At 49.1% G+C, this 141,838-nt stretch overlaps 2 protein-coding genes across 6 annotated transcripts; one reads left to right on the top strand and one right to left on the bottom strand.

Annotated features, from left to right (window-relative positions):
• Positions 1 to 43,942: 43,942 nt before the first annotated feature.
• On the bottom strand, positions 43,943 to 98,484 carry BLK (BLK proto-oncogene, Src family tyrosine kinase). Of its 5 annotated transcripts, none has more exons than XM_050314771.1 (15): positions 98,111 to 98,484; positions 94,421 to 94,521; positions 89,907 to 91,966; positions 71,535 to 71,637; positions 69,099 to 69,147; positions 62,218 to 62,311; positions 61,177 to 61,275; positions 60,216 to 60,319; positions 53,253 to 53,405; positions 52,669 to 52,821; positions 51,621 to 51,800; positions 51,018 to 51,094; positions 47,233 to 47,383; positions 45,509 to 45,640; positions 43,943 to 44,692 (listed from the first exon to the last, which is right to left on the bottom strand). In XM_050314771.1, exons 4-15 carry the CDS (start codon positions 71,634 to 71,636, stop codon positions 44,484 to 44,486), a joined length of 1,503 nt encoding a protein of 500 aa, XP_050170728.1. In that variant the 5' UTR covers position 71,637; positions 89,907 to 91,966; positions 94,421 to 94,521; positions 98,111 to 98,484; the 3' UTR covers positions 43,943 to 44,483. The 5 variants fall into 5 exon arrangements, with proteins under 5 accessions (XP_050170728.1, XP_050170730.1, XP_050170729.1 ...); XM_050314773.1 differs by lacking the exon at positions 98,111 to 98,484 and adding an exon at positions 96,591 to 96,625; XM_050314772.1 differs by lacking the exon at positions 98,111 to 98,484 and having other exon boundaries at positions 94,421 to 94,856.
• FAM167A (family with sequence similarity 167 member A) lies at positions 96,604 to 118,644 on the top strand. The gene is made up of 3 exons (XM_050314811.1): positions 96,604 to 97,252; positions 105,546 to 106,069; positions 115,832 to 118,644. Exons 2-3 carry the CDS (start codon positions 105,692 to 105,694, stop codon positions 116,093 to 116,095), a joined length of 642 nt encoding a protein of 213 aa, XP_050170768.1. The 5' UTR covers positions 96,604 to 97,252; positions 105,546 to 105,691; the 3' UTR covers positions 116,096 to 118,644.
• Positions 118,645 to 141,838: the final 23,194 nt, after the last annotated feature.

Raw genomic sequence — 141,838 nt, forward strand, 5'->3', positions numbered from 1 at the left:
AGTTCCAAGCTCAGTCTGATGGCCACGGATAATCAGAGCCTCTTATCACATTTACTGGGAGATGGGTGATGCCAATAAAACCAAGTCAGGCTGAGTGCACTTAGTGGAGCCAAAAAGCTGGTTGTTGATAGATGCCTATGGCTCATGGCTCAGGAAAACCAGCTGGTCCCTCTCTCTCTCCTGAGGTGCTGGTGGGACCTCAGCTCTGGGTTATTCAAGGATTTCCTTTGGGGCACTGGAGATCCTGAGCTGTGCCAGGAACGGTGGGCACGATACAGATGGTTTTATTGGTTATTTAGTCATATTATGGAGTGTACAGGTGCTCTGTTTGAGATCAAGACCTTACTCACGTGACATCTGGAAGCCCCAAGGGTGACAGTAAAATCAAGCTGGTGCTTTGCACTATGGGTATGCTGAGCCCTGACTTTGGCAAACGTGGAAAACTGAAATCCCCAACTTGTGACAGGGATGGACTGTGTTCATACCTCCTTCCTCCAAACTGAAAGCAGTGGCAATTAGGAGATACCAGTGGAAAAAGCTGAGACCAAAGTGAGCTTGCAGTGAGCTTTACACTCCCCCTGTCCCTAGAAAATTGAAAGTGATGGATATCCTGAACCAGATTTGATATAAACGTGTTTAAATCCTTATCTTCCATTTTTTTTTTTTTCCCTTTAGAAACACCTGTGTATCTAAAACCTTGTCTGCTTCTTCTGTATCCAAGTAGTTTAACAGGGATTTGACACCTCCCTACAACATTCACCTTCTGTAGGACACAGAATATGCTGAGTTGTAAATGACTCACAAGGATCATCGAGTCCAACCCTTAGGCCTGCACAGGACCCATCCCCAAGAGTCACATCCTGTGCCTGAGAATATCACCTGAATGCTCCCTGAGCTCTGGCAGCCTTGGGTCCGTGACCACTGCCCTGGGGAGCCTGTTCAGTGCCCAACCACCCTCTGGGGGAAGAACCTGTTTCTAATATCTAAACCTAAACCTCCCCTGACACAGCTTCAGGGATCCTACAGCTTAAATAAATTTATGTCTTTCTATAACCTAATGATTTAAGCAGGTTAGTTGATTGATCGATACGTAATTTAATAGTACCTTAAGGTCCAGTATCAAAAAGACAGGACCCAGATGTGAATGGCAGGCAGTTTTCCAGCTGCTTGCTCTCCCTGCAGACTCCCAGACTCCAGTGAATGCCTCCCACATCTCCACAGCAATCACTTCCCCCGCCTGCTCTGGAGGGAGCCTCGGACACTGGGTCCTTGATCCAGGAATGCTGAAGGTCCTTCCTTGTGCCTGTGTTGAGTCTGAGCATGTAAAACTCCTCAGGGCCAGGCTGCATCCCTCCATGATCCATATCCAGCTCTGGTCCATATCCCTCTTTCCCAGGTAGACTTAAGTGCCTGACATGGATACTGATCATAGAATCATTGTTTAGGTTGGAGGGAACTTTAAACTCACCTGGTTCCAATCCCCTGCCATGGGCAGGGACACCTCCCACTATCCCAGGTAGCTCCAAGCCCCATCCAACCTGGCCTTGGACACTTCCAGGGATGGGGCAGCCACAGCTTCTCTGGGCAATCTGTGCCAGGGCCTCACCACCCTCACAGGGGAGAATTTCTTCCTAAGGGCTGGGATTTTGAGAGGAAATCAGTTTGCACTTTCACCAGCTGCCTTCTCCTCTCCTTGCTGATGCCCCCCAAGGCCACCATCACTTCTGAACCCCTAAACTCTGGCGAATACCCTTTATTACAGGGTGCACCACAAAGTGGTGGAGACTTTAAAGTGGTTTTGGAGAAAAACAGCAGGACTGTCCTTCAGGTATATCCCAGAAGGAGGCCAGGTGCAGAGGTAATTCTGCAGAGGCTTTGCAGAATAATTTCCCATCTCTGAGGCCCTCATTTGTGGGAGCACATGCCACCATTTGAACCTCCTTTCCATTTCACTCCAGTGCTAGACCTGAAATCCTGTACCCAGGCGCAGGGACCTGGCGAACACACGACATCAATCTGCAGAAAGGGAACCAGGAAAGCAGCTGGTGGAGAAGGGAAGTGGGTTGTGAATGTGTGACCATCAGGATGGGAGGGAGCTCGGCTGCAGGTGTGCAAATACAACTCATCTCTGGAAGCTGGGAACACAGGGGTCGCTGCCTTTACCTCTTGACCTCTTGCTCCCTGCCTTGAGCATCCAAATGCTCTGAGTTCAAGCACATCCCAGCTAGCCTGGATGGGTCCCACACCATAGGGAATGAGGCTTCTACTTGGGAGCCCTGTGGTGGTTCACTGCTTCCCCCTAAACCCCATTTCCACCCGTCCCCACAGAAGTGCAGTCACCTGGATCCATCTGCACCCACCACAGGGTCTTGTGCCAGCACATCTCCATCATCTGGGCAGCTTGTGAAGCTACTGCTCACAGAGGGCCAGGTCAGAACCTCTCTCAAACAGAAGATTTAGATGCCGTAGAACCTGTGGTCTAACACATCTTGTGAGTCTCCCATCACCTCCTATGTGTTGCAGAGACATCCTTCATCGTGCTGGTCGAGGTAGTTTTCCTCAGCGTCCTCTGCCAGCGGTGCTCCATGTGTCAGTCAGCAGCCAAAAAACTCACAGGAGCTCATGGCCCATCTCACTCCCTCTCTGCCTTTCACACATGTAGCTTCTGTGGCCTCCTTTGCTTTATTTCTCTGGCAAGGGAGGTAAAAATAGCTCATGCGAAAATTATTTATTTTGTATTAATAGCTCGGAGTCAAAGCCTCAGCAGACACTTGGGATAAACAGGATCACTCAAAATACAGTTGTTTGAAATCAGAGCTTTGCTCTGACCCTGGGGTTTCTAACCAAAGCCAGAAAATCTGTATATATAGAACCCCTTATTATTTTCCTCCTGTTAATCCACAGTGCAACAAGCCTTGCTTGTAGCCAAAGGACTTTGACCAGGATGATTAAGGCAACATTTCATTTAGGCAGTTGCACATTTGGTTGTATAGGTGGTCGAGATGTAAAATAATCCCCCCTATCTGACTAATAACCCCCTTTGCACTTCCAGTGCAATTTGTATCCAAGCACATCCCACTTCTCCTCAGCCATTCCTCTCCTTTCATTCCCCTGCTCAAAAAATACATCTTTAAGTGCAGGCAGCTGTTGAGCGAAAAGCTGTGTTTTGGAATAAGCTTTTTGGGTTTGTTTTCTTGAGAAAGAAAGAAAACTAGCACTTTTGGTTTGTTTTTTTTTTTTGGTTTTCCTTCCTCTTTGTTTTCTTTTACTCCCTGTGCTGCACACTCAGTTTCCAGATAAAAGGAAGAAAAAGGGGAAATAAAACAATGAGTGAGTTTATATTTTGCTCTGTCTTCAGCGTAGTTTTCCTCTCTTCCCTTTTTCCCCCCCCCAAATAACAGAAATATTCCCAGCTGAGTATTATCATTTAAATTACTGAGAACATTAATGAATCCAGCTCCAACTTGCTACTGATGGAATAAATAAAGGCGAGGAATAGTCGATGCAGGGGTTAATACAGACCATGAGAAACCCGGGTTACTGACTCTGGATCATCGTGTGGCTACTTTTTGTCGTGTTTCTTTGTGAAATGGGGGTTTCAGCTCACACCCCAATAGCATCACAAGGGATCCCTTGCAGGGTCTTGCACTCTGACAGTGCAGGTAAAGCAGAGACATCCAGGCAGGGTTGCTCTGATAAAGAAACCCCAAAATTTCCCCCCTTTGCAAAACTTCGTTGTTCCATCTTTGGGCCGCAATTTAAAAGGCTTTCAAGGGGGTGACTTTGCCCGACACCCCCTCCACCCTGCAGCATCCCCGAGGAAATCAGATCCAGGCTGCTGAGCCTTCACACTTGCTACAAGCCCTTGGAAAGCCGCAGCTTGAGGCTTTCCCTGCCCCAGCCCTGTTGTTATAATCACACATTGTTCCCGGTCGCTGCCTCGTCGTGTAACAGCACTTGGAAAATGTCAAATGTGGGAGTCCGGCAGCCTTAGGTTGGAGCAAAAAAACTCCCAAACATATTTGGAGGGCTGCCAGCACTTTGCAAACCCTCTGCAAACTCAGATAAGGGGCGACCTTGCAGCCTTGCAGGGTAGGCCAGGAGTTTATAAACCTTCCATTTGCTTGGGTTGAGCTTTCTCAATATTGTGATCACCCCGTCCCTTCCCAGCATCTCCCGGTGCCGAGGGGTGGGAAGGCAACACGTGAAAGCAGGGGCTGCTGGTGATGGTGATGGAGACATCAGTGTCCAAGCCGTAAGAACCCTCTGGAGATGTGACCTCCTGAGCTGGTGGGGGCAGAATCCCCCCCCAGCCCGTGCACAGAGAGGCAGAGGCCGCCTGGGGCTGGATCTGCCACGTCCAAGTGAGCAAACCCAGTGACCAGAGCTGGAGGTTGCAGACGTTGTCCCCCTCAAAAAAAAAACCCTCTTTCTGGATTTGCAGCAAAAGACGTTCCTAAAAACGTGGCTGGGGAAGGGTGGCAAGGAGGAGGGGGAGGTAGGGTCGAGTTTGGGGCTTCATTTTGAACCATAACGAAATCTAAACATTTTGAAATTCTTCCCCAAATGACAAATAATGTCAAATAGTGAGATAGCACCGGGCTGGATTTGAGCCGCGAGGCACCTTCTTATAGTCCTGACTTCTGATAAAAAGGATGGAACAGAGTCAGGAAAACTTTCCTCTCCTTCCCCTCATTATTTTTCTTTTTTTTTTTTTCCCCCGACCTCAGAGAAATCAGCAACGTCTCCTGAAATGTTCCAGTTTGGATGGGAGAGCCTTTCCCAGCAGGAAATGTTTCCCTCTGGGTTTTCCTGGCCAGCTCTGGCTGACTGCACGTTCCCAACCCACTGCAGTCGGGCTGAAGGTGCAGCCTGGGCACGGCAGCTCAGCTCAGGGTGGGCAAAGATCCTCTATCCCCACAAAAATCAGGTCTCAGGGGGTTGATAACTGAATCCCCATTAATTAACAGGGTTAATTAGCTGCACAGTAGCTGTGTAAGTGAAGGATGTGTGTCCTTAAGACAGAGGTATTAATATTTTTCCCTCCTCTTTTCTCATTTGCTTTAAACTCGACACTTTCTGGAAAAAAATTCGTGGGTCAGTTAATCAATATTTATACATTTTTGGTCCATGAATAATTCACAAATCCTATCCCTACTGCATAGCTGTTTGTGGCTGAATTATTTCCCACCCATCCATACATCACCTAGTGAATTCAGGCTCTTTTGGGGACTGTTTGCAGTTTGTTTCTTACCTGCAAACATATTTGTTTGGTCAACTCCAGGTCAAATAAGTCACATGAAAATGTCAGTGCATGAATTACCTGTGAACTATTTACCCTCTGCTTCCCACCTGGGAGCCCCTGAGCTTCCCAATGCACCTGAAACACCACAAAAGTGTTGGGGTAAAGCAGGATAAATGGCCAGAAAAGCATCCAGGTGGATTTTGCTTTCACCTTTTATATAGTATCAAGAGCTGTTTTCCTGGGTGAATTCTCAGCTCCCAAACCTAAGGAAGCTCGATGCTTTTATGGGAAAAAAATACTCTCAGCTCTCTTTTGGCAAGCTGGACTTTTCCTAGTTGTCCTTAGGCTGTCTCAGTGGATGAGTTTGTTGTTTGGTCCCTGAATTTGAAGGAAAATCCTGCTATTATTATGGTATTTATCTTCCTGTTCCTTTTTCCACTGTGCCCTGTGGATGGCTCGGTGTCTCAGCCCTCTCTGGGCAAAGTGCACATAGGGATAATAAAGCCCAGCCTATCGGGACATGGGAACAACTCCTTCCTTACTTTCCTTTCAGGAGAGGTGTAGAAAAGACCTATATCCTCCAATTCTAGATCCCCATGTGCTGCCATCCTGAGGGGGGGAGATGGTGCAGATTAAGGACACAAATACCCCAAGCTGTGGTTTTTAATTTCCCTGAGGATGGCCGAGTCCATCCTGACTCAAGGCAAAGCAGGCATGGTCTGCAAAGGGAAGGCACCATCTCTAGCCAAACACCTGCTTCTCCCTTTGCCCAAATCATCCTGTCTTGGCCCTCTTTTTTATTTTCTTCTTTCTCCCCCCTTTTTTTCTTGTCTGCCCTCTCTGGAGCATTCAGCAGTTAATATCCTTCTGTCTCCAATTGTGCTTGGAGAGGTGTAACGTTTGATAAGCCCCATTTAACTTGGCTGTACTACATTGTTTAAATAATTCAAATACAGATTGGCCCTTTAGAAGGATTTCTGCTCTATTGACCCTGCTGGTCATGAGTTACCAGGAAGTCAGGGAGGGGCTTCTAGAGCTGAAAGCCTGGAAAAAAAAAAAAAAATCAATTCCAACTCTTTAGTGCCCCAATCACACCCCATTATTCCCGGGTAATTGCAGACCTGCTTTGCTGTTAACTCTTTGGGAACAATACAGCCTTTGATGGGAAGAGGGGAAGCAAGAAGGGTTTTCTTCTCCAACAGGGTCCTAATCTGCATGGACAGTGTCATGTCCTTATCACCAGGCTCTGGATGAATAATTATTCACAGGTAGAAGTGTCAAATTGCTTGGAGGGTTGTTTATTTCCCCCTACCCCTTCCTTCTTAATACCTGGTTTGCTGGAGGTTGTTTGAACTGCAGAATTCATAACTTTTTTTTTTTTTTTTCCTGCTTATATCTCTCTTTCTCTGTGCATTGAGTCATCAGGAGTAAGGAATGGGATCCTGAAGTATGGTTAGTCCTTATTAGTGTTTGCCTTTCATGCAGGGACGCCACCAGGTCCCTTTGCTGCACAGACACGTGGCAAATCCTACTCAAGAAGTTGTGGAAGAGTAAGAAAAGAAGTGGCCAGGTAGGAGCAGGACAGTGCAGCCAAATGGTTGGACCTGAGCACGTGATGTCCTCACTGCACCTGGTTCAGAAGGGGTTTACTCTGGTCCCACAGAAAACACACCCATGAGCATCTGTACTGCATCTTTTGGATTGGTTTCATTCAAAAAGGAATCCAGGTTTTTAGGCACAGGTGGCTTTGAGGGGTGAAATCCTGAAGGCTCAAGACGGGGACTGGAATGTGGTGGTGCTTCAGAAATGAACTGATTCATTCCCAAAAAGGTGTTCCTGGTTCTTTGACAGTTAAAGGAACACAGAATTTTGCTCACCTATAAATGCCAGCTGATAACAACGTCCTTTGTTTTCTTGCCTGTCCTTAGCAGTTTAAACCTGCTCTGACAAGAACAGGGTTGTGATCCTGGTGCCTTTGGCTTGTGACACCCATGGGGTCAAACCTGGGAGATTTCATTAATTAGGTTAGGAACCCAAATGCAGGTATAAATAATACCCCAAATCCCACCTCTGGGGTAGTACCTTCTGTTTTCATTCAAACTCCTTCAGCTCATGCTCCTCCTCCTTGACACGAGGTCAACAGGACAGGACCCAGGGCTAAAGACTTCTCAGGACATGATGCATGAAAAATCCATCCTTCCTTCCTGGTGCAGGAAGGCTAAAAGCCATCCACCCTGTCATCCAGCCCAATCTGGCCTGGGGCAAAAGCCACAGCCTCACCCTGTCACCCAATGTGGCTGCTGGGGTGGCACTAGGGGAGGAGATGCCAACCTGGGTGGAAAATATCATGGAACTGACCACACTGCTGAGGCAGCTCAGTCTCCACCCCTTTTACAAATGGGCACCTTATCACTGGGCACTGCTTTTCCAGAAACAGGGGACAGAGGACAGGGAGGAGCAGCATCATCCTCCACCTCAGGTCACCACACCAGAAGCTGCTCAGAGTTTATTCATAGCATGGGTGGGATTCTTGTCAAATCTGCTCCTCCTGGGAGGCCATTCTAGAGCCTCAATCCTCTGTAGGAACCATCTTCTAATGCCCAGCTGGCATTTCCAAGGCTCACATGTGTCTTACAGCACTGGAGCATCACTGGTACCTTCCTGAAGGTTTTTTGTTGTTGTCTGTCCATGTTTGATTGACTTGTTGATCCAGGCTGTGGATTTCAGGGTGTAGGCAAGGATGAAGTGACATCTCAGGGTAAGGAATGAAGCCATGTCCACCCTGGCCAGCTTAATTAACAACACTTAATGCAGCAGGGGATGTTTTCCTGGGGTCTCTGTCATCAGTGTCTTCCCGGGGATGTTACAGAGAATGAGCCTAAATTTGGTGCGCTAAGTTGTCCTTGGGAAATGTCACTGTCTCTTCCCTGGAGTAAGGAGAGGAATGAAAAGAGAGGCTCATGGAGGCCCTACAGACACTCTCTGGTTAATTTAACTGGTTAAACTAACAAGTCAAGAGCCTGAAAATCTTCCTCAGGCTCATGTCTCAAAGCAGGAACACACTGCTCTGCCCAGTGCAGAGACTGAAACACCCAACAACAAGGGAGGAGGGACATGACCCTTGGGGACATGGTTTAGTGGTGGACCTGGCAGTGCTGGGTTAATGGTTGGACTCACAGACTCACAGAATATGCTGAGTTGGAAGGGATGCATAAGGATCACCGAGTCCAACTCTTAGCCCTGCACAGGACTATCCCCATGTGCCTGAGAGTATCATCCACGATCTTAGAGGGCTTTTCCAACCTTAACAATTCCATGATTCTGTAATTCTATGACTGTTGATCTTGCCATGGAGACACAAAGTTCCAGCTCAGGATATTCTGTGATTCTGTGAAGTTAGGGTAAATCCCACCTGCTGTGAGCAGCAGCACAGACACTTGCCTGTGATGTTTTGTGTCCCCAGGGTGTGTCTGATTAGCTCTGTGCTGTTCAGAGCACACACCATCCCATTACAGATGTGTACAGAAGCAGAGGAACCCCAGCCATGGGCAGCTCAGGGAAGCTGTGGAACAACCACCAAACAGCACCTGAAGTGTGAAGCAGAGTGAAGAGGAAGCAAAGTCTGTGATAATATTTCAGGGCCAATGATTTAGACTTTTAAGGTGTTTTAATGAGATTAGATGCTTGGCTCCCACTGCAAAGGGATGTCTTCAGATGCAGGTACCAAAACAAATTCCCTAAGCATTTTGGAAAACCCTGGATGCTGAGTAAGGGGATGGTATCTTAAGTGGAGTTCACAGGAGCCTTACCTGTAACTCTGGTTCCCCTCCTCCCCCCTCCCTGACCTGCAAAGGGTTAAAGGGTGGGGGAGCCGTTTGATTAATAGATGTCGTGTGAACATGCACATTTGCCCGTGACTGCATTCCTGGGGCTTTGGGCCCGGTGATAAGCTGGGACCAAAGTCCTCTGGCTCTGGGCAAGGAGAGCAAACAGGGCCCCAATGGAGCAGTTATTAATTCCAGCCTTGCATCTCCCAGGGCTGTCTCTCAGCAACGGGGCTCCCGGGAAGCCTTTCACACACCAATCGATAAAAGTTGCCTCTCCCCTTGCCCTCTCCATCCTCATCCCCCTCCTCCTGTGTGCTCACCCTGATCTCCTTCTGTGCCAGGACCTCCAGCTCTGGGACTCTTTCCCATCAGTGATATTCCCATTGGGGTGATGGAAACCACCCCCAGCACCCAAACTGCTGTTGTAGTTGTCCCATCCTGTGTCCCCCACGGGTCTTGCTGTGGTGGGGAAGGAATTAGTTGAACTAAAAAAGGGTAATTCACCGGTAATACACCCATAAACACTCTTCTGCACCCATGGAAGAATATGCTCTGAGAGCCATTGCTTTCCTTCAAAACACATTTATAAAATGAACACTCCTGGTTTAGAATTTCTTTGGGTTCAAACTGTCTTTTTCCCTCAGGGCAGCTTCGAATTGATCCACACCACAAGTTGTCTTTTCGACTCCAAGCTTTGACACAGAGATACTGACTGAGAATGAAACTCCTTTCCCTCCCTGAAAAGCAAAACAAACCAAAATAGCCTGGACTTTTCAACTTGCTTGTGTTCAGATAGGATGTGGTCAGACTTTCCAACAGGCCTCCATGAGGGGGTATTTTTAGTGGCAGTGCATGGGGGATTTCTCCTTGCCCCAGCTGGGGGGCAAAGAAGTAGATTTCTGGTTGCTGATGTCTCTCCCAACCCCACAGCTGCTCTCAGGGGGCTCAGAGTGGGAAGTGTCTCCTCCAGCAAAATCAATTTCTTGAGATAGGCCAAGACATTCAATGATGGCTTTGGGAAGATTGGACTCCAGTCACGTCACAGATTCATCTCAGGGCAGGAGATAGGACAAGGGGTGATGGTTTCAAGCTAAAGGAAGGTTGATTTAGGTTAGATACAAGGCAGAAATTTTTTATGATGAGAGTGGTGAGGCCCTGGCACAGGTTGCCCAGAGAAGCTGTGGCTGTCCCATCCCTGGAAGTGTCCAAGGCCAGGTTGGACAGGGCTTGGAGCAACCTGGGATAGTGGAAGGTTCTCTGCTCATGGCAGGGGGTTTGGAATTGGATGACTTTTAATTTCCTTTCCAACCCAAACCTTTCCATGATTCTATGAAAGTCACTAAATAGAGAGAAGCTCTGGCCCAATCCCAATCCCAATTCTCAGTTTGCTCTTGTATGAAAACTAGATATTTTTAAGGCATGCCAAGCCCATCACTTCCAAAATGAAATCAGTCAGCTTTTTAAGCCAGACTGTTTTCCACAAAGAATTCAATTCCTGATTTTGTAATAAATAATATGGAAACCTTCTACCATGACAGAGCATCGTGATGGATCTGTATTCACACCTGTGCAGGCAGAGACCATGGAAAGAGATGACCTGCCAGTGACAACACTTTTAGTCTGTAGAAGCCTGATTCACATCTGAATCATTTTTAATCCCTGAGGAGAGAAACTGGGATCACACCACAGCTTGCTCCAAGCCACAGCTGTCCTCCCTTTCCATATTTCCTCAGAGGACGTGGTGTTCCAGGGGATGCCAGGACCACCAAGCTGAGAGTGGAAAGGAGCTTTGAGGAAAGGAGACAAGATGCTTCAACATTTGATTACGAACAATGAGCCGCAACCCTTGTGGATTGTAAGGGAGAAACATTAAAATGAGATGTCCAAAGAGTAAAAGTTGATCCCTGTACTGAGAAACCAAGAGTTAAATGCCTGATTTGGACTCTAAATGCCTTCAAAGTATAGGGTGAGAAATGGGATAAGTTTGGTAAGTTTGAACAGAAATTCAATCCAACACTGAAAATTTTTACAGGATTCACTGAAACAAGTACATTTCCATATAAAAGTGTAATAACAACAACAGCAACAACAACAACAACAAAAACAACAATAATAATAATAGCTAAACAAGCTGGCTTTCTATATTAAAAAAAAATAGATTAAAGAACAGTTTTGTCCAAAAATTCCCAGCAGACTCAACTCAGGCTTCTATCTGTGGTGGGGTCAGGATCCCATAAGAGTGAGTTCCTTGCTCCATAAGGATCAGTTCCATAAGGGTGGGATCTAAGCCATCTGCAACATGCCATCTGCACTCTCCAGGGTTTACCCTCATAGCTCCTTTCCCAACACGTGTGATGTAAATAGTTTTGTATCTGGCTTCAAAATGAAATCCATGGTTTTTTTCTTTTCCATGTAAACAGATCTACAGGGTGTGTAGGTGACCAGTCACCTGCTGTAGGTGATGGTCTGAGGTCTTTTGTGGGCCACAAACCTCGTGTTGATGTGGAGGGAACACACAAGTACATCTGGTGGAAAAAAAAAATGGGAAAGGGAAAACCAAAGTCTACTTTGAAAGAAGGTCCATGGTAACAACTCAGTGTTTAAAATGGACAGGAGCAACTGTCTTCTCAGTTTTTTTACACTATGCATTTCTCTGCAGGGAAAGAAGATTTCACCATGGGTTTTGTACTGTGGAAGGCAAAGGGTGTTTAATGAAGACCCCAGTACCCCCACAGTCATATCAATAAGGAAATCCCATTGGTTTCAGAAGGTCTTTGAAGATCTGAGCTGGAGACTTGTGTTTTGTAACTATTCCTACCAAAGCACTTCCAAAATGGATGGTTGGGCTTGATGATCTTTGAGGTCTTTTCCAACCCTAATGATTCTCTGATTCTCTGAAAAAAACAGCACTGGACATCTGCAAGAAGCTGGGACCAGCCCAAGGCTGTCCTGCTTCCTGAAATCCAGGATTCACCTCACATCCCTCTCCCTGGGTCTCTGAAACCTCTTCCCCAGTCCCCAACTATGTCTCCAGATAACACAACACAGCTTCCACCTTTCAAAGCCAGATCTAGGAAGTGATGAGGTCAGGGAAGGGGAACAGCACAGCACTGGGGTTGTATTAACTGTAGTTTGAGCTCTTGGGCACCTTTGATCGCTTCAACAAAGAAACACCTTCCTCTTGTGGGCTGCAGTTCATCCCTGCAGAGCCCCCCTTCTTCAAGTAGTCTTGGCTCAAAGGTGTCACGGATTCTCCTGGAAGACAGTGGCTGTTTCAGGAATTCTTGCTTTCCTGAAAGGGGTGTTGGTTTTCATTGTCTGGAATAGTTCTTTCTTCATGGGAAATTTCATGAAAAATCTGTTGTCATTAAAGATTTCCCCATGGGAATGGAGGTGTTAGCCCATTGGTAATGAATTTCTCCTGTGAACATCTCCTTGGAGTTTCCACACAAAGCCAGACCTCTTCTCTTGCTCTGTCCTGGAGGTGATCAGGGCTGGCAGACTGCAGGCCCTAATCCAGAACAGTGCATGCAGACTGTGACTCATGTTTTGCCTCAGGCAATGCTAGACAAGAGGCAGGAACCTCCAGGGGACGAGAATTTCCAGGAGGTTATTGAGTTTTGAGGGAAAATAGGTCAGCCTCTGAAATCTTCATCTTGTTTCACTCAAAGCCAGGTTGGACTGGGCTTGGAGCAACCTGGTTTAGTGGGAGGTGTCCCTGCCCGTGGCAGGGGATTGGAATGAGATGATCTTTCAGGTTCTTTCCAACCCAACCCATTCCATGCTTCTATGACTCAGAAGAAGCCTTTAGAACTTTGGGAGCTCTTTCTGGAAAACCACTGGTCCTTCACAAGGACAGCTCTACAAAGCAGTGTAACCCAGGGCACAGACTGTACCCCTGATAAGCAAGGGCAGCTTGAACCTTTATCCCTGTCTTTTTCCAAATGGAGAGGACCTTCTCTGCTTCCTCATACACCCAAGAACTAAAGCCAGGCACAATGAAAAGAAAGTACCCTCCAACCATCTACTGGTATCAGAAACCAGGTTCAGGCTGGGTCCTTCCACACTCACAAGAGTTTCCAGTGCTGCTGATGTGGGAGGCTGTTGGTCACCACCAGTTTATTAAGACAAAGAGAGTATAGGAAGGATGGAGATGCAAGAGTCAGAGCTCCTTGCGTGACAGGGTCTCCTCCACAATCTTCCACCTTCAGCAGCTTTCCCTGGACATCTTCACAATTCATGCAGATGATAGGTCTCCAACCTAATTTTTTTTTTGCAGTCTTCAATGTTTTGAGTTGTGCTTCTACATTTAAATAATGAAGAAATGGTCACCAAATGTCTAGAGGGGTAAGAAAGTCCACTAGTTTGGGAAAAAGAGCAAGATTTTAATTAGAAGATTTTCAGAAGAAAAATGTGTAAGAAAGCTTTGATGAAAACAAATTTTTTGTTCCTTTGTTTGAAAGCTTTTACTTCTGATGGAACAGAAAGACAACCTGTGAAGCTTCTCAGTCAGATCTGATTGTCCATCACTGGAGTTTCATGTTTTCTTCCCCTGTAAATGTTCAATGTCCTCATAGCTCTGCTCCACCTCTGAGGACTTGGGGAAAAGCAGCACCAATTCTCCAGCATAAAACTCATAAACTCTGCTTTTACACTGGGGCTGATCTTGCACCAGCTGCCTCGTGGCAGCTCTGAACTCCTCGTATTCCCACAGAGAGAAAGGCCACAGCTGGTTCCTGAGCCTGTCCTGGGTCCCATCTGGCCGTCCCAGATTTTCTCTGCGACACAAGGTCTTTGGAGGGGTTGCAGGGTTTCTCTAGGACCTGTCTGCCCAATGGGTGCAGTGTCTGCACTAAAAAAAGCCCTCCCAGCCCAGAGCCAGGCCAGCACGTCCGCTGGAAAAATGACATAACCCCGTCACGTAATCTGGAGTTCCTCCTCTGGGGCAACCGTGTGAGAGGAGATCAAAGGGCAGCACAGGAAAACGAGAGCAGAGCCCACAGAGAGAAAAACACCCTCACCAGCCAGCCAGGGGAATAATCACAGCCTTCAGTGGGATTTGGGAGTTCCCACTCACAGGAGGGATGGAGACAGACATCCTCCTCTGGCTCCGGGCACACGGCTGGGTGTGGGCATGGAATCCTTCCCCATGCCTCTCCCACTTTATCTTTCGGTGTGGGACAGCAGATTGAGACAAGACTCAGCCCCTCTTGTGCCTGTTCAAGTCCCATGGAAGGGATGTTCTTGACCCATAAGAACTTGAGAGACTGTGGTTACCCACAGCGGTGCCATCAGCATCCCCTCCCCTGCCTTCTCCAGCTAACTGTCTTAAGCTGTGACAGGGGAGGTTTAGGTTTAGGTTGGACATTAGGAAGAGGTTCTTTACAGAGGGAGTGATTGGGCATTGGAGTGGGTTGCCCAGGAAGGTGGTGGGTTCACCATCCCTGGAGGTATCCAAGAAGAGACTGGATGTGGCATTTAGTGCCTTGATCTAGTACACAAGGTGGTGTTAGGTCAAAGGCTGGACTCGATGAGCTCAGAGGTCTTTTCCAACCTAGTTGATTCTGTGATTCTGTGACTTCCCACCCTCCCTGACTTCAGAGCACCTGGGGGAAATACAGATGGATGAGGGAGTGGGAGGGAGGTGAAACAGCAAGGAAAAGCCATGAAAATCAATGGGTCCCATGTCAGGAGTGGTGGTGCTGAGGGATCTGTGCTTGCACACACAGCCTGATGCAGTCTTGCAGGCTGGATCCTTTCCATCCTTCATCCTTGCTCCCCATCCCTACAGCCATGGGGGATTTGCCACCACCTGCACCCCCCAGGCATGTCCTCCCACTCCAGCTCCATCTGCCCACTGGTGCCCACACTGAGGGATCTGTGTTGCCCAGGGTTTGTGGTTTCTGACCCCTGACTTGCCCGTTGCCACTGGAATTCCCTATCACTCCAGTGACTCAGCTGACAGAAAGGGAGACAATGGCATTTTACATCAGCCCAGGCTATCAGGAGCCTGCCTTATCTGAGCTGTGTTTTTCTATTAGTCTAACACTCCATTGTGCATCCCTTTATCAGCTGCAATGTTGATGTAATGCTGGCTTGGAAGTGGTTTCTGCATCCTAGCACTGAGACAGCTCACTTTTATTTCGGGGGGGAAGGGGAGGGTGCGAGAGGAGGGTTTATCAGGATTCTCAGGAGATAGGAGCCCTTCTCCTGCACGGAGCAGGGAGGGAGGGCTGGCTGGGTGGTGGTGCTGGGGCTACCAGCCCAAATTGAGCAGGCTGTTTTCAACCAGTAATTTAGTGAACACAATTTCTGCTCCTCCCCTCCAGACAGTATTTTTAATCAAAGTGTTCGCTTGTCAGGATAAATGTCCTCTCTGGTTCCTTCTGTAAGTCCCAGAAGGTGCAGACCCGGCTTTCTGCAGCAGGACTGGTCCAGCTGGTGGTGGCAGAGTGAGCCCTAACTTGTCCCCCCCACAGTGAGTTTCATCCCTAATAGCACTTTCCTGGGCAGATTTTCACTGGCTGATACACAAGTTGAGCTCAGAGGATCTTTTCTCCCCTGTTTTTGGTGGTAGGTCAGGTTTTTGTTTGTTTGTTTGTTTGTTTGTTTTTTGTTTGTTTTTGTTTGGGTTTATTGTTTGTTTGTCTTTTTGTCTTTTCTGGGGGTAAGGAAGTGGGTGTTGGTTTGGGTTTTTCCACATCTCTAGATGCCTATTCTCAAAAAACCCCAACCAGCAACTTGGCATTCCTAAGTAGTCAATGGCTTAAAATAATTCTGGGATTGGATAGGGAGGAAAAGTGGAGCTACCTACATGAAGCAACACTAGGATGTGGCCTCACAGGCTTTGCTTCTTAAGGTTTAAACCCTCAGGACCCACCTCCATGACAGCAATGGGGACAGAGTCACTTCAGCTGCTACACAGGAAGAGAGAAGCACATTGAATTTATGTCCATGCAGCACCATGAGGAACATGGCCAGGTAGGACTAAGTGTGTTGGATTTAGTCTGTTCAGCTGTAGCAAGAGCAACAGTGAGGTTGTCAACCCAGGGTACAAAACACCTGGAGCCCCACCTGAGCATCATCCTTGAGTACTCGTGGCCTGGTTTCAGTCGGCTACCCCAGCCCACAAGACAACCCTCCTTTGGCCAAAGTCAGCAGCACCAGCATTTTCAAGTCCCCTGTAACACCCTCATGGAGCAGTCTCTGGTGTGAGGGGGTTGGACTCCACCAGGTGCTCTCTGCACCTTCTGTGATGGGATTTCGTGCTTTTCCTTTCCGACTTAATGCACAGAAGTAGGATCAGAAGAAGTTTGCAGGCACATGTACCAGCTTGGGTTTCCACTGCTTATAATCATAGAAACATTGAATGGTTTGGGTCAGAAGGGACCTTAAAGATCACCCAGTTCCACCCCCTGCAAAGGCCAGAACCCTTCCATTATCCCAAGTTGCTCCAAGCCCCATCCAACCTGGCCTTGGACACTTCCAGGGATGGGGCAGCCAGAGCTTCTCTGGGCAACCTGTGCCAGGGCCTCACCAGCCCACAGGGAAGAATTTTTTTCCTAAAATCAAATCTAAACCTACTTTCTTTCAGTGTGAAGCAATTCCCCCTTGTCCTGTCACTCCAGGCCCTTGTAAATAGTCTCTCTCCATCTTCCTTGTAGGCTCCCTTCAGATAGCAGAGAGCCCAACTAGGTCATCCCAAAGCTTTCTCTTTTCAAGGCTGAACAAACTCAATTTTCTCAGCCTTTCCTCATAGCAGAGGTGCTTCATCCCTCTAATCAGCTCGGTGAACCTCCTCTGTGCTCATGATGAACTTACTAATTTCCTATTTTCTTCATGTCAAACCCAAAAGCCTCTTTTTCTGGAGTCCATGGAGCTCCAGGAAGCTACTGAGGGCCCATTTGCATCCCTTCAAAGGGATCCTTGAGACAAGGGGAGCTTAGAGTGAACTGCAAATACCAACCCCAGGCACCCTCTGTGCACACATGTGAGCATCATCCTCTGGGCCATCATCTAGGGTGTGATGGACCAGGTTCTCCAGCTGCAGGAGCTCTCACACACAGCAGAGGAGAAGGTGAGTGGGACATATACATGCTGCCCAGGGCAGTGGTGGAGTCACCATTACTGGAGGGATTTAAAAGCCATCTAGATGTGGCACCTGGGGACAGGGGTTAGTGGTGGCCTTGGCAGCGCTGGGGGAACAATTGGCTTCAGCCTGGAGCTTTGGCATTTGCCTACCAGTACTTTTGCATCTGTGTTTGCATACCCAGGTGACTATGTTTGCATGTTGACCCCTGGAGGTGTGTGAAGACCACAGCTTGTTCTACTTGCAGCGGAGAAACCAAAACAGATCTTTCTGAGAAGACCTTCAGAGCCAGTTTCATTCATTCCTCTTTCATTTGTGGCTCCTTCTCCTCTGTACAGGACGACATCCCTCAGATGAGTGGAAATCCCACGTGATGGGGACTCAACAGACCTGGATTCAAATGGAGTGCTGAGGTGGCAGTCCTGAAGTGCTGATGAAGGGAAAGCAAGGCTAGAAACACGAAACACAGTGGGCAGAAAGAGTCATGGGAGATGGTTACTGCTCATCCCCAGCCACATCTGTGGTTCAAACTTGCTGCTGTGTCCTCAGACCCCAGACAAAAATTGGAAGGGCTCATGCAATGGGATGCAGAATTCCTGGAGGCTCTTGGCTCTTGGAGGTCCTACCTGGACATCTCATGCCCTGAATTTTTTTGTGCTCTCACCTCTTCCTCCTCAGCCTCCCCTGCCCGAGGTGGGCCGGCTGCTGTCCCTGCGCTGCGAGTGGCTGTGATTTCGTCTCAGTCATCATTTCTATTGTTATCTGCCCATTATCTGATCCTCTCCCAGGCCTGGCCAGGAAACATCCTTCTGTCTCCGTCTTCGACGGCGCTCCATCCTCTTCCTCCTTGGAGAAGACAAAAGCCAAACAAGCGCATAATGAATCAGACGTTTCCCTTCCCACTTTGCCCCTTATTTCCCCCTCTCATTTTTCACACGGGCCGATTTCTGCCTTTTCCCTCCTGTTTGTTCGGGATGTGGCCCGTGCTCAGCATCCCGGGGAGTCTGGCCGGCTCCTCTCGGTGTCAGCGGGAGTTCAGGGGTGGGTGAGGCTGATAGGGCTCCTCTGGCCCCCTCTGCATCCTCAGACCTAACGCCTGCAAGATGCTTGGCCTCCTGACACCGGGGCACGGGATCAACTCCAGGCCAGGCTGGAGGTTCACGTGGGTTCAGAAAAGCAACTGGACGGTTGGGTGGAGGAAAAATATTCTATCAAGGGCGATTAAATTTGAGATCAGCCTATCCAGCTCAGGATGTCACGTGGTGGTAGCTTGCTGGAGGCTGGAAGAGAGTGTTGGGGAAACATTGCCTCTGTCCATGCCCTGGTTTTGTGTTCCTTCTTCGTAGCATTCCTGGAGGAGAGGTGGGACACTCACCTCTATGCACACCACAGGTTTTGGGTTGGCAGTAGAATGAGATGGGGCAAAGCTCTTCCCATGAAACCCAGCACTCCTTGGCCTCTGGCGAGCTGTTCTATTTTCTGTGTCCCCAGACAACACTGAGTCCCATTTCCAATATTCTCTGGGATGTGCATTGCTTCTAAGCCAGGTGGTCCTGGTCTTCCCTGGACCTGATCAGGGTGGCTTTGTTGGGGGTCTGAAAAGAAAGGTGAGGTGTTATGGCTCACCTGACACACCCACAGCAGTCCCCATCTGAGCAAGATCTCCCTCTTACTCACCTCTCCCGACTATCCAACAACACTGCACTTTGGCTCTTGTGTTAATTATCCAGCTTTTCTTGGGAGCCAGAGGCCAGGGAAAGGCTGGAGATCCCTGCAGTCCAGGGTCAGTGATGCTGTGGGCTTGGTCATGTGTTCCAGGTAAGACTTAGGTCTTGGGAAGCTCAACTGCTTGTTGAGAAGCTCAAGGGCAAAGGCCATGGCAAAAACTTCACTAAAAAAAATGTGGCTGACTCTGGGTCAGTGCCAAAGGGTGTTCCTGGCACTGTTTCCTTGATTGGAATAGATTGGTGAAAAGGCAAGAATCTGCAGGGAATGTCCCCATTTCTGAAACTTTCCTTCTCTTTTCAGAAAACGAAGGTGAAAACTAAGACACACACACACACAGAGACACACAGGGACGAGTTTCCCCAACTATAGATTCCATAGTGATTTTTTTGTTATGGGTTTTCACCGTAAACAGAAAGGAACAAACCACAGAATCAGTAAGGTTGGAAAAGACCTCCAAGATCAAGTCCAACCTCTGCCACCTCACCAGCATGCCCACTAACCCATATCATGAAGTGCCACATCTGCTCATTTTTTGAACACTTTTAGGGACAGTGAATCCACCACTTCCCCGGGCAGCCTCTTCCAATGCTTAACTCCTTCAGTGAAGAAATTCCATCCTGAACCTCTCCTGGTTCAACTTGAGGCCATTTCCCCTTGTCCTATCACTTGTTGCCTGGGAGAAGAGGCCAAATCCCAGAAAACAAAAGATGAAAACATCTTCATTTCTTCACCTTTATAAAACGTCCTGACTCTTTTCCTGTCATTTCTAACCAGGCCACACAACTTAAACCGGAGAGGTCTTCTCTCTGTGGATGCAGATATAGTTTGTTACCAGACATTGGGAAAGCTACATTGCTGCTTTAAAGAAGATCCTGAAAAAAATCAGAAAGAGCATGGAAAAAAAAAGGGCTACAGAGATTATCTGAAGAGTGAAGAGGAAGCTTTGGCATGGAAGGCTCGGAAAGCTTGATCTGATTGTTTTATCAGACAAGGAGATGGAGAAGTGACTGGAGAAGAATTGCCTGGGGAGAAAAATGCCTGATGAGAACAATCTCCTTAATCTAGAAAAAAATGGCTCTCCCACAGCTGAAAAGCAGAGCCAAACCACCCAAGCTCATGGTTATTGCTGAGGGTCATTAGTCACTAGTCTATCCAGGTTCTTCATCCCTGAATACCTTTAAACTAGGAGCAGATGCTCTTCTGGAAGCAATGGTTTAGCCAAGTGCAAGCTGTTGAGTTACAGGCAGGAGCTACATCCGAATATCAGACTTACAGTGCTGAAATGTCAGGAGTTGAGCTTTGTTGGATGGAGATTTCAGTTGGATTTGCTCTGGCAAATCCAGTTTCTGAGGGCTGCTGTGAGGTTTGTTCCCAAGTTGAGGGCACAGCCCTTACTTGTGGTCACAGAGCTTCTGCTCGAGGTAAAGTAATGGCTCAGCAAATCAAGGTGTTGGAGAAACCACAGTGAGAATCCAGAATGACAAAACCATCAGGGTTGGAAGAGACCTTCAAGATCACCCACTCCAACCAGAATTTTCACCAGGAAATCTTGGACTAATTCACAAAATGTTTCTGCTTATGGAGGCAGGCTGGGAGAGCTAGGGGTGTTCACCTGGAGAAGAGAAGGCTCCATGGAGACCTGAGTGCTCCCTTCCAGAGCCTAAAGGAGCTCCAGGAGAGCTGGAGAGGGACTTTGGACAAGAGGTCTGGAGGGACAGGACAGGGGGAATGGCTTTCCACTGACAGAGGGAAGGGTTGGATGGGATACTGTAATGAAATTCTTGGCTGTGAGGGTGGTGAGATCCTGGCACAGGTTGCCCAGAGAAGCTGTGGCTGCCCCATCCCTGGAAGTGTCCAAGGCCAGGCTGGATGGAGCTTGGAGCAACCTGAGATAGTGGAAGGTGTCCCTGCCCATGGCAGGGGGAATTGAAACTAGATGGCCTTTAAGGTCTCTTCCAACTCAAACAATTCTACTACCCTGTGTTTTCTTGTGCTTCTATACTGTCTCTGCTGGGTTTGCAGGTCATAAGCAAACAGGGACATTGTGCAATTTAGTGCTTCACCTCTTCAAAATGGACTTGTCCTTTCTTAAATGTTATTTTTATTTTTTTCCTTTTTTTCTTTTTTTTAAATTTTTTTCTCTTTGAGGTCACATTTTACCCTCAACTGCTTCATTATCAATGTTCAGTTTTCTCACTGGGCAATTTACAGAACAGATTTTCACCAAATGTGCTGCTTGGAAAATGCCTTTCCTGAGCTCTGCCTGCCATTCCGAGCAAAGCTCAGATCAGCAGATCTTTCCTGGGGAGAGCTGCCAGCAGCTAAATAGGGTCTAAAAACTCCACTTAGACTATGGGCTGCAAGGTGTGAGCATCAGGAGGGCAACCTGATTGAATCTTGAGCAAGTCTTCAGCAAGAGGGGAATAAAAAGTGAACAGGATTGAAGGATATTCTAACAGGTAGGGGCCCTTGAAGAACTCAGACCAAACACTGGATTAGACCTGGATAACCTTTCCTGCTTGTGCAGCCTGTTCCTGTAAACCACTGGTGAAGGAGACACTGTTCTTCCTCTCTACTCTCTCCCCAGACAGGGAAATGAGGTACATATCACATTTACCCTGTGTCTTATCTTGGAACTGAACACTCCATGTCCTTCAACTGCTCCTCGTCGTCTGTGTTTTCCACTCTCCTCCTCATCCTGGTTGCTGTTTTCTGCATTCCCCCCTCTTACTCCTGCAGCCCTGTGTGATGCCCAAGCCAGACCTTGTGCTGGACCTCCTGTATCCCAGGCTTATACATCTCAGTGTGGAATAAACCTCCTTTGCACCATCTGATTCATGCTCAGCTTCTGATCCTCAGTGCAGATCCTCTTCTGCTCCTGACCTGCTGCCTTGTGGTTGGTCCCCATCAATCCTACCTTGCTGCTTCCAGGGTTCCTTTACTAAACCCTCCTTTTCCCCACAACTCTTTGATCCGTGGAGATTACCCTTCATTCTCACAAATACTCAGCTTCCAGTTTATATACCAAGGTGTAAATACTGTTGTCTCACCTTGCCAGGTTTCTCTGACACCCACAGAACTGGGGGTGATCCAGACCATTTGGAAGTCAGACTGGTCATGTCCTAATGAGATGGAGCTGGGCTCCCAACCCTGGGGGACATCAAGGATTTCATGCCCTGTGTACACCGTGCTCAGCATGGCAGGGAGGGGCTGCAGGCTCTTGCATATAGAGAGGCCCTGAAGCCTTTCATGAGGTGGCAGAAGTAAAAAAAAGCCTTTCCATTCATTCTGAGCAGGTTTTCCAGCCCCTCCCGTCTTGACCCTGATTGCTTATCAGCTGGGATATGTTTATCCTAAATCTTTCTTTTCTCCTTTTCGTGTCTCCCCCTCCACCTCTCCCTTTCCTGCTTTTTCTCCCACTGCTTCTCTCTCCCAGCATCCCACGTGCACACCCCCTTCCCAAGGCCAGCTCTGAGCTTGCAGAGGAGTGAAGCTTCAGACTAAACTTTAATTTTCACGCTCCCTGTTTCAAGGGCACCAGGCGGGCTTTTTTTTCCGGCTGTTGCTCTCCACCGCAGAACTGGAAGGTTCTGGTTTGTGCCACTGTCGATTGAGACAGCACCGGTGTAATTACAGCATGTTCCCTCCCTGTGGAATTCAGAAGAGACCAGCTCCTTTTATAGCCTGGCCAGAGCCCCTCTGGGGGACTGCTCCTGTGCCTCTTTTACACTCCCTGTCCCCGGGACTGACGTGCAAGTGCTGCAGCGTTGACCTCGAGCCCCGCAGGTCCTTTGAGTAGTTCCTAGAAAACCCTCCTGGCACTTTGCCCACGGGGTATAGTCACAGCTCTGCCCTGGGAAGGCCGTGCCTGGTGTTGGCCGTGTGTGTCTGCAAAGTCCCTGCTGCTGCAGACACTGTGCAGAGACCAGGTCCTTAAAAAACTCATATTGTGGCTTAGGGACATGGGCCATAATGTCCCTAAGTGATGGGCTTGGCAGTGCTGGGTTAGTGGTTGGACTTGATGACCTTCGAGGGCTTTTCCAACCTTAATGCTTCTGTGTTTCTGTATAACATGACTCCCTCTCCAGCTCCTCATGTCTCCCATCTCCAGGAGCTCTACCACTTCCTAGGTAATCCGTGTGTCCTTTTCCTCAGTCTCGGTTTCACCCATCCCAGGGCACATGTAAGGATGCAGATCAGGAACTACCCTCCCTGTGATGATCTCCTACCAAAGCAGTGGTGGTGGTGGGGAAGAGGCAAGGAATGACGATGAGGTAAGAGAAGTCTTGCACCTATGTTGTCTGGGAGATGCTTTTGCTGTGGGAAATCTGGGCCTTTCTGGCATCCTCGTTGACAGCAGTGTCTGATCAGGAGGATTAAATAGGAAGAAGGGAGAATATCACCGCCCATCACTTTCCCAGCCCTCCAAACCCAACTTTCAACCCAAATCACACGGAACTAACAAAGCACAAGTGAGCATCATCTTTTCTCTGTGGATCTCTGATTTGGTTTGTTATTTCCATTCTTTTTAAGTCTCTGTGAGCCCATTCTCTTGTTGTCCCCACACCTCCTGGCCTGCTGCTGTTTCTCCACATTCCCAAATGTTGGACAGCATTAGCAGAAAGTCAAGCACATGCAACTCCTTCCCAACAGATGTTCCACAAAGGGGACTGGGACCTCCCCAGGACCTTTCTATAGAATCTTTCTTGCTTCCTTCTGTAAAGACACAACATTTCTGTGAAGGCAAACCTGGAGTGTTTCTCTCAGACTCACAAAAGCAGGATATTGCAAAACCCTTAAAGGCTCTGTGAGACTGAGACTGGATGGAAACCAAGGAGTCTTGTTCTTCAGAATTGCTTGGATATTTTGTTTTTTTTCATCCCAAGGTCCATGGAGTGGGGACAGAGTATCTTGGGGTTTTCCACAGTGTGTGTTGGGTGCTGTGCCTGTCTTCCCCAGGCAACCAGTTACCCAAGTGAGACATATTTAGTTTTCCACTGGGTAGAGTGTTAGTCTGGGAAGTGAGGTGGGATTTAAACTCTCCTCCTTGAGTGTCTCATCATGCTTCTCCCCAGCTGTGAAATAAAGGCAGTGCAAGAGTGGGATGAAGAGAGCTCAGTGCTATCATGAATAACAAGAACAAGTGGGTTTCTAAACTTGAGAATGAGACGATCTTTCCCGTCACAGGACACAGCTCCACTAATAAATAAGTGCCAAACACAGATACTGGACCTTGATTGTCTCTATCATTGACATGATGCTTGGCACAGTTTTGGCCTCAGCCAACTAGTGCCATCCTAAATCTGCACAGGACAAATCTTTGTGGTGGGAGCACAGGGACAGTTCCAGACGGAGCTCAGGAGGAACACTCACTCTTTTCGGGGTGCCCCATATGAACCCCCTCTGGGTGCAACAAGCATGTGGCCACAGCACAGCTGAGCCTGTTGATGTATCACTCCTCTTGTGCTGCTTCTTAAACCCTTTACATAAACATTTGCTAGTGGCCAGGGTTGGGAAAGAGCCGTAAGCAGATAGGGCTGTGCTCTGACTGCGTGCGGCTGCTCAGATGTTCCTGCCCTGCTTTTCATGCAGATGAGCTCAGACCGCGGCAGAGGTCAAACCAGCACGTGATATCTTTAAAAAGCCCAGAACTGAAACAGATAGCTCTTCCCAAAAGCCTTTCTTGCCAGCTTTGTCCCCCCCCCCACCACCCCTCCTGCCATACTCAGGTCGTGCCAGAGTTTCTGCTTGCAGCGCATGGAAAATGCAGCAACTGCAGGTCCAAATAATGCAGGGAATAAAGAACAGGGAAAAAAAAAGGGCAGATAACACAGGGTAGTTCTTGTTTATCTCACACTGGGGCTTGCCAGGTTGCAGAGATCCTCAAGCTGAGCTTGGATGGGGAAGAGATGTCCATTAGCTCCCTCGCCTTCATTCCCCACATAAAGCTTCCTCCCTAGTTTGCCACTCTGGTCCCCCCAGCACTGCCCCTGCCTGTCCCCCCACCATCCCATTAGGACCCAGAGGGCTGTAGGAAGCATAATGGAAGAGGGAGCTTTCATCCATCACAGACCTTGAAGAGTTCAGCGAGGCAGAGCCATCACAGAGGAGAAACATTCCTCCGCGGATCCCCTCTTGTCTCTCGGGTGGGAAGGGGGAGGAGGAGGGAGAGATAAGGCCAAACTAATTTGTCTTTTTTAATTGGTTCAGAATACTTGAACGAAAGCTGGTTTGTTATCCTTGGCTTTGCTCTGGCAGGCGTCCAGGATGTAGGGCAGAGACGGAGGCTTCTGAAGAGTTAACCTCTTCCAAATATCCTATTAGGATCCTCTCCATTGAGCGTAAGGACGCTGTAAGCAGAGTCAGAGTGGGAGGGCCTCTTCATCTTTCTTTTTTTTCCCCCTTTTTCTATTAGAAACTCAGCTTTGGAAAGGACACAGGGACACACAGAGCAGCAAAGGCCCAAGGGTGAGAGTCTTCTGGTCAAATTTTGCTGTAAACATCCAGAGCTGAGCTAATCAGCCTGAGCTCACTTTGTAGTCAGCAAAGAGAGACAGGCACTTCTAAGGCACAGTCAACTCAGATCAAGGCAGGATCTGAAAGCCGAGTGATTCATTCCTGCTTGTCTGTGATAGTCTGCAGTCACTGGAAAGGGAGAGTAGAATGATTTGGGTTGGAATCATAGAATAAAAGAGTGTTTTGGATTGGAATCATGGAGTAAAACAGTGGTTTGGGTTGGAATCACAGAATCACAGAATGGTTTGGGTTGGAAGGGACCTTAAAGATCATCTACTTCCAACTCCAAGACAATTTTCTTGGGATGTTTACATTTACCTGGTGTCACACAGGTGTGACAACAGATCAGTGAGAGGCCTATGCAGGTCTTGAAGAGCAGCTGGAGGGCATCTAAAATGTCACTTGGTCCCAATTCATGGGCAAATGAATCAATCTGATAAAGCTGCAGTAGATAACTTGGGCTGTGACTGTCTGGCCATAGCTGACCATGTTTTACAGACACAGCTGGGAGGAATCATGGAATCATAGAATGGTTTGGGTTGGAAGGAACCTTAAAGATCATCTCATTCCAACCTCTTGCCATGGGCAGGGACACCTTCCACTAGGTCAGGTTAAGGAATGGCTCCAGAGTCAAGCTTGGGCTCAGATTGACTGGCCATCCATGATTTGTGTTTCTGTGCTGCAAGTGGCTGCTGAGTGACCCATTTGTTGTAGCAGAGAGGTCACCAAACGCTTTAAAACAAACTCAAGGACATATTTACAAGATCGTTTAGGCATGAACTGCACCTTCATCAGTCTTTGTGGTCACGATGTTTGACAGACAAAGTGGTCCAACATGCTTCCTTGAAGGGTCCCAACTCTATCTTTCATGAAGACAGATGATGTGGGCCAGGCTGGATGGGGCTTGGAGCAACCTGGTCTAGTGGAAGGTGTCCCTGCCCATGGCAGGGGGTTGGAACAAGATGAGCTTTAGGTTCTCTTCCAACCCAAAGCATTCCATGATTCTGTGTTTCTGTGCCTATGAAGCTGAGCTCGGGGCTATGCTGGTGGCTCTTAGAACAAACCTGGACTCCTCACACACCCAGCTGATCTCCAGCCAAGAGGCAGTTCACAGAAAACCAGTGATGCTTGCACATTTTGGCTTCCTCCTGTGCCGGGCTGGGTGGATCCTTTGTTTGCAGATGGTTACAGTCACAGGTCAAGGCCTGTGCCCTCCACATGTCCGGGAGCATCAGATTTGCTTTGGTCTCTGACAACATTACTGCAAAGTAATTTCTCTTCTTGGGCTGTTCCACTCCAGCAGGGGAAGAGGCAAGAGCAGAGCTCAGCAGCCTGATGTCCAGTCTGCAAGGTCCAAGGGTTAATTCTCTGCTCAGTTATAAATTTCCCCTTGGAGAGCTGGCAGGCCTAATTGATTTAGGAGCCAAATTCCCATTTCTCAAAGAAGACTTATCTGGACTTGTAAAAACTGGAGCTTGCTTTCAACCCCAAAGCAGGAGAGTTAATGTCCCTTCTAGATGGTCTGACATCTTAAATCATTTTAATTAACAGGGTCATTTAATTCATAAAAATGCCTGTTTCCTTTTTTTTTTTTTTTCCCCCAGAAACCCATGTTGTGATCAAAACCCATCATGTGGTAGTTTAGTTGAACTCCTCAGTCTTATGAAACGAAAATCCAGTTTGCAGGGGGGGTTGTTTTTGTAAATAAAAGCCTACAAAGTGAGAAAAAGGAACATGCCCTGGAGAAGGGTGGCCAGGCCTCGAAATCCCTGTCCCTTGGAAGCCCCTGCCTGCTGTTTTCATTGATGAAGCCTGTTAAGAGTTCACCCGGTGTGACCCAAGAAATGCCATCAAAAACCAGTCCCAGCCCCTGGGTTTTGCTTTTCTCAGATGTTTTAATCAGCTTGTTTGACAGATGCAGGCAGATAGAGCCAGACACCGGTGTGGGTGCCTGCAGAGATGGGTCTTGTCCCCTGCTCCTCCCCAGAAGTCTCAAAATGCCTGGGGCAAGTCAGATACTGTGGCAGCTGCCACAGCCCCAGCCAACAAGGGTCAAACACTGTGGGACTGAAGAGTGTCCCTGAGGGCATCTGGCCCATCCTCCTGCCCCAAGGCAGAGCCAGTATCTACCTTCTTACCCTTGTCAGGGCTGTTCTGAGTTTCCCAACCAGTCTCTCCTTCCTAGACTTCCCTGTCCTTGTCATTAGGAGTCCCTTCCCTCCCTTCTTTCACCTTTCATGAAGGAATGTCACTCCTCAAGCATCTCTGCAGGCCGACCAATTTCACTGCTCCCTCCTTAATCTGTCTTTTCTACTCCTTTAGTCATTCTCTTTGCATTTTTTTGGGGCTGTCCCCAGTCTGACCCCTTTTTCCCTTGAAGCCCAGGGCCCAGGAGGGGGCCCAGGGCTCCAGCTGAGACCTTCCCAGCACCAAGGAGATAACTCCATAGCTGACTTCAAAGATAATGTCATAACTCCACAGAGCTTCCCAACGGCTCAAACACTTCCCAGCCTCCCAGGGATTGGAAAGAGTGGTTCCCATCATGAAAGTAGATGGGGGAAGGTAGATATAAACCCCCACCATGACTTTATGTGTCCACAGGTCAGTCATCCAGCTGGCCAAGCCCAAGGCTCAGCTGCAGAGTGGAGCTCCAGTCAGTACCGAGGTGGGATTTGGTTGCCACATGGGTGTCTAAGGCAATTTTAGCCAAAGATCCTGCTGTCATTTGGTCTTCTGTTGATATTTCACGTGCTTTCAGACTTTCCCAGTGCCTCTGTTTGGTCAACTGAATTGTGTCTCAGGGTATAAACTGAATAGAGGGAATATAAAGGGAATATAAAGGGCACTTAGATATGCACATTACAGGAAGGCACTGGTCTGGAGAAATTTATTAGCCTTAATCCACAACTGTCATGCCAAGTCTTACAGCCTCCACAGCTCTGTTTTCACATCTACCTGCTCCATTTCCATCACTTTTCCCCATGCAGAGATTCCCGTTTCCCTGCTCGGTGGAGGTACTGCAGGACCACTTCCCCCTTATCCCTGAACATCCCCTGGGAGCAGGGCACTGAAACACCTGAGAGGGACCCCAGCATTTGGGATTTGAGTCTTGTGCAGATGAAAAGGACGGTAAAACAGCTTCCCTCAACTCTGCCAGCACCGTCGAGCCTCGCGCGGAGAGGAGCTGCCTCGTCCTCCACAGGGATGTGCTGGAGGCCGAGCAGATCCCATTGCTGCCTGGAAACCCCCCTCCCTTTCCCAGAGCTGGGCACCCCCATCCCTCTGAGGGCTCTGACAGTAACCATGCCACGGGGGGCTGTCAGTCACCGCGACGTTGGGCAGTGTCAGCCACAGTTCGCCGTAATCTCCCGGGGTTGGGGGGGGAGAGCGGTGCCAGAAGTGACAGCTACCTTTATCCACATCCCAGGGATATAAACAACAGTATGGAATAATGACAGGGGGAGCATAAGCATCAATATCCTTCAGCTGCTTCACCACCACCACCCTCCCTCCACCCCAGAGTATGGTCCTGAAAAAGCCTCGTTTCCCTAATACCTGGGGTTTTCTTTGCTTATTAGCCTTATCTGCCGGAGCAAAGTACCTCGGTGAAAGACGTTTTTTGGGTGACTCTTTTTTCGGAATGTTTTCGTAATCCTTGCATTTATAGGCAAAGACAAGGAGATCAAAGCCACCCAGGGTTTATAAAGCATGTCAGGCTGAAAGTTTGACATCAATTAAAGTGATATACACGTTGTCCAGATTTATGAGAAAACACCGCTTTGGCCCCATCCCCTGCCCCCCCAAATCAGTGAGACTCTTTGCAGTGACTTGCACCTCTTTTCAGGGCCTGCTGGTGAGTGACTGGGGATTTGAGAACAACGTGAAGGTGACCCAGTGCCCAGTGGTTCTTCCCAGCTGCAAGTCCTGGCCTTGCATGCACTGAGTTGGCCGGTCTCAGCTGCTTCCATTCACTCTGCCCTGTGGCACTGCAATGGAGACAGTCAGAAATTTATCACTTTGAATGTTTTTGGAAGGGAAAATGGGATACAGGACTGAGAATTTCGTTTTTCTTCTTAATGCTTTTCTGCTTAATGCTTTTCTGTGTGTGTGTGTGTCTTCTTTTGCCCTCTTTCGTGGTAGAAATTGCTTTGGTATCAGCAGAAGGAATGGCTGAAAGCTGTAAAGCCTTCATGTTTTAGCTGCTAATGGATAAATTCACTCTTGAAAAGCTTCCTTTTACTCTTTTTTTTAACTCTTACTTAGTGAGAGGACTTTGGGTCCCCATCACCACCATGTTCCCAAATACCGTCCCAGAGTGACACAGCAGGAAAGGTGCAAGGGAGGGTCCTGGCTGAGCTGCTTGGGATAAAAGAAGAGATTTTCGTTTATAGCCCCTCTCAGGCTCAGGAAATTGAGACTCAAATCATCTGATTCCCAGGAAGGAGCCATAACCTCCTCTCCAGCCTTCTTACTGAAGGTGGAAAACTCTATAGCAAGAAATAAGTGACTTGCAGACCGTGAAGGTAACGGAGGGGAGGGAAGGCTGGTGGTGTCTTTCATCTCCAGGGTGCTCCCCTGCACAGGTGGGCTCAGTTGCTCCCTCTGCATTTGCCTCAATGCAGTTGGTGGGGATGGAGGCTGAAATCTCTGATTTATGGATACAACTCCCTCTCCTGTGGTCTTCTGTGATTTGCACTTGGAGTCATGGAATAGTTTGGGTTGGAAGAGACAACTGAAGATCAGCTAGTCCTGCAATGAGCAGGGATATCTTCAACTAGGCCAGGTTGCTCCAAGCCCCATCCAACATGATCTGGAATATTTCCAGGAATGGGGCATCAACAACTTCTCTGGAAAAGCTGTGCCAGTGTTTCACCACAATCATTATAAACAGGTTTTTTTCCTTATATCTAGTCAAAATATAGCCTCTTTTAATTTAGAATCATCACCCCATGTCATAACAGGCCCTACTAAAATTTTTTTTGCTACTTTTGCAGAGTTGTAAAATACAGACTAGAGAAACCCAAACTGTGGGAACATCTTGGGAAATCATTTTTGGTGCTCAACTGTGTGTTTTGCAGCTCCCTTTCCTTTGGAAATTTGTTCCATGGGGAAGATCTGAAATGTCAGGAGAAAGTCAGCTTTCCCCCAGCTGGAGGAAGTCCCTGGATGTGGATTTGGAAGCAATGGAGCTGCTACCAGCTTTTGGAGCAAGCCAGATGTCAGGGGCTGAGGGTGAGGCTGTGCATGGATCTACTGTGCAGATTTCATTTACCTCTGGTTTCTGGCCAGGCAGTAAATCACACAGGATCATTTACCTCTGGATGGCTGGAGTAAATAGGAAAACAATCCTGAATATCTGAGAAAAGGTTCTGGATCTAAAAAATGGCCAAATCAAGGGCAAGGAGTGGGATGAGGATAATAAATGCAAATTGGATAGTTCATGCCTAAATTAGACCCCGCTTCCATGTCATTTCCCCTGCTGCCTCTCAGATATCCTCTGAGTGTTTCCTGGCAACCCCTCTGCATTTTTAGTGTCCAAATTTTCCTCCTTTACCCCGGCGTTCACTGCTCTTCCTGTGCCTCGTGACCGAGGGTTGTTGATTGCAACGAACGTTATTCCTCCAGAACAAACCAGGAGTTGATTGTCCCTTTAACCCTCCTGGAACACAAACCCACCCAAAGCAAGAAATTCTCCAAAACCACCTGTGACAACTAGAAACGGAGCTTGCTGGGTGGAGGGAACAAGAGGTGGAGATTTCAGGGATTTTCAGGGATTTTAGTCCCTGTGTCATCACAAGTCGCTCTGTGCCACAACGGTGCAATGAGCACAGCAAATTCCATCAGCCACCAGGATTTTCCACTTCCTCCAAGCAAAACCCAGTCCCACAAGGAGCCTCCAAAATCTGGAGACACAGTCCCTCCTCCTACACATTTCAACGCTTCCTCCGGATCAGACTCCAGCCTAAGGATAAAATTTAATCGTTTATTGCCTTTGCACTGGAAAATATCTCAGCAAAGCAGTTTTTCAGCTCCCCTTTGCTCACAGTGGCTGTTTAATGTGTCCTATGATGGTCACTGGAGATGTTCAGACAGCAGAGCCTGGAGGGATTCAGCTCATGCTCGAGCAGACACCTCCATCCAGCTGAGTTGTTCTCCAAGCTCCACTGACTCCACTCATTTTCAAGAGGGAATTTAACCATTAACAGCTAAAACATGAAGGCTTTAGAGCTTTCAGCCATTCCTTCTGCTGATACCAAAGCAATTTCTACCACAAAAGAGGGCAAAAGAAGACACACACACACACAATTATTAAGGAGAAAAGCATTAAGAAGAAAACCAAATGTGGAGCCTGGAGACTTACAATGAATTCAGATGCCTAAACATGGGTGTTGAGCACCCTGTGGGATATACTTTGGCTCTAATGACGAGAGAGGTGCCATTTATCTGGGAAGGGGGGAAGATGTGCAGTGATATTTGTGTGGTCCACATGTGTGGCCCAGCCTGTCTTATGACCATCCTTTGGAGGAGCACTCCAAAAATTCCTGCAGGTCCATGAGCTGGTGTGGCAGCTTTTGTGTCTCATCACCAAGAGGTGCTTGAGAATGGGCCAAAATGAACATTTATGGACCAAAGAGGGTCTCCAGTGCAGCTACTGCAGGCTGAAAATGAACGAGGAATCCTATGCTATGGGACCCCCTCCACCGCCCTTTTCCTAATCTCTGGAGCTATTTAGGACCTCAAGGTGTGCAGGTTTTCTTGAAGGGCCACCAGAAGTTTCTGCAGACACCAGTGGCTCAGCCCTTTCCACACTGAGATTTTCCAGTGGAAACTGATGTTTTATCAGTGAGCTGAGCTGAATGATCCAGTCAGCTGGATCCAGTCCAAGGGGGAAAGAAATATTAGCTCCTGCTTCCCCACAAGGCACGTTAGAAGGCTGCCTTTAGTTGTGGTGCAGCCCACATTCTTTATTTCTTATTTTGGGCCAGATCTTGCACTACTGTTCTGCACATTTCTCCCAGATTTTCAGAGACCTTCAGCATCCTCAAGCTGTGTTATTCAGTCCATGACTTCACTTTGCTCCCTGTTTACAAATCCATGATGAACAAGTGCAGTTTGGGAAAGGCATCAGAAAGAGGGGCCTGTCTTCCAAAGAGCTCCTTTACCTGCCTTCTTAAATTTAGAGCAGGAAAGAAATGGGAGGCCATGAAAACGGTTAGAGGAAAGGCTGAGAGAATTGGGATTGTTCAGTCTGCAGAAGAGAAGGCTGCAGGACACCTTCTGGCAGCCTTTTAGTACCTGAAGGGAGCCTACAAGAGAGCTGGAAAAGGACTTTGGACGAAGGTCTGGAGTGAGAGAACAAGGGGGAATGGCTTCAAACTGACAGAGGGCAGGATTAGATTAGATATTAGAGGAGATTCTTGACTGTGAGGCCCTGGCACAGCTTGCCCAGAGAAGCTGTGGCTGCCCCATCCCTGGAAGTGTTCAAAGCCAGGCTGGATGGGGCTTGGAGCAGTCTGGGATAGTGGAAGGTGTCTCTGATGGTCTTTAAGGTGCCCTCCATCCAAAACTCCCAGAGGCAGAGGGGACCTGGTATCAGAGTATGGGGAGGAGAGGAGAGGATAACAGGAACACACAAAGAAACAAGCTCTGGTGGTACAAGCTCCTTCACTTTGACACAACTGCATCTCCTGGTGGAGATTTCTCTGCTTTAAAGGTGACTGTGCCCCTTTGACATCTCCCAAAGCTGAAAGTGAAAAGCTGTGATTCCCACCTTGAGAAAACTCTGCTGGGAGGACTCCCAGACAGACTGCAATTTATACTGGCACAATTGGGCTCTCTCTCCCTCAGCCACCTTTTGTCCAGAGGTTTAATCTGTAGCTTAGCTGATATTTATTGGTTTGCAGTGCCTGTTTCCCAGTGTTGTGTCCTGGCATCCCCATCCAGGTAGTGGTGAGGAGGGAAGAGGTTTGGGGGACAAATCCCTTCCTCCTCACACAAGGAATTCAGACAATTCTTTTCAGGCAAATGAAATTACACCCAATATTTCATTTTCTCTCATTTTATTGTTTCATCTCACAAGAATTTGAATAAAGGGATCATAGCTTCATTTCAAGGCAAAACCACTGCACGAGAAAGAAAAGGCAAGAAATTCCAATTTGAAACTCAGGGCAAAATGCTTCAAAGTTTTCTCCACTTTTTGTTTGGCTGAAACAGCTTGCCAAATTTGGCCTGAACTTGCAAAGAGACTTGATCTGCCAAAACCTGCATTTTTGAGTGAATTAATGATTGTCGTGAAAAATTTCAGCCAGCTGAGACAAAACCCAGAGCTGTTTTGAAGAGATAAAGTTAAAATGGTGCAAAAGTCTCTCCAGACAAGCCTTTATGGTTAGCTCCTCAAAGGAATGCTTGTACCTACCTCCCTCTCAAATGATGGAGAGTTACTACTTAATTCTTGGATGACATTGGCCCTTCATGCTTATACGGTGACGACTGTTTTCGACAGCAGAAGGGACTGAACCAACAACCCCTGAGAGCAAAAAGCAGAGTTCACATCAGCTCCTTTCACCCCATCCAAGGATTCACACAGATTTCTTTACAGGACTCTATGAGCAATATTTGGTAGCACAGCACGGGATCTGACCCTTCTTACTAAGAGCATATTGGCAGCTTTCAAGCCCAGTTTGCTTCAGCTTTGGCTGTAAAATGCAGATTCTGCTGAAAAATGCCAGTGACTGTCTCTGCTCTTGGCCTTGTTTCGTTTTCAAATCAAAGAACAGCCTCAGCATCCTCCCTCGTCCTCCCTTTTATTTCCCTCTTGGCAAAAAGAAAACACGTATATTTTTCCTAGGCTGTTGGTATCTGTGCCCAGAACATGCCATGATATTATTTTTAACTCTGTTTGCTCTTCCTTGCTTTTCTTTATGGAAGAACCTTGGAAGCCTCTCTCTTTTTTTTTCTTTTTTTTTTTTTTTTTTCATCTGCACCCGCATCTGCTTTGCCCTTTCCTTCCCTTCCCTGCTCCTCTTGATAAAACACCCTGGTCCCATTCCAGCAAAGTGCCAAATGTGCCGTGCAGGGAGCTGGGCAGAAATACCTCTGCTGATGAAATCACCCTTTTTAAATAGCCTGAGCAGTTAATGTCAGCTCTCCCTGCCAAACAGCCTCTTGCCTACCCGTATCCGCTCATCAGAGCGGCAGCCAACCTCTCTTGCTCTTGGCATGGGCTGAGAACAGGCAGCTAAAAACCAGACAGACATGCAGACACCCCTGCAACAACAGGGGGAGGTGGGGGAGCAGAAAGAAGCATTTCTGGGCAGATTGGACATCAGATTTCACCAAAATGCTGTTGTTTCCCTGCTCACTGTGGGCTGAGCGTCGTGTTAAGAACCTTAGAGGGCCAACTGCTTAGTTGTGGTGTGTAGCTGAGTTTGGAACTTCACTGTGAGGAATGGAGAGGGCAGTGAGGTGTTTTTAGAGGCTCAGATGCGTCTTAGTGACCACCAAGGTCCTGCCTTATCTCTGAGACGTTGTGGTGCTTCCTGGTGCTTCGAGTTTTCCTCTCAAGGACGTGGGACAAAGGGACTGCCCTGCTCACTGATGGCTGGGCTGCCAGAAGCTCCAATGATTCCATCTTGCTGGGCACTCATCTTGCACCTTGCAGATGTTGCACCTCAGAGAAAATGCTGAAGGAGCAAAGGCACGAGGAGGAAGACCTGACCTCCTCTGGGCTGGCTGTGGTCAGTGGATGACCAGGGAAGGAGAGACCCTTTTCTGGCTAAGAACAGATTTCTCCTTGGCATGTAAAAGATGTTTTTTCCCCACTGTCACTACTGGTGGCCTGGCTGGACTGCAGCAAAGGCTGAGAAATTGTCCTGTCCGTGGTGTGTGCAGGTTCAAATGCACTTCTGCATCTCATCCCCAGGCATTTCAGGGCCTTGGTATTTCCTTGTCCTCCTTCAGGTCCAGGCCATTAGCACTAAAAAGTGATTGGGCTTGTGGTTTTTGGTCCTTCTCTTGGTTTGGTGTGCTTGATGCCCAAATCTCTTGAGTCTATCTACCAGAATTCCCGGGAAAATCCTTGTCTCGTGGGGTCAAAATCATGGTGGGTTTATAATCCACATAAAAAACTAGTGTGGGTGCTTGTATGGATAGGAAGAAAACCCAATTTTATACCAGCAAGAACTTAAAAAATACAGCAGGGCTTGGTAAGGGACACAAACCCTTACGTCTGAGGGGAGAAGGAAGAAGGGGTCTAAAAGAAACATCCCATGGGAACTACTTATAAATGAAACATCCCGTGGGAACGACTCAGCCTGCTGCTGGGGGTTGTCTGGCACCTTCCTTTCTCCGCCGAAGCATCACCCCGGAGCCACCAGCTGGGAGAGGGGGCCCTGGCCCAGAGCATCCCAGCATCCCCCTGTTGTTGCACCCTCGCCTGCGAGCGCAGCCCCTGCCTGTCCATCCCGTTCCCAGGCAGGAGTCAAGGTCTCCGTGGCAGGAGATCCTGACGCAGGCAGCTCTCCCCCGTGACGCTCCTGCGCCCGGGGACGGAACATTCCCGTGGGGAGGCGAGGGCTGAGCAGGGGGGGGCCGGGACACAGATGTGCGCTCCCGGTTACCTTGAGCATCGGGAGCGGCTCCAGAGCGAGCAGGGATACGCTCGGCTTGTTTTGCCGTCCCGCTTCAAGCGAGAGGTGGAGGAGGAGGAGGAGGAGGAGGGATTTCATGGGAGATTGCGTTGGAAAGAGCCGGCACAGCTGGGCTGTGCCCCGTGGCCTTCACCTCGCTGCTTTGCTGGGGGAAAAGGAGCTCTGGGCTGCAGAGCTCTTTGATTTCTCCTGCTTCATATTTTGCTTTCTTCCCAGGTGGAGGGACTCTCTGGTCCCGCAGGCAGGCAGAGCAGCATGGGCTGGATCCATTCTTTTAAGCTCTTTTCACCTTCAGAAAAATATGACCATGCTCAAAGTGTGCACTGGGAATTTGGGAGTGGTCCCTGGCTCACGATAACCCCCAAACTATGCCTGGCACTCACCTGGGTCAGTGCTGGCCAGGTCAAGCCAGACCTGCGCCAGACTAAGCAGGATGGACAGTTTGGAGATGGAACTTCAAAGAGGTTTTTCCATACAGAGAAGTGTAGTCATCCCCTGTCCCTCCATCCATCTTTTTGAGCTCCCCGTGCTTCAGAGGAGACATTAGTTGGGCATTGCCCCTGGAATGAATTATCCCAGTATCCCCCTTTGTCCAAGGGGACAAGGCTGTGAGAGACCCTCTGAGTAAAATACAGCCCATGCCCAGGGCACCTTCCTTGCTTGTGTACCAGGAACTGAAGGATGGGAAACTGGAGAGAGACTCTGGACAAGGGCATGGAGTGACAGGACAAGGGGGAATGGCTTAAAACATGGGGTAGATTAGATATTGGGAAGAAATTCTTCCCTGTGAGGGTGGTGAGGCCCTGGCACAGGTTGCCCAGAGAAGCTGTGGCTGCCCCATCCCTGGAAGTGTTCCAGGCCAGGTTGAATGAACAGTGTTTGGAGCAACCTGGGATAGTGGAAGGTGTCCCTGCCCATGGCAGGGGCATTGGAGTGAGATGATCCTGAAGCTCCTTTCCAACTCAAACTGTTCTGTGATTCTACAGAACTGGAGTCATGTTCAGTCTGGTGGGTTCTGCTTTTATCCCAGGTGACACCCTGGGGCTGGGATGTTACAGGTACATGCCAAAGGCTTCACAATCTCACACTGTCCCACTTTTCTTAGATCAAATACGTGGGACAAACCAAGGCAGTGATTCAGCAGCACCTAGAAGTGCTTCTCTAGCACCACACACACAAAGCTGTGTGGAGCACACACACACACATCAGTGCTCCCACTCCTTCAGCCTTTTCCAACTCCCCAACCCACTGCAGCCGACACTCAGCCACGAGCTGAGCCTCTCTTAGCAATTTTGGCTCTGAGCACACCTCTCCTTCACAGTCCCAAAGCTTTCACTCCCACTCTGGGAGAAGAGGGCAGGGGGATGCGGGGGAAGGGTGTAAACGGCTCACCGAGGATGCTATCGCATCAAACCCACTGTTTACAAGCTGCTGCCAGGTTATTGAAGATCAGAGAGTCTCTGGGTCTAAACACAGCTACTCCTGGAGTGCAGCGTGTCGAGGCTGCTTGATACATGTCCACCCACTGCCCTTGGGGTGACCTTTGGGACCTCGGAGTTATCAGAGGGAAGCGACCATGCGGTGGGGCTGAGGGACCACCTACGGTGCAACGTGAGCCGGGTGGGATCCTGCACAGCTCAAGGGGAGGAGATCTACAGATAGAGCCTCCCCAGGGGGCTCCTGGCCTGTATGGAACCTGCATGAGCATCTGAACACCTGGGATAAGCAATTCCCAGCCCGTAGATGGCAGAGGTGGTTTTTCCCAGTCTAACCAGTAGGGATGGTTGGCCTCCTCTGTGGTGTTGGCCTCCTCTGTGGTGTTGGCCCGTGGAGCGAGGTGGCTCTGTCCACCAGATGAAAACCAGGTGATTTCAGGCAAAATTTGGTTTGTTGGATGTATCTGCACCGGTAAATTCAACAACCTGATCATCTGCACTGCTAAACTGTTGACCTGCTCCCAGCACCAGCTCGACCCACCTCAACTATCATAGACCCAAACAATTGCTGGGCATCAGACTGAAGACAGCACGCCCTAGGGACCATCCCAAAACATGTTTTGGATCTATCCACCCTCTTCTGGAGGCTGTGAGAGTTTAATAGTGTGGATGTGGCCAGAGCAGACCAACTGGCCTAAGGATTAGGGAAAAAAAGAGTTGTTTTATTGTTTTTTTTTGTTAAGTTGTACAGTTTTAATGAGTAGGTGCAAAGTTTTAAGGTACCTGGGAGTCAACACCAGCCAGAACAGCCCTAGCAGTGTTTGTTCTGCCAAAGGAAGGCTTTCAAGGTCCTTGTTGGAAGATGGCAAAGGTGAAGTCTAGTGGAAGGTGTCCTTGTGCATGGCAGGGAGATTGGAATGAGATGATCTTTAAGGTCTCTTCCAACCCAAATAATTCTGTGATTCTGGACTTTATTGAAAGCTCGTTAGATGAAGATGGGAGAGGCAAGGTGTGATATTAATTTCTGATCTCCTGGATGGGACAGGCCAGTTGTTCTGAAGGTTTGATCTGGATTAGAAAACGGGGAAAGACTCACATTTATCTGTTCAGAGCAGCTGAACAACCCTCTGCTTGCAGGAGCACAAGCCCCATCAAGGCTTATGGCTTTGAGTTGGAGACTCTTTGTGTTTATAGAATCATTTGGGTTGGAAAAGCCCTCTGAGATCATCAAGTCCAACTGTCAACCCCGCAGTGCCAAGGCCACCACCCATGTCCCCAGCAGCCACATCCACAGAGCTTTTAAATCCCTCCAGGGATGTGGACTCCACCACTGCCCTGGGTAGCCTGTTCCTTGGGTGTCCTCATTCCCAGACACCAATATGGTGATAGCCCCCATTTCAGGTCAAGTAGGTCCACGTGAACAGCCCCACATCAACATGCTCTGAGTCTTCCTCAGACTGTGACCTTCTTTATCATATTTATTTTTTTTTAAAATCATAGAATAGTTCAGAATGGTTAGAATGGAAGGGGACCTGGAAGATCATCCAGTTCCAATTCCCCTGCCATGGGCTTTGACACCTTCAACTAGACCAGGTTGCTCAGAGCCCCATCCAACCTGGCCTTGAACACTTCCAGGGATGTGGCAGCCACATTTCCGTTTTATCCTTCAAAGACTTCACTATGAGATGGCAATTGCACCCAACTTTCCTGTTACTCCAATTGATGGAGAAGTGATGACCACTACCACGTCTAAATCCAGATGGAATAATGTTTCATGCACTCATGAAGCCAAAACAAAGGCTATTGTCAGAATGAAAGCTGCAAGAGAGGATGAGAGATTGAAATAAAACCGGTGCTCTTCAAAGCTTTGGAAGGGATTTTGTTGTCCTGACTGGTACACCAGGAAAAGAAGGATATTCTTTCTCCTTGGGGCTGAATTTTGGTGCATTTATTACAAAGGGAAAAGCTAAGTGAGTGTTACACTGGGGATGCTTTCTTGGGCCATGCACCGAGCTGGGATTGAAGCCCTGATTCCCTTCATCATCTGTGACCTTCCCTGATGGACCAGACATCACCACCCCTACCCTGAGCAACCTGAACCCAGGGCAGGGGACTGACCACAGCAGAACTCCCACCCCACTTCCACAGCTGCCTTTCTGCTGTCTCCACCCTGTGGCTTCAGCCTGCCCTGGAAAAAAAGGAAGTAAAGATAAGGAGGCCAGAAAGAAGGTTCAGGTGAGGATGAGTTAAATATAGGTTTGAAAGGCTGAGGGAAATCTCTTGCTGTCACAGAGACAGTTGTGGCCAGTAAAATGTTTGGCTGTGGTACAACGAGGGTGATATCTGGCATTCAGAGCATGGTGGTGGGAATTGGAGGCTCCAGGGAAATGCTCCTTCCTTCCTGCTTTGCTGACAGAGATCTGGAGCTCAGATGTAAGGCAGAGAGGGTGAGCTGGCTGCAAATCCTTTGCTTATGACCACGAGGAGGGCAAGCCCAGGCTCCCTCACCTCCAAGGAGAGTCAGAGCTGGATCCCCTGACACCACCTCCCAGGATTGTGAGGGCCAGAGCAATTGGTCATCCCTTCCCTCCAGTGCTGAATAAGCTGCTAATTTTAACTGGGAGTGACCTTGAACAGACTGGGGGAGGGGAAGGAAACTCTGGAGAAAGGAGGTCTGGAAACAGCCTAGGAAAGGAGAACCCATGGCAGGTCACAGCCTGTCTCCAGTGATGGGCAACCACAGATGCCAGGGGGAAGGGTGCAGCAAGAGCCCTGGGAGAGCAGAACAAGGAAATCAGGGATTTAGAGGCTTTCCAAGCCAGGGATGGTGTTGTAACACCTGACTCAAACCACTGAGGGATGGGCAATCATCCAGAAACAGCTCCTGCCCTTCTGCCTGCAGCCCAGCAGGACTGAAAGGAGTGTCTGACATGTCCCACAGACCTCTCTGGAGCAGCCACGGGCCCTGAGTGTTTAAGGAAAATGGTCCTCTTAAGCCCTGTTATCCATGGAGGGTTTTCCTGGCTGCTGGCAGAGATGGCAGATGTTGCACTGAGCAGCCAGTGGGGGTTGGAGAAGACTTTGGGCAGATTTGTTGTGGATTCTCTCTCTGCTTCCCACCAGTAACACACCTCTGCCCTCTGCCACGCACACACAGCCTGGCTGTGACACATGGCCCCAACCTCTCCTTCGGTTGGGGTGCTCAGGGATGGCCACCCACCTTTTCAGGGCTTTTCAGGCCCCACTTGGAGCTCCATCAGCCTTAGGAATGCTCTGAGCCAGGGCTCCTTGGGGAAGCAATGGAGGTGAAGTCTCCCTTGGCTGTCAGCACTGGGCTAACCAGCTGCCTGGTCACGGGGGGAGCCCTTCAGGCAAAAAGTGGGCATTGCTGCCTTTGGTGGGGCAGCTGAGAGCCCAGAGCTCAGCCTGGCAGGACAATGATGCCCTTGTTTGCTCTGCAGTATTTGCCAGGTATTTGCTCTGCTGTGTGTGGGTGGAGGGAAAACAGAGCAAGGTGAGGGCTCCTCACCACCTCCCTCCCCTGGCAGCCAGGCCTCGATTTTCAGGGGCAGCGTGGCAAGCTCCAGGCACCCTGCCCTGCACAGAAGGTGGAGACACTTGGATCCTCACTTTATCACCCTGGGAGAGGTCCTGAGCTCCTGCCACATGGCAGAGGGCATGTTGGTGAGCTGCCTCTGCTCAGTGCTGCTCTGCTCAGGACCAAACAAGAGGCCAGCATGGGTTGGCATTGAAAAAAGCCCAAATCTCAGCACATGAGGCAATGGCTTTAAGGTGAAGGGGGGTAGATTTAGATTAGATATTCAGGAAGAAATTCTTGCCTATGAAGAAATTGTGGCTGCCCCATCCCTGGAAGTGTCCAAGGCCAGGCTGGACAGGGCTTGGAGCAACCTGGGATAGTGGAAGTTGTGCCTGCCCATGGCAGGGGGTTGGAATAAGATGATGTTTAAGTTTCCTTCTAAGCCAAACCATTCCAGGAATCTCTGATTCTGTGACACAACTTTGATATATCCCTGCTTTGCTTTTGCTTTACACCAGCTGACCAAGCCCATCTCGCAGCTCCAGTAATTTGAGAGCCTGGATCACTTTTATCACATTTCTCCTGCTCTGACACTCACCTGGGAGCCTCTGGCTGGAGCTCACCCCAGGTGAAGCAGACACCTCTTAGGCTGCCAGGTTGGTATGGGGCTGAAGGGGCTCTTCCAGAGCTTTGTGGTGGCATTGGAGACATCCTGGTTCCCCAGAACTTCCAGGGCTGGAGGTCACAGAGGACAGCATCCCACTTCACACCTGTTTTTTTTACCGAAATTCCTGATTACATGTCTAGGGTGGAGGCTGGACTGCAGCTCCTTTTCTCTCCAGCTGCTCTGTCCCTGCTGTGGTGGAGCTGTGAAACCCATTTCCCAGTGGTTTTGGTGGATATCGTGTGAAACCATGGCTGCTCGTGGATCTCACCTCTCCCTCCATCCCCTGGAGAGGCTCACCCTGGTGGCACAGCCCCAGCCCACTCCTCTAAGCAAGAGTTTCCTGTGGCTTCTTCCAGGGCTTCATGGAGGAGACTATGGAGCCAGGTGAGTGTCTGCCCCAGGGAACAAGCTGAACACGTTTGTGCAGCATGAACAAAAAAGGCTGTGGTGTCTGGTGTAGAGGAAGCAGAGCCTACAGCCTCTTGTTATGTTCACCCTGGGCTTGTCACGTGCTGCCACTGGCCATAAAAATATCCATTTCCTTTCTAAATTGAGCTACAATACTTGACACTTTGGCCTTGGGTGATAATGCAATGCACAAGCGCTCGGCAGACACCCTGCAACTCTTCTTCCTGGTTTGTTCCAGCACAAATAGCCCACAGTTTTCACTTCCATAAAATATTAACAGCCAAGGAGTCAAATAACTTCCATCTGTATTTATTTTCTGCCTATCATCTCATTAACAGAAATCTGCAAGTCCTGCACAGAGTTCCTGGTAGCTGGGAAAGGCCAAGATGGAGTTCAAGACTGTGCCTTCAGGTCCAGTGAAATTATTGAATAAATGGCTTTATTTTTGTGTAAAATTTTTTTTTTATAATTACAGTACATGTAACTTGTCCCTTGGGCACCATGAAGGAACTGAACCAAACCTGATTCATCTTAAATTAGTTCTAGGTCTTACTAGCACTGTGTTCTTGGGGTGCAGGTTGTGAAGATGGAGATCTTTTACACAGTCCAGTGTTTCCCATTCAGCTCCTGTTCAGTTCTAGAGTTCATAGACCTCTATCCACCAGCCCCATGGAAAAATCCTGGACACCCCACAATCTAGGATTGCTGAGGCTGGATCATCTCACCCTTCTTCCTCAGTCTGGGAGATTTTTTTCTGTGGGTCTGCAAAGGGAGGGATAAATAGCATTTAAAGCCAGGTAAAATGCCATTCATGCCAACACAAGCACATTATCCCATGGGAATACGCTTGGGAAGAGATGTTGGCATCAGGGAGGGGGATTTTGTCTCATTACAGGTGACAGATGGGGACATTCTGGCACTGATGATCAAGGCCTTGGACTGATGTTGCTGCCCAGCTGTCCCTACAATTTGTGGAGAATTTTCCTAGTCCTTTTCCTATCCCAGGTTCTTTTGCAGCAGTGGCATGAACAGGTAATTCTGTGTCCTGTGTTGGGGATGGTCTGATATTTTTTCTGGCAGATGTGTCATAAAATCATGAAATGGTTTGGGTTAGAAGGGACCTTAAAGATCATCCAGTTCCAACCTTCCTGCCATGGACAGGGACACCTTCCACTATTCCAGATTGCTCCAAACCCCGTCCAACGTGGCCTTGGAGACTTGCAGGGATGGGGCAGCCACAGCTTCTCTGGGCAACCTGTGCCAGTGTTTTACCAGACTCATTGTAAAAAATTCCTTCCTTATAACTCTTCTGAATCAACCTCTTTTAGTTTAAAACCATCATCCCTTGTCCTATTCCACAGGCCTTGCCAAAAATTCTGTCCCCACCTTTTTTATAAGCCCCCTTTGAAGTTTATAAGGTCTCCCTGGAGATTTCTCATTTCATCTCTACTGTTTCTTTCTCGTTGCATCCCTGTCACACTGTTAAATGCACCCTCTGCAATTGGACTCAAAATCTACAAGCACCAGGAGCCTGTGCAGTGAAGGCTCAGCCAAGAAGGAGGGGGTTTTATTTCTGAGTGTTTTATTATATATATTTTTAATTCCCAGGACCCGCCCGGATTTGCTGGGAAGGAGGGACATCTTGTGGTCCCATCAAGAACGTCTCTCCTGCCTCCGGTGGGCTGCACCTCGGGAATCCCTCATTTCCCACCCCGGGTACTCATCCCGTGCTTCCCGGGAAGCCCCGCAGCCTCTCCCTTCTCCCTGGGATGGAGGTGGGCACGGGAAGCACAGGTGCTCACCCTCACCTTGATGCCCGCATAAAGAAATGGGAAACGGTGGTATCGACGTTTTTATTAATGACTTGGGACAGAGTGGGGGCATCACCTGGCGAGATTTCTCCAGGGCTCGGAATCCTGGTGTGGTCCAGGGAGGTGCAGACAGGACACGCTCCCACCCCTGCCCGTGGCACGGAGGGGGTTGTAGTATTGCCAGCAGTGGCATCAGAAGTGAGGAGGGAGATTCTGCAACCCCCCCACACCACCACCCCAGCCATGGTCCCTTCTTCCCAGGGCTGCAAGCTGCAGGGCTGAGGGGCTTTTCTGTATCCAAGTGGGCCACGAAGGAATCTGCTGTCCTTCCCGGCAGAGGAGACGTCTGCAAAGCGGGTACAGACCTCCGGGGCGGACGAGGAAGGAGCTGCGACATCTCTGGGCCGCCTCTTTAGTCCCTGTGACAACCACAAGAGCCGGCAGCATCGCGTCGCTCCTCATTCCCTGTCTCCAAGCGCATCGCGGGCGGCACACGGGAGAAAGGGAAAAGTACCACAGGGTGATGCCTTCCCTCCAGCCCTGCTGCCGGGTGCTGGTGGGCGGCGGCTTCACTGCTGAGGCTCTGGCTCGTACTGCTTCTCCGTGGCCGTGTAGAAGTCCTCGAGCACCGACTGCAGGTACTCGAAGGTCGGGCGCTCCTCGGGTTTGCTGCGCCAGCACTTCAGGATGACGCTGTAGAGCTCGCCGGGGCACAGCTCCGGGCAGGGCATGCGGTAGCCGCGCTCCAGGTTGCGGATCACCTCGGGGTTGGTCATCCCTGGAGGGAAAGACAGCCCAGCAGGAGTTATTCAGCGTCCCGCAGATGAAGGTCGGTGCTCCAAGCAGCTCCGGAGCGGCACAAGAGGCTACAGAATAATCCCTTCTCCAGGACTGTAATCCCTCCTCCGTCCCTTTGTCCCCTCCCTGACTCCCCCCTGCAAGTTTGGCTTAGCACAGGTATAACTGAGGCTTGTGGGACTCTCAGAAAAGGAAACCCAGCGTGAAGAGCTCCTCATCATAAGACATTGAGGGGCTGGAGCGTGTCCAGAGAAGGGAACAGCGCTGGGGAAGGGGCTGGAGCACCAGGTGCAGCTGAGGGAGCTGGGGAAGCTCAACCTGGAGGAAAGGAGACTCAGGAGGGACCTTCTCACTCTCTGGAACTCCCTGACAGGAGGGTGGAGACAAGTGGAGGTCAGTCTTTTCTCCCATGTAATAAGCAGCAGGACAAGACTGAAACAGTCTCAAGTTGCACCAGCTGAGGTTTAAATTGGATATTAGGAAAAATTTCTCCCCTGAAAGGGTTGTCTAGCCCAGGTACAGGCTGCCCAGGGAAGTGGCTGAATCGCCATCCCTGGAGGGATTTAAAAGATGTGAGGATGTGGCACTTGGGGACGTGGGTTAGTGTTGGGCTGGGCAGTGCTGGGTTAATGGTTGGGTCTCAGTTTTGAGTTCTTTCCCAATTTAAATGATTCTGTGATTCTAAGAGACAGTTGTGTGTGTCTGTCCACACTTCAATAAGTGCCTCCAGGCCTAAAGCATCACCAGATCCTTGGAAGTCCATGGACACTCATCCTGTATTCCCAGTGCACTGTACCTGGATAAGGGATCCTGCCATAGGTTATGATCTCTGTCAGGAGGATCCCAAAGGACCACACGTCAGATTTGATGGTGAAAACTCCGTAGTTAATGGCCTCTGGTGCCGTCCATTTGATCGGGAATTTCGCACCTGTCCGGAGGAAACGAAGGGAAACAGCAGCTGGAGTTAGAGCAGCTCCCTCATGTGCCACAGGCACAGCAATCAGTTCCAAAGAACTGATCCCTGGTTTCTGTTGGTTATGATTCTGTGGTTCTTCACAGGAGAGGGGCTCCAGCCCTTGGATCATCGGCATGGCCTCCTCTGGACCAAAATAGCTCCCATTCTGTTTTGTCCACCAGGTTCTTGTTTAGCCCACTGGGGACAGCAGTGACCATAAGATTGCTGTTTCAGTTTAGCTAAGACCAAAAAAAGACTAAAAAAAAAAAAACCAGCTCAAACCACCTTGATAAGTGGGAACTGATGGTTGTTAGACCATAGAGGAAACCACATTTTTATTTATATACATCCCTTCAGGACTGAAAATCCAACTGCAGGGTGTGAAAGAAGTGCCTTGGCTGTTGCACATCACACTCTGACTGACGTAGGCTCGGAAATGCAATCTATGAAGTGAAAATTGCTCAAAGCAGACAGAGGGGCAGCTGTTATTTCAGAGTAAAATTAGCTGGGAAAATGCTGATGGAAGCTGTTTTCCACTGGAAAAATACCTCTTTTGGTTATTAACAGAGTTATACTGATTTCATCTAAGATTCTCTTAAGGATAAAAACTGCCTCAAAAATTGCAGCAAAGTCACAGTCCCCCTTCATCACATTTTGCAAATTATACATGGGAGCTTTTACTACTCTGAAATAGTTTTGCATGTTGAAATGGGTATAATTGTTATAATTAAGTGGTTTTTGGGGACAGGAAACTGAAAGCAAAGTTTCCTATCTCACAAAAAAAACCCTCAAAAATCAATTTTCTTTCCCCAGAATGCTTTTATGGGGAATTTTCATTTCATCCCCACTCTAGAGGAGGAATCTTCCAGCAAGTCCCACTTATGCCAGACTTAATTGTTTTATTTTGATCCCTTCTGCTTCTTTCCCTGATGGTCTACAAAATCTCTTTGCAATATGAATAATTTGATCTCATATCCGACCTCAGAGCTCACTGATCTTAGAGGTCTTTTCCAACCTTAACCATTCCATAATCCTGTGTTTTCTAAGCTGTCCTTTGTTATAGAAGGGACCTGATCCAGTCTGGGCTTGCTTTGCCTGGGACACCTGGAAACTGCTGCTGGGTCCACTTTCATGGCTCCAGCTCCCCTCTGCAGGGCAATGATCAAGTTCTCCTGCTATTTCCTTCCCTGTGGGCTTGGCTCCCTGTGAGCACGTGGGCACAGCAGGTTTCATTAGCAGAGGTCATGTTTCTCCAGCAAACCGACCTGAGATTCCGCAGCCTCCTCCAAACAGTGCCAAAAGATTTCTTCCCATTTCCCTCTGCAAGCCTTGTCTGTTCTTTATTCTCCCCAACTGCTGCTGCCTCTCTGAGGGGCCAGTTTTTGACTCTTTCTCTCTCTCTGTGTCCTGCCTGGGTGCCGACAGCAGCAGCACTCTGGGCTCAGGTCTCACACCATCAGCACCCAGTGCCTGATCCCAGCCCGGGATCTTGGAATGTCTGCATGGCAAGGGGATGGGAGATAAGGGGAATGTGCCGGTGAGGCAATTCTGGGAACAACACCCACCTTCCTGTGCCAGGTATTCATTCTCAATGATCCTGGCCAGCCCAAAATCAGCGATTTTGCAGCAGAGGCTCTCCGAGACGAGGATGTTGGCGGCCCTCAGGTCGCGGTGGATGAAGTTCATGCGCTCGATGTAGGCCATCCCCTCTGCCACCTGGAGAGGAGGAAGAGTCCATCTTCATCATCACCTCCCCCGTCCCATGACTGCCTTTTGTGCTGCCCTTTCCCCACCTTTACAAAGCACGGGGCTGCTCACGTGCTTCCACGTGCATGGAGATGAATAAGAGCTCCGTGGGTGGACGGATGGGCAGGTGGATCAACAGACAGACAGAAACATTAATAAACAGATATTTCCCATGTACATGTGCTCTGTACATTCCAGCTGTACATTCCCATCTACATTCAGCTTTGCCAGCACAGACAGGGCCTGAAAGCTTTGAGCAGACGAGTCGAGCAGAACAAAAGCACCACTCTCTGTTTTGCTCAGGAGTTCCAGCTGTGAGCTGTGTCTTGTCTGCAGCAAGAGGCAGAAGGCTGAAGCAAAGCTGAAACCACATCACTGGATTCCCAGTTTCTGCCACAAGTCTCTCCTCTCTGGTGGGGATTTTAATCATAAAGACTCCAGAATCAATATGTTAATTAAGAAGAGGAAAAGGCTAATAATAGAGATTAGTTTGGCTTGGAAGGGACTTTTAAAGATCATCTACCTGCCATGGGCAGGGACACCTTCCAGTATCCCAAGTTGCTCCAAGTCCCACCCAACCTGGCCTTGAACACTTCCAGGGATGGGGCAGCCACAGCTTCCCTGGGCAACCCTTTTCAGGGCCTCACCACCCTCACATGGAAGATTTCCTTCCCAATAATCCCATCTAACTCTGCCCTCTGGCAGTGGGAAGCCATTCCCCCTTGTTCTGTCTCTCCAGGCCTCTTGTCCAAAGTCTGTGTCCAGCTCTCTTGGAGCCCCTTTAAGCACTGGAAGGGACTCTAAGATCTCTCAAGAACCTTCTCTTCTCCAGGCTGAACACCCCCAGCTCCCTACAACACAGTTTTCCCCTCTGATACCTACAGGATCAGAAGACACAGATATCCACAGAAATATGAAAAATCGTGTGCCCTGCCCTCTTCAACCATCTGCAAATTATACTTTAGGAGGTTGCTCCCAAGACCATCTTGCAATATTTATCTCCTTGGAGCAGGGAGGTCACCATGGAATCATAGAATCACAAGGTGGTTTGGATTGGAAGGGATCTTAAAGATCATCTAGTTGATGGTTGCTCCAAGCCCCATCCAACCTGGCCTTGGACATTTCCAGGGATGGGGCAGCCACAGCTCCTCTGTGCCATGGCCTGACCACCCTCACAGGGAAGAATTTCTTCCTAATATCCAATGGAGGTGCCTGGTGTGTGATGAGCCTCTATAAATGGCAGCAGCAATCTTTGATTGGTGAGTGCTGAGATCTTGAAAAGAGAGATTGATAAAAAAAGAGACTGCAGGGTTGAGTCTTGAGATTTGGGTTGGGCATTTACTGGGGAGTTGGATTCATGCAGTCCCTGCTAGCAATGGTTAGCACCAATTAGAGCTTTGATGTGCCTGTGGGTGAGGGCAGAGCAATTTTCCACTCCATTCAGATTCACATCATCATCTCAGCTTACATGTGGTTTCAAACAGGATACTCACACAAACTTTCCAATGCTGCATTTCTAACCTATGTCAACACCCCTCCAGCGTGAGTGCTGTTTGCTGCAGTGGAAAATGGAAGAATTGAGGTAATTTCCTGCCCTGATGTTAATGAGATAGTACCTGGTGATGGGCCTGCTCCAGCCCAGAGTGTTCTCAAGCATTTACCCTCGAGACTGACCACAGGATCAAGTGCCTCAGCCCAGAGATTTCTAATTTTAGCTCTGACGGATGTCACTGGATCAAATATTGCGACTGAGAGGGTCTGGTGCCTTTGGGCTGTGATGTCAGCCCAGCACCACAGATAAAACACGTTGCACAATAGCTCAGAACTCTGCCCTTTCCTCCTCCTCCTCCTGGAAGATACCCTGTGAATGTTTGAATCCATTCCCTGGGGAGGTGGTGCTGGGGTGGGAGGGCAAAGGAGGAAAGCTACCCTTCCAATTGACACCCATTCCTCAGGGGTGGGCAAAATCCTTCCTACCCCCATGCTGGGGGTGACTTCTATGGGTTATTACATCATTGGGGTGGGGGGATTTGATCTGTGTTCAGTTATCCTGGTCCTGGTGTTTGGTGCAGTTTGCCCGAGAAATGGTGGGTGTCCCATCCCTGGAAGTGTCCAAGGCAAGGTTGGACAGGGCTTGGAGCAACCTGAGACAGTGGGAGCTGTCCCTGCCCATGGCAGGGGATTGGAATGAGATCAGCTTTCAGGTCCCTTCCAACCCAAACCATTCTGTGATTCTACAACACTGCTCTGGGTCACCCCCGTGCAGACTGTTCTGGCCACTGCGCTTTCTTCTGGCATAGAAAAGCATCAAACCAACTTCTAGGGAATGCTCCCACTAATCCCAAGGGGTCTGTAATATGAATTTGGGTCATTTTCCTTATCATCAAGAACTTAAAACACACCCTCAGGCTGCAACTTTCAAGAGAGGGAATGAAAGAATGAAAAAGGGATGGAGGGAAGTGAGGAGGTAAAGAGAAAAGGAGGGGAGAAATTAAGAGAAATCAAGAAACTAATTTCTTAATTAATTTAAGGGAGGGTGTAGTTGGCCCCATAACCTCCCACAATCAACAATTATGAAGCTGAAGATATGGAAGATTTACCATTAGTGAAGAAGAAAGGAACAGAAAAATGTTCCTCTCCACCCCTTTGAATGGCGCAAAGCAAAAATGACAGAAGGTGGCACTGCTTTAAAGTATTTAAATATTTTCACCCTGGTTAAAGCAAGAAGGAAAGCCTTTTACCATCACAAAACATTTGCTCAAATATTAAGATCCTCCAGTTTTTAATTCATTAAAAAAATAACTTTGTATAATAGCTGGAACCATTGTTTCCTCAGGCTCAGTCTGACCCACAGAGTTTGAGTGATTTTATGGATAAATCCCAGTCCTTTATTCAGTTGTACTCAGACTGATGCTTCATGGTTTTTTCCCAATATTTCCTAATTAGCCTAACTTTGCTCTGGGTGAGCCAAACTCTGTCAGCATCTGGCTAGGATCAAAGTGGAGTGATTTTGCCATCCTCATCCTTCGTATGGTTTCCCTAATTTTGACCTTTTTGTGTTTAGAGTCATTTCTGGACTAAAATGTTACTGTCCAGCTGCAACTATTAAGATTTACAGCTTAGAGGGAAACAACCCTACAAAGGTAAAGGTTTGTTCTTATGAGGGACAATTTTCCCAGATTTGAGGGTCAGAACATGCTTTATGCCTCATCATCAGAAGGGAAAAACTGCTGAAAGCCAGTGTGTGTTTACATTAAAAATCTGTTTGTTGAGCTTCTTTTCCTTTTTGTTAAAAGAAAAACAAACTTGTTCCCTGCTCAGCAAAACAAAGAAAAACAGATCAAAACAAGCCCAACTCCCGTAAAACCCCCCCAAACTTCAGATCTCTAGCACTGCACAAAGCTCCCCGGGGCTGTCCCAAGGACAGCTGAGCTTTGCTGAGCCCACAGGCACATCGACACGACTGGGCTGGAGAGAAATCCTAAGAGGACACACCAGGAGGAGCTGTTTTCCTCCGTGAAATCCACACCCTGACAGACTTCAAAGAATTTCACTGAGGCCATAACAAACCCCTGAGCCCGTTTCCCAGCGGCTGCTCACTGACCTGAGCAGCGATGTCAATGAGTTTGGGGAGATTCAGCTGGCTTCCTTCTTCTGTCTTCAAGTAATCCAGCAAACACCCTGCAAAAAAGAAAGAGGAGACTCTGATGAAACTCTTCTATAAATCTAATAAATCATGAATAATAAATCTAAGTAATACATCTATATATTTGCTTTCCCTGGTGCTTCTCAGAATAGAATGTCTGCATCCTATAGAAAATCTGAGGAGCCAGAATGGGTGCCTCCTGGAGCATCTGCCCATTAGAAATGTCCCCAAACTCAGCTCAATTTCCCCTCTATTTTGCACAGACCTTTTGCAAACTGCTGGGCAATGATCACTCAAATCGTTATAGACAAAGAAGGACAGAAGAAAAGACAAATTCATCATGAGGGGAGTAAAAACCTGACACAAACTTGCAGTAGGAACAGTGGAGATGAGAACTTCAAGTGCTTTTCAAATGCGACATCACCGTTACGTGAAGTAGCTTTTTCTCATCACCCAAAAAGTCCCTTTGTGTAGTAGAAACAAACTTTTGGGTTTCTTAGTCCTTCTGCTTACAGATTTGGTACAAAACCCCCCTTCACAGCCCTCAGTGAGGATTTTTACCATTGGCCATGTACTCTGTCACGATGTAGATGGGCTGCTTGGTGACCACTGCATACAACCGGACCAGCTTGTTGTGCTGGAGCTTCTTCATCAAGTTTGCCTCTGCCAAGAAGGCATCAGGATCCATGCTGCCCTCCTTCATGGTCTTCACAGCCACCTTGATGTTGTTCTTGTAATAGCCTGCAGAGAGAGAATGATGCTTTGAGGAATTTGGGGCTCTCTGTGGGCTCTCAGGCTGGGCAATAAGAACTCAGGGATCAGGGAGCAGAAAACCACAGCAACAGCCTGGATCTCTCATAAAGAAACATGTGATGAATCCCAGTGCCAGCAGCTATGAGAGGAGAAGGGAGACACAACTGTCAATCCCTGTGACTGCATCAGGGATCATCCCTGCCTGTGGAATGAGCCCATCCTCACATGGTCCTCCCAGCCCTGCAAGACTCTTTCTGGGTGAGACCCCTGGGGCCTCCCACCAGCTGGGCTCTCACATGATCCAAAATGCCATGGAAAAAGCCAGGGCCCTGCAGTCAGGACATGAACTCAGCCTGGTCCTGTCCACAGTCTCAATTGCCAAGGCAACCAGTAACCACAGAGAGGACAGCAGAGGAAGCTGAGCTCACTCCACTTCCTCTCCCACTGATTAGCAGTAGGCAGGAGGGCATCAGGGATTAAGGTCTGGGTTAAAAAGAGGAACAGGGAAACAGAAAAAGTGGGGAAATGTCACCCAGGTACCCTGCTGTGTGTAACCTACAACCATGCCCAGGGTTCATAGGAAGAATAAGAGCATTTCTCAGGAGATGAGTATGCAGCTACTTCCACCCCATCACATGTATCCAGCCTGTGAAACCCTTGCTCAACCACTGATCTGTGCAAACACAAGTTTTCCAGTCCTTTCCAGGAATATGGCATCTCCTGCTCTGTGTGTCCCCATAAATAAGTGTTCATACTTAAGGATTCCCATTCCTGGAATAATCTTAGAGAAAGAGGGCTTTCCATCTCCTCCTCTCTTTATGCATTTCTTCCCTGGGAATGGAGAAATCATACTCACCCATCCACACTTCCCCAAACTGCCCACTGCCGAGCTTCTTCACAAGCTTCAGAGACTCCCGTGGGATCTCCCACTCGTCCTGTGCCCAGGGTCTCTGGGGAACCAGGGATATGCAGGGAGCTGTGAGGCGCTGGCACAGGCCATCCCCTCTCTCTGTATGAGGATGAAGCACAGGACAGTTCAATGGGGTGGCAGAGCTAAACTCCTCCTCCTCCTCCTCCATTTACACATGCCAGGAATAACCAGCCCATGGGAAAACCTCCACAACCACACAGGGCAGTGGTGGAGTCACCATCCCTGAGAGATTTAAGGATCTTAGAGGGTTTTTCCAACCTTAATAATTCTATCATTCCCTAAAATGTTTCAGCCACAGGGATCCAAAGGCACCCAAAACGGACCCAGTGAAAGGAAAAAGCTCAAAGGGAGCCACAGAGGAGCAAATTATCCTGCCCAGTTAGGCCAAACCCTGCTTCTCAAGCATCCCTCCTGTATGTCCCATGTCTTTCTTTATGGGAGACACTCTCCTCCCTCTACTCCCAGTTTCTTCTACGACACAAATCCATTAGGGAAGGCGAACAACTCACGGCAGTAATGCTGGATGAGCTCTGGCAGGCTGGAGAACGTCATCCTGGGGGAGATGTAATATCCCCCCCCATCATCCAAGGAGCGGATCCGGTAGTGTTTGATGGTGTCCCCCTGGGCAGAGCTGCTGTCTCTCACGGACAGGGAATAGGCACCTGGAGAATGAGCAGGAGGAATTGTGAGGACAATCAGCAGCTTCCTCAGGGAGCAGCTCCCTCCTCTTTGCTCAGCTGTAGACACCTCTCCCAGCCCTTGCTGATGCCTTGTCAGGGCTGCAAAGACTTCCCTCTCTCCAAGGCGAGTGGAGAGGATAAAGGTTCATCAGAGCTTAACTGGTTCTGGCAAGGCTTTGTTTAGTAAGACCTGCCTATGCCATGGCCAGTAACCCCATGGAAGCACTGTTGGAATCAATAACACGTCTCCAGACAGAGCAATCAGATGCTCCTTAGCTCATGATGGTCTTTCCACAGTTCTGTATCTCCCATCTGAGTTCTGTCAACCCCAGCACCTCACGGAATCACGAAATCCCAGAATGGATTGGGTTGGAAGGGACCTTAAAGACCATCTCATTTCAACCTCCCTGCCATGGGCAGGGACACCTTCCACTACTCCAGGTTGCTCCAAACTCCATCCAACCTGGCCTTAAACACTTCCAGGGATAGGAAAGCCACAGCTTCTCTGGGCAACCTGTGCCAGGGCCTCACCACCCTCACAGCCAAAAATCCTTTCCCAATATCCCACCTAACCCTGCCCTCTGGCAGTTTAAAGCTGTATAAAGCCATTTTCAGCTGGATGAAACAGGTAACTGCAATCTCACTGGCCTGTAGAAACACAGGACTGACAAGGGGCTGAACCACTCCACCAGCACAACCAGAATTTTGGTGGGAGAAATAAGTCCAAGAAATATGTGTCCCTTCTCAGCCTTATCCAAGATCCCTTTGTCCCTGTTATCCCTTATAAACCTTGTGCCAAGGGCAGTGGTTCAGCTGGGAGGTGGAGAAGGGGGGCTGAGGAGAATCATCTCGTTCAGCCAAGAACTTGGGACTGCAGCTAAACCACATCCAGAGATTCCCATCTAGAATCATGGGGTCAATCTGGAATCATGTGCCTTTTGACCCCAAGGGGGCTGCTCAACAGTCCACTCCCCCCAAACCTTTATTCTCTCCGTGATAATCTAAACCGTAGGGTTGGTTTTTAGTGCACAAAAGCATCACTAGATGTTGCTACTGAGCAGCACCTCCAGCCCGTGCCAGTGTGATTCGATACAGCCTGAGCAGCGGGTTTTTCCCTTTGTCTGGATCAGATTTCCGGGGTAAGTTGTTGAAAGTTGTTACAAGTCCAATACATCACCCTGGGTTGACAGACTGCCCGTTTTAATGTCTGCAAAGGCAGGGCTCTATATATTTAAAAGTAAGGATGTGTCATGCAGGATCCTAAGCAGAAGCAGGGCTGTCCACAGTGACTCTGAAACCCTAATCAGGCATGGGAGGGGAAAGTTTAGTGACATAAACCCCTCTCTGGCTGCTGTTTCCCCATCCCAGCATCAGCAGTTCCCTGCACTGCGCTGGGAAACCGTTTGCATTTGTGAAAAACAGCAAAAGAAAAAACCTCCTCTGTGGATATTTGCTCTGTTTCAGTGATCATAAAGCTTTACAAGCAGAGTTTGGGAGAGCCTAAAATCCTTCCAAGTGCCACAAAGCTCCGGGAAAAACCTGCTGGTTTAAATGCAGAGCAAGAGAAGCACAAATGGGAAGGTCATTCTTCCGAATGTTTTCTTGACTGTGAGGAAAAATTCAGAAGAGCAGAAGATTCTTCTTCATCAGGCAGAAGACAGACTGAGAAGTCCTTTAGGTTCTATCAGTCCTGCAGCTGAACAGCTGAGAAACAGCCCTGAAACGTCTTCAACGGGGCAATAAAACCTCAAGGGAAGGGCAAAGGAATGGCTCATTTCTGCAGGACATGTCTTAGTCACCAAACTTCACTGCACAGCTCAGGATGCTTTTCCAAGGAGTGATTTTTGGTCCCTGGTGGGTGCAGGGAGGCGTTGCTGGGATTTGTGTCTTCAGTGCACAGCAGCACAAGTCCTGCTGGAGTTTGAGACCCACTTAATTCACACTCCTTAATAACTGGCCCCAGACCTCCTTTGGCTCCTCTGTGGTATCCATGTGACCCTAAGTTCCAAAATAATAAATAATGAACATAATAGATAATAAACATTAAGGCCAAAGGTTGGACTCGATGACTTTTGAGGTCTTTCCCAACCTAAATGATTCTGTAATTCTATGAAGAATACAACCCAGACAACACCTATATACCATTACTACTACTACTACCACCACTACCACTATTATGATTATTGTAATTATTATTATTATTTCTATGACTATTATTACTATTATTAACTTTTATTCCTGCTGTTGAAGATGATGATGGTGTTTTAATTTCAAAGACATTGGAAAACTGAGCAGGCCAGGCTGCAGCCCATCAGAGCTGGGCTCATCTGGCACAAGCCCAAGAGGGTGCTTTGCATGCCTGGGACATGGCTTAGGGTTTGTGTGGGATTTTTACAGCACAAGGACTGCTCAGGGAAGGAGCCAAACATGGTGTAAGCTGCAGCTGCACTGAGGACAGACAATCCTGCAGGAGGAAGTCCAGGAATTAATGACTAACATATCTGCCAGTGGGTGCCTGGGGGCCAGGAATCAGCAGAGAAGAGGAAACCTGATCTTTTTACTACTGTGGTTGCACCCAAAATACTTCCTGTCCTGCAGGACCTCCTTTCCAGACCCCATCGACTCTTTAAACTCTCCTGCATCTTTCAAACAGTGACAGGACCAATCTCTCAGCTTCCTGCTGCCAGTGTTAATCCTTACCTTGTCATTACAGCCAATTCTGTATTTCACCCCAGGTCAGAATTTAGTTTGCTGCAGTGAGTGTGGCAGAGCTTCCCTGTCCTTCTTCATGACTGGTTATTGTTCCCTTGGGAGCTGCTGACCAAAGCAAAGCACTAAAGCTGGAAAGCTTTAATTTGCTCTTCACAGAATGGTTTGGATTGGAAGGGACCTTAAAGCTCATTATGTTCTAAGCCCTGCCATGGGCAGGGGCACCTTCCACTAGACCAGGTTGCTCAGAGCCCCATGAGCACAACTGTAGCTCATCCTGGGAAGCTCTGGTTGTCAGACCCTCCTGTTCCCAGTCTGGGATCCACAAACCATCCTGCAAGGGTGCTCAGGTCCATTTTGTTCACAGCTTTGTATGGAAAGGAGCAGCAGAAAGTGTAAAGGGCGAGTTTCAACTTCACATCACACGTGGGGCTGATTCAGTCACCCAAACACCGGTGTTTGGTACCACTTCAGATACTCTGATACGTTGAGGAAGGTGAGGCCCTGGCACAGGTTGCCCAGAGAAGCTGCAGCTGCCCCATCCCTGGAATTGTTCCAGGCCATGTTGGACAGGGCTTGGAGCAACGTGGGCTAGTGGAAGATGACCCTCCTTGCTGCACGAGGGTTGGACTAGATGACCTTTAAAGATCCCTTCCAGCCCAACCCATTGTATGATTCTGTGATTCTATGATCTGCATGGGTTCAGCAGATAAGGTGCAAAACCCTACCTCCTTTTGGAGCACCTGGAGATGGCTCTCTAAGATGCTCAGGATCTGACAGCCAAATCAAGTCCCACTGGCTACAGCGGGAGCTCAGGCTGTTATATCTGCATTTTGATGCTGCCTCAGACTGAGCCCCACAACACGTGGCATCTCCTCCTCCCGTGGCTCTCATCAGCCTCTTAACTCCTTCGCCATGGGAATCCAGGAGCTCAGCCGGATGCAGTGGCTGAGCTCGGCGAGGTCCCTCCTCCAAAGAGCACAGACACAACATTCCTGCTGGGAGCGAGGAGCTCGTGACTCGGCACAGCTGTGGGAATGTGCTCCTGCAGGCTTTGGAATGGTTATTACTTCAGGGGGACATTGGTTTATTTGCAGCAGCTTCAGCAAGGCTGGTGCTCCACCGGTGATTTCAGAATTCCCAGATGCTGGAGGTCACTTGGTGTGTTCAGCTGGAGAAGAGGAGACTGAGGGGAGACCTCACTGTGGTTGCAACTTCCTCCTGAGGGGAAGAGGAGGGGCAGGCACTGATCTCTGCTCTGTGTTGATCAAGTGACAGAACCCATGGAATGGACTGGAGTTGGGCCAGGGCAGGTTTAGGTTGGATCTCAGGAAAAGTTTCTTCCCCCAGAGGGTGGTTGGCCACTGAACAGCCTCCCCAGGTCAGTGGTCACCACATCGAGGCTGTCAGACCTCAAGAAGTATTTGGATGATACTCTTAGGCACAGGGTGTGACTTTTGGGGACAGTCCTGTGCAGGGCTAAAAGCTGGACTTGATGATCCTTGTGGGTTCCTTCCAACTCAGCATATTCTGTGATTCTGTGATGGTTGATGTTCTTCCCACACTGTCTCCATCTTCCCCTCTTCCCAGGATGCTGAATGTGCCTTTCAGGGACTCTGCAAAACGTTGACTGAAAGTGAAGCCCCCCCTGGTTTGCAGAGTTCCTGTGTCTGAAACCACAAGCAAAATGGGACTCTGCTTAGGATGGGCTGGGAGTAGGTGCTGATCCTAGGCAGGGTGCAAAATCCATCCCAGTGTGGCTGAGACAGCCCAGGATGAGACAACCACCTTCCAAATTAAGCAGCTCAACCCAGTGCGCGGTGCTGAAGGTCAGGTTTTACTGATGACGTGAAAAGTGAATGAAAATACCCGTCATGGGGAAGGAAAACAGAAGGAACATGTGAGGCTCAAAGGGCAGAGTTAATTCCATGGCATTGCTCTGGACATCTCTTGATGGGTCACAGGATATTTTACATTAGGGAACTTGGCTTCATGGCACGTTTGGAGATGCAGGGCTTTCTCTTTTCCCTTCTCTTCAGAGAGGAGGAAGATGTGGTTAGGAAGGATCAAATGGCGTCACCCTGGCCATTCAGGCAGCCTAAAGCTCAGGGTGCTCAGGCAGAAGCTGAGAGCACAGGGTGATTCACAGGATGAGGTGTTTGAAGGGATAATAGCCATCTTTTACACTAAATATCAGAAAGGGCACAGGTGAGAGTCACATTTCAGGGCAGATCTCTGAGTGTTTGGGACTAATATGGGCCTTCCATGGAGTGGAAGTCATCACATCTGCTAAAGCAGAGTATCACACATCTTCTAGACAGCAGAGACAGGGCTTTAAGGATCTGGTTATTTCTCCTTGAATCTCAGGACTCCACCCCCTCTGTCTGAGCCCTGTGTGACCCAGACCCACCAACACCCTGGAGAATTGCAAGGGACTATTCCATCCTGTGTTTGCAGCTCGTGGCAAGCAGAAATCTGGGCCAGTTGTCCTGAACAAGGGTAGGGAAAGGTCTGATCCCATCCATGTGTTGCTTCCTACCCTTCCTGGGTGAAATGCAAACTCCCCAAATACCCCAGCAAACAAAGGGAGAGTGGGAAGGGGATAAACAAGAGACCAGCATGTGGTGACTAGTCCATGCCTGAGCATTGCAAAGGCACCACAAAGGGAGCAGGGAAACCAAGATACAGCACAAAAAGTGACTTGCAAATGAAAGTCAGTTGTATGAACAATCTCTTCAATGTTTCCTGACCTGAGTCTTCTTAAAAAAGTCTGAAAGCCACAAATCCCCATGGAAAGCAGCCTTCTTGCTTGGCATCAGCTCAGCAGGGATGTGTGGAGGTGAGCCCAGGCACGGGGCAGAGGGGGACATTCCAAGTAGGATGCCACAGTGCTGATACTGCCTGATGGGTCAGGGAGACAGATACAGGAAGATGAGACTCCAGCTGTCCCATCCAGACTCTGGCACTGTTTAATTTGCTGGTAGTGATGTACCCATAGTGGAAGGAACAGATCCTGCCTTGGAGAACTCCCATGTGAATAGTGAAAAATAGAGGCAAAAGGAGGAAGGAGAAGCCACAGTGGGCAAGGACCAGTTGTAAGATGGAGGATCCTGTTTGTTCCCACTCGTAGTTTGGTCTTGTAGAAGTGTTTGGGAAGCAAGTCAAGGAAAAGAAGGACACATATTGCTTTGGATAGGTGCTCCAATGCTACTGATTGAGTCACAGTTGGACTCAATGGTCTCAGAGGTTTTTCCAACCTAAACAATTTTATTATTCTAAATAATAAGGGGAGGCACAAACCACCTTTTTCTACATGTCAAGGAAAGACTCCTGCATCCATTTCACAGCAAAGAAACCAAATCACAGCTAGACTGAAATCCTTTCCTGAACTACTGTACGGATCTGTTCAGAGCAGAACTGGGGGACCACCATGGGCATCATTTCCTCCAAGGTGTAAACACACAGCTGGCCCAGAGGAAGCAAGGAGGAAAAACAGTAGGAAAGAAACAATAAGAAATTCCCATGGGACAACCCAAACTAACTCCCAGACTCTACAGATTAACAGCACAGAATATGGAAACTGCAATTACATGATGAAGTATTATGGTTAGTGACTATATCCACTGCCTAAGAGAGGTGACCACAATGCTCTGCCCTTTCCCCCTGCTACACATTATCAGCAAAAACACGTCTTCCCTGGGAAAATGTTCCACCAAAAGACGTTTTCCAAAATTCTGCGAGTTGCTATTGCAAACAGGAGAAACTCTTCTTCAAGAGTGCACAGAAGTACCTCCTTTTTTGCCAAAGAAAGGTAACATTTCCCTGGGAAGAGAAGGAAAAGAAAACCCCTACACATGGTTTTGGAAAATCCTTCCTGCTTATTTGTGTTTCTGCCTCTCTGCCAGGAACTGCAGTGGCAAAAGCCACTCTTCCCACAGCCAAAACGACACACGTGAGTAGCATCCTGAGCAAATCTTTGCCAGATCCAAGAACCTCTGGCACAGCTGGACTTTGCAGCTCAGGTGTGGCGGGTTTTCCAAGCCCTGGCAATAGCAGGAGTTACCTTTGCTCTCTGGGTCTCACCTTGGCTGGTTTCGCTCTCTCGGACAAGGAAAGAGCCGACTTTGTTACCAGAAGACAAGAGCAGCCTTTCAGCATCTTTTCTGCTCAGAGTTCTAAAAAACCACCTGGGAGAGAGAGAAGGTAAAACCATCATTGAGAAGGAAAAGCTCAAGGGAGAAAGAAAAAAAAAGAAATAAAAAGTATTACTTCCAGTTAGTTCTTTTTAGATTTTATTTTTGGTTTGCTTTTTGGTGGGTTTTTGTTTGTATGTTTGGTTGATTTGGGGCGGGGGGTGGGGGGGAAGTGTTTGTTTGGTTTGGTTTTTTTGCCATTACATTGTGAAACTGAGGGTTATTTTTATCAGCAAATAGTTTGTTATCTGCTGGAGAGAGGCAGCAATGGACTGGTTTTGGTAGATTAACACCAGATTTTGGTCACTCTGGGCTTGTTTCACAGCCTGCCAATTCAGACAGAGCAGAAAGTAGATGGCATGTGGCATGTGCAGGATCCCCTAAGCAGGAGAAAGTGCAAGTTTGGATACAAAGAACTTTTATGTCTCAACCACATTTCTGTGTGTTGCCAAATATTTGCTGAATTCAATGATGGTTGAGTCCCTCCAAGGGGAGATTGCAGGCAGACTGATCACTTATAGCTGAATGCCATAAAAGAGGATAAGTCATGAAAGAAAAATTCTTCTGCTTCTTGTGTTATAGACATAATAAACCCTCTTGACTCAAGTCTTTCTTTCCATCTTCCTTGCAGGGAAGCTGCATCTGGGCTAATGAAACCAACAGCACCAGGCTGTGGGTCTGGGAACTGGCACCCAGTTCTCCTGGACTTTAGGGCAGCGTTGTTTGGGATGATGGAAGACCTCTTGCTGCCCAGACCAGCAATGACATCTTCCTGCCAGCAAGTAAAGCCCTTTCCATAGCTTGTGGAGAGACAGGGCACTGCAGCAGGGTTCATTAGCTTTCATACTTACTTTTCCTCTTCCAAACTGTCCACCTGTGCCACAAAGTTGCTGGGGATGTAGCCTTTCCTGCCACTGCTGAGGGACTTGGCCAGCCACCAGTCCCCATCACTGCAAAGTGAGCAGAGGAAAGAGTGTGAGTGCCTGGAGGAAGCTTAAGGACAAGGCTTGAGGCTGTGAGAACATGGATTGTAGGGTTTAGAGTACTGCAAATAGACTAGGGCTCCTTAAACCACTCTACAGATTCCCTAGGATCACCAGGAGGCTGAAGGCTGTTGGTCTCTCAAGGATTTCTAGAGGTGACAGACTCTTCCTGCAGAATGACCACAGACCCAAACCTTTGCTATGTGCCTCAAGCGAGAGGAGGGAAATCTGGGTCACTGTGGGGTTATTTTTCTTCTTGCATGGGGGCATTGAGGCCCTTTTTGCTCCTTCCTTCATCTGCCAGACACTTCACTTTGTTCTCCCATGGCTGGCTCAGCCCAAGCTGTGACCAAAGGCCATCCTCATATCATGGGCTCTCCATCTCCCTGGCCTTGGATGCCAGCCCCTGGTGTCTGGGTGAGAAATGTCACCTCCAGAGGCCACCAGGGATGGAGCAGCCCTACCAGGTCTGGGGGACCCAAGCCCTGTTATGGAGTGGGCCTCTTCTGTGTGAGTTTGAGAAGAAGTTGAAATGAAACCACACATCTCTCTGGCTCGATTCTGTCCTTTCCTCTGACTACACCCAACCCACATCCTTTGCAAAAGCACCATCAGCACAAAATATGAAACAGGACAGGATCTATTTTTTTCTGTTGTTGTTATTTATGCTGCTTCTGCAGCCCCAGCATGGAAGGTCCCAGTACCACCCACGCAGGGACATTATGCAGCCTCAGAGTATCGCTGGCCCTGGAAGTGTCACCTTGCAGAGAGACATCACCTTGCATGTTCACACTCTGGAGCTAAGATCAGCTCTGATGAGCTGCAAATTGGTGTCTGACCCCAAAGTTCCCCCTTTCCCAGCCTCACCATGCTCAATTTTGAGCTGCCTTCTGGCAGAAGGTCACTTACTTGGAGAGGACTTGCAATTTCTCCCCCTTGACCAGCTCCAGGTCACGGTCACTCGAGGCAGGAAAATCGTACAGTGCAACCACAACCAAGTTATCTGAAAGAAGGATTAACACCATTGGATCCAGCCTGTTCCCTGCTGAGAGAGGTGATACCCTGCTGGGTATATGATGGGGCATTTCACACCCCCAAACACAGGGGTCTGTCACCCCCACCGTCCCCCAAATCCAACCTTTGCACCAACCCAGCTTTCCTGCTCACCACAACCTCTGCCCAGGGATTAACACTGATCCACCAAAGAGTTCCCTGTGGATGTGTTTTTAAAGCACTCCAGACTCCCCCATTCACAAAACACAGCGTGTCAACAAGAAAAAAAGGGTTTGTGTGGAATAAGAAGGGTCATAAATAACCTGTCGGTGTTCGGCCTGAGTTTCACACGGCAGTAAATGAAAACTGCTGGAGCAACATTTCCCAGCGTGGTTCTGGAATTTGACTCAAAACAATGAGGCTTTCTTGATTGAAAAAGGTATAAAGACATTTCTTCTTCTGTCATTTGAGCCCATTTCTAGGATTTATGTCTCCCTCCAGATGCTCTGGGCTCTACCAGTATCTTGCCATCCCTCTTGCACATTGTTCCTTGCAGATCACAGAATGAATCAGAGAATCACAGACTGGTTTGGGTTGGAAGGGTCATTAAAGATCGTCTTGTTTCAATCCCCCTGCCATGGGCAGGGACACCTTCCACTTCCACTATCCCAGGTTGCTGCAAACCCCATCCAACCTGGCCTTGAACACTTCCAGGGATGGGGCAGCCACAGCTTCTCTGGGCAACCTGTGCCAGGGTCTCATCAACTTTACAGGGAATAATTTCTTCCTACTATCTAATATCTAATCCAAACATGCCTTCTTTCAGTTTAAAACTGTTGCTCCTTCTCCTGTCACATCTGCCTCTATAAAAAGTCTCTCTCCCTCCTTTTTATAAGCCCCATTTAGGCACTGAAAGGGGCTCTAAGGTCTCCCTGGAACCTACTCTTCTCCAGGATGAACCACCCACCTCTCTCAGCCTGTCTCCAGAGCAGAGGTGCTCCCAGATGAGCCACTACAGTCAGGTCACTCTGGTGCTTTCAGCCCAACACCTCTGCAGCACCTGCCTGCTCCACCCAGCTGCAAATCCCACGGGGGTGGTGGATGCTCCAGGACACCCTTCCCCTGCCTGGCCCCGGTGCACTTGAGATGCTCCAGAGCACAAAACCCGTGCTCTGTGTCCCTCATTTTGCTTAAAACCCATCAGGACTGAGGTCTAAATTTTGACACCTCGTGCGAGTGCCAGGTTGTTCTGAGCCACCCCGGGGGCAGAGCTCTGTGGGGCGGGGCTGAGGGGCTCGGGTTGCACGCCCAGGTTGTGCAACTGTTCACGTTGCTGCACTCGCAGCTGCCGAAGCAGAAACGAGCAGCTATTTTGGGGAAGAGCAAAGTTTATAAAGACGAGCAGCACACACACAGAGGAACAGAAATGTCAAACCTAAGCACCTTGGTGAGAAAGGAAGGGAAAGGAGAAGAAGAAGGAGAAAGAGAAGGGAAAGGAGAAGGAGAAGGAGGAGAAAAGAATAATGAGGAGACAAGAATAAAGAGAAGAAGGAAAAGGAGTAAGGAAGAAGAAAAAGAAGAACAAGATGGAGAAAAAGAAGAAGGAGAATGAGAAGAAGGAGAATAGGAAAAATAGAATAAAAATACAAGGGAAAAGAAAAAGATAAAAGAAGATAAAGAAAAAGAGAAGGGGAGGAGGGAGGGGAGGGAGGGGAGGGAGGGAAGGGAAGGGAAGGAAGGAAGGGAAGGGAAGGGAAGGGAAGGAAGGGAAGGGAAGGAAGGGAAGGGAAGGAAGGGAAGGAAGGGAAGGAAGGAAGGGAAGGAAGGGAAGGGAAGGGAAGGGAAGGGAAGGGAAGGGAAGGGAAGGGAAAAAAGAAAAAGAAAAAAAGGAAAAGAAAAAGAAAAAAAGGAAAAGAAAAAGAAAAAAAGGAAAAGAAAAATAAAGAAAAAATGGAGATTGTTTGCTGCAGGAAGGCTTTAGCTTGTACTCAGCCTAATTAATGCACCCAGAACCATGGCCAGCCTATTATTAGCATTTTTCAAAACAGCCTGTCAAGGCACAGTCTCTGTGTGACCTTTTCAAATAATGCCACCAGCAAGAGAGCCAGACTGGCCCTTTGTCATCACGAGATAACGTGTCTCTGGGGCAGCCTGGGGTTTGTGCCTGTGCAAGGTTGGCTGCTGCTCTGCTGGAGATTTGTTAGGGAGGAGAAAGGGTCAGCGTGGGGGGAAATGTAGCTTTGTAAACCAAAGCCCTGAACTCTTCCCTTCAGGCTTTCCAGAAGGAACTGGGAGATCCACGAGGGGGTTTCAGCAGAGCCTCACTCACTCCTAGTATGGGAAAAGGATGATCAGTCATGAGGGAGAATGCTTTGAAGTCTTAAAATAGCTCACACAGTTGGGGGCTTCCCCTTGAGGGATCTCGAATTAGCAAAGCACCCAAACTCCTGCTGCCTCCTTGAGAAAGTTGTTATCACGCAGCTTCTCTGACATGAAAGGTTTTGGGGCATGTGCCTACTGTGAGGTGTCCACAGCAGTCCTGGTGATCCACACACACCGTCCTGATCCTCTTGAAAGGAAAATAACGCAGTGGGTCACACTTGTTCTTTGAAAAATAGAAGCAAATGTGTAAATATCTTCAAGGACAGAGTGGCTGTGTGTTCCAGAAAGTGAAAATGTGGCTGTGATCTTGAAGCAACTGACATAAGTGCAAATAAATGAAATTAAAAAAATAAAAAAAAAAGAGAGAGAAAAGAGAGAGTGGGGGAAGAAAAAACCAAATACAGCAAGGACAAAAAGGTTTATTATGCTGAAAAAATACTGTAATCACCTCTTATCTCCTTCTCAAAATAGGATTTGAGAAACACTGAAAGTGAGCCAGAAGAAAAGGCCTCTCTGCCTGAGCCGGCGAGACTCGACATCTCACGATGAAAGCGACTCTTCCTGTCTCTGAGTCGTCACCCCACTGAGAAACAGGGTTGATAACACTTTCTTGGCCTATTTGATCAAGTCAGGCCCTGAGTGACTCCACGGCGGAGAAGCCGTGGGGGCTGCGAGGAGCGAGTGCTTTGCAGACAATGCTCTCAGCCCCCAGACTTTGATTGGGAGCCAAATCCATCCTGGCTCGGAGCTGCTGCCAGGAGAGTTTGATACCAGCTCAGTTTGCACAGGCTGTGGGCCAGTTTGGTGGCTTAATAGGAATAATTCAACCAATCTTCCCACTGCTGCCCTGTCACGAATGGGAGGTCTTTTGCAAGGAGCCAGGCTGAGATCCAGGGTCTCCCAGAGGACCATCCATTGGTTTAGAGTCGTTCCAGGATGCTCATGGTATAAGTGACAAGTCACAGCACATGTGTTGGCCAGCTGGCTGCACTGAGCTGTGGAGTTACTGCTGCTGAAAGTGGGTCTGGCTTTCTGCCTCATGGGGTGGTTGGAATTGTGATGCCATTAAGGTTGGAGAAGACCTCTGAGATCATCAAGTCCAACCATTCTTCCAGCACTGCCAAGCCCACCACCAAACCATGTCTCCAAGTGCCACATCTACATGGCTTTTAAATCCCCCCAGGGATGGGGACTCCAATGATTAATGACCCTTTTTTTTGTGAAGAAATGTTTCCTGATATGCAATTTAAACCTCCCCTGGTGCAACTTGAGGCCATTTCCTCTTGTCCTGTCCCTTGTTCCCTGGGAGCAGAGCCCGACCCCCACCTGGCTCCACCCTCCTGTCAGGGAGTTGTAGAGAGCAAGAAGGTCCCTCCTTATCCTCCTTTTCTCCAGGCTGAGCCCCCCAAGCTGCTCCTTATCAGACTTGTGCTCCAGACCACGGTGAAGCTGTGATAGAAAATGATGTCTTCAAAACCCACACCTGCTGCTGTCACTGAGTCAAACACCTTCAGGTCCCATCGGTGGAGATGCAGAAAACCATGGACTGGCACTGTTGCATCTCCCAAATGATCAGAAAGCCCAGGTGTGGCTGTATAGGAGGTGTTTCCTGGGATATCCAGGCCTGCATTGCCAGAGTGCTCCCTGTCAAATGCCTTCCTGCCTTGTGTTTTGTCACAGTGGATATTTCTGCAGATAATTCCTGCTTTCCTCATAAAATCATATCAGACCTTAAGTCGTGGGTTTTACTAATTAGGAAATCTGAACATTTGAGGCAATTCCCTATCATAGTCATTTCTCCTCTTGCTTATGATTGACAATGCCCATTTTTGATGAGAAGTTTTAACTTCTCATTGAAAAATCAGCAACCCCTCCTTTTCCCAGTTAAACTCAAACTCCTGGTTCTGACAACATCCCTTTCAAACTCAGAACCATATTCAAGGAACAACAGTAGAAATTACTAAGAATTTCGCTGTTAACCTTGAGATGCCTCAAAAGAACTCGAGTTCCAGAGCATGCCAAGCTCCCACCCCCTGAAAAAAACCAGTCCTGTTCATATTATGGTTTGCAAAAGGCAAGTGAAGAAGTGGAAGGAGTCGCAGTTCCTCATCAGAAGAAACGACCTCACAGAGGTCACAGGTATTTAATGCCTGAGAGCAAGCACCCAAAGTGATCAGCTCTCTCCATCAGTAGGACTTAAATCCAGCTGTGAGCAGCTGGCAGGGCAAGGGCAGGGTTATTCTACCTGTTTTCTGTGTCTTATCTATCCAAGCAGCAGCTGTAGCCATGGCACTGTGATGTTTGAGGTCCACCATGACAGGCCAGGACTTTGCTGCACTGGGGGCTTTAGAGGTGCAGAATTAAAGTTTTGACTCCATGGGGACCTAGAATCAGCCTTAAAAACATTGGGATTGCTTAGGGAACCTTGTTAAAATGAATGAGAGACTCACACGGTGGAAGAACCTCCCCAGATGAAAAGTGGATTGGTGGTGCCACACACACCACATTGAATCCAGAGTTGTGCACCCCTGGCCTGCCTTTGTGTTGCTTCCATTAGGATAAATAAAGTCAGGAAGAATTAGGCTTTTGTTAAGAATAAATAAATATGTTATCTCTGGGATGGTGGTGTGAAAGCTGGAAAGTGTGAAACAAATTCAACTCCAAGATCAGATAAAAACAAACAAACAAACAAAAAAACACCAAAAAATCCCTACCAAAAAACCACATCCCTAAACAATCAAAATGCAAGGAAAGCGGAAAAAACAAACAAACAAACAACAAAACAAAACAACAACAACAACAAAGGAAAAAAATGGGTTTGATTTTACATTTCATGCCATGCTTCCATAGTCAATAATTTTGCCTGACTGAATTTTAAGTGCTCCCACAGGATATAATTCAGCTCTTTGATTTTTTTTTTTTTTTATTTTATTTTATTATATATATGGTGTGATTGCCTGGATTTTGTGCTTTCTCTATGAATTCACTTGAATCCCTTTCTTTCAGGAGCTTATCTCTGATATCTGATATCTTGCATGGTTCCCATCAGCCCATTTTGCCCCACAAGATAGAGTCAGGTGTGGCATCATTTTGGGAAACTCAGACACCAGTAGAGAAAAATAGGAAGTTTCCCAGACTGTCAGTGTGAATATTCCCCCAGAACTGGAACTGAATCTAATGAACCAAAATATTTTTGAGAGCTGAAAATGGCTAACATGGTACTTAATCCATTTTTTTAGCATCTTTCCACTTCTGCCTTCTGGCGTGAAGCAGAAGTAAAAGCCGCCTCCCTGAAAATAACTCGTGTTGTGCTTCTGACCAGCATGAGGAGGTTGATAAAAACTGTGAAAAACTGTCAAAAGCTGCTCAGTCTGGGAGGTAGGAGACCATGGGCACTTGGAAATGTGACATGAAAATGATTTTGCAAAAGAAAGCATGGTTTTATTAACATGGTGTAGGAGCTTCACCTCCCACAACTTTTACCCCCATAACAAATGCCAAATTTGAAGATTTTGGTGTTGCAGGAGTACCTGCGTTTGGCCCATGGCAGGGACTCTCCATCATCATCCACAAGACCTAAGAAGACCCACCTCTGTCATTCCACCATCCCATTTAATCATGACCCCCCTTTTTCCTACCCTCATGCCCTGTCTCCCCTAATCCTACACTTCCATCCACGTGAAGAACTTTTAGGTGTTGCTGAAAGCTTTCTTCCAAGCTTCCTCTATTTTTTCCTCTTCTAATTATCTCTCTCTCTGTGCCCTCAATCTGCAAAACTTCCTTGACAGAAATCACACAAGCTGCTTTTGGAGGGCTGGGTAGAGGTAGAAAAGGGCTCCCTGCTGAAAGACAATAATCTCCAAACACCATCTGTGACCTGCAGGTGGATGAAGCCAAGAGACAGTCCCCGAGCAGAGGGTCTGTGTATCCTTATTTTAAACTCTTTCCTTTCTTCTCCTTCTCTTTGTAGTCTCCCTGGGCTCTCTGATGCCTGCTATTTCCTCTGGAATTTTCAGCTGGCTGGATACAGCATCCATGAGTTGTCACGCTGCAGACAGGGCAGCAGGCAGGGAAATCTCACACAGCTGAACTCTCAGATCTCCCTTTTCTCCACCAATCACAGAATCACAGAGTGGTTTGGGTTGGAAGGGGCCTTATAGGGATCATCTCGCTCCAATGAAAGATTGGTGCTTTGCCCTCTTAATATCTTTGATGAGCAGGGAAAAATTGGCAGCTGCAGGCACTCAGTGATGTAAAGTGCATTTTCTGAAACACGCTGATAAACTCCCTGCTTGGCAGAGCTGAAGATACAGAAACCACAGGCCTGTGACGTGACTGCCTGTTCTCAAGACCTGCCATTTGGGGACCACCACCTTGCGAAACCCCACGGGAAGGCAGAGAAAACAGAATCTTACCTTTTGCAGAGGCTTGGTTTAGATGAGGGGTTTTGATAAATTGTCTGCCCTTGGGTAGAAATAGAGGGGGGAAAAAAAAAATTATTTATTACTTTTTGCTGTGTTTTCAGGAAGACCTGCTCTCAGCTTCACAGACAAGTGGGAGTCAGTCAACAGCCCCTGTGTCTGGCTCTGGATGTGTCCTCATGGCTTTAGCACATTTTGCCATGATGTGTTCATGGCTGTCTTAAGAGTCAGTTTGAATAATCCTTGGCTTCCCTTTGAATTTAAGCACAAATCTGCCACCCACTCGCTTGGAGCCTGGTCTATCTAACCCTTGTTCACTGGTACCAGATTTCAGATCCGTGGGGGATGAGACGTGAATGGTCCCATTGAGAAATGGCAATTGCAATATTATTTGAAGCAGAAAACTGGAGATACTCTTTGCCATAACTGTCCCAAGGCTCGTGGGATATTCTGTGTTCAGGGGTATGTTCAAAAAGTGACTATATTAGCAAATTAATTGTAGAATCATAGAAATCATAGAAATCACAGAATATTTGATGATCCTTGTTAGTCCCTTCCAACTCAGGATATTCTATGATTCTATGATTGAATGATTTCTGAGTTGGAAAGGACTTACAAGGATCACAGAGTCCAACTCCTGGTCCTACACAGGACACCCCAACAATCCCACCCTGTCCCTGAGAGCATTGTCCAAACACTCCTTGAGCTCTGGCAGCCTTGGGGTCTTGACCACTGCCCTGGGGAGCCTGGTCAGTGCTTCCTTGAAAATCCTTTTCCCAATATCCAACCTAAACCTCCCCTGACACAGCTTCATGCCATTGCTTTGGGTCTATCACTGGTCACCACAGAGAAGAGATCAGTGCCTGCCCCTCCACTTTGCCTTGTGGGGAAGTTGCAGACTGTGCCATTAAACAGCAACAAGGTCCTGCAACTCCTCTGGGCATGCTTTCAAAATGCTGACATGGGCCCTGGTCTGGCCCAGCTACTGAAAGTGGCAAACTGGCCATAGATCATTCCAGACCAGCTGGGATGGAACCACCTTGTTTTCAGGGCTAAGAGTTTGAAATTGGCCTCCACCCAACTCCAAACACCAGTCCTGTGATCAGCCCAAGGTACTGGACCCAGTGAATGTAGTGGCTGTCCAACCACTACCAGGTATTTTTATACATGTGCAAAAGGAGTGAAATGCAGACACTGAATTAAAAACATCCAGTGTTTTCTGTCCATGCCACCCTTCGACCCATACTTAGGAGCAGTGAGGGGTGGGAGAGCTGCTCATCCACTGCCACCTCCAATTTAACTGAAAGAAAGATGGACTTCCCCTGACATTGTGAGAACTGAGTGCCTGTGGCAAAAAATAATGAGTGGCAGAAGGTGATCGATGATTCTATATTTATACTGATAGCTGCTCCTCTCCAGTGAGCTGGAGAGAAGGAAATTTAGGAAAATAGCACCTTCTTGGTCAATCTGACATCTGCTGTCATGAAATCTGGGCTGTATAACCATGGGAGGACTCAGAAATGAAGCGAAAGGAGTGAAAAACATCTCCACCTGTCATAAAACGCAACGACAGGCAATTCCTCCCCTCTCACAGGGCTCAAGACCCGAGGTGGTTTTCACAGGACAGTTGCACTGGAGTTTCTCTTGTGCTGGCTGCTGAATGCAGGGCTGACAGGGGCAAGGAAAGGGAAAACAGCCTCACACCCTCTGTACAGCACCAGACAGACAAAGCAATGGGCAAAATTCAAACGAGGAGTTTGCCATCTGAGGTCTCCTAAATCCTGAGCCAGTGCCTTGTGTCCATGCAAGCAGAGGCTGTGTGAATTCGAAGGGAGCAGCAGCTGCCCAGCATTTCTGATTCTCAGCTCACCCCAACCCACACTGGCTGTGGACCCTCCCTGGTGAACCCTCTGCCCTCAGGATGGTGAAGTTTCCACTGCGGTTTTGCAGCTCTGAATCTTTAGCCTGAATCTGACCCATCTTTGTGCCGTTTGCAAGTCAGCAACGTCAGCTTGGGTTGCAAAGGACTGATCAGGAGATATTTCAAAGTCCCCACACGCTGGATTTTAATTTTTTTTTTTCTTTTTAATATACAGAGGCCCCTCAGAACCCTTCCCATCCCTGTCCAAAAGATACAGGGATCATCTGGGAGGACCAGCTCAGAGTACTTGTATCCAGGCAATGCCAGACACAGGTTTCCCTGAGAGGCTGTGGCTGCCCCATCCCTGGAATTGTTCAAGGTCAGGTTGGATAGGGCTTGGAGAAACCTGGTCTAGTGGAAGATTTCCCTGCCCATGGCAGAGGGTTGGACTAAATGCCCTTCGAACCCAAACCCTTCTATGATTCTATGATTCCAAATGTTGCCTGCATCACTCCAGTCACTAACTGAGCTGTGGAGGAGCCCAAAAGGACACAAACCTGCAGGCTTACCTTGGGGGGGGCAGGAGGAGGTTTACTCCTGGTTTTTAGGTTGCCTCCAGGAGTGTGCTTCTCACTGGGCATCAGCTGATTTTTGCTCCCGAGCAACCCCATCCTGGAAGGAAGAGCAGAAATCCCTGTTTAATGAGACTGCTCCTGGGGAGAGGTGCAGGCACCGAGGGACAAAACAATCCTCAATAACAAGCTGGAGAAGATGAGAATGCAGGATGATGGGACAGTGGAGAGAAGAGTCTAAAACCACTCTGTCTACAGCCTCCTGCTACCTCAGACCTTGTGAACCCCATAGTTTCTCTTCCCATGTGACTCTGGTGTTTCACACTTCGCAAATGAGGCTCAGACAGACACTGTAAGTCATCAGAAAAACAAAACAAAACAAAACAAACAACAAAACAGGCTTTGGATACATCCCCTCTTCCAATGCAGAGATCCCAGCTGACAAGGTAATGGTCCTCACAAAGTGTGGGTCTCCCATAAGTCATGGATTATGTTTCCCAATACCACCTGCATATCTAAGATCTCCTGGACACCTCAAGGATCGCTAGACATAAATGAATCAAATCCTCTCCATGGATCATCCTTTGGTCCACATTAGGGTGCCAAACTTGGGCTTTGAGAGCTGTTTAACTGTGATCCTATAAATGTAATTTCAGCTCCAGTCAATAATTCAAGGATAATAGTGGGTCTGGGTAGCCAACATGGCCAAAATATGGCAAAATCAGCCTGCTCAGAGCCCTCAAAAATTAAAGGGCAGATGAAGCCAGCATTCCTGAGGTGCTGTTGCCACAAATACACAAGGTATCTACAACATCCAGTGCCAAAATCTGCCCCCAGCCTCTACTTTGAACCAAAGGCATAGGAAGGTGTGGACTAAATGCTCAAAAAAACCCTAAACCCTACGTACTCGTAGCTGAGCAAAGACATATTGAGTTCTCTTCTTGCCAAATTACCTCAGAGTCTGTCATGAGAGGATCAGGGACTGCAGGTCCAGAGACCCTTCCAAATGGCAGCCTGGCACTGTGCCATGAGAGTCAGACACCAACAGAGATGTCCAAAAAACTCCCAGCAAACCAGACTTGGAGGGAAGAAGTTCCAGCAAAGGAATTTTTTTTTCTTTTTTTCGCATCTAATATTTCAAAAACTGGGACTCTGAAATGAGACTTCTAATGGAGCCATCTCAGCATTTTAAGGTGTTATTTTTTTAAATGCCTTCTCCCTTCTGCCTCATTTTTATTGTTACTGATAAACTGAGCAAAATGGAAGGAACTGGTGGAATATTTCAGAATTGTCTAATACACATTTTTCACCCCCACATCAAAACTTTTTCAGCATCCCAACCTCCCTGAGCTTTTCTCTGACCTGAGTTTACAGATGGCCCATCCATCTGTCCCCAGGTCTCAGCACTGCTCCAGGCACTGCCAACACAGTCAGAGGGGAAGTTTCACCTACTAAATCAACCACAGCATTTCCTGCAGCAATTTCTTTTTAATTTGGCAACCTCCTTTCCAGGTTGCAACCAGGGTTTGCTTTGCTTAGAAGACCTGGTCGTCATGCAATGCAATGGCACATGATTTATTAGGTGAACTTTTCCCGCTCTTCCACTTGTAGAGGGATTTGTGACAGGATTCCTGATTCAGAATGGTGTTCTTTGCCATGAGAGTAGCTGGAATTCCATTTCTTTTATGGAGGGAACAGCCAGGTATCATTTTAAGTTAAGGCTGGATGATAGACAAGTTTTAGATATCACTTCTTACCAACCATGAAAGAGAGAAAAATCCACCTACATGTGGGACATTGATCCATACTCCTTGTTACTGGCTCAGTGGAGCATCTTGGACTTTTTGATATCTGCTCCCAAATGGGAGATACAGATGTGGCAGTCGCCGCTTTTTTCAGCAGGTTTAGGGGGTGTGAGATACAGCACAGGTCAGCAATATGCTTTGACTGCCAGCCATGCCACCAAGATGATTTTATGAGAGGATTGATGGACCGTCTGCAGGATGATGGAGGCATCTTTTGGGGTGTTTTGAGTTGCTCTCAGTGCGTGATGGCAAGGAAAGATCTTCAGGTGTGTCCTCCTCCCACACACATCCTCCCACTCCCCTTCCGCTGTCTCTGGTGGGAAATGTACTTTGTCCTCACATGAGAACACCAGTTGCTCACATAATTAATGAAATACATAATTAATAGCAATAATGAGATGTTTGCAATTGATTTTGGTGCCTGCAAAAGGAAACAAAATGCTGTTGGAGATTGGGCCAATGGAACCAACTACTCTCCCAAGGTGGGAGACAGCTTCTGGATGGATCTTCACCCTGGCAGAGAAGCCTCCAGGGTACATCCAACCTCACTTTTGGGTGGGTGAGTAAAAGCACTAAGATCCCATCAAATACAGAGCTAAAATCGTAAAGTAACTCCGTAGGTGCTCTGTAATTGTGAATTCTGCAAGGCCAAAGTCTGTAAACCTGTACATTTCTAGCTGATGGTGCATATATCATAATCCTTTAGTCACAAACTTCTGGCCACATTTAAGACTAAGTGGACCAAGCCACACTTGGACTTCTGTGAGCAGTTTAGAAAGCCAGAGGGTCTTACTGAAGCTCGTGGCTCAACAGGAGGGACCACGACCTGATGATGCTGAACCACTGTGAGAGATGATGGAGCTGTTCTTTAGATACCAAACTGCCGATATTTAGGCACTGTATTAGCAATAAATCTAATCATAATCATCCACATCATCTCTGCCTTCAGATCAGGCCAAGAATCTCCTTTCAGCTGCCTTGCTACACAGTGATGGCCCTGGTGGAGCAGAGTGGGAACATCAACCTCAGCAAGTCCCATCGTGGACTTGGGGCCATCCCAACTCCTCTGACAGGGTTTGAGAGGAGTTGGGAGCATGACCTGACCTGTGCAACTCTCCACAGTGCTCCTGTGTCCGGGAGGGACACTGCAACCCTTCCTGCACCCTGCAGAGCCTGGAAACACCTCTCTTCAGCTTTGTCCCCCCGCGCACGTGTCAAAGACACGCCGAGAGGGGAACAGCACGACCCACCTGGGGTGGGAAATGGAACCAGAAAGGCCTCGCACAAAGGTCACTCAGTCCCACCCACCCACCCACAGAAGGCGTTAGCACAGCTCTGGGTGTTCACAGCCCCCACAAAATTCACTGGTCACACTCTCCAAGTTGCCTCTGCAACCTTGGGCAGTCAACGTGACCCATCCTTCAAAATCCCAAAGCAGACCTGCAGACAAATGTTGTCGGACACAAAAAGCTGCTGGTGAGCTCACAGTCCACTGCAGCTGGGGGACTCTTCATTTTTTTAAACATTTTTTTTTCCAAAAAATAAGTGCAGCTGAATGGAAGGTAATGCAGTGTTTTTGGTTTCTGATTAATGGTTTTTAAAATTAGCTTCATTAAAAAAAAAAATGAGAAAAGTAACTGATAGTAGCTCTCCCAGCCTTTTTTAAATTCTTTTTTTCCAGGGGAAAAGAGATCTGGGGAGAAATCAGTAACTCAGAAAAGCATGAAAATTTCCTTTTGTGAATTTATAGTTTTTCACATCTAAAAATATTGGTTTATATTTAATAACAGAGAGTGGGGAAACTTGTTTCCTCAACTTTACTCAAGTTCCAAAAACTGGTTCTTTGTAAAGCAATCAGAAAACAGAGCAGAACAAAAAAGTTTTAAGGCAACATTTTTTTTCATATTTTTACATCAGGAACTTTAGTGATAGAATGAGGAATAAGGGGTTTAAACTGAAAGAGGGGAAATTTAGCTGAGATATTATGAAGAAATTCTTCTCTGTGAGGGTGGTGAGGCCCTGGCACAGGTTGCCCAGAGAAGCTGTGGCTGCCCCATCCCTGGAAGTGTCCAAGGCCAGGTTGGATGGGGCTTGGAACAACCTGGGATGGTGGAAGGTGTTCCTGCCCATGGCAGGGGGTTAGAACAGGATGATCTTTAAGATCCCTTCCATCCCAAACCATTCCATGATTCTATGATTCCATATGCATGAAAAAACTTAGCAAAAACAGTTTTAGAAAAAAAATTGTAGGATTCTTAGGGTGGTCCTGTGCAGGACCAGGAGTTGGACCAGATGATTCTTATGGCTCCCTTCCAACTCAGAACATTCTGTGGTTATATGAGTCCAGCTTAGCTGCTGACAAGTTTTGAGTAAAAATACTTGATGCAGACCTGTTCCTGGAAGAGTCAAGCTGAGGAAATCAGTGGACACGAGGCCGATGAGCTCTGTGGAGCACCCAGCTCTGGACGTGTGTGGGACAGACATGCAGGTCACAGGAACACTGGATGCTTGGGTAGGACCTCCAAAACCTGCTGTGTTTTTTTGTGTAACGTTGTGGGATTACAGAAGGTGATTTCAGTAACCTTCAGAGGGGCAGTTGAGGTGGTATTTTTGCTATAGGGAGATGGATGCAGGTACAAGTGTTCCCTCAGGAATGGACCAAGGGAGGACTTCTGAAGGTAGAACCACAGAATCAGAGAATATCCTGAGTCAGAAAAGACCCACAAGGATCATAAGTTCAGCTCCTGGCCATGCAAAGGACAAATCCAACAATCCCACCATAACCCTGAGAGTGTTATCCAATTGCTTGAGCTCTGTCAGCCTTGGGGCCGTGACCACTGCCCTGAGGAGCCTGTTCAGTGCCCAACCACCCTCTGGGGGAAGAAACTTTTCCTGAGATCCAACCTAAACCTCCCCTGATGCAACTTCAGACCACTCCCTCAGGTCCTGCCAGTGGTCCCCACAGAGAAGAGATGAGTGCCTGCACCTCCTCTTCCCTTTCCCAGGAAGTTGTAGACCCTGATGAGCTCTAAGACCACACCACAAGGCCTTGCTCCAGCAAGGCTTCCACTGGCATTTGAACCAGACCTTCCTGGTGGAGAGGACAGGATTTGTCTATACATCCTTCCACTCACCCACCTTCAAGGAGTGTTGGAGAACATTCCCTACAGGAGCAACCCATTGAGCTGAACTTGGGATTCCAGGAGGAATTTGTTGATCACAGGGTTCGGAGACCCCCACGTTTGATGTGTTTTGAGTGCCCAGGGTTGGGCTAAAACAAACAGGGCAGTGTTGAGTTGGACCTGCTGGGTGCACAGAGGGTAAGGTGGGGGTACCTGGGCTAAGCCAAGCCCTGGAAACATCCGCCCACCTCATCTTTACGGGGAGCAGCCCTGCACCATCTCTGCGGTCGGATGGTTTCCGCTACCAGGGTAAGAGAGCTCAAAAGCTCAAAAGCTTTTGCTATGAGTGCAGCACTTTCTGCCCCAGGGATGTGGATGACACCGAAAAACAGCCTTGGGATTGCATGGGCGGGTGTGGGGAAAAAAACAAGACCAAATCTGGCAGAAAAGCAGAAGTCTTGGCTCTCCATTTGCCTCAACCCCATGAAACTGCCATGGAAAAATAAGTTAAGACCTGAGCAAGGCAGCAGAGTTTCGTTGTGAAGGCAGCTCCAAAAAAATCCCCAAGCCCACTGAAATCACAAAATGAGCCCCCTTTCCATCCAGATTCTAGGGTGCCTATAGCAAACTGTTTTCATATTTCACCCAGATTATATTTTACTTAATTTTAAAACTTAAGAATGTCTTCTTTTTTTTATTAATTTTTTAATAAAGTACATTTTAAAAGGATACGGCATTAAAACTCCTAAAAAAATTACTTTGAACATGAAAATCTAGCCAATTATGAAGGGCTTAAAATGCTGAATTTCTCTTTGCAAGTCCTCCCCCATCCAGAAATAATTGCTGAAATCAACTCACTTCAGATGCAATAATTTAAGTGTTGCAGATTTGCATTTTTGCATCAGCGAGGAGTGAAAAAGTTCAGTAAAAAGAAATATTTCCTCCAGTTCTAGGCGCATCACAGATGCATAAATTCTTTAATAATTTTCCTTAATAAAATAGCTCTTCAATACATTTCCTGACCTGGCACCCTTGGATTGCTTTGCAAGACACAAAATTGGAGCATTCCTGAAGATCTTGGTGGATCAGCTGCTTAAATAAGAATGAAGATTTGCTGCTGAAGTGGTTTTTCTGCTGTGATTGTTTTCTGCTTTTGCTGGGTTTTGGTCAAGCTGCTCTCTTTTTTTGCTTTTATTTTAGAAAGATTTGCAGCTCTGTTGCTAGGAAGAGGTTTGAAGACAAGAGCAAACCAATGCACTGGGAGATGAACAGCACTGACCGTGCACAAGGTCTTGTACAGAGGCAGAAGGTGGAGGCTCTGGCCACCATCCTCTGTGGCACAGTGGCCAAAGTCTTGCTGAAAGCCTGTCCCTGCAGGGGGGAGGGCAGCAAGAGCTCCTGTGGTGACACAGTGCTGGGTGTCCAGCTGAAATCAGCAGGAATTTCATATCCAAAGGCTGCTGACCCATAGGACTCAGCTGTAAGGGACAGATTTAGTTATTAGGAAAAAATTCCTCCCTGTGGAGGTGGTGAGGCCCTGGCACAGGTTGCCCAGAGAAGCTGTGGCTGCCCCATCCCTGCAAGTGTCCAAGGCCAGGTTGGACGGGGTTTGGAGCAACCTGGGACAGTGGAAGGTGTCCCTGCCCGTGGCATGAATGAGATGGTCTTTAATGTCCCTTCCAACCCACGCATTCTGTGATTTGGTGATTTCAGCAAGGCAGAAAGTCCCTGTGAAGAGCTGGAGAGCCCAGACCAAGAAGCATCGTGGTTCTTTCTGAGAAGTGAAACAGAAGTCAAGTTTCCCTGTTGCATCCTTGCTGGGAAACTGGTAACATCCTAGTGGCAATGCTCAGATCCCCTCCAGTCCTGCTCTTTGATGGATGAACATACCAAGTTTTATTCGTGCATTGAGGACTCCCTCACACACTCTGGTCCGTGTAAAAGGTCCTGGAGGGAAAATGAAGGACAACCCCCAGGCTCTCCAGCTAATGCTGGTGAGGTGCTGATGTTGGTGCTGTTGTTTACCCCTCACACCTGAAGAACCCCAGTGTAGCAGTAGGTGCCTCCTTCTCCTGGCCACATCCTCCTCCTTCCCCATTCCACCTCCTTGTCTTGGACCCTGTCCCAGTCCCGGTCTCGAGCAGTGTGGCCAAACTGGTCTTGGAAATACCTGTTCCCTGACATCCCAGGGCAGAGGGGAGACAAATCCAAGAGCTATGTGGTCCTGTGATCCACTCCTCAGTGAGGGGGACATGCTTCAGGAATAAGATGGAAGCCCGTTTGCTTATTTTAGGATCTTTTCCTGCAATCCAAGCCAACTCTCCATTTCAATTAAAGCTTACATCTGCCCTAAATCTTCACCATTTTTCTTAGGCCATTTTCTTTGGGCAGGTGAGCCTGGTCCAAGCAAATGAGGCAAGTAGAAAATCCATCTGTTTCAGGCCTTCCTGAAAAGCTGGGATTCTCCATGGGAACAGCCTGTGTGTGAGGCTGGAGGGTGGGAACACATAGGTTTCCAGGCCCTTGAGTTTGAACAGATACAAAAAGTTTCTCTGACAGGGCAGAGGAAAAAAAAAAAAAAGGAAAAAAAAAAAGAAGATAATAAACTTCTTTCTCTCTTCAGAAGTCGAAAAGAGCTGCATGCTGCCAGAGTGGTCATTTGCTAATCAAAACATCTGTCTGGAGGAGAAATGGCTGCTTACATTGAGACTGCACCCCACTGGAACCTGGCAGATGCTCGGCTGAGCTGTCAGAGGCTGCAGGCCAGGAAGCAGAGCCAGGGATCAGGGTCTTGGAGCAGAGAAAAACAGGAGGGCAGACTGTTAATCCCACCTCCCTTCAACGTGCTACCCCCCTGAGCTCACCCCTGGCATTGCATCGGCCATGGGGATGTCTCTGCAGGGCTTGAGGGTGGTGGGATGCTCTGGAGCAGGCAAGGAGGAGGAGACAAGGTACATCTTTTGGGTACCTGCAGCTACTCTGGGGTTCATCAGGTGTGACAGGTTTTATGACAACACTGCATTGCTCCACAGCAATTCCTGCTGTGGCCAGAATTGCCACCCAAATTTCAACTCAGATTCGTCTTCTGTCGAATACAGGTGAGGGCAAGACTTGTGGATGGGCTGTGGGGGAGTTGGACACAGGAGGGAGAAATCCTGGCCTGCAGGCCCCCTATCTGGCATCCAAATCCTATGGAAGTGGGCACAGGCCATGATCTCTTGCCCAGAATCCCTGATGCTCTGTTTCCCAGCACTTGGAGGGCATACCAAGATGATCTGTAGGGATGTGAGGAGGTCCTGGCCTTCCCAGACATGGGAGCACAAGGAGATGGATGGAGCATTCCTCCACACTTCTACGTGCTGCCACCCAAATTTCTGCCCTGGAAAGGGCCCTTCCTGAAGGCCCTGCATCCCAGAAGTTTCCTAGCAAGAGGACAGCATTTTGTAGGACCTGTTAGCCATGTCCCACAAGGAGCAACGAAGCTGGTGCTCAGCAGTTCAATTCCTTGGATCATGGCTCAGAGGGAACGTTGCTCCCTCCCACCACCCTCAGATGAGGCAAAAGGCTGTAGGAAAATATGTGTGTCTCCAATTCCCCACCTGAACAGCTCCAGCTGCATTTCAGGAATAGCTATGGAATGGCAGAGCACTCTCCTATTCATTCAGCTCCGGCCAGCCTTCCCCACATATATCCTCCCTCCCCCTCCAGGTCCTGGGGGAGAGGGGGGATGGCAGTACCAGGGTGTGCCCACTTGGCACTTCTTTGTCCTCCTCTCCTTTTGCAGTAATCCAAGGGAACAGCATCCCTGCAAACCACCGCTGATGCCGGATCTGGGTGGTGCCACCATCATCTCTTTAAACCCACATATCCCAGGGAGGGGAAACAGGGCAGGGGCGGAATCACGTGAGGGAGGGATGGGAGAGAGGGTGAGGACAGAGAAAAACCTGCTGGGCTTCTCCCCACCTTCGGGGAAATGTGGATGGGGGTGGAACGTTCCCTACTTGCCTGCTTCCCACGCTGCTGCTCCTGGGGACACGATCCGAGGACGTGCGAGCCACAGGTCGGACCCATGTCAGATGCTCCATGGGGCTGAGGGCCCCGGCCAAGTTTCTCTGTTAGAGGCCTCAGGCTCCTACCACGTCCACACCATCCATGGGATCAACCCCTTGGAATGTTACACCCCCTGGATTGCAGGAGCAGCCTGGTTTTGGAAATGCTTTTAATGGGCTTTCTTTTTTTAATCAGGTCTCTGTGTCAGAACTGACTCTTTTTCTCCCCCCCTAAGGATTCCTTGCTCTATTTTGAACATAAAAATGATCATCTGGGAGGGGGGTGGGAGTTGCACTTCCCAGACAACCTGGCCAATGAAAATAGCAATGAGGAAGGCGAGAAACCCAAAGAGAATCCAGACATAAAACCCAGCAAAACCCACAGGCCATTAACAGCTGTTATTAAAAACAGCGACAACGACTGTGAATGGATTGTGCCTCCACTATGCAAACCACCAAATGTTAGGAAACAACCCGAAAAACCTGGCTTTGCAACGATATTTCCTTTCTGTGATTAAAAAAAGACCTTTTTTTCTGATAAAACACATCTTGTTCCAGAGAGCCCCAGCCCTCTATGAACCTACTCAACCATAGCAGCGCGGTCTAACGAATGGAGACCTGGCCAGGGACCTGTGGGTGACTCTGAGGAAGTGACTTTCTCATTCTGCCTCAGCATGTTCAAGAAGGAGACTGAAACCCCCTCTGTCTTGGGAGATAAATGTTATATAAGAAGCAGGATTTATTTCTACAGACTCACAAGGGTTCCCATGGGGGATTGTACAAGGAGCTGGCTTCTCTGGGGTGTTTTTTACTGTATTTTCTTAAGCTATTGCAGAGATGAGGCCCCCAAAAACCACTGTGTGAATCTCTGTGGGTAATTGCACGACGTCATTTTTGTGTTCTGTGTGGCAGCAGGAGGGAAGGGACTCTTGGTCTCGGCCAGCTCAGGGCTGGAGTGACCTCACGTAGTTTACACTTCAGCTGCCCCCACCGAGCAGGACAAACACGAGCCGACATCTGCCCAGTGTGATGCACAACCTAAAGGTCACCCACACGCTGGTGATGTTGTTTACAGGAGGAAAAGCTTCAAGGAGCAGATCTAAGCTGAGGTCATGGCAGAGGACCTTTACCAGCCATGAGACACAAGGACAAGGCGAGGCTGGCTGAGGACACGATGCTGAGTGAGATGGGAGCAGCTGCTCCAGGATGCACGTGCCTGATGCTCACATGGGATGGGAATCAGCTTTGGCTCTGGAACTCCACTCCTGATAAAGGAAGACAACCCCACGGAGGTTTGCAAGGCTGTCTGAGCCGTACAGAGAGGTCTCTGAGTCCTCAGAGGTCATACTGAGCCCCTTACCCAAAAGGGTCAGCATAGAATCACAGAATCACAGAATCACAGAATGGCTGGGGTTGTATGGGACCTCTGGAGACCATCTAGTCCATCCCACCTGCCCAGGCAGGATCACCTGGACCAGGTGGCACAGGAACCCATCCAGGTGGGTTTGGAATGTCTCCAGAGAGGGAGGCCCCACAATCTCCCTGTGCAGCCTGTCCCAGTGCTCTGCAACCTGAAAATAAACAAGTTCTTCGTCACAGTGAGGTGGAACTTCTTGTGTTTTGCTTTATGGCCGTTGCTCCTCGTCCTGCCTCTGGGGAACACTAACAAGAGTCTGGCACCATCCTCTTGGCACCTGCCAGCTCAGGGTAACTCTGAAGGCAACCAGGACAGACACCCAGCCCCTCATCCCTCAGCCAGGTGTGCCTGCTGTTTGCATTCCGAGGAGAGGTAGAAATGAGGAAGCCCTATCAGCTTTGGCAAACTTCTCCCTTGCCATCTTCCATTTTTCCTCCCCAGTTCTCCTCCAGCTAAGGGCAAAGGATGGAGATGGAGGTGGTCAAAAGGAGAGGACAGTCTCAGGTTAGATGAGCTTTAGGGGCAGGGGCTCGTCATTTGGCAGAGAGTGCTCTGAGGCACCTGACCTCTCTTTGCTACATGAGCTTCACTTCCTATCCCTATGAAAAGGGAAGTTGCTCTTTTAGAAAGCTGCTCTCATCCACCACAGAGGTGGGAAGGAGGAGCCACCACGAGGTGCAGCAAAGGCTTAGCAGTGAGCTGGTGGCTGCCAAGTCATCCTGGGAGACAGGACCATAGCGTGGCAGCTCCAGACAGAAACCTGCTTCTGATTTGAAGCACGTTCCCGATGCTGACAGAGGGGAAACCCAGCAGCTGCAGCTGCTGCAGACTCCTCCAGTGCTGGCGGTGGTTCAAGCAGCTCAAAAGCAATAAATAAAAATATAAAGGATTATGTATGGTGTGTTCTGCCTATTGCATCCCCTATCATAGCTAAGACATCCTGCACGTCACCTGGGGCACATCCCTTTATCTTTGGGCCTCCCCTGTTTCATCCAGGCTGGGCATCTCATGGCCAAAAGATGAGAGAGAGTCAAGAAACCCAGGCAATTTGCTTACTCAGCCCAGGGATGTCCTTTGAAAGCAGCTGGAAGGAGAACACTGAGAAAGCACATGAAAAAGGGCTCTAAAAGGGGAGAAAGTCTCTCGCAGCTCTCAATCACTGCAGATAGGTTCCATCTGCCCCAGCTTGCCCTGAAAGCACAGGCTGTGATCTCACCCAGCCAAGTGGGGTCTGTCTGGAGGCGGTTTCCACCCTGTTTTCGTATGTTAGTCCCCAGATGTTCTCCAGTAACTTTGTAGGCCTCTACATGAGTGTTCAATGATGGAATCAATGGTTTGGGGTGGAAGGGATATTAAAGATCATGTCACTCTAACTCCTTGCCTGGGCATGGACACCTTCCACTATCCCAGGTTGCTCCAAGCCCCATCCAGCCTGGCCGTGGACACTTCCAGGGATGGGGCAGCCACAGCTTCTCTGGGCAACCTGTGCCAGGGCCTCACCACCCTCACAGGAAGAATTTCTTTCTAATATCTAATCTAAACCTATCCTCTTTCAGTGTGAAGCCATTCCCCCTTGTCCTGTCTCTCCAGGCCCTTGCAAATAGTCTCTTTCCATCTTTCCTGAGGGTTCCTTTCAGGTACTGGAAGACTATAATTACATCACCCCTAAGCCTTCTCTTTTTCAGGCTGAAGAAATTCTCCCAGCCTGGCTCCAGAGCAGAGGGGCTCCAGTGCTCAGAGCATCTCCATGGCCTCCTCTGGACTCACTCCAGCAGCTCCACGTCCTTGTGCTGTTGTTCCCCAGGGCTGGAGGCAGCTCTGCAGGTGGGGTCTCACCTGAGGGGGCAGAGGAGAAGAATCCTCCCCTTGCCTGCTACGCACACTGTGGGATGAGCCCAGACATGGGGGGTGCCCCCCTCCAGATGACCCACAGCCCATTGGGATAAATCCATAGCCAGCCTACACCCGTGTCCCACTTGATCTGAAACACCAACAGGAATGAAGGCACCTCTCCTCCTTCAACCGGTCCCCAGAGCTGCTTCCCTGTCCTGCTGCTGTGAAAGCTGGGCAGCTCATTTCCTCTAGATATTGTTTTCGTGGTCTGGCCGTGCTTTTCTCTTCCCCTTTAGGAATGAGTGGTCTCATTTACCATCACAACCTCCTCGTTCCCTTTCCTTTAGCAGATTAAAAGCTTATTTGATGCAACGTGCTGTTGCTCCTGGAAGATGCTGATGTGCTACAGCCAACCCACAGCCTCCATTTTGAGACTCCCGAGCTCTCCGAGGACTTTCTGAACTCCAAGGAAGCATTTCAACTACTAAAATAGGCAATATTGTTCTCCCACCCTTAAAAATTTGGTTGCTCCGAACCCCTTGTAGACTCCATCCTATAGGAGCTGTGCCAGCTCCCAGTTAAGTTTAGGAAAGTGTAGCCTGATTTCAATGCCTGCCTGTCAGGTGTCTGCTTTCCAAGAGACAGGCTGTCCCTTTTCCCCTTATTTGGGGGAAATCAGGGGATTTCCCCATATCCCATCCCCATATTTAGGAGGACACTCAGACACAGACACCATGTGTAGCCCCAGGCACCAGACCACCCTGAGTGTAGGATGGTGGTGAGCTCCTAATTGTTTCACAATTGTTATTTGTTGTTAAATCCTGTGGGTACTGCAGGGATACCTCAAGGGACTGGGATGAAAATGCAGCAGTGGTTTTGGTGGATGGTAACTGGGAGATGTTCTGACAGTAGGGACCACAAGAGGTTTTGCGTGGACCCAATTAGGAAAAGCCTTTTTGGGAGGAGAAAGCGACTTCATTTTTCTTCTGTCTGAACAGGAGAACTAATGAGGAGAAATGCTAACGTTTTAAAGCAGGCTCCTTTCTGGTGACCTCGTGGAAGGGCGAATTCCCACTGCTCAGTATCAGAACATCCACTCGCAGAAAATAAGCGGTGGAGAAGCTCCTCACACATCCCTCTGCACATCCCTCACACATCCCAAGGTGTGATCAGCCCTCACAAAACCCTCTTGGAGGAGCACGTGGTCCTTGCCCCCAGAACTCTGCCCGTGCTGGACATGATGATGCTGATTCTTGTCTCCAGCCCACACCAGCCCTCCCTGCCAGGCTTCTTCTGCAGTGCTCACAAGATGCCTATTCTTGGCTACTTGCAGCAGCCAAGACCTTATCTCAACATTATTTCCTTTTTGATGTTAGTAAAGAAGGGAAATACTCATTATTTTAATTCCTTATCGTAAATTGGAAGATTAGCTCCGTTTTCAGAATTAAAATAATATTCAAACATTCCTACAGCACTCAAAGGAGACAAAAATGTGGTAGAACAAGGTCAAACTCTGTAGCCAGGTCTGCTGCACAAGTTGTTCTAAGGAGGCTGACCCACTCTTAGGTTACCTTATATTTGATCTGGTCTAAATTTATTGCAGCAGAGACAGATGAAATCTTATTTCCTAAAGTTTCTCCCTTTTTCAGTGTCTCCTGCACTTAGACAGCCAGAATTTCTTCCCACCTGGCTGAGACCTCTCCTGTACACAGTCCCACATTCACAAATCCCTTCCATGCACAGTTATTATTCCTTGGCAGCCCACCCGGTGACTTTTACACAGAGCTGTTTTTTTCCCACTTTTCCACCGAAATTTCCGGGGGAAAAAAGCATTCCATGGGTAATCATCACCTTTGAGAAGGTTCTGTCACAAAAACACCCTGAATATTGGCATCTTTCACTGGAAAAATAGAATAATAATCGTGCAAGTTTGCTGCATTAATGTCTCGAGCAGCTGTGGTCTTCACCCTCTGCTTCTAAAATGGTCAAGGCCAAACATGTGAGAGGCAGCCAGGAAAAAATCCTGAGATAGAAGTCAATTTAAAGTTTTTATATCAATGTCTCTACCTTCTTAGTACCCCCTCTTTCCATCACGTATCGCGGGCGACGTCTTGATTTTTCCACAGGTCAAATTTAACCTCTACTCAGAGCCCACTTCTCAAGCATCGTCCTCCCATTGACATATTTTGAGATGTCCTGCCTCGAATTTCGTGGCTCCAAGTCATTCAGATGACCCTGGGTGCCATCACGGCTCAGGTGTCGGCCAAACAACTCTCCAGGCTGAAAGAAGTCCTGCAGCTCCTCTGCTCACAATATTTTGTCAAGGTTTTTCCTTCCCACCCCAGGTTTCACGGAGAAGAGGGACCTTCTATGTACAAGGAAACACCATCATGTAGTAAATTTGGACTCTGGAGACCAGGGCATGGGGGCCAATCATCTCTTTTGCCTCTTGACTGTAAAGTCCCTTTATCAAGGGACAAAGAGTTTTTCTAACAACCTTCATCCACCAAAGTCATTGCCTATTCCACTGTCACTAAGGCAGACCAGACATCCTGGACACCTGAGCAATTTTTCACTCTTCTCCCCTCATTAGGTAGCAAAAGATTCACTTGTAAGCCATGTGTTTATTATTTCTGCTCTGCCTCCTGACACCGCAGGGGTCCTGCTCGCTGCTCTTTGATCAGTAACACGTATCACAGTTTCCAGAGGAGCAGAAATGATCAGGGAGATTCGGGTAAATTTGGAAAATAATTTCATAAATATGTAAATAAATAAATAAATAGGGGCTAAATGCAGGAGAATCATTGAAAAAATCATTTTGAAAAGAAGCCACATGCATGTCACAGGGCAGCAGAAATGTCGGACTGGCCCCAAGACAGTCACTAGTCTGGTGGATCTACGTTGCTTCTGAGACACCTCCTAACTTGCACTTCAAGGCTTTCAGGGATGGAAATTCCCACTGCTCCCCACCAGCGTATCCCAGCCCTCCGATTCCCATAGCCTTAAAATGACTTCCTGATGATCAGCACTAATTTCCTTCCCTGAAAGACCTATGACTGCTGCCCATGTGGCTGCCCCATCCCTGGAAGTGTCCAAGTCCAGGCAGGACATGGCTTGGAACAACCTGATCCAGTGGAAAGTGTCCCTGCCCGTGGCAGGGGGGTTGGAACATGATGATCTTTAAGGTCCCTTCCAAGCCAAACCTTCCATGATTCCATGGTGGACAACAAACTTATTCCCTCCCTCTTTGCTGTGGCTCCAGCAAATGAAACAGCATTACTTCTTGCAATAATTCCTCACACTTCCCACACCTTTACTCAGCCTTGCCCCTCTCCTTCAGGCACTTATAGCTGGGTTTGGAAGTTTGAATAGGCAAGCCCACAATGTTTTTTGAATTAAAACTGACCAACATTAACAAAGACAAAATTGCTCCATAAACCCACAGAAACATTGTTCTCCCACTCAGCTGCAACTCTTTCTTGGAAAAAATCATAATTGAAAACTTGGCTTTTATTTCAACACAAGGAGCTGCTGCGGTTTGAGTTTGGTTTTTGGGGGAGGTAGAAGATTTTTTTGGCTGACCTGTGAGAAGCAAATGGCTTGTCCAGCATGAAATCCTGGAGTCCTGGTTTACATTCCTATGGTGTACGTTGGTCCTTGGCATTTATTTTTAAGCAATAGCCATGACCCTGTGTAGCCTGTTTTGTACATTGATGTCCTTTTCTTTAGAGCTCCACAGTGATGTCCAGTGGTGCAACAACTTCCACAGGGAGCCTCAGGGCCCTGAGGCTGTAATTCTTTAGCCAAGACCTCTGCCAAGGGGAATTGCATCCTTTTTTCATATCCCCATCAGCTACTTCGAATCTTGCGATGTGGTGTCGACCTAACGAGAAATCTGTCTTGGACCACGTGAAATGAAGACGTGGGTGGAAATTTCGGGGCTGGAAAAGGTTCCAGCAGGATTTAGCCCTAGGGGTCTTGCAAGACTCTTGCCTGTGATGGAACCCCTGCAGGACACGAGTGACTGCAAGGGAACTCACCCACATGGAGCCAACGCTTGGTTGCCCTCCGGAGCCTTGTCAACCGTGGAAGGGCAGTGAGGAAACTCCCTTTTTAAGATACATAGAATGGAAAGAATGAGCAGAAGGAAGGAAGGAAGCCAAACAATGATGAAGTAACAGTGTGCCCAAGAGCTCCTACTCCGCTCAACACAGCTCTGTGACCCCCCGGAAATCCACGATGGCTGTTTCCACACCAGTCTGAGATGACAAAAAACCTTGGCTGCTCCTGAAAATGGCCTCAAGAATTTTTTTTTTGCTTCTGATGTGCCCTTAAAGGTGCCACGGAGAATTAAAGGTTGAAAGGTCCATCAGGAAGAAAGTCATAAAGCAGAAATAAAGGAGCTGATAGCTCCATTTGAAATGGATCCACGGCCCAAATTCTGTGGACGTGGGATGCTCATCCTGGGATATTGTGGGCTGATTTAAGAGGGGATGGGGAGCACACCATCTCAGGGTATAACAGCATCCCAGGACACCTCACACTGATTGAGTTACACGTGGAAAGTCATTAGAAATAAAGATGAATAAAAATCAGCAGCACCTTTGCAAAATTTTCACTTAAATATGCCTTGAGTCTTTCCCCTTTCATCGGAAAACTCAGCCTTTGACTTTGCAACACTCCAGCTGCAACAATAGCCCTATTTTGGCAGAATAAAGCAAGAAAGGGCCAGAAGGGTTTTTTTAACTGATTTTTGGGTACCGCTATGATGACAATGCTGCAGGGGGGCTGGGAGGAAAAAAAAGAAACTCAGACAAGAAATCACAAGCTCTGCAGCCCTCAAATCTTCTGCTAAAAATGACTTAAACCTTGACAGAATGACTGACTGAGCATATTAATGAGGGTGCCTTGGCTGCCCTGCAGCTGTCTTTTTTTTATTCCTCATTTCCATCTGGCCTCTCCATCTCCAGCACGTAGCAGAGCAGGGACCGTGTGTGTGTGTGCTCTGCATGCAACAGGAACCCTCACTGCCACCGTGGCCTGATTTTGCACTGTTTAAAAATCCATAATCAATTAAACATCACAGCAGCCCTGCAAGAAAGGTGAGAAAAGCCCTCAAATCACGAGTGGGGGTGACTAAAGCAGCTTGAAGAGCGTTGCCTTGCCAGACATCACTGGCCACCAAGTCCTGAGTAAAGCACCTGAGGAGGTCTGAGATGCAAATCTCCCACAAAATGGCAACTGCTCTTCCCTCCCACAGCAAGCAAGGACATTTCTGAGATATCCAGGCTACAATGCAGAGCTCTGTTGAGTTTTGAGTCTGGTCTAAAATTTTATCAGTAACCGAAGTTATGGACTTAGCATAGACCGTGCATGTGTGGGGATGGGAAGTGACCAGGGGGAGAAGCAGTAATTCCACCCTTCCTGTAACTCCATTGGAGATCTCCAGCTTGCCAGAAGCTTTCTCTACAGCCAGCATTAACTTTGCACTAGTTTTACCAGCTTGAGTAGCTGATAGAGGAGCTGATGAAAACAAAACATTATTTCCAATGAGGTCATTCAAGCCACCTCTGAGGCAAAAGAAAGCAAAGATTCCTCAAAGATCCCAAATGTGTCAGGAATTAAAACCTCAACCCTTCTCTGCACCGTCTGCAGAACCTACGTGTTCAACTCAGAAAAGGTTGGTGAGCTGGAGCCTGAGCAACCAAACCTCCACTTCCCCTAAATTCAGAATCTGGACCCTGATTTCACTTCCTCCCCTCTCTCTCCAAGGAATGTAGCTGGAAGAATCTTGCTATTTAAAGGGCATTCATCTATTCCTATGGTTTTTATGAGAGAAAGAGCTCGATCTACACCCAAGAGAGGACCCGCTGGGTCAGTGTCTGACTTGGAGCATCAGTCCCACCTCAGGTGGGGGGATTTCAACACTGCCAGAAGGGAAGACAGACAAACACCATACACCAGCCTGCAGCAGCAGTTTGGCCCATTGGACATCCCACCCCAATCCTTCAGGCCTTAATAACCACCAGTCCATAGATGGACCAAATCACTGAATGCTCCGAGGGGATGCACCCCATGGAGCACCGGGCAATAAACAGGCAGCAGGAAGGAAGCAAAACTGCTGGAAAATCATTTGCACTTACCTGGCGAGCCCTGTGTTGGGACTAAATCATATCCTGCTCAATCTTAGCTGTCCATCAGAGTTAAAAAATCGCTTCCAGGGCGCGTGCTTAAGAACATCAGCTCTTCTTGGTGAGTTTTAATCCTCAGAGCACGTAGAGAGAGAAACCCTAATTCTTCTTGGCGTCGTCCGTTGACTGCTGTTGGTGGTTTCCTGTCAACAGCAGCTGAATGACAAATTGAACTGGTTTGTTACACTTATAGCAATGAAGGGCTGGTGGAACAACCCCACTGCTCACACGGTGCTAAAGTTAGAACGGTGTCTACCTTAGACGAGCTGTTACCCACAAAGGCTCCTCAGGCTATAAAAAATACTATCCTGCTACAAATGATGCCCCGAATCACCCTCATTCAGGGCTGCCCTGAGCTGCAAGTCATCCCCTGGAGACACAGGGTGCAAAGCTGGTCTAAAAATGGGAGGAGAAATGTGGGTCTAGAGTTGTCTAAACTGGCCCATTCACAGCTCAGAGCAGCCTGGGCCAATAGGAGGGGTGGGGATATTTATTGCGTGCATGTAACCTTTCAGAGAGCTTATCTCCAGTCAGGTTCTAGTCTGAAGAGTTTCCCCTTTTGTAATCATCAGGGTTACGGTGCTGTAACCTCACTCACTTTCCATTTGAGGTTCCGTTTCTGCTTAAAACCTCACCTAGAGAGATTGGTCGTGTTCTTCCTCCTTTCTGCAACAAGCACAAGACAGCTGATGCCATTTAGGGCATGGGGGGAAAAGAGTACAGGAGACAGCTGCCAGCACATCCTGATATCTCCTTATCACTTGTGTGTAAGATTTTGTGAGATCTGCCTTCCCTCTGTTTTGTTCAATTAACCACTTGCTGCACTGCACAAAGTTTGCCTGTGCTGAGTACCAAGTGCTCATCTGGAGCTGTTGTGGGCAGGGACCAGCCCAGCTCTCACTGCATGGGGTTGTTTCAGTGTTTTCTATCTCCGAGGGCCTTTGGGCATCACACTATGGCTTGGCTTGAAAGGGAAAATGAAGATTATGTTGTTCCAACCCCTTATCATAAGCACGGACAGCTTCCACTATCCCAGGTCACTCCAAGCCCCATCCAGCCTGGCCGTGGACACTTCCAGGGATGGGACAGCCACAACTTCTCTGGGTAACCTGTGCCAGGGCCTCACCACCCTCACAGTCAACAATTCCTTCCCAATATCCCATCTATCCCTGCCCTCTGGCAGTGGGAAGCCATTCCCCCTTGTCCTGTCCCTCCAGACCCTTGTCCAAAGTCCCTCTCCAGATCTCTTGGAGATTCTTTAGGGCTGGAAGGAGCTCTCAGGTCTGCCTGGATCCTTCTCTTCTCCAGGTAAACACCCCCAGCTCTCCCAGCCTTGCTCCAGAGCAGAGGGGCTCCAGCCCTTGAAGCATCTCCATGGCCTCCTCTGGAATTGCTCCAGCAGCTCCACATCCTTCTTATTTTTACCGAGCAATACCGTGAAGCTTCCTTAGTTCTTATTTCCACCCTCATCAGCAGGGTTTCAGGCCCACCAGCTCATCTGAAGGCCAGGAAGCTGATGTGTGTCACCTACTGATCCTGTTGGATTCTGGACAGAGCCTCTGCCACGCTGAGATAGGAGAAAGACCAAAGGAGAAAGACCAAAACCAGCCAAAGCTCCATCAAGCAGGACAACAGGGATCCTGCCTGGCACTGGCTGAGCAGTGGGATGTTTATCAACTCTTTGCTGAGCTGAGGGATGAAAAGCTTGTGTAAGGGAAGTTTGACTCTCCAGTCTTGGTCCTGCAGTTTCAAGTAGCATTGTTGGCTGACATAACAACCTCCAACTCACAGATCTCTGCCAGGAGGGAAGTTGTCTGGAGACAATTTCCAAAGTATGGATCTCTCTGGAATAGTGGACATCAGGAGTGTTGCAAACATTTCGTGGCTCGTTCACAAGGCTGAACAAACAGCAAAGCAGAGGGACCTCACGAGCAACATTTCAATCGTTGTGCTTATTTTAATGCCCCCAAAAGGATCAGCTTGATTCAGAGACATAAAAAAAAATCCAATAGCTGGGATGAAAACAAAAGTAAATCCTAACGAAAAGTAAATAACAGTTATTCATCCTTTTTCTGGTTTTCTTTTCTTTTTTTTTTGTCCTGGGTTGTGGTTTTTTGCCATATTCAGTTTGCCAAGCTACCAATTGTTGAAGTGAAACTGGTTTTTTCTGACAGTCAGTTACAAATCCAAAAAATTTTACCCACATCTTGTCATGGGAGCGAGCAGGAAGTGACTCTGGCACTGAGCAGGGTGACAAAGAGAGGGAAGCTGAGCTGACTCTTCATCATTCATTCACCCCAACTTAAAGCAGGCATCAGTGATGGGATTTTCATACCTTTCCCTTCCTTGTGAAGCCAAGGAAATAAGTTGAGAATAATCATAGAATTTTCAAACTGAATTTTGAGGAGATGGTGTTTACTCAAGTCCATTCCAATTGTGTGGGTTTTGGTGTGAAGCCTTACTGGGTATCCAGTAAGACTGGAGGGGGAATTTTTGATTCCCTAACACTTCTGGAAAATAATTTACAACAAGTATTTTGGATGAAAGGGGAACTGAAGGCCCTTTTTTTTTTTTTTTTTTTTTTTATTTCCAGCAAAGTAGAGAGGTGGAAAAAAATATGTCCTAAGATTTTAAATGCTTTTTACTTCAATGGATTGCTGCAAAGAATTGGATTAGCAGGTTTATCAAAGGAAAGTCATTACAAATAAACTACTAAAAACCTTTGGAAAAGGTCTTGATTTTTTGGGGGAATGATTTATAGTTCTTCAGGGCCTGGGGAATTTTTTTGAGTTGAGGGAGGAATAACTCACTAACTCAATACAGGCACTAAGTTAGGTCTGGAGCCGCCAAATTGATTTATTTTACCTAATTAAAAAAACCCAAGTGGGCTGAAAATTCCCACTGTGACTTCAGTAGGATTTCAGGTTCAGTTGTCCTTTGCTTTTGTCTTTGATGTTGACTCACCTGGGAGAAACACAGACAGAAAATATCACAGGCACCCCCAGGCAACACACAATGCAATGAATATCACGATATTCCATGGTGGTGAAACTTATGAAACCTGATTTCCTGTTGATGTTTTGGGGTTTAAGAGGCTTTTTCCTGTAGTAGACTCAGCCACCTCACTGCTCAGCCACTTCTTTGCATCTTTGAAACATCTCCTCCTTTACCAAACTCAGCTAAAATTCCGGACGGTTCACAAGTTACTTGGTGGGAGGGGTTGGTGGATAAACCAACAACACAATTGGTTTGGAAATTCAAGGGAAAACAAAATGGCAACCTCTGAAAAAAACCTGGGACAGACACCTACTGGCTCACAGGGATGGTCAAGGTTAAGAACTATTTCAAGTAGCAGTGAAATATTTATTCTTGAAGCCTTTTACATATCACTGTCTTTCCATGGAACCCTTACATCCCTGCTCTACTTTCATCTACCTGCAGGATATCTGGTCCAAAACTCAGCTTCCCTGTTTTATGCTGAAACAGCTCCAGAACTCTCTGCCATGTTATTCCTCATTCCCAGGTGCCCGATTCCTCCTTGTTATCATATCCCAGTAACTGGCAATTAATCTGCATCACACTCCAAGCAGAGTCTGAAGGCAGGGGTGGAGAACCCTTTCCATGGGAAAGGCAGTTCCTCAGTGCCAGCAGGAGCATCACTTCAGCAGGGTGAGGGTTGGATGCTCAGCATCACCCCGAAGAAGAGCAGGACCAAATGCATGAGTGCAGGGCCTTGTCCTTGCAGTGGGATATTTCCTATGTGTTGCTCAGAAATCTTGCACCATTCCAGAAGGGAAAAGACATCTTTTAAACCAGCTGAGCCAGACTAAATGACTGAGCAAGACTGAAGGTAGTGTCCCTACCCATATCAGGGGTTTGGAACGAGATCATCCTTAAGATCCCTTCCAACCCAAACCATTCCATGATTCTGTGAAGACTGAAAAGGTCTCTCATTCCCAGGTCCCTCAGTCATCTATGGAGATGAGCAGCCAGGTGGAGACCACAACCCTCTGAGGCTCTTCTGTGCTAGCACAGGGTGTTTCCCCTGGGGACATCAGGGCACAGCATCCATTACCTGTAGACCTGCTGCCCTCTGTAGGTGCCTCTGCCACATTTCCAGGTTGTCTGGCTCCCAGGTGATCCTCCAACCATGCCAGAGGACTTGCCTGTGACAAGACCCTGTGGAGGGAGTGGAAGCTGCACCTGGCTAGGATAGGATGGTGATAGTTGGGAACACCACAGTCTCCTCTTCCCATCCCAACCTTGGCAGGCTGAGCCCCAGGGAACCACAGAATGGTTTGGTTTGGAAGAAGACCTTGAAGATCATCCAGTTCCAACCCCCTGCCATGGGCAGGAACACTTTGTGGATGAGTTTAGTCCCTCCCAACCCAAGCTGTTCTAGAATTCTATGAACTACCACTACAAAAAGCAATTTCCAGTTTGGGCTTTGCAAAACCACATCTCACCTTGGATCCCTGTGTTCCCAAAGATTCAGCAGGCCGCTGGAAAAGGTGCTGTGCCCAGGGATGTAGCTCTGGGAAGTGGCAGCTTCTGGAGCTCCGAGTATCTGAGGAAGAGAAAACAATTCTGAGCCATAGGTCTGCACAGTGCTGGTGTTGCACAGGCTCATTTTGACTCATCCCACCTAATCTCAGGTGCCCACTGCAGGTGGCTGGGGTTAGAGCCTCGTCAGTGCGAGCAGCACTGCTCTTCAGCAGCTCCCCACCACAGCAGGTTTTTTTTGGAGGAATACAACTTAACCAAGATAAATTCAGGCCAGAAAACTTTCAAAACCCACAGAGAGACTTCAGAGGGACCTGGCTGCAGCCTTTCACTGATGTCTTATGGCAGCTCGTTTGAAATCCATTACACCACTAAATTAAAAATAAACATTTACAGAAGAGGGAGGGGGTCACAGTGTGTGGTCTGTTCCTGCGAGGAGACAGATGTCAAGCCTCAGGAGTGACACCTCTGCTGGTAAACTAACCCATGCTAGGCCTGGTCTCTGGCCCTGAGGCCAACTGACCCTGTCTGGCCACGTCTGTGTGATTAAACACTCTTGGCTATCAAATCTGGCTGGCTGAATCCCACTTGTTTGTCAGGAAGGGGCCCCAGCCTTGCTCATTCCTGAGCCATGTCCTGGAACTGCTCATCCTACTTCAGAACCAAACCAGGTGCTGTGTTTCACCAGGGTCCTGTGCCCCTGTCTGTTCCCTGGTGCTGTTTGGGTCATTGTCACAGATCCAGTTTTGGTTTGGGTGAGATATTCCAGGGAATGTTCAACCAGCACCTGTTGGATGGACCAGGCTCTGCTCAGGGTTGCCCAGCAAAGGGACAAGAGGCCACAGGCAAAAACTGGTTCCCAGGAAGTTCCACCTGAATATGAAGAAGAACTTCTTTGCTGTGCAGTGACTGAGCACTGGAACAAGTTTTCCAGGGAGGGTGTGGAGTCTCCCTCACTGGAGATATTCCAGAACCATCTGGACACAATCCTGTGCCAAGTGCTCTGGGATGGCCCTGCTTGAGCAGGGAGTTGGGACCAGATGAGCCACTGTGGTGCCTTCCAACCTGACCCATGCTGTGATTCTGTGATTCTCTTTGCTGCTCAGAGCTTCAGTGCAGCTGCAGGTCTGTGTCAGGTGGTTCCAGCATGAATGGAACAGCTCTTCCATCTCCCTCGTCCCTCTCCATCAGCAGCAGCAGTCAGGTGCCTGCCTGCAGCACAACCAGAGCTGATCACCAGGCTGAGTTTGCATATGCAGATCTGAAATCTGACAAAAAAAAAAAAAGGGTGCTGGCAAAGCAAAACAACAAAAAAAAAGTGTTTTAAAATTGCATTTTCATCAGAAATGTGAAAGTGCTGCTCTTCACGCTTTGAATCTGCATTGCTGCACCCAGGGCACCCGCTCCCCATGCGCTTGGTGCTGTAAAAGCACAGCCTCTAAATTACTGGGGGGTTGGGGGTATCCTCAGCATGGCTGGCATTTGGAGGGAGGTGGGAAATCCCAGGCCTACCATGCAGAGCTCAGGAAAGGGCTATAAATCTCTCCCAGTTGCCCATGGAGGGAGGAGGGATGGTTAAAGCACAAGAAGGCTGTGAAAGGGTTTCTCTCACAAAAGCTGAGTGTGGAAATGTGGGAAGGTGCCTGGATGGATGGGGGTCGATGGCCAACACTTAATGCTTTGCACCATCAGGTTTGTAAACACCTCCAGTGGCTCTGAGCCACCACATGTGTGTGCAGTAGCTGAATGTGGAGAGGGATGTGTGGGATGATTTTGAGAGCTGTCCCCAGGCTTTGAGGGGTTAAACTTCAGCTTCTGGAGAAGGAAGGAAAGCCCTTCTGTCCCCTGCCTTTGCTCCTGGCCCCAGCTCAGCCAGCAGCCTGGGCACTGCCTCTATCAGTCCCTCCTTGAAAGCAGCTAAAATGGTTTCTAGTCCCACTGGGGCAGCTGTGGAAGCAACAGGAGCTTTCCCAGTACAAAATTCAGGCAAAGGCTGGTTTCCAAGTTGGTTTCTGACCAGGGTTGGATGGTTCCAGCGAGCTGTTACTGAGTACAGTACCCAAGGTACCACCCCAGGGCTTCCCAGAGATGCTGATGCATCCTTGCAAAACTCCCCTCCGCACATGCACTGACCCCGGGCAAGCCGTGGCATCTGGAAAACGTTATCCCGGGTGCCAGAGGACCCCAAGCTCCTCGAAGGGCTGATATCCGTGGTGTGAAATAGGAACAGCGCAGGGACACCAGCCCGGTCGGTGTCGGGAAGAGCCACAGACTCCTCTGGGAGTACATCAGCTCTCCGGGCATCTCCTGCAAGCCTTGAGGGTCCCCGCTCTCCGCTGGACCACTTCAACCCCGTTACCCACGCCCAAGGCATCGCTGCTCCTCCTCCCTCGCCTGGGTGCCGGAGGATGTTTAGGACCCAGGCTGTGCAGCTCCTCCCTTTCAGGTCTCTCCAGGGTTATTGCTGGGTGGGAGGTAGGTTCAGGGCTCGGTGGTATGAATGAAAGAGAGAGAGAGAGAGGAAATCTGGACTGAAAAGCTCAAACTGGAATAGCTCGCCTGTCTCCAGGCAACAGGCCTGACGCAACCGCTGGAAAAAAAAAAAGTCCCTTAAATGAAAAAAAAAAAAAAATCCAACCACAGCACACACGGATTTCTGAAGCGAGGCAGAGAGGAGGATGAGACAGACTCCTAGAGGCACTGGTGACACCGCTCTGCAAACCCCAAGTTGGAGCCCCGAGGTGGAAGGAGGGAGCCAAGATGTCCGTGCGATCCTCCCTCTGAGCCCGGCACCGGTAAGTTTGTTGCTCGTGTTGGCTTGGCCGTGGTGGGGGGACACAGCCAGCCCGGGGACACCCCCTGCCCTCGGGACGGGGGCTGTGGGAGAGATGCCCGGTGCTGGAGGAGATGCCCTGGCTCTTTGAGCTCCACGGAAAGGGGCAGCAGCAGGGACCACGTCCCTGAGGGGCGATGGAGACCCCACCGTGAAGTTCAGCGCTGGGGTCTGTCGTGCTGGCAGTGATGTGGTGGGGCTGGGGGCTTGCAATGCGTGTCCCCTCCACCCCAGCCACAATCTCCTGCCTGCCGAGATTCCCTGGAGATGGCCAGCACGGCTGCTCCCCATTGACTGGTACAGGGTGGGATTCAGTCCTTCTTTCCAACGAGATTTGTGGATTTTGTTCTTATCGGGGAGTGGTGTGGGGGCACCCACCCCCTCCAGCGGGATTTTCCTACACTGGAGGAGATGTAAGAGGGAAGAGCCTGGCCAGGTTTCGGGACGATCACCTGTTGCTCCCTCTGCCCCCTCCCTGGGATTTGCAGGAGCCCTGGGAAGGACTCGGGGGCTTGTGCAGAGCAGACATGGTGGGATGAGCGCGGTGGCCTCGCAGGGCGTAGCTACCTCGGATTTTTGAAGCAGGCGCTGTGTGCTGAGCAGAGCAGGTTTCCACCTGCTCAGGTCTGGCCCTTGCAGCTCAGGTTTACACCGAGGGGGAGAAAAAAAAAACACCAAACCACTACAAACCAGCCAGAACTACTTCAGAGCCCTTTCCAACAGCTTGGGGCTAATTGCTACAATAATAGCAGCAGCCCACACCCCTCCCAGCGCGAGCGTTTGTGCAAGCCCAGCCAAAATTCCCCGGTGTGATGCTCACCCAGGCACCCACACCATCCTCATCCTACAGCCTGGACCCTCCCCGGTCCGTGCAGGCTGGCACCTCTCCCTCCCTACGGACACCCCTCCCTGTTTTCCTGTGATGCTCCCCGCGTTATTCCGTAGTGCTGCACCCTTCGGAGCTTTCCTGCATCGGGGTCCTCAGTGGAGGGAGGGTGAAACGGGTGGAAAGCAAGTTCCTTGCTTCCAGCGAGGAGCCGTGTCCAGCTGATTCCTTTGGCTTTGTCTGCTCGTCCCCTGTATCCGAGGAATTCCCTCTTTCCAGCGGGAACAAGCCTGTTTTGGCTGCTGTGGGTTTCCTCCGTGCCAGCCATCATTTCAGCATACGGGAGCTGTTGCTGCTGTTCGCATCTCAGGGCCCCTCTGCTTTGAAATGCCCATTACAGGTCCCTCCCATCCGTCGTGGGGGCATCTATACGACACAAAAATAAAGGAGAACGGGAGGAATCCGGCTTCCCCCGGGCTCTGTGCTTGCAACAGCCCTGGAGCCATTAGGTGTTTGCAAAATGTAGCAGAGACACCGCAGGGGAAAAAGGAAAAAAAAAACACAACAAAACAAAACCCAAAGCAATAAACAAACAAACAAAAAACCCCACAACAAAACAAAACCAAAAATAAAAATAAGCAGCCTCAGATTCCGGGAGGACAAGAGGAGGGGGGATCTGTTTGCAACCAGCTCATCTTAAATGATATTTAAATACCCAGCTCAGCACTGGGAGAAGACAGGTTAAGGACAGAGGTTGTCTGGTCATGGCTCGGGAAGCTGCCAAGGCGGGTAATTGGATGGGACAGGGGGCATGTAAAGGGGATTAGGAGGTCGCCGGGGGGCTGACCCCGCTCCCCTGATCCCGTTAACTTGGAGCCTGGGGGTCTCGGATGGGAACTGGCCCTGGGGCTTGTCTCTGCAGGGGGTGAACTCGGTGCGGGGCAGATGGAGCTCAGCAAAGCCGAAAAAAGGTTGGTGGTTTGTTTTGTTGGGTTTTTTTTGGTTTTTTTTTTTTTTTTTTGTGGTTGTTTTTGTTTTGTTTTGTTTTGTTTTTTGTTTTTTTTTTTTCACTGAAAACACACCCTTCCACGCTGCATTTAGGGGAAAAAAAATAGCTCCTTGGGCTGGTCTCCTGGGAAGAGAGCATTTCTCAGCCTGCCCTGGCTCGTTCCCAAGGAATCCCAGCCCTTTTCATTACCCTGGTCGCACGGGCACAGAGGTCCCCGCCTCTCCTCGCTGAAACGCGGCTGTGCTTGGGGTGGCAGCAGGGAAAACAAGGGAATAACTGGCTGTGCCAAGCCAGAAGTCCTTTGGGGGCGTCTCTGGGAATGGGTTAGGCATGCCACCTCCGAGATTAAATCCCCAAACCTGCAAGGACCCCGGGGCAGTGTGTGCAGAAGAAACCCTTGCCCATAATCCGTGGTTCCCTTTGCCTCAACAGTTTTCATCAGAAGATGACGAGGGTGGACGTGGTGACTTCACCAGAAGCTTGTAAACTTGCCTTTGATGTTCTGCTTAATCCCATTCCTCCTAAGAGGAATCATACATGGTTTGGGATGATGGGTTGAGAGCATTGACCCCGTCCAGCTTCCCAGTCTGCAAATACTTCCCACTCGCTGGAAGACTGGTTTGCTGGAATGCCAAATATTTCTTCGTGCAGGATTTCCACACAGCTCCTGCCCGATGGAGGGGTGTTGAGCTGGTCTGAAAATGGAGCTGCAGGGGGTCCATCTGAAGCAGGCATCAATCTCAGTGCTGCTTCCTCGCAAGGAGCCTGCTGGATTTTGTGCGGGGGACCCAGGAGGGATGGGATGTAGTCAGGCAGGAAGGTACAGATGTGTTTATTGAAACAGGTTCTGACTCTACTAGTGATGCTGGAAATCAGCCAGGGAGAGATGCCTTAGGGCAGGGAGTGCAAACTGGTCCCCTCTGATCTCAGAGAATCACAGAATGGTTTGGGTTGGAAGGGACTTTAAAGCTCATCTTGTTCCAATCCCCATGGGCAGGGACACCCAGGTTGCTCCAAGCCCTGTCCAGCCTGGCTTTGGACACTTCTAGGGATGGGGCAACCATCTCTGAGCTCTTTTCTCACTCCTCTTGCCAGGCTGATGGGTTTTCTGCAGCACTCCCTGCTCTCCCCTCATCCCTTCCTTGCAGTATTTAGGGGCCTTTCTGGAGGCCATTTGGGCAGAAGGATGTTCTGGGGCAAACCCTCATCCTGCTCCAGGTCATACATGAATGGAAAGCCCCACTTTTTCCCTCTTTCCGCATGTATCTGTGAATGCCATGTCCATATCCAAAGGGCTGAAGCAGCATCCAAACTGTCTGGAGGGTCTTCCAGGAGGTTGTTCCTGGCAGTAGGCAAACAGCAACATCCAGGTGTATCCAGGATCCCTGGGTACTGGATCAGGTGGGCGCTTTACCCTTATCTGAGCCCCCTGATGGGGGATCAATCTGGGCACAGAATCTTGGTCTCCTAACTGGGCTTTTGTCCTGTGTTAGGCTGGAAGTCAGGTCTGTGGGGGTGTGTGAAGGGACACAGCCAGCGTGGGCAGCCCAGCAAGGAGGCCTTGAAGGCAGAGTCACCAGACACTCCATGCTTGTGATGTCCAGCTTGGTCACACCAGTGCCATCACTTGCCCATGGAGGAAGGGACAAGCTCACAGCCCACATAAATGCATCCAGGAGGTCTCCATGGGCACTGTGTCCAGTGGCACTCACTGGGGTCTTTGCCGTGGTTCCTCCAGCCTTGTAGGAGCAAAGCCTCTTCCATCCTGTCCTGACCATCCTGAGCAGGCAGGGAACATCTGATCCTGACAGCTCCAATTTCAGCCCTGGAGTGTGTCCTGGCTTCAGAATCAGGCAGATCTTCATGCTGCTGGATTCTTTGCAGGGAGGAAATCTGAAGGTCACTTTGGGACAGCTGAGAAAGGCATTTGGGAACCAGATCAGTTTCCTGCAGGAGCAGATTTTGGGTGCTACAGGAAGGGGTTGGGATGGCTGGGGGAGCAACTTGCTGTGCATCTTTGTGGGACCCTTGTGCAGAGCAGCAGGATGGAGCTGTGCTGGTAGAGGGCTGTGGGGGAAGGGAGGACCCCAGGGTGAGGAAAATCCCAGCTGACCAAAGCTCACACACAGCACAGCAGCTCCTTTCTTGAGTGAGGCCATTCTGGCATGGAGAAAGGAATGACTGATGTGCAGCCTCCCTGAAAGGGAATCACCAGCTCCAGGGAGCTGCAGTGTTGACTGAGATGGGTCTGTCCTTCCCTCACCTGATTCCTGAGGTCTCTGTGTCTCCACTGCCCTGAGGGTGCTCAGGAGCCTCCATCCACCACCGGGAGCAGCTGGAGTCCTGCCTTACTCCATTGCTATGGTAACCCCCTCTCCATTGCTATGGCATCCCCTCCTCTCTGCCCTGCTTCCAACCTGCTGCAGACATCCAGGGGGGTCAGAGATCTCCAGGGGAGTCAGCCATGCCCACCCCACGCCTGCCTTGTTGCTGTGCCAAGAAGGGAAGCAAATACAGCTGTCCCTGTTTGGGGACAACACAACCAGGCACTGTCCCCCACCTCTCGCTCCAGCTTGGTATTCCTTCACCCCACTGTTTCAGGCTCAGGGTCCTCTTCAAAACCACTGGGGCCTGCAGAGCTCACTGGTGATGTTGGCAGGAAGGACTTACTCCAGGGGTTTCCTTTTTAGGATCTAGGCAGGGTCTTCATGGCCCACCTGTGCAAACTTTGGGAGTAAATGCCTGCAAATGACCGGGGGAACCACATCCCAAGCTCCATGGATCACAGAGGATGTCCCTGTGCCAATTGGAGTGCGGGTATGGTCACCCAGATGAGGCCTGAAGACACCAGGAGTGAATTCTGTACATCTCTGGGAATCCTCAGAGCTTTTCTCCTGAAGCCCAGTTACACGACCTGACTACTCAGTGAGAGGGAAACTGAGGCATGAAGGGGCTGAAGTGCTTGTTGAAGGTCATTAACAGGCTGAACCATCACCTCTGCCCCATGTCAGAAGTGTCATGCATGGGCTGTGAGGGAAAAAGGGCTTCTCACAGCTGGGGCTTTGTCTTATTTTTGTCTTCCCAGACACTGGATGAGCAGCACTGCTTTAACACAGACTCCTGTAATCACTGCTATCCCTCTGCAATAAAAAGTGGTGTTGCATTAAGCTGCAGTCCACCAGGAATAGTGAAGGGAGAATAGTTTGCTCCCCACACCTTGGCTGATTGTTTGATTTATTCTGCTTTTCCCCCTCCTGTTTTCATCCTGAGTGCTTTTCCCTTCCTTTTTTTCCTTTCTTCTCCTGGACCTCGTGGCTCCCTGGTGTGTGACCTTCCAGAGCACCGTGTGCCCTCATTTTCCAGCCCTGAATTTCACAGGCTGTGCCTGTGCCCAGCACACACCAACCAGTGCTGCCTCCTGAATGCCTGATGTCCAAATCTGACCAGGGCACAGAGGGTTGATGGGGAAGGTATAGACATATAAAACTTCCAGTTTATCAGGCCTGTTCTTTCTCCATCCTGGACGTGGGTTTCTGCTGATGTCTTTGCATTGCTGGTTGGGGTAGATCAGTTGACTTCTCTGATAGAAATCTATCCCAAGAAAGAAATTAAAGGGATTTTTTTGTGTTGTCTCAGTGAACTGATGTGTCCTGTGCTTTCAGGATTCACACAAGGGAAGGGGGGAACCCCTGAGCAGAGTCCTAGTGAGGTGGGAGCAAACCCTCACCCCATTTTAACTGAGCTCCTGTTACCCCTGATTAGGTATGGCACAAACACCCCGTGGCAAGTGTGATAATGAGACAAACCAAGGGTTAATCACTTCAATTCCCTCACACAGGCCAGCCCAGGGGGAAACAGAGCCTGGGGCAGGAGACTGGAAGTATGTGGATTGGAGCCAAAGGCAGGCTTGTTCCTGGGAATTCGGTAGCTCTCCGGCAGCAAAGGGTTTGTGTTACAGCCTCACACTGCAAGGCATTTTTCACACAATTACCACTTTCAGATCTCTTTTTCCACAGCAGGTCTTTGATCCAAGTCCAAGATATTGATGGGAAATTAGAGGTGGGTCCTTTCTGTCGCTTCTGAGTTTGGACAGGCAGGGGAACAGAGCTGCCTGTTTAGTGGGGGGTCCCCACAGAGCGAAGGAGACGTTTCGTGTTACACCGGAGAGAAAGTGCTTTTAGAGTAGAAAATCCAAACTTCCTCCAAAGCTGCTGGGAGGTGTGGTGACAGGGAGGGGGAGATGCCAGCAGGGTGGTGACAAAGGGGATGCTCCAAGCTGCTGTCCTGTTTTCATGGTTCAATGCTCTGACTGTTAACTGAGCTGTGCCCAGGGCTCAAACACCAAGGGCCTTTTCCGCCCTGGAGATTCCACACATGCTGAAAACACAGGACAAAAGAGTTTGTGGAGGCTCTGCTTTGCAGCTGTGGCATTCAGAAAACTCAGCTTCATGATACAAATGTTATGTTTGCTGGGGATTAGCAAATCCAGTAGCCCAGTAGCGTGGAACTGCACCAGACTGTTGGGCTGCTGGTTTTGGCCACCCTTATCAATCTCCACCTCAGTGGACAGGGAAAAAAAGCTCAGAAGTGAGATCTTTAAAGTCATTAAGTGTTTTTCTTTATTGATTTTGGTAGGATGGAGAAGGAGTCAAGGTAAATTCATCGACATGCTCTCAGCCCTGCAGAGCAGCTGGTGCAGGACCTGCCTCTCCAACAGGGCAGCTCACTGTTTTCCCCTCCTTAGAATCTATTTTTCAATGGAAAAAGGAAAAAATTGTTGCCATTCCAGGCATGAGGGCTGTTGGCTTCAACCTGACAGAGTGTCTGTGTGTGCTCCTGCTCACCGTAAAACTCTCATTAGCATAAATAGGAGCAGGAATGAGACCACAACATGACTAATTCTCCACCCCCAGACTGTCTGTGTGTATATTATCAACTCCTCGTTCGGCTCATGTGCCTCCACACAATTGTGGGATAAATCTTACTCTCTGTCGGTGTGTTTTTTTTTTTTTTTCTTTTTTTAAATTGAATCTCCTTACTGAAGAGATTGGAGAGGTGTAATTATGGTCTGGCTTTTCAGAGTTACACATGTCATCGTGGAAATAGCAGTGGAAAGAACGGCTGAGTAACTCTAGAAAGCTGCCTGTATCCTGGTTTTCCTGGGCATCTGACCAGGCAGGCAAAAAAAGTGTTTTGTTTTGTGTTTGAGGTGTAAAGGAGAGCTCTGGATCTATTCCTAGCTCAGCTTTAGATGAGCATACGACCTTGAGAAAGTCCCTTATCTGCTCCTGCTGGCAAATGAAGGCGGAAGCTGCCTGAGCTTAACTCCTGCAGAATTGTTAAGTCCTGTGTCCCTCCAGGTCCCTCCAGGTAGACTGGCTTTAGGCACAGCTTCCCTGAGTCCATACATGAGGAGGAAAAGTGGAGAGGAAGCTCCTGGCTCCTCTGTACCAGTCCTCCACTGGGATGTTTTCAAGGGACCACTCCTAGTAGGCACATTGGGCACAGCCACTGATGGAAACCACAAGTCTGAATCTCCCTGAGCTCTGGCACTCCAGTTACTCCCACTCCTGGCTTGGATAATGCTCCTCATTGGAGTCTGCAGGTCAGGAGGGAGATGAATCCTATGGCTGCAGACTGGCATCTTTAACAAACCCAGACCTAAACATAAACCTGTAAAACTGAGGGTGGAAAAAAGAATAAGTCCCTTTTGCCAGTTCTCCTTTTGACTAAAATCCTCTGGAGAGGCATTTGGGTTCACAAAATCCTGGAGTTGTTTGGGTTTGGAAGGGACCTTAAAGACCATCCCATTCCACTCCCCTGCCATGGGCAGGGATACCTTCCACTATCCCAGGTTACTCCAAGCTCCATCCAACCTGCCCTGGAATTCTTTGAGGGATGGGGTAGACGCAACTTCTCTGGGCAACCTGTGTCAGTGCCTCACCACCCTCACAGGGAATAATTTCTTCCTAATATCTAATCTAAACTTCCCCTCTTTCAGATTGTCACATTTTGCCTGGACCTGTTTGCCCAAGGGGGAATGTTTGCCAGCCAGAAAATCAGCAAAACACTGTGCACAGACACCCCAACTTCCAGTGCTCTCTCCAGGGGACGTTGGGTTGTGTGATACAGACCCAGAGGGGTCTGGGAACATGCCCTGGCCCCACTGGCAACCCTTTCATGGTCCCTTGAGTTAATACTGGAGATGTAGGTAACCAGAGCTTTGCTAAAAGCCAGAGCCTGTCTGTTCCTACCCCAAAAGCAGCCAGATAGCTGAGGTGAGGTAACACTCCCCAGCAGCACCTTGGCACGGTGCCTCTCCCAAAACCCTCACTCCCTCCGCTACAGCAAGAGCTGCCTCACTTTCCTCACTCCCTTTTCCTTCTCAAACTGGAAACCAATCCTCTGTTTTTCTTCCAGGTGTTCATCCAAGGTTGGTGTGGTCCTTGAGCAGGAGGAGGAGCTGTGTTTGGCGCCCTGTGACACCTGCTCAAACCTTGAGCATTTCCCATCCCCATCCCCGGTCCTTTCCAGCCCACCCATATGCCTTCTGACTCCCAGAGAGGATGTCTGTACCCAAAATCCAAATAGAGGAGGCTCTGGACAGCAAGGATGCTGGCCCTGGAGGTGTCCCTCCTCCTGATGACCACCTGAGGACCCTCAAGGCATTGACAGAGAAGCTGAGGCTGGAGACCAGGCGCCCTTCCTACTTGGAGTGGAAGGCAAAGCTGGAGGAGCAGGCATGGAAGAGCCCCCAGCCAGCAGGAGAGGGGGAGGAGGAGGGAACTGAGGCCAAAAAGACCACGGGGGAGACTGTCCCCTTGAGGAAGGTGCAGCTGCATCTCAACGGGAACCCTGCCCAGGACAAGGGGACTCTTTCCTCAGGGAGAATAGGCGGCTTTGAGAGCATCGACGAAGCTTTGACGTGGCTCAGGAAGGAACTGGTAAGTGATTTCCTGTTCCCTGTTAGACAGGACACTTTTTTTCAAGAGGGGAAAAACATAGAAGAATGAGGAAGTTCCTTGTTCCTACCTGCCTTCAGCCCCAGGTAAAAAGGCAACAGTCAGTCATTGAATTTTCTATGTCCAACTCTTCCAGGCTAATCATCCCTTGTCTTTTGCTTCATTAGAAGCACATTTTGGGCATTCTCCCATCCCAACCTCAGCCCCTGTTTATTTCTGATACTTATGAACCAGTGGCTTCACAGAGAGAAAGACAAGACAAAAATACTTTGTCTTGTCCAGGAACCTGTGCTAGGAAAATTCACAGAGCCGGGACATGGGGGCTGGAATTCATCTTTTATATCACGTTGCTCTCGTGGTCTTTGGCACAAATTTATCCTGGGCCAACTAGTGCTGACTCAGGCAGTTCCCAACCCAGCTCAGGAGTCAGCACAGCCTAGGAGTAACTCCCAGGAGGAAGCATGGATGCACCAAGCCTGCCAGAGTTCAAGAAGCATTTGGACAATGCTCTCAGGCACATGATGTGATTTTGGGGTTGTCCTGTGCAGGGCCAGGAGCTGGACTCAATGATCCCTGTGGGTCCCTTCCAACTCAGGATATTCCATGATCCTGTCCTTTTCTGGAGGGCACAGGAGCTCAGTAAGATGGACGTGGCCCTATCAGAGCAGCTGCTTTTAGGCCTGGAGAAGGAGTCCCAACCCTCTTTGCAAGTATAGGAATGACCAGACACCAAGAACACACTTCTCAGTGATCTTTCCCTTCTCACTGGCACGAAAAATCTTTCTTATTTGGCCCAAATTACTGGAAGTGACTCATGACACGTGGCTTTGTTTCTGTTGCCTGGTTGGAATTTTGCCTGAGAGTCTCAGCAGGAATATTTGCAACAGGGGCTGGGACATAACTTGTGGTCAGCACTTGTGAAAATGTTCACTTTGCCTTTGAAAAGCACTGAAAGTCTTTGGGAAAAACTCCTGACAACAATGAATGACAGTTTAAAAAATTTCTCTGCAACTTTTGCTTCAGGTTATATTTATTTGTCAGCTTTCTGTTGCATTCTCCCAGCTGGATTGATGTCCAGAGGGGTTATTTACAGAGGTGGTTCTGTCACAGTTTGGTGGTTGAGTTGTTTCTCAGGGTTGTGGCTTTCAGAAGGTGAGTGATGTGCTTTCAGGACCCCAGGGCTGTTAGGAAGAGCTTTGAGATGATCTCCTACAACCACTCAGTGCTCTGGAGAACCTCAGGTCCAGAGACCTGAATCTGGGTCTGTGCTTGCATCCCTTGCATCCCACCTCAAATGCACAGTGCACTTTATGTAAACCCCAAATCTTATGATGCCTAAAAAGAGTAAGAAGCAGATTTTCCTTCTCAGAGCCCTGATTATAAAAGATTTGGGGTTTTCTTCCAATTTCTGCCCATCTTGGAAGTATAAATTGTCTCAGAGCCTGACTCTACCCTTTAGACTGGGGTGTGGTATCTAAACCACCATCTGTCGAAAACTGAAAGTTTAAATTAAAGAAGAAAAAAAGGACAAAGCAAACCCTAATTGTTCCTCACTTTCCATTTTCCTGCCACTTAATTATACTGGTCTTTGCTGGATCTGGACATGACTCATGTAATTTAGAACAATTTCCCCAAAAGAGAGAGCAGGGATTTGCCTGACCACACACTGGAATAGCTGTGTTGGAGGCACTGTTGTGGGTAAGAACTGCCAGCCAGCAGTGAGAGCACAGCCAGCCCATCACATCCCAGGGTGCTGGAATGAAAAGATGAATTTCACATTACATTTCAAGGGTGAAATCCAGCTTATTTTCAAATAAAAGAACAAGCTTCCACACATCCCAAGACAGATGGGATTTTTTTTTTGTTTATTCCCATGTTGGGATAGTAAAGTAATCAGGAAGGTTTCATAGCAGGAACCCAACCATGTCCTGGGCTCATCCCACAGTGTGGGCAGCAGGGGAGGGGGGGATTCTGCCCCTCTGCCCCCTCAGGTGAGACCCCACCTGCAGAGCTGCCTCCAGCCCTGGAGAACAACAGCACAAGGATGTGGAGCTGCTGGAGAGAGTCCAGAGGAGGTACCAAGATGACCAGAGGGATGGAGCAGCTCAGCTATGAGGAAAGGCCCAGAGAATTGGGATTGTTCAGACTGGAGAAGAGAAGGATTCAGGGAGACCTAAATGCAGCTTTCCAGTTCTGGAATGGAGCCCACAAGAAGGATGGAGAGAGACTATTTCTGAGGTCCTGGAGTGACAGGACAAGGGGGAATGGCTTCAAACTGAAAAAGAGCAGTTAAATTGTGTATTGGATAGAAATTCTTCCCTGTGAGGGTGGGGAGGCCCTGGCACAGGTTGCCCAGAGAAGCTGTGGCTGCCCCATCCCTGGAGGTGTTCATGGCCAGGTTGGAGCAACCTGGGATAGTGGAAGGTGTCCCTGCCCATGGCAGGGGGTGGAACAAGATGATCTTTAAGGTCCCTTCCAAGCCTAATCATTCCATGATTCTATGATTCTCTGACATAGTTATCTCTGTGTTTACATATTTCTCTAAATCAGAAGCCAAGACTAGACAGTCCTTCTGCTTGGGGCTGCCAGGAAGATCATCAGCACCCCACACCTTGGGTAAGGTCACCCTAAAGGAGCAGTTAATTCTTCTGGTGATTTAACACACGAGAACATAGTCCTGGGGGCACCACACAACCCAGCCTTGCTTCCAGCAAGCATTGAGTATCTCAGGCATCTTTCTGAAGATGATCCAAAGATGACCCAGTAGTCATATTTGAGGTGAAATTTGCCTCTGCCTCAGGGTGAATTCTCCCCTACTCTGAACAGTCCTTCATGAGAAATCAATTTAGGTTCTGCAGGATTCACCCATCCAATGAAAGGGCAAAAACTGGTGAATGTGGAGGTTCTTCCTACCCCAGAAAGAAGTGCAGCAGCCTGTGGCTTTCCTGAAGGAAATGCAATGGTGGAGGGCGTGCAGCCCCATCACCCACAACCCTCAACACAGCTACAGCCTGTTCAGACTGGGTTATTTCAGCAGCATTGCCCCAGCATGGTTTTGGCTTGTGCCAGGGAGCATCCTGCCAAGCAGCTTGAGCTTCAGGAGTCTGCACATGATGGAGGCTGTTCCCTACAGGCAATTGGTAGGGGACCACCCAGTTCTGGATTTAACTCCATCCCAGCCAAAAGCAGTAGAGGCAGGAAAGTGATTTTAGTAGTATATGTATGCCCAAACTTGCCCTTGGCCACTGTTCTACAGAAAGGGCCATGACAGGGGTGAGTTGCCTGGTGAATTGATAGCCCAGGAGTCCCCAGCTTTAAAATAAGTATTATCTGTTAAATCTGAAGCACCAGAATCACAGAATCATTGAGGCTGGGAAACCCCTCTAAGATCATCCAGTCCAACCATTCCCCCAGCACTGCCAAGGCCACCACTGAGCCATGTCCCCAAGTGCCACATCCACATGGCTTTTAAATACCTCCAGGGATGGGAACTCCACCTCTCCTGGGCAGCTGTGTCAGAGCTGGACAACCCTTCTGGTGAAGAAATTTTTCCTAATGCCCGATCTAAACCTCCCCTGGCACAGCTTGAGGCCATTTCCTCGTGCCCTATCTCTTGTTACTCCCAGTCCACACAAAAGGCATCATCTAACACTGGAAGAGGAATTTGCCTCTGTGCTTCCAGGGTCTGCTCTGGTTTGGCTTCAACCACGTTCAGGCATTCGGAAGTGAAGCAAAGGACAAACCCAAGGTCTTACTGTCCACCTGCTTTTCGTGGTGTTTCACCTCACATGGCCCCATCCCAGGCCCTGATCCTGCATGTCAGGCCCTGGCCCAGGTTTGTAGGACAGGCATATGCCCACGGAGCCCCAGCCAGCCACGTCAGCTGGGACCTGCTGAGAATCCTTCTCCAGGAAGCTGATTTATCCAGACATGCAAACTGCTCTTGTTGTTGTGCTGAGAGGCTCTGTGGAGGTGTAGGAGCAAATTGCAGCTCTCAGCGTGTGCTGAACAGCCCCAGGGCTGCAGCACTTCCCTCCCCAGCTCCTCCTGCCTTGTTGGTTTTTTTTTTGCCCTTGTGTTTGCCTTTGCACTGTCAAGTGTGGCTGTTCTTCGTCAGTGCTGAGAGCAAAGCCATCACCAGCTGGGAAATGGTGACAGACTCGGGGACCTGAGGGGTCAGGTTGTACTTCCCTCTTTGAAATTTGTCAGGTTTTTCAAGTCATAAAATTAAGCACTCGAAAGCCTTTTCCTCTTAAATATGGCTAAAGAACAAACCTGTGAACAGGAACATCTTAGAACAGTTCTAACTTTGTCCCAGCAGGAAAATGAGTTTCCTGTCTCAAATTCACCAGTTTGGCACTGAAATCTGAGGTGTGTGAGACAGAATGCTGGAAAGACTCAAAAAGGGACACAAATATCTGATGGTCTTGCTGGAAAATCAGTTGGCCAATTATTATTAAATCACTTCTGGCCTTAAGCTGAAGGAGGGCAGGGTTAGATGGGATGTTGGGAAGGAATTCTTGGCTGTGAGGGTGGGGAGGCCCTGGCACAGGTTGCCCAGAGAAGCTGTGGCTGCCCCTGAATCCCTGGAAGTGTTCAAGGCCAGGCTGGACAGGGCTTGGAGCAACCTGGGATAGTAAAAGGTGTCCCTGCCCATGGCAGGGGGTTGGAATGAGATGGTCTTTAAGGTCCCTTTTCCAACCCAAACCCTTCTCTGATTCTGTGACCTCTATTGTTAAATTGCTAAAACCAGGAAAGAATTTGGGAGTTATCCTGGAACAGGACCATCCCCAAGGGGTAACTTGGGCCCAGCCACCCTGTTTGGGAGACAGAGTGGGTTTTATGGGGTGGCTGGGATTTATGTTCACAGCAGAGATGTGACTACAGCTCTGGGAAATCCTGTGAAATTCTCCTGTGTAAGCTCACATGTAACCCCAGTGAGATGTCCCTCTCAGATGCTGAACTTCCGGGCTTTTCCCCTGGCAGTGGGGAAATTCCCAGCGCTGAATGCATTTGAACACCCCTTAATTTAACAAAATCCAGAGGTAATTACCTCCCTCAGGAAAAGTATTATGAAGATTAATTCTGAGGGAGCCAACACAGAGTAAACAACACTGAAGAAGAGTGAGATTTGGGACCCATGACAGGCTCTGCATGTGCCAGTTGGCAAAGGTCTCCCAGGCTTTGGTGGTGTGTGACTCCCAGGCACTGCAGGAGGAGCTGGGATACCTCCCTTGAGGCTGTGGGTTGCACCACAAGGGCGTGAGCACCTAAAATTAGCCACGACAGGATGGCAGCTGAGCACCTTTGAAGAAGCCTCAGACCAAAACACAGACAATCTGGACTTCTCAGAAGTGTTTGGCAAGGATCTAATAACCACCCTGTGCTTCTCTGTGCCTGAATCCAAGAGGCTGCTCCCAGGAAAGCACCAATTTGGATTTCAGTTTCTTTTGATCCTTTGGAAGTGAAAAGGGCTGGACCCACGGTCTCCACAGACCATCACCCTGAGCTTCATGGACCACAGGCTGGGGCTGCATCCATGGGACTGTTCTCTTTTGGGAAGAGGTCCCAAGGAGCTTCCCATCTCAAGGCCACGAGGTGCTCCCTTGCTGAAACACCCCCCATAGCAAGGCAGGGAGAAAATAGGAAGATTGTTGGTCTTCCTTTCTGTAACCCTATGGGTAAAGGCAAAGTTGAAGGCAGCTCCTCGTAGCTATTTGGGCTGAGCCCCACCTAGACTGGGAAACAGGCAAGGATGCATCCAAAGCTTTGTCTCCCTCCCCCACATTAAACAGCCCTGGGAGATTCTGAGGGTCAATCCAAACAGAAAACCCCTCCTGGGTTCATCAGATCCTGAGCTCCAGCTTTGCATTTCAGTCTGGCAGTTGTTTCTGTGCCAACTCAGGACCTGAGTTTGGTTCCCTCTCCCACCTGAGGAAGTTCAAACCAGCACCCTGTCCATCCCACCAGCAGCTGGAGCTGGGCCTGCAGAAAGAGGCACAATGTGTTAAGAAGCTGTTTTATGCGAGCAAGACAAACCTAAGGCTGTTCCTGCCCTTGGCATGAGAGACTGGAAGGAAGCAGAACGTCTGGCTTCTGCTGGATGCTCCCCACGGGCTTCTCCCTGTGCAGAGTGTGTGGGGTCTGTGTTGTGGATGAGCTGGTGTTTTGAGTCCCCACGTGGTGAGTGGCCCTGTGGCCGAACTGTGTAAACCAAAAGCCCACGGTTTCCCGTGATGTGGCCCCTGTAATCCCATTATTCGTTTCCAGGAAGCTTTGTGGAGCTCTGCTGACCTGACACTGCTCCTTTTTTTTTTCATAATTCCTGGTGATTGTTTGGTCCTCAGCATGGGATGGACGGAATGATTTTAGTGTTTGTGCAGGGCCTCTGGGAAAGGGAAGGGGAATGAGGATTTCTGAGTTCTGGATGAAATTCTGGGTGGGTTTGAACAAAGCAGGACTTAATGGGACAACTCCATGGATGCAGGACAGGATATTTGCATCTCAAGCATCTCAAGCCCCAGTGATGAGTGGGAAGAGAGAAACCACGTCCCCAAGTGCCACATCTACATGTCTGCAGTCAACCACTGCCAGGCTTTGTTACTCATCTTTATTTTCTGGAAGGCTTTGTCTTCCAGCTTACATGAAATCAAGACAAGCTCCTCAGGAGGCAGGGAAAGCAAGAACTGGACAGAAAGTGTAAAGCTGGTTTGCAAGGGAAAACAGCAACTCCAGCTTACAACTCTCTCCACAACGGCCTCAGTAATTCTCTTTTAAAACCCTTTATTTTTTTTTTTTTTGGCAGTAGTGGCTTTTTTAATTCCACGTTCTTCAAAGCATTCAGTGAAAGCATTTGTTGACATTTCTTATGTAACTTGATAAACCAACAAGAAAGGGTGACCTGGGCTCAGTTCAATAACAGTCACGATCGCTTTCCTGATAAAACCTCAAGTCACAGCATTTGTTGTCATAGAGGGAAAAATATCAACAAAATTATCCTTTCTTTCATTGTAAGTCAGGTGGGAGGAGAAAAACCTGCTGAGTAGCATTGCTCTGCTGGGGGCACAGGCTACGAGGTCTGTGAGGAAATAGTGGGGTTTTTTGAAGAAGGTGAATGGTCACAACCCTGCCAATAATTTCAGAGAGATTTACTGAGAAAGAGAGAGGGATTCACGCAGAGGTTGGTACAAAGGTGACTCCAGTCAGCTGAGTTGGAGTCCAATTACTGACTGGGAGCATCAGGCAAGGTCCTCTGGGATGTCTCTGTAGTGTGAGATAGAGAATCACAGAATGGTTTGGGTTTGAAGGGATTTAGATTATGTACCAGGATGAAATTCTCCCCTGTGAGGCTGGTGAGGCCCTGGCTCAGATTGCCCAGAGAAGCTGTGGCTGCCCCATCCCTGGAAGTGTTCCAGGCCACGTTGAACAGGGCTTGGAGCAACCTGGGTTAGTGGAAGGTGTCCCTGCCCATGGCAGGGGGGGTGGAAGGAGATGATCTTTAAGCTCCTTTCCAATCCAAACCATTCTAGGACTGCCTGGAGGAGGAGGGATTATGACACCAACTAAGGTAACCCTGAGGCTGCTTTGATTCCCACCCTTCTTGCAGTAGCCCAGGCATCAGGCACAGAAAAGTCTCATGTAGAAATATCAGGGCTACCTGTGGAGTCTCTTGAGGGGAATTTTCCCTCCTCCCTTCACTTCTCCATCTTCATGCATAAGCCACCAGACCCGGAATAATTTATTCCCTACCCCTAGAGCTACATCTGTACCCATAAATTAAACAGCTCATTTTTAGGCCTGGAGGCAAACTGGGATGCTCTGACTACATCCATGCTGTTAAAATCCAGAAAAGGGGAATGTATCCCGGATCATAGAAACATAGAATCATAAAATGGGCAGGGAGACCTTCCAATATCTCAGGTTGCTCCAAGCCCTGTCCAACCTGGTCCTGGACACTTCCAGGGATGGAGCAACCACAGCTTCTCTGGGCAACCTGTACCAGGGCCTCATCACCCTCACAGGGAAGAACTTCTTCCTAAATGCCTGATGAGGATGAATCCTACCAAAGAGGGAGGTAAAGGATGGATCTGGGGTCAGGGCAGCTCCACGGTGCAGTTCCAGGTGAGCTCACGGCATCTCCTTGTGCACTGAGAAAGCAGTGAGGAAAGGATTTACCCAGGGAGCTACTGGGAGGTTAAGAAACCCAAACAAAACAAAATCAGGAGTCTTGTTACCAATGAGATCCTTCCAGTGCCGGTTTGTATCCTTTGGTGTCTCCCATCACCTTCCTTTTCTTTGCAACTTTTGTGGTTTGTTGCTTTTCTGTGAGGAGGGAAGTGGGATGAGAAGTGGGGATTGTCTTCCCTTCATCTCTGTTCCAGTTCTGCCTGCTTCTGCTCCCCTGACAAAGGTTGATCCTTGCACCAAGTGTTCACCTCCTTCCTTCACCACCCACAGCATCCTGTGACAACAAATCTTCTGCTTAATTATAGTGGGGTTGTTTGTTTGTTTGTTTGTTTGTTTGGGTTTTTGTTTGGTTGGTTTTGTTTGGTTTTTTTTGTTTGTTTTTGTTTGTTTTATAAAAAAAACTCTTTTCTTTCGTCACTTCTGAATCTTCCACCTTGCAGAGTTAAGTGCCAGGGGAGAAAAAATGTCTCCAAAACACTCAGATCATTAGCCCAGGGGCAGTTGTTCTCACTCCTGTGGGAAACCATGGAGGTCCCGTCCTGAGAAACACTTCAAATGACCAAGACAAGATAAACCAGGGGGGATGTGGTGGCCCCTGTTCCTGACTGTGGTGAACCAGCTCTGATTTCTGCAGGCTGGAAACTCAGGCTGAGTATTTGGGGATCAGTTCTTCAGTGTTCTTTTAATTGGTCCTTTCCACCTCCAACTGCTCTCTCTCACTGTGGCTGCTGCCTTATGAGCAAAATTAATTTGGGCTTTGTTTGATGTTGAGATGGAGGCTCTGAAGCCTGAGCTGAGGGATAACCAAGCTACAGCCTTGGCATGGCTTTCATTCCAGTTTCACAGAATCACAGAATGTGCTGATTGGAAGGGACCCACAAGGATCATCGAGTCCAACCTTTAGCCCTGCACAGGACCATCCCCAAGAGTCACACCATGTGCCTGAGAGTATCATTCAAATACTCCTTGAGCTCTGGCAGCCTTGGTGCTGTGACCACTGCCCTGGGGAGCCTGTTCAGTGCCCAACCACCCTCTTGGGGAAGAACCTTTTCCTGATATCCAACCTAACCCTCCCCTGACACAACTTCAGGCCATTCCCTGGGGTCCTGTCCCTGGTCCCCCCAGAGCAGAGCTAAGTGCCTTCCCCTCCTCTGCCCATCCCAAGGAAGTTGAAACTGCAGTGAGGTCTCCTCTCAGCCTCCTCTTCTCCAGCTGAACACACCAAGTGCCCTCAGTGTTGTCACATGGCTTCTCTTCAAGGTCCTTCACCATCTTTGTTACCCTCCTTTGGACACTCTAAGAGCTTAATGTCTCATATCCCTGAAAACCTGAGCAGGCAGACACTTCCTTGATTGTCAAAAACTTGGCTGTTTGACTGGGAGGCATTGCTGGCCTGGGAGATCCTCACCTGCCTCCCAGCTCCAGCATCTAGACCAGTCCCATTTCCACCGATTCCATGCAGCCTCTGACAGGGAGAGCAGCACAACGAGCGGATTTGCTGTTCCCTTTCCAACCCCCTGCTCTTGCCTCCCCAAACCCCCCCATCTTGTGTTCCAGGCAGAGATGCGCCTGCAGGACCAGCAGCTGGCCAGGCAGCTCATGAGGCTCCGTGGAGACATCAACAAGCTGAAGATCGAGCAGACGTGTCACCTGCACCAGCGCATGCTCAACGACGCCACCTTTGAGCTGGAGGAGCGGGACGAGCTCGCCGACCTCTTCTGTGACTTCCCCCTCGTCAGCTCCTTCAGCCTCTCCACGCCCCTCAAGCTCATCGGGGTCACCAAGATGAACATCAACTCCCGCCGGTTCTCGCTGTGTTGAAGTAGGGGGGCGGGGGTGGAGAAGATGAGGGAGAAAGAGAGGGGACAGGGCTCTTTCTAGGGAAAAAAAAGGCCAAAGAGGAGCAGAAGGAACAGGGGTGAACAGGGAATCCACAGCTGGTCTTGGAGTCAGGGAGCAGCAGAGCTGGGCACTTTGAGGAGACAGGACCTGCGTGGGGAAAGCCTGGAGAGCATCTGAGCCCAACACGTGCACTTAGCCTGCTCCTTGGCAAAGCCCCTTCTCCTTCTCTTCCCTCCAACAGTAACTAAGACACAGCTCAGTGTGGTTGGTCTTACTCAAAAATTTGGTTTGGTCTTACTCAAAAATCAAAGGAGGGGTCAAAGATCAGCCACAGAGCCAAATCCCTTTTCTCTTCCTTCCATCCTCCCAGGATGGATCTGTCTCTTCAGCAAATGTTCTCCAAGGATGTCTTCTTGGGTATCAACCCTCAGCCTCTGCTGGCCCAAGCACAGGGTCCATGGGTTATTTCAGGTGGGAAGCTGATTTGCAGTGGAGAGGAGCCCTCCTATCAGGAGAAGGTCTGGGGGTTAAATGGAGTGCAGCCCCAAGAAGTGGTGAGACATGTGTCTGCTGACATGCTCTGTTGAGTCCAGGGTACTTTGGACTCAATTTTGCCTGTGGTGTAGATTATGGAGTGATCATGGACACATCTCCAGCTGTCCAGAAGTCTCCTGTGTGCCCTGGAAGTCATACCCAGAGCAGGACAGGTTTCTGATCCTGTTGTCAGCAGTGACCACAAGACACTGTGTGGTTGTCCCCACAAGCAGCAAGGCAAAGGAGACAACGAGCACCCAAGACATCTCCTATCAGAGAAATCCCCCCAGTCTGAAATTCCCCCTACAGCAGCACCAGCAAATCCTGGATCCTCTGTAGCAACACACAGCCATCAGAGAAAGGACCTTCAAGAGGAGAAAAGGGACTGTTTTTGTGGGGTTTTTTTGGGTAATGAACTCAAAATGTGACTATAAAATTGAGGGGAGAAATATTGCTGCTGTGAGCTTTGGGCCTGCAGCAAACACAGGGGGGTCCCCCCCTGCTCAGCAGGGTGTAAGATGGAAGCTGTATTTCCTTGCCTTTCAGTGCACACAGCTGCACACCTGCCTGTGTGTGGAACAGAGGGAAGAGACCTGTGGTGCTGCCCAGCAAGGGCAGGGACTCAAGAGGTCTTACTGTGGCAATCTTGGGACACCTGGCACCCAAGGCAGCGTGTTTAGACCTAGTGTGGGTGCCTTTAGGAGCCGGCACCGCTCCTGACCCTGTCAGAGCAATCTCTCAACCCTGTCACAGTGTCCCTGCCCACGGCAGGGTGGTTTGGAACCAGATGATCTTTATGGTCCCTTCCAACCCAAACCACACTGTTCATCACTCCAGCCCAGCTCTGCTCCCTGGGCAGGGAGCTCTTGGCTGAGCAAACCTGACTGTGCCCACCCAGCACCAGCCCGAGGCCTGGGGAGGAGCGGGAGGTGTAATCCCAGCTGAGCTGGAAGCTGTGTTGATGTGCCTGTACCTGGCTGTGTCTGTAAGCTGTGTGTGTGTGTGTAAGCCGTTGTGTGTGTGCATGTGAGCCCACAGGACGCCTCCCTCGGGAGGCTGAGGGGTGGGCTCACGCCTTTGTCCCGAAACGTGACATGATCCAGAATCCGATGAGACTCCGACGTGCCTGGGAAGATGCAACGAGGCTTCAAGGCTTGGGGTCCCACAGGGAGTTCAGGCCAATGCAGAGAAGACAAATAATTCATTTGCCTCCACGGGTCTCTGTGGGAGGGATAAATTAACACCAGGAAGGGGTTCATATCCGTGTGGGGCTGGGGGCTCTGGGGCTGAGTCCAGGCCTTTATCCCCCATAATACACAACCCTTTGGTGATGCCTCTCCATCCTCTTCAAAGCTCATTGAGTATCTTTTCTTTCTGCTAAGGAAGGAGGAATTTTAGGCACTGGAGCTTTATCTGTACCAGTCAGTTCATCAGCATCATGCCTGGGTGTTGAACCTCGTGCTGCCCAGGCAGTGAAGGTTTATTTGGGTTCTTGGCCTCTGGACAAGACAACCAGCCACAGTGCCATTTAGTTTACTAGTAAAGAAATAGCCTTATTTCCCCATGGACATCTTTGGAAAAAAAACAACAAACCAAACCAAACCACCTCGTCAAAATTCTTTGTTTGCTTTTTTAATAAAAATAAACCCATTCGTGTCCCACTTGTTGATTTTCAGAGGCATTTTCTCAGTCAAAATATAGTAACGATGGGTTTTCAGTGAAAATAATGCCTTGGAAGAGGGGCATTGGTTCTCTCTAGGGTCGAATAGAGTTGATACAGGGTGGACCTGTCTTTGGGCTCTTGTCTGGTGTCCCAATGCAGGAGTTAATACAAGCACAGTCTGAGGAAGTCATTAACACGTGGCATTAGAAATATCAGATGTCTGAGTTCCAGACATGTATTTTCTGCATTGAGGGGGATGGGGGATGGTTATAACTGCCAGCTGTTTGTTGAAATGCACAATTTTTTAATTATAAAACTCTGTCTGTATTGATTTCTGCCTCTGGTCTCTCACTGTGTTCTGTGTCTCCAGCTCCATCCTGGTGTGTTCAAGGATTACAGGTGTGGAAGGTGTTTCCAAGCAGGTTTTTGTACCCACACACGGCTCCATCAGCATTTGCTCCACTTTGCAAATGGAGGGGATGGGAGGAAGTAAAGGTGGGAGCACTTATGGCATATTTGGACAAAAATGTACATGAAAAAAGCAAAAAAAAAACCCTCACTCTTTTATGTTTTATGTTACTCAGCCACTTAGTGAAAAGTAGGTCCAGACACTTAAAAATGTATGAGGTTAGGGAGGAAAAATAAATAGAAACATGTCTGATTTTTGCTGAACTTTGTTTAAAAAAAAAAGTCATCCTCATGTATGGTCATCCTTAAGAAACATGAGTGCAGGTCACTGCACCCACCACAAAATTCCCAGAAAGGAGCCTCCATGTCTCAGCTGTCTGCAATGAGATGATTCATCCCCTCGAGTTCTGGTTCCTCTCCGTGTACAAGTGGCTCAGAGCCACATTCCCTTTCCTAAATGACCGATAACGCCTGTGGAGAAAGGCTGGTGGAAATCAAGGTTGATGATTCTGGGATACATCCTGAAAATGCCCTTTAATGTTACCAATGTGTGGACCAAAAAATCAGAGCTGTGGTACGTCCATCTGGAGCACCAGTGGTTGCTGCTCCACCAGTTTGGAGCAGGAATCTTCTGGACATTGATTCAAGGGTTGTCCACAGCAAGGAGACCCATTCCTTGCTGAAAACAAAGAGCAAGTTTGAGACTAGTCCATGGGAATAATTAATTAACTGCACTTTTATTTTAGGTGGCCAGACTGGAAAACCGTGGATTTCTCCAGGCTGAGTAGAAGATAAAACTCCAGATTCTCTTTTTCAATTTGCTCAATGCAAATTTTGGATGGAGGGGGGGGGGGAGTCAGTCCAGCATTTTAATTGGATACATTTTGCTTTTACTCAAACACCTCACTTAAAATTCTTTTCTTAGTAGGAAATTCTTCCGTGGGAGGGTGGGGAGGCCCTGGCACAGGTTGCCCAGAGAAGCTGTGGCTGCCCCTGGAAGTGTCCAAGGCCAGTTTGGACAGGACTTGGAGCAATCTGAGACAGTGGAAGGTGTCCCTGCCCGTGGCAGGAGGTGGGTTTGGATGATCTTTAACGTCCCTTCCAGCCCAAACTTGGGCTGTGATTCTGCAGAAACAGTTCTGCAAATCTTAAATTACAACTGAGACATTGACACTTCATTTTCATTCAAACAGTGCTTTGCACTGAATAGCCAAAAAAATTTCCCTTAATGAAGCTTTTCCACCTCCTCTTTTGCAGTGGGTGTCAGCCACTCTTCCAGCCAGACCCAATCCCTGAAGTTTCAGCCAGACCAGAGCTCTATATTTTTCAGCATGAAGGAATTAGTTAAAAATTAATTGGCCCAGCTTGATTTCTGACTTTCTTTGGGTCAATTAAGAGGGAGCACAAAGCAATTTTACACATTTTACCTCATGGTCAACTGGCCTCTCTCCCTGGCACTGCCTGCCCCGACCTACTAATGGGCAGGACCTCGCTCCTCTGTCATAGCCCCAGTGCAGAAATGATGAAAAGGGTCATTGTTCCCAGGAAAGTGTCTCATTCCTCACTCTTTTGGCACTGGGAAGTGCTATCACATAATCAGTGAGTGCTTTGAGGTCTCCCATAGAACCTTAATTAAATTCAGTAGAGACACCACCACAGAAGTGCCACACTTCACACCAGGAAAGCCAAGGAATGACAAGTTTAAGGACTTAAAGACTGAATTTTCAAGTGGCCTGTGCTGCACAGTATTTCAACTATCACAGTTTAACTTCTTTTATACATATATATATATATAGGGAAAAAAATCCCAGCTGGAGTATTACCAGTGGGTTTATTTCACAGACTGACGCTGTCTGCTGAGTGGGTTTTATTTTAGATCAATGAAGACAGAAGGAGGGGGAGGAAAATAAAGGCTTGCAAGGAGGAGGTGGCAGGAGACACACTGAAACCAGACCCAGACTCGCTTCCCTCGCTGCACGTTTTACAACCAAGTGCTGTGTCTGGGGGAAACACTCGAGGGAGTGAGACTTCCCAAAACCCCAGGGGGGAAATCCCCCCTCTGGCATCACTTTTAAACCAGATGGTGTCCAGAGTTGCTGTGCAGGAGCCCAGAGGAGGAGCAGCACCAAAAGATGTGGAAACCACTCCTAAAATCCTCGCTTATCTCTGTGTGACCTGGAAAGCTGATCAGCAGCAGGAGCTCCCTCCCCTCTCTGGGCAGGAGACACCTCCGAGCCTCAGATGATCATGTGAAGGTGAACCCCCAGCTGCAATTGGTGGGATGTGGAATTCATGGTAAGCATTGATCAAATTGGGGAAAACTCTTGATTTCAGCCTTTCATCTCTCATCCTTTCGGTCTGTTTTATGATGAAGGACCAAAGGAAGACCTGCATTTACCCATCATTCAGAGAAGCCAAGACCTGGGCTTGACCCATCCTTGCAAAAGGCGGATAGTACAGAGTGCCTGTGGTCTGATCCTTGGGGCAGACAAACCATCCTGGTCACTGTTGCCTTCAGCACTTAAATGTGTTTTTAAATGCTCTGGGCCAGCACTGTGAGAGCTCTGCAGTGCCCAAACCCTGGGAAGCTGTGGCTGCCCCATCCCTGGAATCGTTCAAGGCCAGGTTGGACAAGGCTTGGAGCAACCTGTTCTAGGGGAAGGTGTCACTGCCCATGGCAGGGCCCTGGATTGAGATGGTTTTTAAGGTCCCTTCCAACTCAAACTATCCTATAATCCTGTGAAGATGCTCAGGGCTTCACCACTGCTCCTTCCACAACACCCCCTTTTCCCCAGTGGCTCTTCCAGCTCCCCCCACGCACCCAGAGGAGGAGAAAGGGGAGAAGGGGGAGGAGGGGGGTTATTACACAATGTTTTTGTTCCACTGACAAGTTCCCTCTGCCAGCTGGAACAGGCTGCTCATAAATTGCAGCTTTCTGGAGGGGTTTCAGGAGTTTTGCATTCTTAGATCATTGTCTCTCCTTCCTGGGAACAATGGGGGGGGGTAGGAAGGAGCTGCTCCAAAAATGCCATGTGCTACAAGGGGATTTCTTTGGGGTAGGGATTGCTCAGGGAGGCAGAGGGAGTTGTCCCCAACTGTTTTAGCTCTCAGCCTGGGTAGCCAAGGAGGCAACTCAGTGGGAAGCAGGAATGCTGCTAACAGCGCTCCGTGGAGATTTGCAAAGGTCAGCTCCTTCCTACCACCACAGAAAGGATAATTAGAATGATTATCCTCTGATTATAAGGTAGAAAATGAGATTTGGGAGGCCCATGTTGTGGGTGCTCAGTCTGAGGACCTTCTGGACTCTCAAGCGTGAACACCTTGGCGAGCTCAGCGTGTCCTTCGCCACCCTGGAAGCTGCTGGGAGTGGGATTTCGGACAAAATCCTCTCCTGCAGGTGAATTACGATTGAAATCCTGCTGCAAAGCTTCGAACCAGATCAGAGGGATCAAGTTTTTAATGCCCTTAAATGCATCCTGTGGAACCAGCAGCTTGTTTGAGTGCCCTGTCCCCCTTCCTGCGCTGTCAACTGCGGCCAAGGTTTCGGTGGCTTTGGAATGTGGCTTTGGCCAAGGGTGAGCTCTGCCTGTTCCACTGTCCATGTGGTTCCTGGCCATGGTGTTGGTCCAGTCCAACCAGAACTGCCTCAAAAAAACCCAAGAGCTATGGCTCAGGAGTCAGTGTAAGACATGGGCCACCCCAAATAAGCAATCTGGGTGCTGCTGCTTCTGTTGGAGTATGAGGGATTAACCACATGAGCTGGGCTGGACCAGATGGTCTCTTGGACACAGGGAAGGACCCTGGTGCTGTTCAGTTCACCCACAGAGCTGCAATGACTGCTTGAAGAAACACAGCCAGGCCAGTGTGCAATCAGCCTTTCTTACAAAGCAGCAACCACTAATGGCTCATAAATCCTGGGAAGGGACAATTCCCCAGAGCACTTTTAAGCCAAGGCTGTAGAGACAAAGTTTTCTTGGCTCGTGACACACAAGCCTCTCACCCAGTGGTAGGATCACTCCTTTGGAGAGAAACAACCAGAGCTGTTGCCAGAGCAACCAGGACTCATTTTCTGACCTAAGGCTAAATGACCAATCTAATCAAGTTCATATTATTAATTGCAAAACACCAATCACACCCAAACTGCGTCTTAGGAATGATCCCTGACCCGTGAACGCTCCCAAACTCTTCCTGGGGGGTCGTTTTTCTGTGCCTAAGCCACGCCAGAGGCTGTGTGACCACTGAACTGTTGAAATCCATGCCCTGGAAATGCCCCTTAGCCTTTTGGTTTGCTCCTAGGCACAAATATAACCACAGCACAAGCACCAGCAACGTCCTGAAGAAGTTGTGCTGCATTTCTTGGGCCTCTTCCAACAGACAGAGGGCCCCAGCCCCCCTCAGACTCCCATGGGGAGGGTTGGCCAGCTTGTTTAGAAAGGTGACTATAAAATTTTAATTATCTTCATTAGCTGCCGGTCTGCTCTGAAGTTACAGTCCCAGGGATGCCAGGATGCTTCCTAACAGCATGTAATCAGGGGAAAAAAAAAGAGGGAATTATTTATCAGACAGTTCTTTGCCATGTAGGAGGAGAGGATGGTGGAGGAAGCTCCAGGGGCTCTACGGGGAGGAGCAGCTGTCTCCATCACCTCTCTGAAGGGGGCCATGTTGTGGTGTTCCTGGAAAACCATCTATCAAAAGTTCTTCCACTGCATCCCCTGGGTGGGATGAGCCACGATGCCAAGCTGAGCCCTTGCTCTGGGCAAAGTGGAAACCTTCCAGCAAGGCTATACAGGTCTATATTCCCAGCCCTATTGCCTGGGAAAAGCCCTTCTTTGGGTTTTTACCATTTTCTTATCCCAGCTTTGAGATGAAGAAGGGTAGGGATTGATCTTGGTGCAGGCAAGCCTGGGGATCTGCCACGTACCAGAGCGCGAGGTGAAATTTGCCTCATTGTTTGTGATTTCTTCCCACTTCTGGCAGAGAAGGAAAGGATTTAGCACCAGGATTTCAGTACTAAGGAGTTTCTTCATACCCAAAATGCCATCCCTTTTCCTGGCCCAAATTTAAAGTTATTGCCACTGAAGAAGAAAAGCAGATTCCTTTCTGTGCTTTCTCTCACTCTCTCAAAATTGTTTCTGAAGAGCAGCTTGTACACCAGCCTCCACAGAAACAGGTTTGGAGTCCCTGGCTCCTTGTCTTCTTGCCCTTCATATATCCAGAAATTAATTCCCAGAGGACATACTCCAGGACCTTTCTAGGGCCCAAGGTGAGGGTGACCTCTGTAGCTCTCCACAGCCTCCCTTTCTTAGGACGTGTATAATTCTTGGAGACACCTGGTGGGTGGGCACAGCCCAGACACCCTGAGGTTTCTTTAGATGGCAGCAGCCTCACAGCACATCAGAGAGCCCTATCAGAGCACTGAGGTGACTCTCATCCAGTCTCATGGATGGAAGTACATTTAATTCCACTAAACAGTCCCTTACCTTTTCCTTGCCCCACTGTTCTCCTCCCCAAATGCTGTTCTGTGCAGAAGCTTGGAGCGAGTCTGACCTATGGAAACTGAGGCAGGAAAGGCATTCAACCTTTTCCATAATCACCCATTATCAGGCTCTGCCCCCATCCAACAATTAACCCACATTTTCCCCGAAGTGTGCTGGCAAAACACTTGCAACCCCCCGTTTTTGTTACCCTCAGCAACCCGGCCAATCTTTGCTCCAGCTGGTCCTCAGCCCTTCAGCTTTCATCCCTAAGTACCCCAGCCATGCATTTGCACTCTTCTTTCATTTCCCCTCCTTATTTCCATTTCTTCTATGCTCCCTTTTAGCAGCTCAGCTCACTAAGAAGTGTCTTAATTAGCCAAGGAGGCTTTGTGCTGAAATTCCTGATTTTCATGTGCAAAGGCAGGGTTTGTTCCCAAGCTCTGAATAAGTTTTCTTTAAAAATAAATCAGCCAGCTGTCTTGGACAACTTCTCCCCTCATAGCAACCTCCCAGTTCCCCCAAAATAAGCTGAATTCAGCTCTCATGAAGCCCAGAGTCATTAGTCCACAGCTTGGCTTCTCAAGTGTCTCTCCAGATGCATCTCAAGTCCAGTCATCTCAGACCCACCTGACACTCCTGATCCCAACTGCTCTTCCACCTTTGTGAGCAGCAGGTCAAGCCCACTGGTGGATGTGGACATGCACTGACCAAGGATTCCTCTGAGGGCTGGAGCTGCTCTGCTCTGAAGGCAGCCTGGGAGAGCTGGGGGTGTTCAACCTGGAGAAGAGAAGACTCCTGGGAGATGTTAGAGCCCCTTCCAGTGCTTAAAGGGTGCTTGTAAAAAAGAAGGAGAACAACATTTTACATGGGCAGACAGTGATAGGACAAGGGGAACAGTTTTAAACTAAAAGAGGAGAGATTTAGATTAGATATGAGGAAGGAATTCTTGGCTGTGAGGGTGGGGAGGCCCTGGCACCAGGTTGCCCAGAGAAGCTGTGGCTGCCCCATCCCTGGAAGTGTTCCAGGCCAGGTTGGAGCAACCTGGGACAGTGGAAGGTGTCCCTGCCCACTGCAGGGCATTGTAACAAGATTTTTAAGGTCCCTTCCAACCCAAACCATTCTAATATTCTATGGTTCTGGATATATCCTTCCCTGGGGATGCTCAAAAGCTGTCTGGACACAACCCTCAATAACATGCTCCACAGGACCCTGCTTGAGCAGGGAAGTTGGACAGGATGACCTCCCCGTGGTCCCTTCCAACCTTATCCATTCCATGATTCTATGATTCTGTGGACCTGAATCCAAGGTCTTGCACTTGCCCAAAGTTCAGCTGCAATTCTTCAGCCGGTGCTTGTGGCAAGTGGGATTTGCAGGTGCCCCCTGCCCACTCACCAGACCAGCCTGTGTTCCCTCAGCTTGGCCACACATCCAGCCCAGCCTGCCCATGGATTTAAGCCCTGTAAGGAGCACAGGGCCATGCTTTTCCCCTGATACCACACTGCCTCCCTCTCCTCTTGCTCTCCCTGGTGGGTTCGGTATCATCCCAAACCTGGCCCTCGGCCTCACATCACCCCAGAGGAAACACGGCTTTTGATGAGCTCAAGCCTGGCAGAAGCTTTTGATGAGTTCAAGCCTGGCAGACCCGAGAGGTGCCAGCGTGGCTCAGCCTCCCACCCCTCCGAGCTTAGCTCGCCTTTCTTTCCCATCGGATCCCCGTGGAGTGTTTACTCCGCTTCCCGGCTCCCCCCCTGCGCCTCTTTGTTCCCCTCTCGCTGCTCGGCGGCCGCGGGGGTTTGATCACCTGCGGCTCGTTAATTGCGATGTTCAGCTCCCTCCGTCCCGGCCAAGAAAGGTCCCCTTTGAGCTTCCCTCCGGGGACCCGTTTTGTCTCCGGGCCTCCAGCATCCTCTGCCCCATCCCCTTGTTCATCCCGCTCGCACAAAGCCCTCTTTGTGCCGGGGTTGGGCTCCAGCCAGCCCGGGCTGCAGGCGCGGCTTATCTTTAGGCAGAGGCGGCGTTGCAGGCTTTAGCAAGACCGCTGGCACGCCGAGACGACGAGTGGATCGTGCCAGGCAGCTGAGATCCTCCTGCAACACTCAAAAAAAAAATTCCCACACTGCCAAGAATCGCCCCTTTTCCCATGTTTTCACGTGAACACGAAGCCTCCAGGCGAGGCAATGCGAGAGGGGGTGGATGCTCCCGCTGCCGTGGTTGTTTGCCATCACTTACTGGCACCATCCAGAGGGATGTTGGGATGCTCGGCCAGGCTTTGGGAAGCTCTTGCCAGTGCAGGATTCCTCGGGGGCTCACCCCAGTCTCCCAGGGTGATTGCCGAGGGGAGCAGGGGGAATGGCAGGAGGCTCTGCCAGCAATCCCACCCCCGGAATGCAAAGATTCCATTCATGGTGTCCAGGTACCTGGAGGTTTCATATATTGCAGAGGCTTTTTCCCTGGAAGGAGCTTTCCCTGGGAGATGAGTGGACTCAAGGGCTGCTCTTGAAATGGTTTTCATGTCTGGAGTGGGCTCAGTGAGAGAGATCAGAGTGGGGTTTTGGGGATTCCCCTGGCCTGTTTTCGCTTGGAGAGGAAAATTCCCTTCTTCCTGTTGGTTTGTCCTCAGCAGGATGCATTTGCAGACCTCTACAGGACACAGACTCCGGGCTGGATTCAGCAGGGATGCTCACAAAAGGGAGCCAAGTGTGGGCTCACTCTCCTCCCCACTGTGAGTCCCAGAGGGAAAACACAGTTTCACTGCTTTGGGAGCACCCTTAACCTCAAAGGAGACCACACCCAAGTGGTATTGTAGGGTCTTTTTTTCTTATTGTAGGGTGTTTTCCTTATTTCAGGGTCTTTTCTAAGGGGAAAACCCCTCATTTGTAATTGCCAGGTGGTGGTTTAGAAGACTTTTGCAGTCACAGCCTGTTTGGGCTCTTTTTTTCCACTGTGCTGTTTGCAGGTGGAAATCATCTCAGGTGGCAGTCCAGGGTATTTCCCAGCTCCTGAGCAAGCCTGAATCCCGATGGCATGTCCCTTGCCTGGCTTCTTACCCAGCGGTTCTCCAGTAGGAAAAGGAGTAAAGGTGTCCCTGACAGGTAAGAAGGAAACCTGCACCTTCTGCCCCCAGCCAGCACTGCCTGGAGGGGAAGAGAAAAGCAAAGCTGCTCCCTCTGAAATCCAGGAGGAGGGCAAAAAGTGAGGGATGTGCCACGGCAGACAAAGCATTCCGAGCAGGGTAGGGAGCGAGGAGCCGGCTCCGAGGCTGCTGGCCGGGTTGCCATGGATTTTGTGCTAATCAGCCCCTTCCTTGGCTGGAAGCAGTGGGAAAAGGGAGGGCTTCGAGCACGGAGGAGCTGCCTTCCTACCTGGGCTGTGTCCTGCCACCATCTGTCCAGTGGCTGTGCCAGTTCTAAGGGCCAAAATTCGCTGGTGTAGGATATTTTGGGAAATGAAATGGTGTCCCTGTGCCAGGGACGCCTGTTCCATGACAAGCTGCTGCAGCTTGGACCTGTCCATGCTCTCCTGCAGGGCTGCCCATGTGCTCTGGATTGTGCCACAATTGGGATGTGGGTGATGGGAAGGGGAAATTTACAGGAGTAGACGGCAGGGAGAGGATTTTTGGGTGCCTGTGTGAGCTGTGGGACAACTCCAGACCCCAGATATACCTCCAAAGCCTCTCTGCTCCCCTGAAATGCAGGCATTAACACTCCTCCCTGCATGAATACATCCCTGCTAGGATTTCTCCAAGTCCCAGGACATATGTCCAGGAGCACATTTCTCACCTTGGCATGTCCAGGATGCCATTGTTTGCCTGGACCAGGGAGGATGGGATAACATCTGTGATAAACCTCCCTTCCCCTGAGTGATGGGGTTTTGTTAAACCCTGGGTTTGAGAGCATCAGGAAAGCCATCCTGAAAAGCCAAATGTGATCCAGCTGCCATGAGAGCACGACTGACTTTATCAGCCCAGCTGAGGATGCTTGCAGAGAAGTTCAAGGAATCAGAGCTGACTTCAGGAATTCAGGAAGGCAAAGGCATGTCAAAGAGCCTGGAGGGTTTGAGGGCTCCATGCACTGCTATGGAGGGAATATAATTTATTAATCTGACTGCCAAAACCCATTAATTGGCCTCAGACAACATGTAATGAGATCTCTGGCTGGGGATCAGCTTCCAGGAGTGTGCTGGGCATGAGCATGTGTGTGTACAGGTTACATGTTCTAAACATGGAATCACAGAATGGTGAAAATAAAGCTGATCTCATTCCAACCCCCTGCCATGGACAGGGACACCTTCCACTATGCCAGGTTGCTCCAAGACCTGTCCAACCTGGTCTTGGACACTTCCAGGGATGGGGCAGCCACAGCTTCTCTGGGCAACCTGTGCCAGAGCCTCCCCACCCTCACAGCCAACAATTCCTTCCCAAAATCTAACCTAAACCTGCCCTCTGGCAGTTTGAAGCCATTCCCCCTTGTCCTGTCCCTTCAGGCCCTTGTCCCAAGTCCCTCTCCAGCTCTCCTGGAGCCCCTTTAGGTACTGGAAGGGGCTCCAAGTTCTCCCTGTAGTCTTCTCTTCTCCAGGTGAACACCCTGAGTTCTCCCAGCTTTTCGTCATAAATAAATAAATGGTATAATTGAGGAGCACAGAAGGGCAGAGCCACGTTCTGGAGCTGAGCATGCACCAGGGGAGGTTTAGGTGGGATATTAAGAACAATTTCTTCATGGAAAGGGATGTCCAGCCCTGGCACAGCTGCCCAGGGCAGTGGCAGAATCACCACCCCCAGAAGGATTTAAATGATTTGTAGATGTGGCACTTGGGGACATTGCTTACTCCTGGGCTTGGCAGTGCTGGAGGAATGCTTTAAGCAGATGATTTTAAAGGTCTTTTCCAACCTAAATTATTCTAAGATACTATGATTTTATGCCCATGCTCCAGAGTGGGGTTGCAAACCAGCCCTAGCTACATGTCCTGCGTGGGCTGTCAGATGGGCCAAGCACGTCTGTGACCTCCAGCCACCTTGTCCCTACACCTGTGTGGTGCTTCTGTGACCTCAGCAGGTGCACAGGGACAGGGTCCTGGTAGTGCTTCCCAGCACAGGCAGGTTGGAGGGTGAAGAAGAGCTGTGCTGGCTGTCCTTGGGGACAGCAGGTGAAGTGCACCTCTTTGGTACCAAAGCAACACCTCTGTCAGAAATCAGATCCTCACAACATTTCACTGTCAAATCCCTCTTTCCTCCTTTTTACAGCAGTGTTTCGAGCCCACTCCTTGCATTGTTGCTTCCCAGCTCCTCTCCCTTCCAACACCTTTTTTCCTCTGAAACACCCTCAGCTGTGGGACTGAGACAAGGGCACGTGCTTGAAAAGGATGCAGATGTCCTTCATCCAGTCTTGCCTTCCAGCTGGCTGCCAGAACCTCCCACTCCAGCCCCTCTGATGGGGGATTGTGTCAGTGCTACAGAAAGCCCTGCCTGAGTCAGGAGCTCTTTGCTGGCTCACGTTTCCATTTCTCTTTTCCCAGCATCCCAAACAGTCAAATATTTGCCTTTCCCTGCAGCACCTCTTTGTACAAACAACGAGGAGCTCCCCCAGCCCCTCTGTCCTCTGTATCAGTGCAGATCTCATTAAAAGAGAGGACATAATGAAAGAAGAAATAAAGAATAGCTGTGCTGGGCCTGCTCTGCTGTTTTGTCGTGTTCCCAGATATTTCTTTGCTCTGATTAGTGCTTATCCTGCACTGACTGCATCCCAGGGGATCCCTCCTCTTGGAGCGCTGTATACCTGCCAGGGATGTAGCTGGTTTGGATCAGCAAAATCATCCTGCACAAAGCCATGGCTCTCCATCCAGGTGCTGAAGGGTGGGTGTCATCATCCCAAGAGCCTTTGCTGGCCCATGAGTTGGGCCAATCCTTCTCATGGGAGGGACCAAATGAGCACAGGATTTCAGTGGGAAAGGATGAAACCAACCTGTTCTCTTCAGGCTCTCATTTTGATTGTTCATCTTCATCCTGGACCCCCCTTTTTCAGCTTCTAACATCGGTGTAAGGTTTTCCTGAGTGAGGTTTCGTTCAGTTGCTATGGATAGACCAAACTGCCTAAATTTCTCTTATTCTCTCATTGAATTTCCAGAAACCCAGAGGAGGATGCAGTAGTCCAGGAGTCAGGAGGTTGTTCAGGGCTCCCAAAAGCTCAAATCTGGGCTGGTAGCTGTCTCTGGTACACGTGCTTGGGCCAGTGCTCAGCCCCCACAGCCAGGAACAGCCATTCCCCCACTCCACCATCGTGGTTTCATCCCTGGGATGAGGTTCATCTCACTCTCCATCCTTCCTAAAAGATGTCTGAGTTGGGGGGATGAGATAGGGAGCAACAGAGCTGCCCTGATTTTTGAAACTGCAGGAACATTTCCAAAGCAAGCAGCTTCCAACTCCAGGGAAAAATAACCCCTGGTGAATTCCCTCCCCTCCTTCTCCTGCCTCCTTTTACCCCAGCAAGGCAATTTTGCTCTGGGGAGTGAAGGGGGGGGAGGGAAGGGGTTTGCAGCTCAAGACAAAAGTGGATTAATTCAGCGTGGAAAGGGTTTTTTGTTTCCCTGTTGTTCCCCTGTCAAGGGAAGAATGTTCTCCTTCCCCTCTCCATTCATATTCCGAGCTCATTCGCTGCAGTGGGAGCTGTGCTGGGCTGGGAAGCACATCTGCATCATGATGTACTCAGAAACCCGGGTCTCCAAATCAATTACTGACCTTCTGCTGCTCCAGAAATTGCTCAGGATGGATTTGCATGTTGGGTGTTGGGAGGGGAGAGGGGCTCAGCCTTGTTTTCTCCTTCTCTGCTTCTGCTGCTTCCTGGGAGGCAGAGCTGTGATTTGTTTGGTGCGTCTGATTAATTGCACATTAGAAAATTTCCCCACTCGTCCTGATTTCCCTTCTCCGGGTATCAGTTGTGGTTGTTGATGCACAAGCTGCTCCTGGAATGTTTGTTTTATTCCTGTGATACTTATAAATGACACTGGTTGTGTACCCCACTGTCATCCATCCCCCTTTCCCTCCAAACAACTTTGGAACCTCCTCGTGCAGATTGGACAGAGCAGTGAACCTCAGAGATGTCACATTCCCACAAATGTTTCTCAAGTGCTTTTCCATCAGTGTATTTATCCAGAGGAGACTGAGAGGGTTGGGGTTGTTCAGCCTGGAGAAGAGAAGGCTCCAGGGACATATTAGAGCCCCTTCCAGTGCCTAAAGGGGCTCCAGGAGAGCTGGAGAGGAACTTGGGACAAGGGATGAAGGGCCAGGACAAGGGGGAATGGCTTCCCACTGCCAGAGGGCAGGGAGAGATGGGATATTGGGAAGGAATTGTTGTCTGTGATTGGTGGTGAGGCCCTGGCAGAGGTTGCCCAGAGAAGCTGTGGCTGCCCCTGAATCCCTGGAAGTGTCCAAGGCCAGGTTGGACAGGGCTGGGCTAGTGGAAGGTGTCCATGGCAGGGGGTGTGGAAGGGGATGAGGTATAAAGTCCCTTCCAACCCGAATTATTCCATATCTTTGGATAACTCATGCTGGAGACTGACTACATCCACTCCCATGAACTAACCAGTGCCTGGATTTGTCTTCTGTCCCAAGGCACCCCTGGCTGCATGAGGTGGCCCTGAAGGAGGTGGGTATGACAACTGTAGACCTGTCTTTCCACAAACCCCGGGGAGCAAGGGATGAAACCATCAGGGGATCAGTGTAAAACTGATAACACGAATTAGCCCTTGGCACAGTGGGCATCAGGAAGTGCAAGGATGCTGGGAAAAGAGAGAGGAATGGCAGCAAGGCCATAAATGGGTGTTAAAGACTAGGCTGGGGTGTTCTCCCTGGTGTCCCTGACTCCAGGGGTGAGGATGCTGAGGGAGCACTCAAGAGGTGCAGCATTCACAAGTTCCCCCTAAAACGCCTCTCTTTGGGCAGGGCAGGTGCAAGGGACCTTGCTGTGACCCCTGGAGAGATTCCCTGTGTCCACTCCTCATTATGCCACCCTGATCCTTGCAGTTCCTCTGGAGACTGATGCCCCTCCTCCCAAAGAGCTGTGGAAACACATCCCGAGGGATCCCACAGTCCGGCTGGGAAGCAGAGCGGGAGGTGGGGGAAGGCAGAGACGTGCGTCACAGTGCCCAGAAATCCTGCAGGGATAGAGAAACCTTGGAAAACAGAGGAAGCTGCAGTCTCAGGGGGAGACAGTTCCCCCCTGGGAGCAGCATTCCATCTCCATCTGCATCACGTGCAGAGCCGGGAGCGCTGGGAGAGGAGAACTGGGGTTTGCTGAGCCGTGAACAGACAGAGCCTGGTGTCGTTTGTCTCAATAAGCTGGTTATTAATCCCTGCAGCCAGAAAGGGATGATTTTGCATTTCCTTGGCAGTATCATCTGCTGGCAGGAAGGGAAAAGGCAGAAATGTTGGCTCTTCCCTCGTTTACAGAGGACATGGACACCCAGGCAGAGCCAGGATATGCTCAACCAGCCACAGAGACACCGAGGAAGCACCTGGGGGGGATGTGGGCACTGCCAGCACTCAGATCCACCGAAATCAGAGGTGTGAAGTCTGGTCTTTTCAGGGAAAAAACCAAGCAGCCTGCAAGGAAATCCAAACCTGTGCTCCTTCAGAAATCCCTGGACATGCAAACAAACAAGCCCACGCACACAGTGCTGAATAAATAAGTAAATACAGGAAGGTTTCTTTAGTCCTCTGAAGGTTTTACCCTCAGCTTGCTGCTGGAGATCAGAGATATCCCCTGGATAGGATCAGTACTTGGCTCACAGTCCTGACAGGCATTGAGGGTGCTTGGGAGCTACTCCCCTCCTCAGAAGAAAGATCAGCTTAGGAGAGGACTTTGGGCTTTGATAATTTCAGTTTCTGTTAAATCTCCTGGTTTTCCCAGTTGATTGGGACTTACAGGAGACTCAGGGTGGTGGGAAATGCCCTCAGGTGGATGCTGGTGGGGGGAAGCTGCAGGGTGGATTTGGAAGAGGGGGGAAAAAACTACAGGAACCAAAACACAAAAGGATCCCTGAAGCTTCATGGTGGTGCCATCCCCATCCCTGTCTGCTGGGGAATCCTGGGTCTCACCAGTATTGCTGCACTCAGAGCTCCACTGGGAATTGGGAAGAGCTGAAAAGCTCCACTGAGGTTATTCAGATCCTCCCCTGCACTGAGATATTCCCCTTTCAACTATTCCTCCAAGGAATTTTGTAGAGTCATAGGACGGTTTGGGTTGGAAGGAACCTTAGAGCTCATCTCATTCCAACCCTCTGACATAGGCAGGAACACCTTCCACTATCCCAGGTTGCTCCAAGCCCCGTCCAACCTGGCCTTGGACACTTCCAGGGGTGGGACAGCCACAGCTTCTCTGGAAAACCTGCACCGGGGCCTCCCCACCCTCCCAGCCAAGAATTCCTTCCCAAAATCCCATCTAACTCTGCTCTCTGACAGTGTGAAGCCATTCTCCCTTGTCCTGTCCCTCCATCCCTTGTCCCAGGTCCCTCTCCAGCTCCCTTGTACCTCTGAGGTACTGAAAGGGCCTCCCCAGAGCCTTCTCCTCTCCAGGCTGAACAACCCCCAGTTTGAGGTACCAGGACACTCCTGGGACTGTCTGAACCAGCTCAAGCAACTGCTGAGCCCCAGGGAGACAAGAAAAAAGCAGAGGTGGCCAGTGCCAAAAGTAGACTGAGGAGGAGGAACCTTCCTGGCTTTGCACAGAAAATTTTCAAGGATCACAATTTCCACCAGCACCTTTGAAGAAGGGGGCAGGACATCCATTCCCAGGAAAAGATCTGATAAGGTCTCCCTGCCTGCAGAGATGAAGGAAGGCAGAGGATTCACTAAAAGGGTTTCTGCCTCCCCAGCAACCTTTGAAAGATGGTCTTTGATCAAGAAAAAAAGGCAGAGAAACTCCATGCAATGGGTGAACCTTTGCAGAGCTCACATTTGTGTCCCACAGCTCCAAGGCTGCTTTTACCCCTTTACACAAGACTCCCACATAATCCCATAATTCTTGGTTTTTTTCCTTCTTAAGTCCCTTTTATCTCTACAGGGGTAGTTTTTCACTGCCTTCTCTCCTCCATCCCCCTGTCTCCTGCCCATCCTTGCTCTCCTGGCTGTGGAGACACCATATCTTGGCCTCCTTTGGAGCGATGCAGGGGCTGAGGAAGAGGGCAGAGATGCTGCCCAGCTGGTCTGGCTGAGCTCTGGGGGATATGAACAATCTGAGGCACTGCCACCCCTGCCCTTCCTTCAGTGCCCACAGTGAGGCATCTCCTGTCCTCCAGCCAGCAACCAGTTTTACTCAAAACCTTCAAAACCCAACTGTCTTTGAGACCTGCACCCCTAGATCACATTTGCCACCTATTTCAAGGTGACTAAACTTGCAGACAAGAAGTGAAACAAGTCTGCAGGTGGTGTAAGCCCCTTTCTTTAGAAACCTCCCCCCAAACCCAGCATTTCAGAGCCCTGAGCTGGCTGTTGGCTCTGGTGTGGTTTCATTTCCTCCCAATGTTTCTGTGTAAACACTAATCAGTCCAAATTATTCAAATCACAACTGTCGAGCTTGGAAGTGCCATTAACGAGGGAAAACAGGGAACAGATTGGTGGAGCAGAACGTGTCCTTTGGCTGGGGGTTGGTGGCTCCCATCCAACACATGCAACTCACACCCCTTCCTCTGCCACAGCCCTTGGAAATCTCTCGTGCTGGGAGAGAGTTCTGGGACAGGTTGTCCGTCCCCAGGGTTCCTGGCTGGCTAAACACTAGAGGATGTTTTCCATGAAGGATCTGAGCATCTTGGGGGCTGACTCCAACATGAGATGTCCCAAAGGCTAGAAAAGCTCTGGCCTGCTCTGCTGTCAACTTTCCAGCCAGTGCAGGACCACCTTGGGGGGCTCCTGCAAAACCAGGATGGGTGTGAGGACAAAGCTGGGTTTTATCCTTCCAGTAGCCCTGTTCAGACTCAGGATTCCTTTAACTCAATTCAGCAAAGATTCAAGGCTCTCTTAACAGCTATGGATCCAGCCATGGCCATGATGGCTCCTGGAGGAACCATCAGGTAGGTCATAGAATCACAGAATCATGGAATGGTGAGCAGACCATGGAAAAGACCATTTCCCTACCAAATTCAGGACTACCATGGCTGCAGGGCTGCACCATCCATCACTCCCCCTGCCTGTCTTCACAGAGCCATGTTAGACTGTGGAGACTGTGCCAGACCTTGGAAACAGGCTCTCATCCTTCCCCAAAACCTTACACAGCATGGCCAGGCCCCTCTTGGCCTCCTTCATCCTTGGAGCTGTTAAAGACACAACTGGACATGGCCCTCAGTGACCTCATTTCATTAGACCTGCTCTGATTAGGACATAAAGTGAGATGAGCTCCATGAGTCCTTTCCAACCTGAATTATTCCATGATTTTAAATTACTGCTGTGGTTTGTGTTAATAAAGTCACTGCCACCGCTCACCACAGGCCAGGAACAAATTTCATCCCTTGGGGGCTACATCTGGTGGTTATTTTGTTTTGTTTGGTTTGATTTGGTTTTTTTAATAAACTTTTCCAGATAGCTTTTGAGCATCAGTGACACCAATCCCTGGAATAGATGGGAACCACTCATCCAGAAAGGTCAGGGCAGAAGTCTTGCAGGAGGCTCTTCAAAGGTCCAGATTCAGCATATTGGAGCAATTTTCAAAAAGCAAAGCAGGTGTTACGTGTGGAAAGGGTAAACCAGACTCTGAGGAGGGGAAATTCCTGTTGTTCCATGAAAACCTGTTGTTTTCTGTGGAGAAAACCAGCCAGAAATCACCTGCAGCCATCCCTGCATCCAACTGCAGGGTACCCCACAGCAGGAAACCATCAAGTCGGCCCTTGAAGCCTGGTGTTTAAACTATCTGGAAAATATCCCAGACATTAAACAACTTGGAGCTTTAGAATAAGGTCAGAATAAAAGAAATTACACTCGGGAAAGGAAGGAATGAAGCCATCCATCTTCAGCCTCAGGAAGAGCAATTTTAAAGCCTTCAGGGGGAAGAATTTCAAATCTGGCTGGAGCACCATGAAACACTGCACCCAGGGTGTTTGGGTTTCCCTCTTACTCTGCTGGCAGTCCTGTTTTCCACCTGTCTGGCCCAAAACCATGGAAAATCTGGGTGTTTTGCATTGTGGCCCTGCTCCCTTCTCCTCTGAGGTATGAAAGGATCTGTTGTCCCCATCTTCGCTTCGGAGGCAGCAGCAATTTCGAGGGACAGAATCCAAAGCCTGTGCCCAGGACCTGGATGAGGTGTTGGTATTTCCCAGAGACTGACTCTTACCCTGTTTTCCACTCAATTCAGTTGGGAAAGTGCTTAAAAATGGATTAGTTTCACAGAACTGTGGAACTCCTTGGAGCAAGGAGCTGTTCCTGCCAGAAAGTGATAGGAAATCAGTGGGACACGAGATTATTTTGTGACAGTGGAATTCAGTGTTGGTAAAGGAGTAGATGGAAACAACAGACAAATTCAGGAAGGCTTTGAGGCACAATTCAGGAATACTTGGAGCTGGATTTGAAAGAACACCTTGGGGAAGGATGTTTTAGGTTTGCCTTGTCCTGTTGTGACAGAACAAGGAGTGATGGCTTTAAACTGAAAGAGAGTAGATTTAGATCAGATATTAGGATGAAATTCTTGATTGTGAGAGTGGTGAGGCCCTGGCACAGGTTTCCCAGAGAGGTGGTGGGTGCCCCATCCCTGGAAACATTCAAGGCCAGGTTGGACAGGGCTTGGAGCAATCTGGGATAGTTGCTGATGTCCCTGCTCATTGCTGGGGGAAAAGATCACCTTTAAATCCCTTCAAATCCAAACTATTCCATGATTCTCTGCAATCCAGACTCCAGTTCTTTGTGCCTTGTCTGCTTTGTTCTTATTAATGTGGTTTGTCTTTATAGGGATAATTTCTCCCAAACAAGGCACCTGAATGGTCTCAGCCTTGCTTGGCTCCAACTTTCTCCTCAGAGTGGTGAGACCAGTGCAAGCAACTCCAGAGACTCCCATGTCAGCTCCTGGTTTCCTACCACAAAGGAAACCAGCCCCATCCTGCCTCCATACACCTGATTCCCATATGTCTGTGTTCTGTTCTAAGTAGGTGTTTGGAGCTAAACTGAGGCTTGGGTTATGTTTGCAATCCCAAAATGGCCTCTATTGCTGGCTAAATAAATCCCTGTGGATAATAAACATGTTCCCTGCACTCAGGCAGGTGCAGACTCCTCTCCTCCAGTCAGACCCTGCTGCCAAGTCAGTGATGTTGGTCAGGGCTGTCTCTCAGCCTCCAGCACCCAAAAGTCAACCCCAGGCCCCCCTTTCAGATGCAGACACCCAAAAATCCTTGGATCAAGTGTTTTCTACAGGCTTTCAGGGGTCTTTGGCATTGGAATCATGGGGGGTTAGGTGGAAATTAGGCTGTTTGTGCCCAGCTCCTGCATCCTAATGACTACACAGCAAGTTGGCTTTCAGTCTGTCACTGATGCTGTGGATGGGAGCAAAGGCAGATTTATTACCTAACCCCCAGTTCACTTTGCCTGGAGACAGTTTTGGGGTGACAGAATTAGCCTGGGTGATCAACCATGCATGGGAGAAGGAGAAGGAGGAGGAAAAAAGGCCTGTGGTCTTTGCAGCATGAGCCACTCAGGCATTTCACAAGGAGAGGAGGAGCAGCAGGGAGAGCTGAACCCCATCATCACACAGACCTGCAAAACCCTTGGGGCCCACCCTGGCTTGGGGCTCATCCTTTGGTAAATTAGTTGGCAGCACCTTCCCCTCCTCTCAGAGAATGATTTACCCCTAATTTATCCATCTCCTGCTTTGCTGGGTGTCCGCTCAGCTCTTTGTAGGATGTCCCTGCAGATGGGGGATCCTAAAAACTACCCCCATGCCAGCAGCTGTCCTGAACCCTGGGTGAGGGCCCAGGGTCTCTTCACAGCACCCACCACCCAAATCCAGGGGACCTCTGAACTGGCCTCAGAGACCTGGGGTCCTCAGGGATCTGCTTGAAAGCTCCCTCTCAGGAGCCACGGGGTGGTGTTGAGGTCAGAAGAGGTCAGTAACTTCCAGGGGGACTGATTTTGTGAGGGAGTTTGGCCTGCTGATACCACTCTGATGTGAGTCTGGCATGAAGCAGATCCTTTTCTGCTCAGGGACACACCTTCCCCACCATGACACCACACAGCAAAGGTGATCCCAAGGTGGGCTTTGCCCCAGTTAGGTGGTACAGAATGCAAAGAGCAAATGTTCTCCATCACAGGATGTGTCCTCAGTCAGGTCCTGATTTAGTCAAAGATGTCCCTGCTCGTGGAGGGGGGGGTTGTACAGGATGATCTTCAAGGTCCCTTCCAACCCAAACTATCCTGTGATTCCATGAGATCCTCCCTGGTAGGAGGGCCTCCATCTCTCAGGCATCACACAGACCAAGACTGGGGAAGGATTCCTGGTTCCCAGTCTCTCCACCATCCTACCACTTTTCCCTTCCAGATCTGAGGTAAAAAACCCCTTCATTTCATACAGAATGGGCCAAAACCATGTGAGAAAATATGAAAGCCCAGTGAAGATGTCCATGGTCCAATGAGTGGGTCCCTCTCCCAGCCTTCAGGGACCCTTTTGCTGGCACAAATACACCTAATGAAGCCCACCTCAACCTGCATCCATTTGCACAAAGCCTTACAGAAAGATTTACGTGGGACTTCACCTCGTATCCACCCCATGTTCTCTCAAGGGAGCAAAGCTGGGACCCAGAGCTCCTCAGAGGCCAGGACACAGCTCGTTAGTGTGAGAATTGCAGGACCAATTACAGCAGAAAAGCTGAAAGAAACCAAAACAGAAAGGCCAGGCCCAGCCCCAAGCTACCCAGTCATATCCAAGCCCTTGCACAGTGCACACGAGATGAGAAGGGAAGTCTGGTGGCTCCAGGAAGGGTAATTAGCTTGCAGTGATGAGTGGGAGACTGGGAACAATATTAGTGCAGCATATATCATCTTCTAAACAAGCCTTGTTTATTTATGATGGGCTCCCATGACCCGTGTCCTGACCTTAAACCTCCCCCTCTGCTCCCTTATCCACTCAGCTCCGGGTTTTTGCATCACTGGGTGAGGGGGAAGGTCAGTCTGTGGGTTAACAGGCTCGCTTGGCACTTCGGAAATGCAGATTAATAGGTCTGGAAAGTGCCTCGAGAGGTTGTTCAGATCACTTCCCTGCCCTGAGGGAGCAGAAACAACACACAAAGCAGTGCTGGCAGCGTCTATCTGATGGTCTCTCAAGTACCACACCTACATCATGCACTTCACCTTCTGCCCCATCTGCCCTGGGTTTCCTCTGCCACAGAGTGAGTGATGCCCTTTATCCCTGCTTGGTCCCAGGGCTGCACTTACCCCAGTGACCCCCTCCATCCCTTAGCTTTGTGTTTTCATCCCAGAGTGATGCTCGTGGTGTAGAGAGGATCAAAGAATGGTTTGGGTCTGAAAGGACCTTAAAGATCATCCATTTCCACCCCCCTGCCATGGGCAGGGACACCTTCCACTAGCCCAGGTTGCTCCAAGCCCTGTCCAGTCCAGCCTTGGACACTTCCAGGGGTGGAGCATCCACAGGTTGTAGCAGGGTCCTTCATCTCCATCCAAACTCTGGTGGTGCCTTCTGGGCAATCCTCCTTTTCCCCATTTTTTTAGTCCACCCCTCTCCCCGTGCACATGTACATGTTTGTGCTGGTGGGACTCATCCTGGCCAAACCAGCACAGCTCCAACCCTGCCTGCAGCCCTTCCCACACAGCTGGAACTAAGTCAACTCTTTAATTATACCAGGTTTCTCAAAAAAAAAAAAAAAAGATGATTTCTAGGGAATGTGCTTAAATATATATATTTAATGCACATCCTGAAGCAAGAACTTACACAGTGAGACCTCCCAGCACCGAGTGAGGGGTCTCCGAGGGGATGGGACCAGGGCAGGATGAGCCCTCCTTGGGAGATCTGCCCCTTGCTCATCCTGCCCCTGAATGGGATACAAGGGTCAGCCATGGGTCAGCCCTGCCCTAAACGATGCAAATGCTCTGTAAATAGATGCAGTTCCCTGCTGGAGGTGGTGTGGTGTTTGAAGTGTCTGAGTCAGATCTCGATGCAGAGTCCCCATGAAGCCCAGGGGAGTGGAGGATGTGCTGTAGCAAACAAGAGTGGTCCTTGGAATGGTGTTGTCCAGGCTGAACCCAGGACCAGCTCTTCTCCATGGAAGAGCCCCTATCACCACACCCAAGACTTTTTGGGATTGAAATCAACTCCTTCTTGTTGATGAGCCAGTTCCTTGCCACTCCTCCCTTCCACCTGCTGCATCTCCCTGGAAGAAGGATCCTGTTGGAAGGCCAAGTGCCTTGCAGCAGGATTAGAGATTAGGAAAGGGTTTCTCACCAGAAATCTCACTCAGGAAGGGAAATTCCTTGTTCTCCAGACATTTTTAAAGTAGCCCAGAGAAATATTTGCCAGGTTTAGTTGGCTTGGACCAACCTGGTGGATTGGAAGGTGTCCCTGCCATGGCAGGGGATTGGAACTAGATGGTCTTTAAGGTCTTTTCCAACCCAAACTGTTCAGTGATTTTATCTTGGAGCAAAGATGTGGGAATGGGAGCTCTCCTGCCAGGCCTTTGATCATCCCCACACCCAAACTGGCAGCAGTGGCCCAAATCTTACTGTGAGTTGTTGTGCCATGCTCAGATGTGGTGGCCAAAGTCTCTGGGGCTTGGAGGGGAGAATATTGTCCTCAGGTTCAATCTCACAATTCATCTTGCAAACAAAAATATCCTGCCCTTGTTTACCTGCCAGTCTTTCCCCTGGCACTGTGGAGTGGGACTTCCAGCAGCTGAAGAAGGGAGACTTCAGGGTGGAGAGGACTTCTGGTCTCAAAGAGTCCCTGGCCAAGCCTCTTGTAGAGTCACAGAATGGTTTGTGTTGGAAGGGACCTTAAAGATCATCTCATTCCACTAACCCAGATTGCTGCAACCCTGTCCAACCTGGCCTTGAACACTTCAAGAGAAGTGTTGCAAGTATAGAAGCAAAACATCTCCAGCCTAACTGCAGAGGCCCTGAATTAGGGTTGTGGGAGGCAGGGCAGCCTGCAGGTACCACTGTTTGCTGCAGCTCAAACTGCCTGTTCTTCAGAAAGCAATTTCTAGAGTTAAACCTGAGGGCTGGTTTTGCCTCTGAGCTCAGGACCCCAGGGAATTTGTGCTCCTGTTTTGATTGGGACTTACATTTTCAAGGAACGAGTGTTAATGCACCCAGAGCTTGTAGAAATCACTGAAGCCATTTTTAGGCTCTGAATGGCTCTTAAAGCAGAGCTCTAAGATACTGAACTGCCCCTCTGCTGCCCATCTGTGCCTCTAACCCATCATTTTCTGCACACAAACACACACAAACACAGCCCTTCACTCCTTGAGATGAAGTCTGTTTTTCTCTTAGCAGCCAGGGCTCAGGGCTTTTCTCCCCCTGACCTGTAAATCCCCCAGCACTGAGGCTGAGAGTCCCCAGGATGTGACATGAAGACCCTTTGCCTTCTCCTGTGTCCTGGCATGACCTCCACCCTGCAAAAGCTGTGTTTAAGACCCCTCAGACAGCCCAGGCTCTCCCCAGATCCC

This window comes from Myiozetetes cayanensis, unplaced genomic scaffold (genome assembly GCF_022539395.1).
Source record: "Myiozetetes cayanensis isolate MyiCay16 unplaced genomic scaffold, myiCay2020 scf2-11, whole genome shotgun sequence".
Classification (NCBI taxonomy): domain Eukaryota; kingdom Metazoa; phylum Chordata; class Aves; order Passeriformes; family Tyrannidae; genus Myiozetetes; species Myiozetetes cayanensis.

What these genes read in the sequence shown, in the direction of transcription:
- BLK (XM_050314770.1), bottom strand. Translation starts at nt 80,549, where the DNA reads ATGGAGCATCTGACATGGGTCCGACCTGTGGCTCGCACGTCCTCGGAT. An exon ending in AAACCAAGCCTCTGCAAAAG is followed by an intron (nt 62,312 to 69,098) that starts GTAAGATTCTGT and finishes TCCTTCTTTCAG; the next exon opens with ATAACTTGGTTGTGGTTGCA. An exon ending in GCTCATCCAGCATTACTGCC is followed by an intron (nt 52,822 to 53,252) that starts GTGAGTTGTTCG and finishes ATCCTCATACAG; the next exon opens with AGAGAGGGGATGGCCTGTGC.
- FAM167A (XM_050314811.1), top strand. Translation starts at nt 105,692, where the DNA reads ATGTCTGTACCCAAAATCCAAATAGAGGAGGCTCTGGACAGCAAGGAT. An exon ending in CGTGGCTCAGGAAGGAACTG is followed by an intron (nt 106,070 to 115,831) that starts GTAAGTGATTTC and finishes CTTGTGTTCCAG; the next exon opens with GCAGAGATGCGCCTGCAGGA.